Source organism: Mercenaria mercenaria, chromosome 4, assembly GCF_021730395.1.
Source record: "Mercenaria mercenaria strain notata chromosome 4, MADL_Memer_1, whole genome shotgun sequence".
Classification (NCBI taxonomy): Eukaryota; Metazoa; Mollusca; class Bivalvia; order Venerida; family Veneridae; genus Mercenaria; species Mercenaria mercenaria.
In genome coordinates this window covers 28708106-28852284 of record NC_069364.1, presented here as the reverse complement: position 1 = coordinate 28852284, position 144179 = coordinate 28708106, and the positions used below count along the sequence as shown (strand labels likewise).

The window sequence follows — 144179 nt, the reverse complement described above, 5'->3', positions numbered from 1 at the left end:
ACAAAAGATACCTCAGTAGAAGACATTATGATTGTTCTATTGCATTCTCCACTTCAAAAGAAATTAAATTGAATATCAAATAAAAACAAAGTTGTGAAATAGAAAAGTGGCCATGTTTGTATCAAGAATGTACTTACAATTTGCTTTCTACTCAATCCTATATGTTTGTACATTTAACAATTTAGTGTAACAGATGTAATTATGTCAATAAAATACTGTTTAAACCAATTTGTAAAAACTTCCAAAAGCAACATTATTTGCAAAAGTTTGATATTTCTATTTCTTAAGACAAACGGCAAGAACTTTTCAGCCATATTATTTTTACATCATAAGCATTTGAATATACAATGTATATTACTGCATGTGCAATTTCGTCGTCGAATATGCTGGTGTATGATGTTAGTCGAATGGTTGGTGGTTTCTAATACTTAAAAGCCCTGCTCCGCGGCTATTCAAACTCTATTGTGTATATGCAACCCATGATTACAATAGATACCAGTTAACGGCCACGCGCCACACTTTAGCACGCAAAACCACAAGTAGTTTACTTCGTATCAATGTATATTATACCCTGATTCCTTTTTGACAGACGTCACTGTTCATAGTCAGGATTTTCATACTTTTTCAGTGGCAATTTAAGGTTAAAAGGTAGGACTGACGCAGGTCTTTAAAGTAATGGATCTATAATTGTGGCAATCGACATGAGTTTACATATTCTCCGTACAAGACTTCGGGAATCTCCGGTTGTAATGAAAAATTATTATCTTCCGCCATGTCCGAAGGATGCCGAACTAGAATACGGAAGGCACGTAAAGGAACGAAAATTGCCGATTATCATTTCTGATCCATTGAAAGAGGACTTCTTGATATAATTATATTGGGTTATAAGTAGAATCGATAATTCCCCCTAACATGGTTGTTTAAAAGTGGTTAACTCCTTAAAATGTGTATGAGATACTAAAATAGGTGGTACTAAGTCGTTTTGAATTTCTTTGAGAATAGCATTAGTGGTCATTGAACTCGATGCAGTAGTTTGTTGGGTATAACGTCACACCAACACAATAATAAGTCAGTCATATGGCAACTTTCCAGCTTTTATGGTAGAGGAAGACACCGGATACCGCTTTTCATCACATTTCAGAGACTTATATTCTTGTAAAGAATAAAATCTCTACCGTAGAAAAGGATAAAGTGTCTCTTTCCTAGGCACAAAATTCTTACGCCCCTATTTTGTCTAGTGTGCAATTGGGATATTCAGATTTCGATACAGTTCTTCAAATACATATTGAAACTCAGTAGATTAAAAAAAACATGGTGCTATTGAGAAAGGCCCCAAGGAACGGAAGAAAAATGAGGACTATTTATATTTGCACTATTGTAATTTGATTTTGTGGTGATCACCCTACAGAAGATAAAGTGACTAGTAGAAATACGCAAGTGAAATATGTGATGACATAAGGCCTTTTTATGTTCAGAACAGACATAAAGTAATTACTGTAAAGCTATAGCTACCATGTGAAATCTTATTCCACATAATTCCTTTCCTCTAGAGACTGGTTTATCAAATTTACCCTAAAGAAAGGGAATGGACAATAAAATATCTGAGATCCATACAGCAAGGAAATGTTTCATATAAATCCTTAGAGGTTTATTTTACCTAATAAAAGATACATAACAGCTTTTTACGAACAATTATTTTCTTGGAATATGTCAGTTATGTGTTTTATTGATAAAGCTTTAGACAAATTATTTCTGCATGCCGGACTGGGGTTTCCGCTCGTTTCAACAGTGCCGAAAAAAACCATCTTATACACCTGGGTTTTATTTCCGTGCTGTATATTTATTTTTTTTTTCACGAACGTCGGACCTTATGCGATTATCTTCAGGTAATTAAGATAAGAGCCCCACATATTGGGCCCTGGCATTAATGTTACATTTTGGGCCTATTCAAAACTATTGGGTCTTGTTTGAAATACATAATATTATAATTACATTCGCATTATGTTCCGTATACAAATAACTGCGGATATCATTTGTGCAATAATATCAGGCTTTTCCGCACAATCGCACGCATGATCTAACGTCATAAAAAAAGAAAACAAAAATCGAAAAAAAAAATCATGGCTTCTAAAAATCTCTGAAAAGTGGGCACTGAAGTTTCAAGAAGAACGTTAAGTTATACCTAAAACTACATTTTTTTAATCTGATTTTTCCTGGATCTAAGGATAATTGAATAAAAACCAAGAATTGTATTTTTATCGGAAGACTGTAAGTACAATTTATAGTGTGTGGATCATGTGGAATTTATGTTATTTTTCTGAAATGCCACTTATTGTTGTGGCAAACTACTGTAAAAAGTAAATATAAAACATGAATCTTATATTTACTGCGTTTTGACGGGAGGCTCCTTGAAAATCATCCAGCAAGGAGTCTAAGTGTGGTTTATAACCGTCTAAACGCGTAGTATTCAATTCTTAAAGGCGCTCGCGGTAGTTTTTTCGGACGGGTCGATATTTACCCCAACACCGTGCCAATTCGATTGTTCCTAATCCCCGTACCGTTTTGTTCTGAAAATGGCGGAAACCTACATCTATGACATCAAATTAAGAAACACGTAAAAATCTGCTTATTTAGAAATCTGCCGTTTGATAATTTGATATATTTCTAGGTCACATCTTCAAATCATTGACGCCTAAATACTGAAAAGAGTGGGCCGGTGGTCTAGTGGTAACACGCTTGACTGTCAATCCAGAGGTCCGGGGTTCAAATCGAGGTCCAGGAACTGGAAATTTCTCTGTTGCTTTTGAGTGTCTCCCACCTAACTAAGAGGCCTGAACTGGTTCTACACCGGACACGTTAAAGAACCAGACAGTCTATTGGCAAAGAGCAAGCGGCTAAGTTAGCCGGACAGGCCTATATCTCAAAAGTATTTCGCTACGCACCTGGATCATTCTATACATAGAGGATGACGTCACTACTTTGCACGCGCATTGGTTATCGTATATTCTAACATGGCTCGATTTGATTTCCAATTAAACAAAGAAGAAAATCAAGCTCTATATATTCTGCGATAAACAACGGTTGACGCGCGAGAGCATTATGACATCAGTTATGACGTCAAATTGCCACGACGTCTGATACATTACTCCTTGCATAAATCAAGTCCAGCATAATATTTATTGAAATATGAGCATGTCAGAATGAAAACAGTCAAAGCCTTCTTGTGATTTATTGTCTAATTTACCACGGTTCATCGTTCAGATGCTTCAGTATTTAACCACTCGGGCTAACTCCCTCGTGGTTCAATTCCTGCGCATCTGAACTCTGAACCGTGGCAAATCAGACGATAAACCACTCGAATTCCTTGATTATTTGTTAAATAACCCTTGATTAATTTTCTCCTATGTGTATATAGGTTATTTGCTGGTCGTGTTAGAATCTGCGATAAACAACGGTTGACGCGCGGGCCGGTAAGAGAACACTGTGACGTCAATTACGGCATCAGATTGCCAAACGGCGCAAACTTCATTACTATTCGGATGAATGAAGCCAATTAGAATATTTATAAAGAAACAAGTTTCAAAAGAACATACAAGAATGAAAACAGATCATGGCCTTCTTGTGATTTGTTGTTTTATTTACCACGGTTCATCGCTCAAATGCTAAGTTATCTAAACACGAGGACCTTTCAATTCCAGCGCATCTGAACTCTGAACTATGATAAATCAGACGAAAAATCACTCAAAGGTCTGGATTATTTGTTAAATAAATTGACAATGGAAATGAATGAGGATATACAGTTAATATATATAAATTCCTTTTGCTCAGAAAAGATAATGAAATAGCAGGGCTGAAGACCTCGTTGTTAACCTTATTTGTATTACCAGTGACACTCTAACTGGAACAGAACGGCCATATATCAGATATCTAATTTTGTTTAATGTCATTTTTCGTCTAAGAAGGGACAGTCTGTCTATCAATATGCTAGGAATGACGTCAGTTATTCCAAAACACAGTAAAGCTATGTCGTGTGTGTATGTTGGTCAAACATCTTGCAATTACTGTTATATATGAAACAATATACTTGAGATCAAGTCACCCAGCATAAATAAGTATAACTCAGAAAAGGCTACGGGGAACTATAAACAATATATGAGCCGCGCCATGAGAAAACCAACATAGTGGCTTTGCGACCAGCATGGATCCAGACCAGCCTGCGCATCCGCGCAGTCTTGTCAGGATCCATGCTGTTCGCTAACAGTTTCTCTAATTGCAATAGGCTTTGAAAGCGAACAGCATGGATCCTGACCAGACTGCGCGGATGCGCAGGCTGGTCTGGATCCATGCTGGTCGCAAACGCATTATGTTGGTTTTCTCATGGCATGGCTCAATTATACAGAGCAGCTGCAAGGAGATTTATTTTGTTGGGAAATTAGGTTCTAGAAACAGCATGTTCCCTAGTGTTTATAACATGACTGAAATTACGTTGAATGTCCAAGATCAGTTAAAATTAGCGTTTCTTATTATTTGTTCTTTAAATTCATAATAGTGGCCTTTTGGTATGAAAACTCTGAAAAACATGTATTTTATATTTTGCTTCAAAAATATGCTAAAAAAGGTTAATTTGTTTTGTTATTTGATTAGGGATGCACTAATTTTAGTAAAACGGTATGTGTGAAAGCTATTATTATATAAACAATGACAATACTTTCATTATAAAACTTTTATTTCAATTACGATCAATAAATGTTTTCTAAATTACAAATCACATAGAAGCAAAGGCGGGTCGTAAATACGCCATAGATGTGAAAAAATGGCATCTCCCCGCCAATAGCCCTGCTTCAAAACATGGGCCATGTTCGGTTATCCTGTATGAAACTGTGTCTACGTTTAAGAGGTAATATTTAGGATTATTTAACTGTAGACGGCGTGCTTTATTTTTCAGACAACTTAATACTTATCTCTTCTACAAAATTATAAGACTTTTTCTGTCAAAATCATGAATCCTATTTGGTGTAATTAAGTCATTTGAATCCTCATTTGTATTCGGCATCCTTCCTCTTTTAACATATCGCCCACAATCTCCATTAGCCATGTTTGAAATCAAGTGAACGCATTCTGTTGAGGATATTTATTCAATGAAGGGTACTAAAATGTTCGTTCCAGACAGTACTTATCTTGTTTCAGAATGCATTATAACTTACACATAATCATCTAGAAACGACATTACGGTATATCGTATATCAAGAGCTATTAACGTATCTGTTTCTACAGTTATTTATGTATTTGTCAAAAACATAAAGTATTCAGTGCTGTTCCTTTCGCATTTCCGCTTGTAGACTGTCGCAGTTTTTGATAATCTGCCTTTCGGATGTAACAAATATAGCAAATTACCCTTGCAAACTCCAAGTTTGAACCATCTGCCTTACGGATGTATTAAACATACCCGTACAAGGATTATATGAGATAATTTTAGTAGGGTGAACGCAAAAAAAAAGCAGAAATCATGAATTTCTACTTTAATATGAGCCGCGCCATGTGAAATCCAACAACGTGCGTTTGCTACCAGCACGGATCAAGACCAGGCTGCGCATCCGCTGTTCGCTAATGGTTTCTCTAATTGCAATAGGCTTTGAAAGCGAACGACATGGATCCTGACCAGTCTGCGCGGATGCGCAGGCTGGTTTTGATCCATACTGGTCGCAAATCCACCATGTCGGTTTTACATGGCGCGGCTCATATACAGTTTCCAATAGTTGAAATGCTACATGGAAACATCTCCTTTTCCTTCAAAGTAAATCCTACAGCAAATTCAATACATACTTTTTGAATATCATATTCTTTGCATCATTCTATTATCAACAGCCAATGCTGACGTCAGTGTGTGTTCTACAACATAAGCAACATGTCTGAAATTGTTTTTAATATTCAGACAGATCTACAGAGCAATTACTCTTTATGTACATTATTATAGTAGCTTCTCACGACTTGTATCAAACTGAAGATGCATCCGATTTAGAAAAACATATTGATGTCCCAAGTTCGATTAACCCTTTTCATGCTAGACACGATTGAAATCTGCCTTTGCGACCAGTGTAGATCATGATCAGCCTGCACATCCTTGCAATCTGATCATGTTCTGCACTGTTAGCAATTCAGCCAGTATCTCTTTGGCAAGCACCCCTTTTTAACAGTTAATGGCACTGTCCAAATTGAAAGACTGACGAGTTCTTAATAGAAATTTCGCAGGGTAAGGGTTAGCGGATGGAAAGAAAGTCTGTAAGAAGTCTGACAATACTGAACTATATAATAGTGCACACACAATACTGGTCATGTTTTCTTATACCTTATTTTGTTCAACGTAATTTTTTTTATTCCTTTTGTATCTTTGTCCTTTCTTTAATCCAGGAAGTTTGGAATAGTTAGACTGTGCAATATATATAGTGTACATGTGTTAGCTTTATATTCGGTTACTGTCGCAATCTAAGAAGTCCATTTCGAAAAATGTGTGCCGTTACCTACAATCTTATCCACGTATTATGTGAGGCATCAAAGAGACCCGTACTTGTGATTGAAAAGCTAGTATGAGGATATTAGACGATCTGAACATGGTGATTCCACAAGTCATAAAGTTTTGATTACGTAGCTCATATATTTATTTCGATGTACATGAGATGAGGCACCAAGTAATTCAGTCCTGTAACATGCACAATAATGATGCTATACCGCATAGCCCTAATCATTTTAACTCAAGCACAAAGTCGAAATAAAATGTCTAATGTCTGGTAAACAAATGACAGTCTCCTGGAGAAAATTGTGTAGTTCTGACTTGAAAAGAGAAGCTGTGTCTTTATCTTCCTTTCTAAGTATGCGACATACTGTCAGATATGCCCTAGGAAGTCTTTATACAATTTTACACAATACCAGTTAAGAGTTCTCTTGTAATCATCACGTACCATTCCTACTCGAAAAAGGTGGATATTTGCTGTTCCAGCGAGCGTCGACCTCAATCTATGAGGGCAAAAGACTTTCTTCGATATATGTTACATTTAACCTCGCATTTTTTTTTTTTTTTTTTTTTTATCTCCTCGTATTCCGAGATGATTTTCAAAGCGAAAAGTGCAAATGGTTGATATTCCTATCACTTAAATCGTAAAGAAGGTGTTGATATATTTACCAAGATATCGGTGCAAGATACGAAGCAACCTTTGTATAATACAGTGATGAAAGACATTTTCTATACAAGAGCAATATATTTTTCTCAGGTCAATTCTGATCCGTTTGTCACGGGATATGTAATTGTTTTTACTTCTATCTGATCTATGAAATTACCGATCTGTCATCGGCAGCTGCTTATCTCTTTTGCTTGCATCGTATCAAAATATTGCTCAATTTATTTAAACATTTACTGTCTCAAATGCATTACCTTTAACCTGGAAAGTTGAAAATACATTTGATACATGTTGCTGTTAACAGACACTTCATAGATCAGACACTGGTCCAACAGTGGTCTTGCAAACCATATCAAGAACGGCTTTTGGGACTTCAGATATATTCTATGATTGCATGATTATAACCGCATTCATTGTACAGGTTGTTTAAACGTTTTCCAGTCTTTTCTTTTTCAAACGAAGCTTTCACATTTGTTGTTAATACGTGTAGAAGGAAGGCATGAAACACAATTTTTAAAGGATTTTCACTTGTGGACACTCTCTGTGTGTCCATACGATATTTCCACTTGTTTAATACTTTGCTAGTCTTGGTGGAAACAATTCTGAGACGTCAAGTTTTAGTTTGTAAGTACCTAGTCAAAGCTGTATGTTAATCTTACTAGTAATATCTTACGAAAGATAGGAGTAGAAGTAATTGTATTTGGCGTAAGGAAAAATCAAAAATACCAGAGCAGCGGTGAAATGAGCCGCACTATGAAAAAACCAACGTGGTGCATTTGCGACCAGCATGGATCCAGACCAGCCTGCGCATCCGCGCAGTCTGGTCAGGATCCATGCTGTTCGCTAACGGTTTCTCTAATTGCAACGGCTTTGAAAGCGAACAACATGGATCGTCTGGATCCATGCTGGACGAAATTGCACTATGTTGGTTTTCTCATGGTGCGGCTCAAATTAATTCACTTTAGAGAAGCACCTGTAATGATAGTAAACAGGACGATTTGCAAAATATTTCAACTAAACAGCAAACGGTGATTAATAATACGCATCATCATTAGGTCATATTAGTGACAGCTGGTCGAAATGATTTGACGTCTGATAAATTTTTAATTAAATGAAATCGTTTTAGTTTTTGATACCAAAACTAATAAATATGCAGAAATGTATTGTGTTTATTCTGATACGACATAGTATAAAATCTGGAAAGTAGATCCCTCGGAAGCACCAAGAACAAGGCAAAGAGTGCAAATTGCAGACTCGGTTTGATTGAGTCTGTTCATGAGCAGTAAAAATGCTCGCCCACTAGCACCGGCTCAAGCAGTATTCAATCTGCAAATCTAAATGAACTGAAATCAATGACCCCGAAGGACAAGAAAATATAACAACACTGAGATGAAGTCTTTTAAACACATTGCACCCACTTTCTGTATCTCGACGTTTTATACAGTTACGCTTTTATCAAGACTAAGGATCATTTAAAAAGAAAGGATGATAATGAATGTCGAAATATCATTCATATGCCGTGATAAGGAAACGCAGCGCTTCAGTAGGCATCGCCAACAATGAGGACAAGGTCTGTTCAGATTTCAGATTCTAAAATGACGGGAAAGCTCATGGAATTACATACGTGGCTTTCAATTAGAAATGCAAGCATTCCCACAGGAGAAACACTTAGTCACCCTATCCTGTACAATTATTCATATAAATACAGTATGGCCACCGCTTTGTATATTAAAAAGATGTGAATATCAAAGTGAGCAAAATAATTATGTTATTTTATCAGCTTCGTCTGGAAATTAAGTGAATAGATATTTTGTAAGCACCCGTTTCCGTTTTTTCCTTCCTATCATTGCATTTTTGCATGCAACACATGCAAACCAAGGAAGGCAAGAAATTAACCACATATTTATGCGTCCCTATATAGGGTTCGAATTGCAGTAAATGGATGAAAAGGCTAAGTTAGGAAAATCGTTATTTACTGTCCTCAAAAGGCTGAATTTGTCTGAAAATGCACAATCAGCCGCATACTACATTCTCCCTGCTATACTTAGAAATTCCGAAAATGTTCGATAGATTCTGGTTCGTTCTTTTAAAACAGAATAATGTTCAAATTAAGGATTCATATGTGTTGAAAAACAACAACTGCATTTTCATCTAAATATTATTGTCATGGTTAATAGCTTGTCATATATATTTATGGTAATATTTATGGTACTATTCTGAATGTTCATGGGTAAAAAATAGTTTTCTTTCAAATTCCATTGATACAAAATAGATATATGAACGACTGCAAACCGTTCTTCGTATTCTGTATTACCTGCTGCGTTATTTTATTTTCATTACGTGATAAAATACTAATGTTTTGGTGTAGCCGCAAACTATTTTCCGCGCTGCGATGCCACTATATATGAAACAGTGTGTTCTGAAACTTGTCATTTCAAACTCAATGCTTTATCACAACCTTTGACTAAAGGGCAACAGTTCCAGTTTTCTGCTGTGCTCTGTCATACGAGCACAAAATACAATGAAAATCCAATTGACTAGGGCAGCCATATAAAGGGTAATTTGCCTTAATAAACTAACAGGAAGTTAGTCTCATTTAGAGTTACCGAGAAAATAATTATGATCTGTGTAACCAATCATCGAATGCAAGTGAATTATCTTCAAATGATCCAATATGTAAATTTAATTTGGTACATATTTCAGATATTGTCTTCAAACATTCTTTCACTATGAACGTTGTCTTTACTAAATAAATGAGCAAATTATAACATCATGTTTGTATACATTATGGTTATGTTAACCTTTAGGTAAAATTTACGTACGGATAAACAAAAAATATTTAATATACATACTTGAAGCATCTAAGAAACTTCTAAACTTTTATTAACAATACTTTCAGAGATGTCGTTCGAAGAAAATGTTGTCGAACGGACGACGGATGCGTAGTAGTCAGTATGCCAAATTCCAATTTGCTACCTAACCCAAAATTGGAGTATGCACAAAATGTTTTTACATGAAACGGTCCTACAACATGTACCTTCATAGAAATTGGATGATGCAATTTTGTCATCATTGAGCATTTTGAAATATTCAAGATGGCCGCCAAAATGGCCGCCAAAATCCAAAAATAGGTTAAAGGTCAGTAATTCAAATCCTTCTTTGTTTCATGTAGAAAACGACAACTTCAGGTCGTCTTCACGTATCTTTAGAGAACATCACTTTTTCCTACACCTATTTTTCATGAAAGTTCTATCACAAATTAAGGAAAAAATGAAAAGAAAATAGGGGGTTATGTAGTTCCTAGTAAAATGCCAGTCACTTGTGGTCTGCTACCCTAAAAATGGCACATATTTGCTCTCGTCCGCGCAATAAACACCTACTTCCGGTTTCGATCTGCAAAACTTGCCATGTGGGATGTATGAACAAGAAAACCACCCCATTTCATGCAGAATGTATTCTAGTAGTGAAAAATGGTGATTAAAGCACTCGTTCTACACGAAATGGGAAAAATAGGATCTATTTATTATGGACTTCTTTCGACTACACCACGGAAGCACATTTTCGACCGAATTACTGACCTTATTCCTATAAGAAATGTTTCTTATCAAATTTCACACCATTTTCATCTCTATTTTCAAGAAAGATGTAATACCAAACATACTGCCAAGTTTCATTGTGAAATTTCGAGATTTAAGAGAAATATAGACATTTAATAGAAGCCACCCCCTACCCATTTACTGGGCTAAATTTTGGCCCTATGGTCCTTTTATTGTATATTTTGGTAAAAGTGTCACTTGTTTGTATAATTTTTCAGTGGAATTCTGAAATATCATTCATTCCGTCATGAATAAGACCTAGAAGGATGCATTTTGTGCATTTTCTGATATTCTGGAGACAAAATATTGGCTTTTTAATCCCAGAAATCGCTGCTGAAATAGGCGCATCTACTCAAAATATGCTCAAAATTCAAAAATTTTCAAATTTCATTATTATTTTGCATTGGAAACACTCTTTTATATCATATACAACCGATTGATGACTTTTAAGACTAATTTCAATGTGTTTCGAGAAAAGTCTTATTTCAGCTCTTATAAGACAAAGGTCAGTAATTCAAATCCTTCTTTGTTTCATGTAAAAAACGACAACTTCAGGTCGTCTTCACGTCTCTTTAGAGAACATCACTTTTTCCTACACCTATTTTTCATGAAAGTTCTATCACAAATTAACGAAAAAATGAAAAGAAAATAGGGGGTTATGTAGTTCCTAGTGGTCTGCTACCCTAAAAATGGCACATATTTGCTCTCGTCCGCGCAATAAACACCTACTTCCGGTTTCGATCTGCAAAACTTGCCATGTGGGATATATGAACAAGAACATCGTCCCATTTCATGCAGAATGTATTCTAGTAGTGAAAAATGGTGATTAAAGCACTCGTTCTACACGAATTTGCGCAAAAAAATGGGAAAATTAGGATCTATTTCTTTATGGACTTCTTTCCACTACACCGCGGAAGCACATTTTCGACCGAATTACTGACCTTATTCCAATAGACTTATCTCCTGAATTATAGATGATTTGGACAATATGTATTGACGTAATGTAAAACGTTAACATGGTGATTTTAAACAAGAAATCCTAAAGCCACAGCTTGTCCTCTATAATTTTGGTGACTGACTCCCCCATACCGATATAAGTGGTTGGTGATTGATATTTTCGATTTACAACGTTTCAATAAAAGTTTTGAAAAACGGCTTTAAATAAAAGTCGGGAAATTTTGATGAAAACGTTGGTTATGAGCGTGGTATCGACGCCAACAAGTAATAACATTTATTTTTTTATGTGGGGTGTGACTTTTGTATAAGGTGAGATAGTGCACAAGCTACACAATGCATAGGCGGCATAGGCGACAATGGTCCTGCTTCAGGTATCACAGAAGGAACCACAATATCAGATATAATGATAAATAATCTAGGCAAATACAAAACTACTTGATACGCCTTGCAAGAATGAAGTAACTGCCATATATGGCTGAGCGTTTATAAAATCTTTGAGGGTTTATCAAGTGTAATCATAACGCCACTGTATTAAATTAACGAGAGTCACTACATCAACATCTGCATCACTGAATGTTTAACCAAGTGCCTCGTGCATCTACATCGAGAGGTTCAGGTTTTATGGCAGTTACAGAATGTTGTGCAGCGAGGTGAGCTACAGAACAATACCAACGGAATGTTGCAAATGGTTATTCTGATGCACACTTACAACAGATAAGGGGGAGGAATGTTGCCTTCCGGGATTGTCGTCGGTACAAACCTCTTAGAGTTTGGATCCTTGCTCCATCAAAACGTTATGGCATCAAAAGTTGAGGATCTGGGTCCAAAGCACTCCTCCATATGCGTGCCTGTATGTGTGCTCCTTTGAAATTCTCATAGAAAGAGTCTGATGTAGGTCTGAATGATTGTAATCTTAGCATCATTTGGATGTCAGTATTAATATTCTTCTCCCTGCATCCTGTGTTTGTCAGGACCGTATGTTATGTCTGTGACTGTGACATGGAATTCAGTTTATGATCAACAAGATTCAACAGAGACAGAACCATGAGGTTACCTGCAAGCTTAAGTCACTAGTTGACAAACACAGGCTCTTTGAAGATATAAATGGGAGTTTTCATTGATAAAGTAGATTTAGGTACTAGCAAGGAGGAAGCTTATGTCATAATTCCACAACAGTTGGTGTGTGAGCAGAATTTGTGACAGTGACATGTGATTACACATTCAGATTTGTTTTGACAATGCACTTTTATGTTTTGTTGGTGCACGTTTATGTACTCAAGGATTTGTCAAGCTCTCTGTTGATGGAGGAAATTGTGCTCAGCAGACAATATTGAAGCAATATGTAAGACGGTAAGGATGCGTGGTATGGAAACCGAGAACCAGCGATTTTTTTTAACCACGCTGCCCCAAGGGTTGGGAAATCACCTGCCTTGGTTAGACAGTCATGTGAGATCATTTTTCTTGCCTGCTGTTGATTCTACTGCAACCTTTCCAAAGATATTATGCATTGAAAATTGCTCAGACACTAGGACGTCATAATACGACGTCCAGTTATGACGTCAGTATGCGCATATGTTCTCCAGCTTGTCTTTCCCCGCTTGGAGGCAAGAAACTTTCAGTTATTACATTCCAGCTATCCTGTATGGATGCGATATGTTGTCAAACTAAGTTTACCGGAAATTGCAACCATTGTCAAACAGGTGAAACGAAGATGTATTCTAGACAAACGGGAATGATCAAGGTCTTTGGAGAAGGTATCAGTTTTTGCCTCCTGTTACGAAATAAATGGGGGTTAAAAGGCTGTCCGATTTCAGGAGTGATTATTTGAACATAAAAAATGAGAAACACGACTGCTCAAACAACAATCGTTGCGACCTGCATTGGAATCGTTAATGAGAATGTTAAGAGTACACATACAGTCATGCACATGATGGAGTGGTTCGGACCCTGTATTCCTTAAAATTTTGATGCTATCCGGAGCAAGGATACAACTATTAAGAGGTCTGTACCAATGACAATCCTTGAAGTCGCCCCTCCCCACCATTGTCTTAAAGTTCATGCTTTCTGGATCAGAACAACCATGTGCAACATCCCGTTTCGTTCTGCAGCTCACCTCACCTGCACATATTATGTAACTGCTATTAAAACTGTAGCTGACAAAAAAAAATTGGCGATGCAGATGACATACTGCAGATGACGATTCTAGTGATTCTGACGGAAAACGAAAACTTTACAAATATATACATACCAATCGTTCAATAGCTCTTTGGAAAGTCATGCACAATATATCATATATAGATAACAGTGTACTTTTTGAACATACGTAGTAAATTTTGTTCAGTAACATTGCAAAGACTCTTGATATATAATTGCTGGTATTAATAGCTAATTGTTCGCAAATCATGCCTACTTCTTAAATACATTTTATGCTTTTGAATAAGAATATCCATTTTATCCATCTCTTTGTTACGAAATTACTGAAGAAACAGTGATGTGTTGTAAACACTAAGTCTTCTAATTATTAGAAGTACCCATATACGGTCGAAAAAATCTGTACATTTAGAGTGTTTTATTTAATAGGGATTTTCCGTTTTGGCGGCCATTTTCGCGGCCATTTTGGGTTTTTTAGATAAAATTTAATTTCTTCTTTGAATTATACCTTTGATGTTTATCATGTTACATTTAGCAGTAGAAATAATATATACATTGCAATCCCGTCCTAATCTCCTGTAATTTAGAATTTATGACGTTTTTGCCTTTTTGGTGGCCATCTTGAATATTTAAAAATGCTCAAAAATGTCAAAGTAGCATCATTCAGTTTCTATGAAGTTACATGTTGTAGAACCTTTTCAACATGTAAAAATATTTTTTGCATTCTCCAACGTTGGGTTTTTGGTCGGCATACTGACTATAGCAACAATAGCCCACCTTTAGGACGTTGTTCTCTAATGAGATATTAAAACAATAAAACAAAAGACTTGCAGCTTCATACCAACAGTGAAATTATTGTACACATGTACTTGCATTTATACGAAAATGTATCCAATAGGTAAAATATTTTGCATGTTACACAACCAGAAAAATGAAAGCAATTAATGTTAAATATTGCAACAAAGCCGAGAGACTTTAATTAGATTTCTTGTATTAAACGTGCAAATTACAGAAATATAAAAGTATTATACGATTTTGACGGTATCCTCTGGGAACAATCTATAGAAGCAATTATTCCCATGCAATAATAGTTATGTTCAAATCCGTTTCTTGCTCAAACATAAAACATTAATCAAAAAAGAGTACCATTATACTGGAGAAAAAAACAACAACAACTATTTGGTTGTTTGTGATAACTTTTTGGAATGTTTTTGATTTATATTACCAACAGAATGATTTACAAAATAACAAAGAGTTTAAAATTCTCCAGATATACTGTTATATTTATAATTTGTTTAAATAAGGGGAACATGCAGTTTTCCCTGTCTACACATATTTTCTGCGCAGCCAGATGTCAAAGAGTTTATTTACTTGCAGGCGTATGCAACAAAATATTTCGGAACCTTTATACATTGAATGTATATTGAAAAGTAATGAAATTTTTAATCGACATGTTTTCCAAATAGATTTGAGTAAAAAGAGGAATAAAACATGTAGCCATGAAGACATTTATAGTTAATTATACGCCCGAAGGGTTCGTATTATGTAACGACGCTAGTGTCTGTCTATAGGTTAGGGACCACCAATAATTATTGTTTTCCCATAGACTTACATTGTAACATTATGGCGTGTACGGCCTTCCATACATCGAAACATGTATATCTAATTACAAGTTTTTTCTAGAACTATCTTAGTTCTACCAAAATATCGGACGAAAAACATTTGAAAAGTGATACTTTATTTAAGTAATTTTCGTGTGAATGAGATGACCCCCTGTTTACATCATTGACATGGCGGGAGAAATTCGTTTGATAAAACTTTTTTTCAATACACATAAAATGTAGCAAATTTTGCCAAAATGTATAATAAAATACTGTAATTGCAGTGAAAAAATATCAATTTTGAAAAAATAATCACTTCCTGGGTTTGTTTACATGACTGACCAATCAGAAGGCATAGACGTTACCTTATTTCCAGGTATACACTTACCTCATTCCCAGTAAGTTCCCTGTACTTTTTTGAATTGGTGGTCTCTGACCTATAGAGGAATGTTTTGTATCACGTTTTCAAGTTTTACAGCGATATTGTGAAACATGATCCAATACCAAATGTCTTACAAAGTTTCATCAAGAAATGTTCAGTTTTAAGAAAGATTTGGACAGTTTACTGAGCTCACCCCCTGTCGATTTATATGCCCTTACTCAGTCCCTGTCGTCGTCAGATTGCATGTTTTCGTGAAAATTTCAGTTATCTGCATTTGATTTGGCTTTGAAGCTGAAATGAGATTCATTCCGTAAAAAAACAGAAATAAGGTCTAATAATTTTGATCATTCTCTAACATTACAGAGATGAAAATGATCCTTTTTGGCCCAAAAGCTCAGATAAAAATGCGCACACCTGTCAAAAAAATAGGCCACAATTTAAGAAAAAAATCAAATTTCACGCTTATTTTTGCAGGAAAACGTCTTTCTACATCATTTACAACATATTTGTGGCCATTTACATTATCTGTGATGGCTTCCGACGAAAGTCATGTTTTAGCTCTTTTATAGGTTAGAGACCACGAATTGTTTTCCCATAGACTTACATTGTAACATTATGGCGTGTACGGCCTTCCATACATTGAAACATGTATATCTAATTACAAGTTTTTCTAGAACTATCTTAGTTCTACCAAAATATCGAACGAAAAACATATGAAAAGTGATACTTTATTTAAGTAATATTCGTGTGAATGAGATGACCCCCTGTTTACATCATTGACATGGCGGGAGAAATTCGTTTGATAAAACTTTTTTTCAATACACATAAAATGTAGCAAATTTTGTCAAAATGTATAATAAAATACTGTAATTGCAGTGAAAAAATATCAATTTTGAAAAAATAATCACTTCCTGGGTTTGTTTACATGTCTGACCAATCAGATCGCACAGACGTTACCTTATTCCCAGGTATACACTTACCTCATTCCCAGTAAGTTCCCTGTACTTTTTTTAATTGGTGGTCTCTGACCTATATCCGTCCGTCCGTTAGCAATTTCGTGCCCGCTATGTAACTCTTGAACGTGCAGAGCGAATGTTTCGGATGGCTCGCTTCAAGGCCAAGGTCACACTTAGGGGTCAAAGGTTATACCTTCAGGCATATATTTCTCTTGTCATACAATGTCCACTGGTGCTTTTTCTACTTTCATAAAACTTAGGCAACATTAACCGCAAAGTTAATGTAGTCATCATTACTATTCTAACATAACTCGTCTCTTGTCCCTTTGCGTTACAAATGATTTGTAAGTAATTCGGCTCAGGTCGATGCAATTAGTTGTAATATTACGGTAGTTAATTTCGTCGATCTGAACGGAATTACTTACAAATCATTGGTTACGCACAGACACAAGAGACCTAATCTGTGTTAAAAAATTACAAAATAAGGAGAGATGTAAACGTTAGGCTATGTGACAAATGTCTGTGTAATGACGCTTGGAGAATTCGGTAACAGACGATATAAACGAGGAAATAATGAACCACATAACTTTGACAGCAAACATAACTTAAATAGTGGTACAATAAAATAGTAGAATTTGTGTTCTATTCGTAAACGAAAGAGTAAGATTTCCGTATATGTTCTAAAGTTGTAGCTTAGAGGGGAAATTTGTAGTTGCAGTTCACAGGAATGCATTTTCATTCGAAATGCAAAGACTACAGAGGAAATAATAAGATATGTTTCACAGGTTTTTGCTTATTTTATTCAGTAACTATGTGCCGTAAACTAAGACTGATAGTTCTTTTTTAATCGCTAACGGAAGCATTGATTCTTCATTTTAGATAAATAATTTTTATATCTTTGTAAAGAGAAAAGAATGAAGAATACTTCAATTGGATAATAAATATTGTGCTTTCATTCTAAGGAAAACAATATTTGCTGAAATAAAATTTCATTCTTTGTTTCTATTGGGAAATATCAACCAGTAGTCTGCCAATATCTGAGGAAAATGTGACTTCTAATGGCATTTTTTGTTCACGATCGGATATTATTATAAAAGTCTTCGTTAGGATCAAACAGGAAATTTAAAAGGGGCTGTCGCCTTATAGGGTTCCTCATTACAGTATAATGGGGTCAAAGGTCAAATGAGTGCATTTACAGATAAACTAAACCGCTGTTCACTCGTTTTATTTTCATATAAACATCTAAATTGGTTTAAATATTGTTTTTCAACGCCCTTTAGTATTTTGTAAATAAAACTGATGATAATATTATATATATATCTAGGAAAAGTGGCATACGATGGCAAAGTGTGTTATACTTGACATGTTTGACAATCTACACTGACGAGATAAAGAAACGCCTCATTCAAACTCGGTATACAATTTTTCGTTAACCGTGATTCAAAATTAGAAAAGAACAATTCCATTCGCAAATTAGATGCTTTACAAGAATTTATGGTCAATAAGAAATCATTTCATTGTCGCATTAAGCTTAAATCTTGAATTTTAATAGCCCGGTCGGAGAAATTGCATTAGAAAAATTAGTAGCGCGTGTGGCCACCTCTGCTAGCAACCACAGCAGCAAGGCGACGCCTCATAGAGCCGCACCAGTTGCGTAACAGATACCGTGGGATTCTGGCCCACTCCTGGTGCAGCGCTGCTACCAGTTCCCGTACGTTTTCTGGCTGGGGTTGACGTTGGCGTAACCGCCGTCCGAGATAATCCCACGCGTGTTCAATCGGATTGCAGTCCGGTGAACACGCCGGCCAAGGTAAAACATTAATGTTTCTAGCCTGTAGAAAGTCCCTGGTGACGCGTGCAACTTGAGGTCGCGCGTTGTCGTGCTGATAGACTAATCCTTGACGTTGACGGAATAAAGGGACAACTACATGACGTAATATCTGGTCGATGTAACGCCTGGCTGTGAGATTACCTTGGCAAACGACGAGTTGGGACTTAAACCTATGGTTGATTGCTGCCCACACCATTACTCCACCTCCACCGTAACGATTGTGCTCCAAAACGCAATTGTTTGCGTAGCGTTCATGGCGTCGTCTATAGACACGGATACGTCCGTCGGCGTTCCACAAGTTGAAACGCGACTCGTCACTGAACACTACGTTCTGCCAACGCTGGCCGCGATGGTTGCGGGCCCAAATAAGACGTTGGTGACGGTGGCGTAACGTTAGAATTAGACCGCGGTAGGACCTACGACAGGTAATTCCGCGTTCTCTGAGTCGATTTCTCACTGTATGTCGACTAATTGGACGTCCACGGTTACCTCCAACTATACGTGACGTAGATTGCGCCGTCACAAATCTGTCACGTAAATGACGTTGACGTATATAGTTATCCTGTCGTATTGACGTTACACGCGGTCTACCTGAACGTGGTCTATCGATAGACGTTCCCGTGTCTCTAACACGTCGGGTAAGACGCACAATTGTCGAACGAGAGACGTTTAAACGTCTAGCAACTTGTTCCTGCGTTCGCCCACATTCAAGCATAGCCAAAACCTGAGCCCTCTCTTCAGAATTCAGCCTCGGCATTACGAAAACAAATGTTTTTTTCAGAGAATAGCTGAAAATATGGTTGTGTGTCGTATTACACATGTACATGTGCAAAAATCGTTCAATCAAACCACATGGTTTACATGCACGGACTGCACGAGGAAATCATGACCAGGTACATGAAGTGAACAAATGGCTGAATGAAATCGCGCGAGTTTTTGTTCACTGTGTTTGTCGGTCAGAGTACATGTAGATTTACTACATTTCACAACAATTAAAAGCGTTAGGAAAAAAATAACGCCAAATTTCAATGAGGCGTTTCTTTATCTCGTCAGTATATATATGTGGATCAATTGCAAAAATAGTTTTGGTACTGTCGAATCCAGGGGTTATTTTAATGTAATTTCAAGGCCACAGACATGTCAAGGTCGAAAATGACTTCTAAGGTACTAAAGGAAACAAAATAGTGCATTTATTAATAATAAACTCAACAACTTTTCTAACTCCACACCTGTATTTTTTTCTTTTATCGCCAATTTGTGACAGATTTGAATGATGTTCTACACAATGTTTAATGACTATTTTATTATAATAAAACATAAAAATGATCATAGCGCCTGAATTATATTCATTTAACCGTAAGGGTAACAATAAGGTAACCCTTAAATTAAAAGTCACATAATTAGTAAATTCATCACAGCAGAAATTCAAAGTATCATATTCTGAATGTTCAACTATGTTTAGTTGAAATGGAACATCCGTCAATATGAACATGTTAATTTTATATCAGGTTTGTGATGTCATTAATGACACCAATTAATGACAAAATTGTTACTACTTACTACACTTTGATCTTAGCCAAAAGGCCGAGAAGCGAGTTTAATCCCGCATATGGCAGTACTTGCCACATAGAGACCAGCACCAAGTTGCATCCATTCTGTGACGTTTTGTTTTTAGGTTACCTTATTTGAACTGTCGTGGCTCAATGAATGTACGCACAGTTAATATCGCTGTTATGTTTATTTGACTGAACTGGTCATTAAACAATGTGTCCAATATTCATTCAAATCTGTCAAAATTTAGCAGAGATAAAAACAAAAGTCAGGTAGCAATAAAATTGAACTGACTATCAAAAGATTATTTACATATTGTGCACCTTTTGATAAATGTGTGCGAAAGGGAAAATATGGTTGGTTTTGAGGAGGAAGACGAAAATGAATTATATATAAATATATATAAAAAATCTCACATACACAGTTAAAATCACTTTACTGTCATGTATACAACCAAGTATTTTAGCTCAATAAGGAGAGCGGAGATCTAAGGATTGCGGGGTCGTGAGTTTGATCCCCAGGAGAGGTGTATGTTCTCCATGATGATTTGATAATAGATATTGTAAGGAGTAATTCCGTCCTCCACTTCTGAATCATATGGAAAAGTTGGCAGTTACTTGCGGGGAAAAGGCTAATACTTGTAGAGACTCCAAAAACACTGATTAGGTTAATTGACCACCGTTACATAACTGAAATTCTGTTGAAAGTAGCATTTACATATATGGAATGCTTCTCCAGCTTCTAAAGAAATGCTTTCAATACTGGTGATAATTCATGATATGATATATATTTATGTTAATTTGTTCACGCGGTGATTGTTAAATAGGACCATTTTAGAGGAATAACTGAAACATTGGTCACAATATAGGTGTACACAGAATATGTACGGTAATTAACAAAACAGAACAGATCTGTAGGAATTCAACTAGTTACTCTATACACCATGTCTTTGATTTGCTGTAATTTCTTTCCTTTTTTACTACCGGTCAGACATTTATCATCATATTTTGTGTATTTGTAATTCAGTAAAATAGAACATTTCAAGAACTATCAACGAAGCTCTTAGTGCGATATTTGCATTGTTTTATTCTGAAAATTCCGCACGCTATTTCATTTTCGAATCTTATATTTTTTGGCTTCGCTTCCACATTCTCAATTCCTGTTCAAAACAAAAGTTGAAAACGAATCAGATCATAACAATTTACACATCTGACACTTGGTTTCAGACAGGTTGTCCTTGATTACATTGTGAAAAGAAAGCTAGTATCTTGACACTGAAACATTAGTCAGTCATATGTTTTACAAATTAAAATGTAAAAATAAAGATATAAAAACATCAGAAAGGTTGCTTTAGATTTATTATAATAGTAACATTAAGGCACATTCAGTGAAATACTGAAAATATACCTTTCGATATCTTCATGATTACTGACAGCTGATGGTTTAGCTAATCAAAATGATGAATTATGGTGGTTCGATAGTAACTAAGAGATATACAATGTGTAAAAATAACTTTCTTTATGATGAGAAGACTGAGCATGAAGAAGAGATTTGAAATTCAAAACGATGGATTTATAATAAACAAATACAGTCGATTGAATATGTCAGGCTAAGAAGTCTATAGCTTGTGCCCACATTTGTTTCATTTTATAACATCAAATTCCTTTGTGATACATTGGTAAGTTTGCTCTACCCGGTTCTATCACCAACCAAATACTCGGAAATCTAAAGGCGTTGTAACAGGAAAACAAACATGCTTACCCCTATATTCACAGTCATAAAGATAATACTAATAATATTCGATATACTTTCAAATTCACTGACAATTATTAAGCCTTTTTGAGTATAATATTGATAGAACCAACATAAACAAACACTGGTAGTTACAAAATTGTAGATATTGAAAACACTTGAAGAGCGGTTACCAGTCCTTATAATAGCCTAATGTTAATGTGCAAAGAAATATTTTTAGCTGATTCAAAAATATGAAGAGTACCATTTTCATGCTAATGGAATGAAAATAAAAACAACATAACATTTGCGGTTATCTAATATCTATATTCAAACTTTGATATCGCTTAATTTTTGTACATAGATGGTATTTCTAAACGCCCACACATTCCTGAAATTACTACAGCACATGCGTAAACCACTGGAATAGATTTTTAATTGACAGCATAGACCATTTTAGGTAATGCTTGGGAGAATTTGCACATTTCATACTATCTCACAAACAGACTTAATCAAACTGAGTTTGCTATTTTAGGTCCTTGAGTTCTATGCTTCCAAAAGAATCTTTAGATCTATGAATAGTTATTACAGTCAAACTATGTTCGCTAATGCTCGACAGGACAGGCAAAATGTGTTCGAGATATCAGTAGTACAAGCCAACGTGAAGTACACATTATATAGACCTGACGATGAGTTCGAGCCAAGAGTAGTAAGCGAATAATCCGAATTCGAGCAAACGAAGTTTAACTGTACCAGTCTTATAAAACGCGCCATAGATTTTTTCTACCTGTACTGTTCATACAGACAATCATACAGGCAATCAAATAGCCTTTTTAAAAAGTGTTAATAGAAGTTTTAGAATATCAAACATGAAAAAGTTAGCTTTTATAAATGAACAAAATATCAGAGCGTACGAAAAATTAAGCTCATTCTATAGAAATAACTTTAGTCGTTTTGAATTTTGCCAGTCTCAAATGCAATAAATCTACACGAAGTAATTTATTTACTTCTAAAATTCATAATTATTACTGAAAAATTACAAGTTTATATTAAAAGGTAGCAAAAATGGCGAAAAATCTGACGTTTATAACAATGCACTTATTGACCTTTGACCTTGTGCTGTGGCCTTACCATGACCCTTAGAAGGCGACAGCCCTCCTGAAACTTTTCCAATTTTTATAAAGTTAACAATGAACATGGCTGTCGAGCATTAACAAAAAATGCCATCAAAGGCAATTTCTAGGCCACGTTTCTGGATATATAGGCAGACTACAGATAAAAAATCGATATCGCCCAGGCAGGTGTTTTCAAGGGGGATAATTTTACCGATAAGACAGCAAATTTTGCCTAAATATTGAACATTACAAAGTTTGTGTATTATAATGTTTATAGATGGTTTTTCCGCATAAAATGAGAAAAGCAGTTTTTCGGTTAAAGAGACATACCCTAAAACTTTGTGCACCCGAAAACCGTCCGAAATTCATTTACTTACAGGTAATTTATAATTTTACATCCATTGACGCAGAACCCAGATCGCTGGACCTTATCGTTCGCACACAATCCTAATTTTTGTGTCTTTCTGGTTTTGCGCCACCGCAACACCTACAGTGCGCTTTTCCGGACGTACCAGCCGAAAGGCTAACATGTACTATTGGATATTGGTACGCTTTATAGTTCTTACAAAGAAAGAAAACAAAAGCAACATTTCAACGAATGTCGGTCTTACTAATGTAAAATTTAAATCAGATATATTTGTTGTTGATGATGTATAATAAACGGGTGAATAGTGATTTATCAAAAAAATGTCACTATATTGCTTATTACGTGCCTATAGGTTCATTCAGCCAACAATATAGGTTCTTTGCATCTACCCCCCCCCCCCCCCCCCCCCCCCCCCCCGACCCCCCTCGTTATAGGGTACCTACTTAAGTTCCAAAAATGTGAAAATACTTATAATTGATCATAATCGTTTGTTTCACACGAAACTTTCATTCTGATAATTGGAAATAACGATAAGAACGGTAACTATAGATCTTGTTACACTTAAATACAGAACTTGTGTGTATTATTTACATCTTGCAATAGGAATTCCTCTCTTATGTTACTGTCAGTTAATTACTTTGTCAAAACTGATAATAATAAAGAGATTTGATGTTGTTGATGACGTCTACAACGATGATGATGTTGACTGGGATGAGAACACGGATGATTACTGTAGGCAGTTTTGGTAATGCTAATTATTAAACACTTTATATATATTTTTTTCAATTATGCTGTCCCATGAGGTGGCGTCATACAAAGTCCATAAGGTGTACTTAATGCCGAAGCAAGGTGCAATTCTTGCTATGCCATCGCCAGTCAGCTCCTCAATGTTACAATACTAGTGTTAAAGAGTATTTGAGTGTTGGACACTTCCTTCAAATATATGCACCAATAATGAAATAATCATGCAGTGTTTCTGCTTTCTACTATTCATTTTCTGCCGTTTAGCTCTTACCATGCTAAATTTCTTAAACGGACTACTCTATCTCTCAATTTGGACATTTCCATTTATAATTCATAGGGATATTCCCTGAAAATTTACTGACTGAACAGCGAACAGTGCAGATCAGTGCAGATCACGGATGTACAGGCTGATCTTGATCTGCACTGGTCGCAAAAGCAGATACAAGATACAAGTATGCTAAGAGTTAGATATTCAGGTATTAGCCGTCTTAGCCTGGGAAAGATGTTGTCATGATATCTCATTTACTGAAACCTAAGGAAGGAGCAAGTTCTCGGCGATTTTGATTCCTCTTGTAGATACAGTGCTGTCGCTAGACGTGACCATAATTAAGGGAGAACGTTCGTATATAGGATAATGCTTATATGTAAAAGTGATCGGAGATCATTGTAAATGTAAACTATATTTCATGAACAATTTTAAGACAGGGAGCATTTTGCCGAGACAAATGGAAGACAGTTCGCCTTTAAGCTAATTCTGTAGAAAAATAAATGAACGTCTCTAAAATGTTGGTTTAAAACAACAAATCAAATAATAAAAATACACTTATCAGATGTTTTTTAACACGTAGCAGTTCTCCATAACTGTAAGTAAACAGAACCATTTTTCTTGGATTTTCTACTAGTATTAACATAATCTTCCAACTGACAATGTTTTCAGTGGTGGGTGATGAAAAACCTTAGAAGTTTTGTTATGAAGAACTTACATCGCCAGGCCTTATATTCGAACCTAGGATCTCCGGATGGAAGTCTAGTACAGAAACTTTAAGTTGCTAAGCTATTTGAATTAAGAAAAAATTTATAGCAAAAGAGTGCTTTAACACTATTTATGCACGATGGGCGGTTATACGTTGGGAACAATAATTGCACGAGGGCGCAGCCCGGGTGAAAATATTTGTACGACGTATTACCGCCCGAGTGTATAAATAGTGTTAAAACACTCTTTTGCTATAAATTATTTCGATTCTAATATACCCTTAATCTAAAACAGTAGATAAACTATAGAAGCGCTCTTTCTTGGTCGCAACAAAAGCTTTTACGTCACCGCACGTTAACGTGACGTCATTCTAGCGTAAGAGTGTTTCAATAGAGACAAGCATATTAGAATGGAGAAGCAGGTTGCATAAAAGTACTTTAAATGTTTTGTAAGGGAGTATAGCTGTATTATATTAAACCATACCTTTTCGATAATCATACCCTTCACAAGCCTTTAATGGGCACTGTTCTATTAATCACTCATTGGACATAATAACCAGAACAGAAAATCACGTGGGTTGACTGACAATGTATTGTGCGTGCCGTTTGAAAATGCGTCTTGTAAATTTTATATGGGTTTAATATCAAATCGTGAGTGGTTGCATGTGTAAAAGGTCTTTTATTCTATTGTTTGATGTCTTTATTTATCAACATATTCATAACAAAATTATTTCAAAATTTCGATCAACAACAACTGCGGAAGATGTTTACGCCCAACTGCGTGTATAAAACTGTACTCGACATGGCTTATTTCGCACTTTAGTCAATACGTTAATATCAATAACTGAGTAAATAAAATAAAATATCGAATCAAATCTAGACAAATTTTGTTTACAGGCGAGAGTGACGGCCAGCCTTTATCTTAATTCCAGGCGAAATTTTATGACTTGACAACATTACAATGTTCTTTTAAACTCCCAAAAATAGCTTTATTTCTTGGCTAACAAACACTGAAAAGTGATGTGAGATTTTATATTTTTGCAAAAAGAGAGATTAATCACAAAATTTACAAAAAAAACAACAACAAACTTTGAACAATATGTTCGAATGGTATTCTTTGAACAGGAGTGAACAAAATATTGCCTAAACAAAGCTAGTTAAGGGCATCTAGGGGAGGTAAGTGTACTATATGAGAAATATCATTACCAGTCATTGTTATTCCTCTTTGCCGATTATTTTTGTTTTCTAAAAGCTTTAAAAAGGGCCAATCAAGACAAGTAGGCTTCTTTTAAAAAAGAAACATAGGAGAGGTCCAGTGTTGCTCCTTTTAAGTTATATCAGAGACATAGATCACAGTTCTTATCTATGTCTCTGGTTATATGATAGGTTGTGCTACAGACGAAAAACAGTTTCCCTGTTGCAGGTCACTGTGACCTATTAGGGGTTAGTCACTGTGACCATGACCTAATGAGCTCAAAATTGAAAAGTCATCTTCAGGTAATGATCAACCTCCGCCAATCCGACTGTAGGCCAAAGCATTTCCTAGTTACTGAATTTCATTTAAAAATGTTCAAGAGCTACCACTGCAATAATTGTACACTGAACTTGGCCCGGATGAAAGCTACCAAATTAGCATGTTACCATTTTTGCGAGAACCTCACCTGACAGGCTTATTTGTCAATATCGGAATAGCTTCCGAGAAGCTTTAGAAATCCCAATCGAACGGACGTTTGCCGGAAGTGAAAAAATATATCATTCTTTTTTTCTAATGTATTTTTTTCAGAGATTTTTTTATTAAGATAAGATAATCTTTATTTAGCGTCGGTAATAATGAACATGTAAACATTAGCTAACGCAAGCTATTTTCCGACATAACATGATTAATTTATATTATCCTATTGTTAATGTGCTATTTGAAAAAGAAATTCTGAACATTTTATTTGTTCTAGTTTATTACTCAGTTTGTAAAGTTTATTTGTCGAATTGCCACCTTGTTTTGATCACGCGATTAACATCTCCGACAGAACTCTTCTCATTTCGGCAGGTCTTCCGAACGGGACAAATGAACCTGCTAGTTAAACAATAAATTCATTTAATTCAACGAAATACATTTTAATGTGATTGAATTCATATGCATATCTTTGAATACTGCGAACAAAAAATAGTAGATATCTATATATTTACTTTGTTGATTAGTGAACCGTTTCCAACATTTGTAACAATAGTATTACACTATATTTCTTTATTTTAAATCAGCAATTATTTTCGTCGTAGAGGATTTCAAAACTTACTTGTGCGCCTGCGCATTGGGCCATTTTAGACTGGCTCACCGTAATTTGCGCTAGAAAGTGAAATCTAACGCTGTAAAATTAGTAGATTAGTCTAAATCCTCCTAGTTTGAAAGCCAGCACTATGGAGAGGTCTTGATAGACCTCTCCAATAAGTAAAACTCCTTGCAAAAGGGACGAAATAAAATTGTATGTCTATCCGTTTAAATTTTAGTCAAGTCAACAAAAATGACGTCATATGTAATAATGAATAATTTTTAACATTTAACGGAGCTGAACTTGGTCATGAACATAACTATACAAACACACAATTTCTATTTCATTCATATTATTGCCAATGGCGAAAAACATATTTCTATGTACAACAAACGTGCAAATTAAATTTAAAAAGATAAAATCACTGATAACATTTTTCGATAAGGGTCCTAGAACATTTACACTGATTGAACTTCATTGACATGATCATGACTGTGAAACATTCACACAACTAAAATCAATTTCTGTTTTGTGTTAATAGTCTAATAGCATGTAATATATACGACAGAAAAAAATATAATGCGGAATTTGGCGCGGGTTTTCACGTTTAGACAATGTTTGCGAATTTCAAGCAATTTAAATTTTGTAATAGCAACAGTATCATTGATACTTATTTGGACAGTGTTATGTTTTCGTCTTTTTCCTTCACCGGTCGCACAATCAAAAATCATGTTGTCTGCCATAAAAAATAAATATAGGATATACAGGAAGAGTGATAATATAAAAATAACAGAAATGCCATCTATTTTAAACCGGAAGGACATCAGAGGAGGGGATAACTGCACACAAAGAAAACCGGATTTAGTTATGATTGGCGTTCCAAAATGCGGAACAGGTTCTGTGAGAACTTTTCTAAGCGAACATCCCAATGTTGCCATGGAAATGAATTCAGAAGGAGTTCAGTATTTTAATTTACGGTATATGCGTGAATCGAATTGGTATCTTAGCCAGATGCCGTGCAGTATTCATGGACAGCTTACTGCCGAGAACTCCCCGCAATATTTCACAAGCGAGGAAGCCCCGGAACGCATGTTCAAATATAATCCGAAAATGAAACTTATTGTGACCGTCCGAAATCCGGTATCTAGACTGGAATCCGAATTCGTTCAAATGGCAATAGGAAGACCTCAGTTTTTAACTGGCGAGTCTGTTGATGAAAATGTAATCGATCCGGAAACTGGAGAAATAAACGAAAAGAAAACATTAGTGTCAAAATCAGTGTATATAAAATATCTCAAAAACTGGTTGAACTATTTTAGTGTCAAACAAATTCACATAGTCGACGGTGACGAGTTCGCACGAAATCCTGTGAAAGAACTTCAGGAAATAGAACGATTTTTAGGAGTGAAGAAGTTTTACAAAAAAGAACGCTTTGCTTATGTAGAGAGCAGAGGATTCTTTTGTTTACAAAGACAGGAAGATGTTGAATGTTTGGAAAAGGGAAAGGGTAGACCCCATCCTTATATAAACCCTTACCTTATGCAAAAATTAAAGGAATTTTATGCACCGTATAACGAAGAATTGTTTACAACTTTCGGAAAGCGGTTTAATTGGAATTGATATAAAAATGCAATTTAATACGACTTTTTGTTGTTGTTGTTGTTGTTGTTGTTGAGGAGGGTGATAATAATGATGATGTTGTTGTTACTTTTTTATATTACAGTTACTTAATTAATATACATGTCCCCTCGATTTCACTGTCTTTTGTAAATATAGAATAAATTCTTTTCGATTACTTCATTGTGCCCTAGGGTTACCTTTTCATCGATCTATAGATCGTGGGTGATAAATTGACAAGTAGCAATGACATGCATTTAAAAAAAGGTAGAACAGCATGAGTACTCTCAATACTTTTTTTTTGTTTATTCCGTTTAAGAAATGCAATCTGATTTTAAGAATATTCTCTTAACATTTCATTATTTAAAAATATCACTTGTAAAGTTCTATCTTTTACGCATTTTGCCCAAGCATATATAATCGTTTTTTCTTTGATGTTTCGACATATTTCGGATCAGTGTCGTTCAGGGCGCTTTTTGAAAAATCAGCACGATATTTTGAAGATGGCGGATTCTTTCCATAGACTTCCGCCACTTCACGTGTTAAGTGGGGCGAGTTTCCGCAACACAATCCGATATACTGGACCCCGGCTTCTTTGGCTTGTTCGGCAAAGCGACGAATGTCATTTCTGCTACACTGTACACAATCTAGATCAGCTGGATATACATTGTTCCCTGTAAATAAACGTGATCTGTGTTGAATAATACTTGATATTACTGGAAACACAAAATACTACACTTATTTTAGGCAATAAACCCCGGACATGAATGACACATCATGGACAAATTACTAGTACTAAAAGGCATAGGTTTGGCTCTCGAAGTTCATAAAGGACTTGTCTACACTAAATGCTCAACCATCTGTTCTATTTTGGGCCACGGGGACGTTATCTTGATTGCCCGAGCATCTTAATCAAGAATGACGATTGGCCATAAAATTACGATAATTGTGACCTGTCCAAAAACCATCTCTCGGTATAATACAAACAATGAGACCTTCATGCAAGGCTATACTTCTCACATCGGCCATTTTGTATCCTAAACGAGGCTTAACGCTCACAAAGAAAAGAGAAATTACCTGTTACAGGATCCGACAATGAGAAGAATGTCTTTTCTTTCTCTGTACATCTAAATGGCACCGGTAGAGCGGCGACAGGACACTAAAATTGAACGATAGATACCATTTTGCACATGATAAAATGTGTGTTGCAAGACATAAACGGTATTCCCTTTGAACACATTAGAATTTTGAGACAGTTTTCGCTAAGAAATAAATATTTACCTATGGATCATTTATTGACCATTAAACTTAATTAATGTTGACAGTAACGAAGCGCTGCAAAAAAGAAACAAATAAAAGTCACAATTAGTGATCTATAAAATATTGATAGTTTCACAAGTAAACCAGCGAACCCAATATTTGCCGACTAAATAATCTTCTCAGTGGATTAATTAAATAGGAAATTTGATGCTGATCAGATGTTTCCAATGGTTCAACAGTATCCTACTTTGTAAGTTAAAATGAAGCTGTATTATTGAAAAATTACTGGCGTGCTGTCTACTTCAAATAATATAAACATAATATCATAAAAGAAAAACATTCTAATCATTGTAAGACATCTGTTCTGCATGACAGTCCTTCCTGTCTTTCAGTTTAACTAGTATGTTAATTCTCCAGCCAGAGATAAGAACTTTTCAAATGTTCAAAATCTGCTAAAGTGGACCATTCCTGGCAAATATGGTGGTTCTTAATGGTGACCTCCATTACCGCAAAACAACTGAATACCATTAGAAAGTCATTGAAAGCTTAATGACTGAGAATCATTATCGAGTTTTAATTATAAACTTAAAATGTTGAATATCTGACTAAATGAAAGCGATCAAGAGAAATCTGAAGTATCAGAACCTTGCAAACTTTCTTGATTTCTTTTACAAGTGGCAACATGGTGTTGGGTCCGCGCGAACAGTTTACACCAACCACAGCTGCTCCCTGAGCTTCCAGACGACGGCATGCCTCTGTTACGGGTACTTCGTCCGTAAGCTTGTCGGGAAAGTAAACCGTCAAAGTGATTACTGCCTGCAAGCCTGATAAAAATAAACAAGAGGCCCAAGTGGGCCTAAGTCGTTCACCTGAGGCCGACTTTGACCTAATAAGATCTTGCTTGTGACAAAGTATTAAATTTAAGAAAGAATTAAAAAAAAAATAAAAATTTCAAATTAAAAAAGACTTTTAAAAGTATTTCTATTTTTAGCTCTAGCGGCCCTTAAAAGGGGCCAAGTGCCCCCATTTGAACAAATTTGGAAGAGGACCATATAATGATGCTTCCGATCATGTTTGATCAGGCGGTTCATGAGAAGAAGTCATTTCAAGTTATTTCTATTTTTAGCCCTAACAGCCCCTAAAAGGGGCCAAGTTCTCCCATTTTAACAAAATTGAGAAAGGACCTTATAATGATGCTACAGATCATCAAACGGTTCATGAGAAGCAGTTGTTTAAAGGTATTTCTATTTTTAGCTCTAGCGTCCCCTAAAACGGGCAAAGTGCCCCCATTTTAACAAACTTTGGAGAGGACCATATAATGATGCTACAGACCAAGTTTGATGAAGATCAATCAAGCGGTTCATGAAAAGTTGTTTAAACGTATTTCTATTTTTAGCTCTAGCGGCCCCTAAAAGGAGCCAAGTGCCCCTATTTGAATAAATTTGTGAGAGGACCTTATAATGATGCTACAGACCACGTTTGATGAAGATCCATTAAGCGGTTCATGAGAAAAAAAGTCATTTAAAGGTTTTTCAATTTTTAGCTCTAGCGGCCCCTAAAAGGGGCCAAGTGCCCCCATTTGAATAAATTAGGAAGGGAACCATATAAAAATGCTACAGACCAAGTTTGATGAAGATCTATCAAGCGGTTCATGAGAAGAACTTGTTTAAACGTATTTCTATTTTTAGCTCTAGCGGCCCCTTAAAGGGGCCAAGCGCCCCCACTTGAAAAAAATTGATAGAGAACCATAAAATGATGCTTAAGACTAAGTTTGATGAAGATCAATCAAGCGGTTCACGTTAAGAAGTCGTTTAAACGTATTTCTATTTTTAGCTCTAGCGGCCCCTAAAAGAGGCCAAGTGCCTCCATTTGAATAAATTTGGGAGAGGACCTTATAATGATGCAACAGACTAAATTTGATGAAAATCCATCAAGCGGTTCATAAGAAGAAATTATTTTAATGTTTTTCTATTTTTAGCTCTAGCGGCACAGTGCATCTATTTGAACAAAGTTGAAAGAAGACCTTATAATGATGCTACAGACCGAGTTTAATGAAGATCCATCAAGCGGTTCATGAGAAGAAGTCGTTTAAAGGTTTTTCTATATTTAGCTCTAGCGACCCCTAAAAGGGGCAAAATGCCCCCATTTGAAAACAAACTTGCTAGAGGACCTCACCAGGATGCTACAGACCAAATTTGGTGTTATTCTGACCAGTAATTTCAGAGGAGAAGATGTTTAAGTAAAAATGTCGGACCATCCACCCTATACTAATAGCTCACTCTGAACCTTCAGTTCAGGTGAGCTAAAAATAGAACAGTTTCTACAAAAATACCTTTTTGAATTTGTGTGGTCATCTGTGTGTATATATAACAACAAGTGCAAACTTTATTATGTACTGAATATTTAAGATATGAAGCTTCAAACAATATAATGTGCCAATAAATTTAATACAAATCAATTATATCAGAGTTTAGGTGGTCATTTCCTAATTGCGTTGCTACCATTTTGTGGCGTAACAAGGTATGTTTGAAGCTTATATTATTAGATATTATAGAAAAACAAAATGCTTTCCACATATATAACGTTTAAAGACTATCGATATTTGATGCAGAATCATATTTCCATTTACTGTAAAATTATTTTATTGCATTCATTGTCATTAAACATGTTCCTTTACCTGGGCCACGAATTCGTAGATGTCAAAAAAAGAAAGATAAATTATAAAGGAAATACTTTCGCTGGACTTAATTTTGTAGTTCGAGAAACCCAGACTTCCCCTTTCTTCTTTTATCCATGTGTCGTATAGACAGATGGTCTTTTTTCGTCACGTGAAAAGAGTTTAATATAAAAATCACTCATGTTCATACAAGACTATTTTCATCGAGACTATAGTTTTGTTTACAGTATTCTCTTTTGATATGACGGTATATAAATGCTTACGACCATCAAAATAACTTCAGATAGTTACATACCTTGCCCATGCTCCTTGATGGCCTTGAGAGCAATCTCGGCCTCACCGAATGAGCTGTGAGTCTCCCCAATCATATAATCTGCACCTCCTTGGACCGCCCATACTATCTGCTCCTGTATGAAAAAAAAAATTAGCCGCACCATGAGAAAGTCAACATTGAGCATTTGCGACCAGCATGGATCAAGATCAGTGTGCGCAACAGCGCAGTCTGGTCAGGATCCATGCTGTTCGCTTTCAAATCCTATTGCACTTACAGAAATCGTTAGCAAACAGTATGTATCCTGACCATACTGCGCGGATGCGCAGATTGGTCTTGATCCATGCTGGTCGCAAATACACTATTTTGGTTTACTCATGGTGCGGCTCAAGTATTTTTCAAACATTAGCAGGCACATAAGCAATTTTCAAAACGCATGCAGCCTGAATGGTGATTTGTCAACAATTTTTGTTCAAAGCAATTTCCTTGATTCAAACGACATTTTGTTGTAATAATGCATTTGACAAGAGGAATTCAGTTAAATTTCTAAAGGCAACTAAGTATGGAACAGCATTCAGGCAAAAACAACACTATCTCTTTACAACATTTTTGACAAAATTACTTCATGCTACGTGCCACTGAATTGATAAATGCTATTCAAGGCACTAATCTTGAAATTGAAAAACGCTATTCTTGTAATAAATTGATCTTGCATTCTGGCATGGCCATACTGTGATATTAAATTATGTTTTTTCTTGAAAAATCAACTGTAGCTGCATTGTTTTGTCTGACTTTGACAAAGTTATGTATACGTTAATTGCATTAACGATGTTTCGCCGTAGATTCTATAAAAGGGCAATTTTTACTTTGACAAAATTTAATGTGCTTGGTTGGTATTATAATTATTATTTTTTCGTTATTAGATGCTGTTTTGTGTGTTACATGAGCTTTTAGTTTTTGTCATTCATGTTCCATATTTAGAAATTTTTGTTTTTGTCATTCTTGTTCCATATTTAGAAATTTCTACAAAAATTCCTCTTGTCCTATCTAGGTGTGAACAAAGTTAGTTTAACCTTATACATGTCATAGATCGTCTGCGAAACAACCGGGTCGTTCGGCACGTACAGTGGAGTGTTGGAAATATTTCCCGCCATAAGTTTACCATGTTCGTCTGCTACTTCACGTGCGATACGTAATGCATCTCTGTTCAGTTTCTCAACGACATCATTTCTGCCTAGACGTGCCATTTGTCCTCTGTGTGCATAATACTGAAAGTAAAATGAGTACTTAATGAATACAGTTGAATACAATTGTAAGTACCTCATGTACTAAAACATAAATCTCTTCGATTACTTAAACAGTGTAATGTACGGAATCCTGTTGGGGCCATTTATAATGTCGCCGTCGCGTTTGTGGGGTCGACACACGACAACGCGAAGTGACATTGCGACATTACGAAGTGACACCCGACAATCGCAAACGACGGCGACAATCCCAAACGACAATGTCGCGATATCCACTTTAAAATGTCGCCTTTCAAAAGCACGATATATCGCGATGTCACTTCGCGTTGTCGAGCGTCGTATCGCATTGTCGCTATGTCACTTCGTAATGTCGCGATGTCACTTCGCGTTGTCGTGTGTCGACCCTGCAAACGCGACGGCGACATTATCAAACGACATGCGATAATCACAAACGACGCTCGACAACGCGAAGCGACATTTTCCAAATGTCGTATCGTATGTCGCGTGTCGCGGGTTCTGGTGAGGGTCGACGCGCGACAATTCCAAACGATACACGACACGCGAAGTGACACTCGACAATACGAAGCGACATTTTCATAATGTCGTATCGCATGTCGCCCGTCTACCGGTGAAAGGGTAGGATAAAAAGCTGTATTTCCGTACTTTTCCGTACGTAAAATGTCCATGTTTTTCATTAACTTCAAATAATTGTAGAATGTTACAAACACAAGATATTTGAATGAAATAACTTTTATAAATTAAATTCAAACCTTGTCTAAACGGATATGTAACTTGTATAATTTTACCGCCGACGGTTTCCTCAAAGGACCGTCTCAAAATGTATCATTTTTCGTGAAATATGCATACTTCTTCATTATATTAAATAGAGGGGTGGTCCTTGTCTGAGAAGCCATATCTTCAAAACCTGATGTCCGATTTTAATAAATGATACCTTGTTGCAAAGGGCAAGCCAGTACCTAGAGAAATGAGGCCACGTCAGGTTCGAACCCGGTCGGCTAGGGTTCAAGGTCAAATTCCGGTAATATGAACTTGTCAGAGCAGTCAAGACAGTCCTGGAAACCCAAGCACTACCTCCACTGAGTCCAATGACACCATTGGAGCAATTCTCATGGCTCCCCGGGTCGGACCAGCTTAGTCTTGTCCACCACCCTACCGTATATAACAAGTTTAATCATTTTCTGATACCTGTCCTAAGCTCTGATTGCATCATATGGACTTGTAAGTAGCTTAAATGTAAAGCCAAAACATCTACGAACATATTCATATATATATGGTATAGGTAGGTACCTGGGGTGTAGAGACTCGAACAAGGGTCAAAATCTACCATAAAATACCATAAAATACCATAAAAATAGGACGGGTATCAGAAAATGATCAAACTTGTTATATGCGGTAGGGTGCTGGTTAAGACTAAGCTGACCCGAACCGGGGAGCCATGAGAATTGCTCCAATGGTGTTATTGGACTCGGTGAAGGTAGTGCTTGGGTTTTCAGGACTGTCTTGACCGCTCTGACAAGTTCATATTTTGAGAATATTACCGGAATTTGACCTTGAACCCTAGCCGACCGGGTTCGAACCTGACGTGGCCTCTTTTCTCTAGGTACTGACTTGCCCTTTGCAACAAGGTATCATTTATTAAAATCGGACATCAGGTTATGAAGATATGGCTCCTCAGACAAGGCCCACCCCTCTATTTAATATATGAAGAAGTATGCATATTTTCACGAAACCGTCGGCGGTAAAATTATACAAGTTACATATCCGTTTAGACAATGTTTGAATTTAATTTATAAAAGTTATTTCATTCAAATATCTTGTGTTTGTAACATTCTACAATTATTTGAAGTTAATGAAAAACATGGACATTTTACGTACGGAAAAGTACGGAAATACATTATCTTACCCTTTCACTGGTAAACGGGCGACATGCGATACGACATTATGAAAATGTCGCTTCGTATTGTCGAGTGTCACTTCGCGTGTCGTGTATCGTTTGGAATTGTCGCGTGTCGACCCTCACCAGAACCCGCTACACGCGACATACGATACGATATTTGGAAAATGTCGCTTCGCGTTGTCGAGCGTCGTTTGTGATTATCGCATGTCGTTTGATAATGTCGCCGTCGCGTTTGCAGGGTCGACACACGACAACGCGAAGTGACATCGCGACATTACGAAGTGACATAGCGACAATGCGATACGACGCTCGACAACGCGAAGTGACATCGCGATATATCGTGCTTTTGAAAGGCGACATTTCAAAGTGGATATCGCGACATTGTCGACTGGGATTGTCGCCGTCGTTTGCGATTGTCGGGTGTCACTTCGTAATGTCGCTATGTCACTTCGCGTTGTCGTGTGTCGACCCCACAAACGCGACGGCGACATTATAAATGGCCCCAACAGGATTCGGTACGTTTCTGATGAATCATTAACTCTTTTCTGACGGGTGATTAACTTATTGTTCGCGATCAAATTTTAAACTCATCTCTAACCAATGTTCAACTCTTTTTATGCTGTCGAACTTTCGACTTTTATCAAATGTTCAATTCCTCTCTGAAAAAATATTCAACTCGTTTATGGCGAATGTTTACCTCATTTCTGACAAATCGATTGTCCAACACAAAGCTCAATGTAAACTTAACAACACTAATTAAACTGCCACCTTCCACATGGGGGTCGGAACTGTAGGATGGGCACCCTCAGGCGCAAGAATCATACTTTAAAGCTGTTAGTGTTATGAAGACCCCGTAAATACATATCCTTAGATTTCCAACAGACAGAATTTCAACATGCACTTACTGTAAATGCCTCTACGACGTCACTTCCGGAGAAAACAAATTCTTCGTGCACCGACCGTATTACTGATGGACGATCAAGCACTACCTCCGGCAGAAAGCTTCCAAGTTGTAAAAATCCTCGACGCTCTACTTCCCACATGTATCCCTCTGCGCATAAAAGCGTACCTCCATCCTTCAGTCTTTCCGTTAATACTGAAAAGGGCATGATTTTTTTTTTTGGCGACGCCGTCTAAATTCGTTTCCGTTACCTATGCCACGTGACTTCAGTTTGCAAATCAAACTACTTGATAACGCATTATAGATAATTTATCAAAATGGAAGATTTATGCAACACTCTGCCTGATTGGACGAGAGTGTCAATTTCTTTCACTCTGTTGATTGTGCTACGCTGAGTGAAATGTAGACAAAGCGTTTATCCTAAACGACGCTGTTCACAGTTTTAAAGCAAATTTGGCTCAGTATATTTAGCAAGAATATTGATATATCTCAAAATGATAAGTAAGTTTAATAAATATGATAAAAACCTGTTCAAATACCAACATATATCAAATTAAAGAAAGAGCTGAATACGGTCTGCGTATCACATGAATAAGGGTGTGATAAGAGTCTTTTATGTAGAAGTGCTTTTTAAAATATTTTCCTTGTTACATTGTCGTCTGTATATGAAAAGGTTTCTTGCTTTTGTGACTTATTCAGATTGCATATTAAAATGAGTACTTGTTTGCTTTGATATATTTGTTATAAATTATTTAACTGATTTATTATATATGAATATTTTTCTTTAGTATAGTATGCAAATATTGAACTCAGTTGAAATCTGTTTCATTATATATATGCTATATAATGAATGAATATCATCACACTGAAATGAAGGTACGCTGCATACAGTTTATCTATGTGATATGACTACGGTTAAACATTGCTTATAAAACAGAAATATTGAAATAATTACAATTGTATGTTTTGCTTGACCTTCACTTTTTTATAGGTGTGATGTCATTGTCCAAAGATTCATGAATAGCGAATATGCATTTGTTAAAGCGGGATCAGTTGGCCTATTTTAGAAATAAATAAAAATAATAAATAAAAACATCCTTTAATTGATTTTTTCTCATGTATTCTAATCAAACTTGATTTGTAGCATCTTTATTAGGCCCACGCCAACTTTGTTCAGCTGAGACATTTGGCCCCTTTTAGGGGCTGCTAGAGCTAAAACTAGAAATGCCTTTATACAGCGTCTCATGAACAGCTTAGTGGATCTTTGTCATACTTGGTCCGGAGCATCATTATAAGGTCCTCTTCCAAATTTATTTATATAGGAACTTGGGCCCTATTAGGGACCACTATAGCTAAAAGTAGATATGCCTTTCTTCGCATTAACCACTAAAATGTAATGGATTTTTATCAAACTCGATGTGTAACAATATCGTAAGGTCTCCTGCTATTTTGTTACAAATGGGAATAGGGACCAATTTAGCTAAAAATATAAACACGTTTAATGACCTCTTCTCATGAACCGCTTCATGAATCTTCATCAAACTACTGCTGTAATTATTCGTCTAAGGATAAATGAAACAAAATTGCAACCTTACGAAACCTTTGCGAAAAATTAAAAGAGAACCATTTAAATTGTTAAAGTGCGGTGTTTAGTTTTGCAATTTGAAAAATGTTAGATGAAAGATGAATGTTAGATGAAAAATTCATAAACTTCTTTCCTTATTACAATTCGCCGACCATCATTTTTAAAGATATTTCTTGTTATTCTCATAAATCGGCCAATGATTGTTTTGTGCTGATATACGTCATGTTTTGTAACCTGTAGCAAGTCATACTCAGGGTCTTGGCAAATTGTAAGAATAAATGTGATGGTCTAATTTCTGTTTTACTGATCCACAACAGCAAACTTTCACACACTATTTAATTTTTATATTATGACAAAAATGCAAAATGCTACAAACTCGACAGACCCCAGGTGCCCCTGTGAACATTGTTTCAGGTATTGTTGGGCACATGGGCAGAACCACCGACCTCCCGTAGGCTCACAGCGGTGAGAGGCAAATGATACAAAGTCACGACCGTCTGAACTTCGCTTGGAGAGTTGAATTCCAGCATAGAAGAATTCTCAAGACAAATACACTAAACAAATATTCTTACGGGACAGTTGTTTTGTTTTCTTCTTGTTGGGTTTCGAGTCGCAACAACACAATTGAGGTCATATGTCAACATTTCCAACTTTTGGTCGCATAATCTATAACATAGGCGGGCACTAGGGTATAACCACCGACCTTCCATAAGCCAGTTGGATTGTTTTCTCACATGAAGAACTTTACTGTATTCACTTAACAACCCAAGCGAGGTTTTGAACGGCTCTCTGTTAGGGGCAATAGGATCGAAGTCAGCGACTTTAACCACTCAGCCACGAAGGCCCCTAATACTGACTGCGGAGACAGAATAAAGTCCTACGTGTTTTAATGCGATATATGTGTGTGTGTGTATATATATATATATATAATATATATATTGTCGCGAAATTGGTCCTTTCGTGCTTCAAGTGCATTTCGGCAAATTGTATCAGTATAGGCGGTCTATGTAAAAGTCAGAGATATGTCCGTATGCAAGTGACGTCATACGGCCATATAAATACACACTGCGCATCCAGTTTGGACAGATCTTCCTGGGAGCTCAAGGAGTGCACATCGAAGAGAAACTGGAGAAATAATTTATAATAAATAAGCCATAATTATAACTGGGACTTTGGTAATAAATAAATTAGGTGAGGCACCCTCATATTTGCAGCTTAGGCTCATCCTTGCTGGGTCCTCTTGATAGCTATATTGTTTTAGTGGTCCGGGTCGCAGTATAAGCTGATGGTTTAAGGTTTTAGTGCTGAACCTTGGTAGGTCTGAGACAAGGTTTAAAACATAGTTTGAGACAAGGTTTGAAACATAGGTTTAAGTGAAAATTGTTAGTTGTTTGAGACGTTTGGTTTGAAATAGTGTTAAGGTTTGGACCTAGGTGGGTTGTGGAAAGGTCAGTCCCTCATCCTTGCAGCGTATGCTCATACTTGTGGGGTTTCCAGTTCATATACTCATTCTAGGTCGAGTAGTTCGAGACAAGTTGTTGAAACGTTACAAATGGTGGCAGCGGTGGGATGAAGTCAACTGCCGGACTGGAGTTGCCCTACCCATGTATTTCCTAGGCCAAATCTCGGGACGAGATTTCTCGGAGGGGAAAGTAATGTAACGATTACTGAATGCATAAAGGGAAGTAATTCCATTAATATGCAAATTTGTAAACCTGTGAATTGTCGTTGGAGTAAAATGACAGTATATATGCACATTAAATGACCTTTGGTGATGAGCTAGCTTTTCACTGACGGGATTTGTGTGGCACTGAAACGTTACAAATGGTGGCAGCGGTGGGATTCAACAGATATCGAACAATATCACTTACCCACACATAAAGATGGATAGTCCAGATGATGTGGAGCGACGGCTGGAGAATATGAACGAACGTTTGAGGGAAGTACAAAGACGGAACGAAATCAGTAAGCTCCAGACAGAAATATCATTTCTTGAACGTGAGCTGAGTATGCTTGAAACAACAGATGTCAAAACACGGCCAAGACAGTTGTTTCAAGACCATAAAAGAAGCACAGACAGTATGTTTGGTACAGATACGTCACCGTTGGGTACAACTCAACAAAGTAGGAAAGTTCAGTTCGACACAACAGTCCAAATCAAAAACCCAGATCGTTTTGTAACAAACAGAAAGAAGCAGAAACAACCAGCTACTTCAACACCAAAACAGGATGCCTCTACAACAGATTTACCAGTTCCAGCTAAAGCTAATTTGAAGCAGAGTGGTGCCAAGCTGAAACCGGCGACTTTTGATGGAACAGGGAACTGGTTAGATTACAAGGCTCATTTTGAAGCTTGTTCAACACTAAATAACTGGTCGTATGATGAAAAAGGTTTATATCTAGCGATATGTTTAAGAGGGCAGGCACAAGGAGTTTTTGGTAATTTATCAGGCAACAAAAATGATTATAACGAACTTTCAAAATCATTAGAAGAAAGATTTGCCCCACCAAACCAGACAGAGTTGTATAGGGTTCAACTTCGTGAAAGACGACAAAAAGCAACTGAAACTTTGTCAGAGCTTGGTCAAGACATACGGCGTCTCACAAACATGCATATCCAACAGCCCAAATGATGTAAGAGAAACTTCGGCAAAAGAACAATTCATGGATGCTCTAATAAATTCAGATATGAGAATTCGTTTTAAACAGGCTAGACCAATTAATTTAAATGACGCAGTGCGACACGCCGTTGAGCTTGAAGCTTATAACAAAGCCGAAAGGAGACATCTTGATAGCGAGGGTTTTATCTGTTCAGCAGGTGACCGTGATAAGATGTCTGAAACTTATTTTGCTGAAGGTTTGAAAACACTGCAGAAAACGGTTGAACAACTGACTAACTCGGTAAAATCTCTTGAAAATTATCAAAACAAATTGGGTCATAAGAATTCAAACAAAGGCAATTTTCAAAATTTTCAAAGACCAAGGTTTCACCCAAAATTGAAAGAAAAGCGTGAATGTTTCAACTGTGGTTCTGAGAATCATATCCAAAGGAATTGCCCTAAATTACATCATAAACCTGGAAACAATAGGCAGTCAAATAATTCCATAGGTTCGGGACTTATTGCTGATGTAAAGTTTAATGGTTTACAATCTGAATGCCTAATTGACACTGGTGCTTCTCTTTCTATCATATCATTATCTTTATGGAACAAACTTCTAAACTTTTCCAAGCATAACCCTTTAAAATCATACAGAAGTAAAATCTATACTGCTTCAAACACAACTCTTGATGTAAAGGGAAAAACAAACGTTTTTATTGAACTACAAGGCATAAAATGTGTTTGGAACGTTGTAGTTGCAAACATTAATATAGATGCCATTCTTGGCTTAGACTTTCTTAAAACTCAACACTGTCAAATTGATGCAGTATCTGATACATTAATAATACAAGGTAAGAAATGTAGTCTAAGACTAGCTGACAGGACATGTTGTATGTCTAGCTTTACATATGTTCGGAAAGGTCATACTCGAGTTCAAGAAGAAAATTTATCAGAAGTTAAGTGTAAGACTGTTCGTTGTAAGTCAAAAGTAGGTACATCAGAGTTACCGGAGATGAACGCACATGGTCTGGATATGATATGTCTAACGGCTAAGGAGCATCTACGTAAATCCGCAATATTTCAGGACCAAGACTTGTTATGTGCTCAGAAAAGACATCTGTGTAAGATTTGTCAAAGGTCGTTCAAGAAAATGAATTATCTGTCAAGACATAAAAAGCTGAAACATTCTGGCATATCTGAGAAAGATGTTTTTGATCCCTCATTAGAAAGTATGAAGAAGTCAGAATGTTAATTCATAATGAAAGAAAGGAAGATAGAAGAAGCAAAAGCATATTCAAAGTTGCTTAATGAAAATGAAGTGGTGAAGGTAGAAGATAGTGTATGAGACACTGCACTATCGCTTCAGACAAGCGTATTGAAAGAACTTCATAGGAGAAAAATCATCAGTCTACTATTGAGACAGTGCTTCAGAAGGTTAGTTATATAGTAAATTTTTAGAGTATTGTTACATGTTGAGACAGATCTTTTGTGTTATATACATTGAATTTATAATAAATGAATGAAAGTTAAATGAAGTCAAGCGGGACGCTTGGAAATCGGAGGCGTGGGTAATGTCGCGAAATTGGTCCTTTCGCGCTTCAAGTGCATTTCGGCAAATTGTATCAGTATAGGCGGTCTATGTAAAAGTCAGAGATATGTCCGTATGCAAGTGACGTCATTGGCCATATTAATACAAACTGCGCATCCAGTTTGGACAGATCTTCCTGGGAGCTCAAAGAGTGCACATCGAAGAGAAACTGGAGAAATAATTTATAATAAATAAGCCATAATTATAACTGGGACTTTGGTAATAAATAAATTAGGTGAGGCACCCTCATATTTGCAGCTTAGGCTCATCCTTGCTGGGTCCTCTTGATAGCTATATTGTTTTAGTGGTCCGGGTCGCAGTATAAGCTGATGGTTTAAGGTTATAGTGCTGAACCTTGGTAGGTCTGAGACAAGGTTTAAAACATAGTTTGAGACAAGGTTTGAAACATAGGTTTAAGTGAAAATTGTTAGTTGTTTGAGACGTTTGGTTTGAAATAGTGTTAAGGTTTGGACCTAGGTGGGTTGTGGAAAGGTCAGTCCCTCATCCTTGCAGCGTATGCTCATACTTGTGGGGTTTCCAGTTCATATACTCATTCTAGGTCGAGTAGTTCGAGACAAGTTGTTGAAACGTTACAAATGGTGGCAGCGGTGGGATGAAGTCAACTGCCGGACTGGAGTTGCCCTACCCATGTATTTCCTAGGCCAAATCTCGGGACGAGATTTCTCGGAGGAGAAAGTAATGTAACGATTACTGAATGCATAAAGGGAAGTAATTCCATTAATATGCAAATTTGTAAACCTGTGAATTGTCGTTGGAGTAAAATGACAGTATATATGCGCATTAAATGACCTTTGGTGATGAGCTAGCTTTTCACTGACGGGATTTGTGTGGCACTGAAACGTTACACTATATCCACGAGGAACAACCACTGGCGCCAGATCAGAAAGAAATGCCTCTGTACATGTTATACCCTACCCCTAGGTATTCTATAAGAACCATGGTCGTGAACGGGAAAATATACTAACCCATTTCAATCGCGTATTTCATATCTAAAACACGCAGTTCAGTAAATGTGTACTATTGATATTAAACAAGTGGTAATTTATCTTCCGTTGTGTACCGGTCACATTTCTTCAATAGTTCTTATCTTAGAAAAACAACAGTGTAGTTTACAGTTTTTTCACAGGTACACAAAAAAACTTGCTTGAACTTCCTGGTGAAGTTCCGTTTCTAGATTATAGACACACTCTGACTGGCTGATGTGAAAATGTATGTCAGTCGTCATTTTACTACACGTGTACGCTAAAATGTTTATATGTAGCATAAATGTGCAAAATGAATTAAATAAACAGAATAGATGTATAACTATGTATGATTTCAAATTCAAAACCATATACAAGATGAATTTCATTCATCATTTCGAGTCTTTTCGTAAAACTGTGAATATATTGCATTCTGTTTTTGTTTGTTTACATTTCGCTTAACATGTGCACACTGTCGTGACCTCTAGACCGGATGTTCATTAGGGAAGTTCACGCAAGTTTTTTCTGTAACGTTGACTAAAGCATTGACTAAAGCATAAACTATACGGAGCATCTCTGCAATATGGAATATTGAGACAAGGTGACTGGTGCACGATTGAAGATAAATTATCGCTTGTTTAATATCAGTAGTACACATTTACTGACCTGCGTGTTTTAGGTATGAAATACGCGATTGAAATGGGTTAGTATATTTTCCCGTTCATGACCATGGTTCTTATAGAATACATAGGGGTAGGGTGTAACACGTACGGAGGCATTTTCTTTCTGATCTGGTGCCAGTGGGAACAACATGTACAATTGGTTTTGTCCTTTTATCATAAGATAAGGTCGTGACCGGCTGTGACATTTGTGAATAAATTATTGGAGAAGTATGACGAAAACGAGAAGGGGCTCATCTCAACATAATTTATCAAATTAAATGCGATACTATGGAGAAACGCGTCTATAACGGTGAAAAGGTCGAGATAATTATGCCTCCATTTTTCGGGGGAAATTTATTTGTATAAGTCTGTCCGTCTGTATGTCCGCCAGAGAAAATTTCTGTTACATACATTTTTAAAAGTATTTGACCTACCGATATGAAACTTTATAAGAAGTTGTGTACTGGAGCCTAGCAGAACATGAACTGCGTAAGGTTAGCTATTTTGACAGTTCTGTGTCCGTCGTCGTTCATCGTTAATAATTTCACTTGACAATATTGCCCTAATCATGATGAAACTTGGTCAGAGTGTTTATTTCTAAAAAACTTGGAAGAGGTTGAAACTTGGTCATCTTGGCTCAGAAAACTAGGTCATTCAGTCAAATAATATCAAACCCGTTTTATCACCTTAAAGGTCATGCTTTGTACCTGATCTGTATGAAACCTGGTCAAAATATCTGCCTTCATAAAATCTAGATAAAGTTAGAAACTGGGTTATCTGGGTTCAGAAAACATATATCACAAAAGTCAACACATAGAAGAAGAAAACATTGTTAACACTGTTTGATTATGCCCTATAAGATATGTGTTATCCAGGGTCATAAACTATGTCACTAAGTCAAATTATAGAAACTCTTTATTAACAACTGGTAATATTGTTTGTCTTTTTTCAAACCTAGACAAAATTTGAAACTGGACCTTTTAGGCTCAAAAACTAGACCACCAGGTCAAATTAGAGAAAACTCTGCTTAACACTGTTCATGACATCTAGAGAGTTAAGGCGTAAACAAAATTGTTTGTTTCCGGTACCCCGACCTACCCTAAGTTTTTGGACCGACCCTAAATGTTTTTAAGGCGAATATTTTTTTCAACACTTCATTTTTTATGCTTTAAACATGGTCAGTGATGATAGAAATCAACTTACTGCTGCTCTAAAGGCATCACCCCCTTATTTGTATTCATTTTTGACATAAAAGTAATTTCCAAAAAGTCTCACTTAATTAAAAAAAAAATCCAAAAAAAAAAATATATATATATATTCGACCTACCTACCCTAATTTTTTAGGCTACATAGTTTTCTATCGAGTTTCAAACTGGTTCGAGATTATTTTAAGACAAACATTATGACCAAGTTTCATTGCGAATGCACCAAAAGTGTGACCTCTTTAGTGTTTACAATGAAAAGACACAGCGACCATACATTCTCAGCTTGAGTACTTGTACACGCAGGGTAGACTAAAACAAATGCACAACTTAAAAAGTTGAATGATTTTTCTAAAAAAGTTTTTTTGACGGTAGGTCAAATACTTTTGGAGATATGCGTTTCACAAATTTTGGCAAAAAAAATCTTCCATACACAATAAGCTCGGCCTTATCACATAATATCAATAAATTATGTTGAGACGGTCCCCTTGATATCTATCACACTGGTTTTCACAAATATCTAATAACTGAATGGCATGTATATTTATTAATGATAAGTTATTTACCTGCGAAAAAAGAACAGTAGGAATACTTGTCTGCATTTAGATCACATATGTGTCTGCATATTAACCTTTAGCCTGCTGGCGGCAATTGGTTTGCCTTTGCGACCAGTGCAGACCAAGATCAGCCTGCACATCCGTGCAGTCTGATCATGGTCTGCACTGTTCGCTATTCAGTCAGTAAATTTTCAGTGAACACCCCTATGAATAATAAATGGTATTGCCCAAATTGAATAATGGACCAGTCTATTTTAGAATTTTAGCAGGCTAAGGGTTAACATATCATAAAACGGTGTATACGTGCCCACATAAATTATTTGAACACGTTTAATAAATTACCCTACTTCATTTTCTAGTCAATTAACTTGAGCTTTCATGAAGCATAGAAAAATACATTACATTAGTTAATTAAGTTGCTAGCGTGAAAACTTTTTTCTAAAAACGTGTTTTGCTTTTGTTTGAAGGAAAACACTGTTGTTTAATATATCATGATATTTCATTAAAACCTACAAGCATTAAATGCAACGAGATTGCATTAAATTTAATTATACAAATATTTTAAACTAAGCAAATTTAAGAATAGAAAAAAAAGTAAACATACCGTTCGACATTTTACAACCTCTGATATAGCGTAAAACGGTTGTCGTCACTATCTGACTAAGCGTACAACTTAGGCTGAAAGAAATTCTCATGCGTTTCTTGTCACTTACTTCCTAATACAAAACACATGCCAAACATCGCTGTACAGAATAGATAGTAGAATGGAGGCGAAATGTGCAAATAGTGTTCCAAGCAGTCAGACGTTCGAAGAAGTTAGTATTTTGGCGCACGAGACAATCGTGTGGTAAAGCACGAGATAGTATGTCGTGCACTCAGCTTAAAAATATGTCCAATGGGAACACAGTGAAGTTATTAATTGTGCATTAGAAGTTAATATATAACATGCACGAGAAGAGAGCATGTCGTGCAAACTATGAAAATTATATGTGAAAGTCACTTTGTAACTTCCAGGTTTCAATTTTACCTTGCATTTGTACAATTTGAAAATACCTTCCTACATAATTTTATAACATTTTAAAATCCAACCCGAAAAAAAAAGTATTCATGAGTCAAAAATACAAGTACATGCCTTCTTTTCAATATTTAGATAATTAATAGCAGTGTATTCGAAATATTTCAGGACTTTAAAACAGCCACAAGAAGTGTGTTCTAATGTTTTCCGTAAAGGTTTGCATAGAAAAACTCTTGCTCTCTTCTGACCAAAATTAAATGTTTTCTTAATTTCTTTTATCTTCTTAACTTCTCTTCTCTCTCTCTTCTCTTCTTTTTTTCTTTTATCTTATCTTAAATTATCAGTCTCTATTTTATTTTTCACAAGACTTGTGAACCTACGATCTAAACATTTGGGCTAAAAATTTTTTTAAAAAAAAAATCGAAAATATATTGAAAAAAATTATTATGACAATAGGATCTTAAATTGCTCACTTGTCAGTTAATTTGGGTGAAGAATAAGATTTTCATAAAAAACATTATGGATGTAACATCAAGATCTTAACAACAACGTTAATAACTAATTCAAAGGTATGCAAACTCATCAAAAATCATTTTAACATTTCAGCAATACGTTTTCAAATTAAAACTTCTTGAATAAATGACAGACCGACAATTTTGCAGAAAAACTCTGATGAAAGACACACTTCTATGGAGGCTAGAATAAATTCCGTCTCATAATGATTTACGCATGCGATGCAGTTTCGTATAGGTATCTTGGTATGTGAGAATGATGAATTTTATTAAAGACATATGAGCCGCGCCATGAGAAAACCAACATAGTGGGTTTGCGACCAGCATGGATCCAGACCAGCCTGCGCATCCGCGCAGTCTGGTCAGGATCCATGCTGTTCGCTAACAGTTTCTCTTATTCCAATAGGCTTTGAAAGCGAACAGCATGGATCCTGACCAGACTGCGCGGATGCGCAGGCTGGTCTGGATCCATGCTGGTCGCAAACCCACTATGTTGGTTTTCCCATGGCACGGCTCATATAACATCTGAACGTCGTATTCAAACCAGAAAAGCCCAAGTGTCTGCCTATTACAACAGCTTGATGGATAGTATTGGCTATTCGGCCAATAGTATTGACTATTGACAGGCAAACCATTCAGTAAGGGATTTATAATATGACATCAGAAATCAATTTTCAGTTTTATTTTTAATTATGTGACTTATTAGCCTAGTTAACACGAGCTGAATATACACACATGCTATACAGCACAAGCTATAGGCCGAAGACTTAATAACACATATTAGTTGAAATATACATGTACTAGCATAAAAATAGCACTGTTTATTGTTAAAGGCCATCAAAGGTTCGAGTCCCGTGCGTGGCGTATGTTCTCCGTAATGATTCACTTCAAAGACAGGGTCAGTCATTCTCCACCAATGTTTTCATCATTCATGCCGAGAAAAAAGTCAATAACTTGCGTAGAGCTGGTTTAATACTGGACTTTTAATAAATCCACTCCTATTGCGAAAAGGCGTAGAGAAACAAATATACATTTTTTTGTATACTACTGTCAAATTCATTGGCGTAACATCCGCTGCCTAATCTAAACCATGGCACCACATTCTGACATTTAGATGACATTAGACGTGGTTCAGTTAATAGGAAGTGTGATAGACACGTGACCACTATGTATATCATACATTAAAATTTCCATTGTAAAAATATTTCAAACGTTGTATTCAAGATAGTAAAAAAAGGCACTTCGAGAACAGGACTGGTGTCATCGGAAACTATTTCAAAAATTATTCTCAGGCACTTGTAAAGTTTAATTACTGTTCCTATTTTTTTTTACAGCATCGAAATGTTTTCACAGCTTGTCGTAAAAATGCACTCTCAAACGTATAAGTTTGTACTTATCGAATCTTAAAAGCTGTTCCGAGTCCGAGATATAAGGCGCTTAATATATTAAGGACCATTTTCGTTAAATTGTTTGAAATGGGATTCCATGACAAACTTAAAACCGTTGTTTACACCTGTAAAATAAGATATGAAAAAGAAGAAGAGAAACAAGATAACATTTTCACACGGTTATATTTAAATATTAGATATTATCGTTTTCTCTTCAGGAAGTTACTAGGAGAAAAATGCCGCATTGAACCGGAAGCTGCAAGTTTTGGTGCCCCTCCTTTTATTCTCTGTGATGAAGAGCTTCTTCCGCTAAGACCGACTCGCTTCCGGAGCTTGTTAATAAATGTGATGTCTTCAGCATGGCCTGGAAGTTAACGTCATAAGATAATCGATCCAATATGCGAGTCCCGTAAATTGCAAAAATATAATAAACTTATGTTTTTATAATAGATATTTATTGAAAATAGTATTGATTGATCGCTTTATTTGTATTTTTGTACTGGTAGTTTGTCGCAGGACCGTAAAATTACGGGTCATGTGATTTGGACCGGACATTACGATATGACAATGTAAAGACAAATACCAAATCTTCAAGTAAATTTCAAACAAATTGAACAGACCATGCACAGTGATGTTGGTTTAGAACCGAAAGGATCAAGTTGAACTCTTGCATACATGTACATCATGAACACGAGCGTTACTTACCTGTTGCATGTGTAATATCGTCGGTCAATATTTGGGCTGTTGGTCTCGTCTTTTCCTCTGTCTGAAGAAAAGTAAAGATATATTATCATTGATTTGCTTGTTTTGTTTGGTGGATTTTAATCAACACCCGCACTATTTCGCTAATATTTACTTTCAAGCAAGACCCCAGTCACCCATCCGGGCATTATTTCTGACACGGACGGGTACCATCGGCTCTGGCAAGCAAGATGAACAAAAATGGCTACCTTACTTAACGGTCCGAGCAGGATACGGTCCCTGCAGAGCTGTGTAGCAAAGGGATTCAAAATCAGTGACCTTCGCCGTGGAGATCCCGATACATTATTTAAAACAGAAAGGACAGATAAATGAAGATTAGTCTTTCTCTTGTCCCCGGATAAACAATGTCCTTTAAAGCATAACAAAAGACTGTATGACGGCTTGTATCCCATCAAAAAGAACAAAAGTTTGGTTATAAATAATTAACTTTTCATTTTCAGCATTTAACAAATTTCTTAAACAGTATATCACGTGTTATAAGAGCGAAAGTAAATATTTTGCTATTGAAATGATCCGGGATCTAAGTATCAATGTCAAGAAAATGTTTTCGAGTTATTTAGCACAGATCAACTTTAAGATAATTTTACTGTCTGCCTTTGCGACCAGTGTAGATCATGATCAGCTGCACATCCACGCAATCTAATCATAATCTGCACTGTTCGCCATTCAGTCAGTATTTTTTGGTAAGCACCCCTTTTAACAGTTAATGGTAGTGTCCAAATTGAAAGATGGACAAGTTCATTATAGAAATTTAGCAGGGTAAGGGTTATATGATCTGTTGCATTGCAAGGAAAGAAACTCATTGCAAAAACGAAATAAAACGTCGGTATCGTATCATAAAGGTCTAAGAAGAAAATTTGAATTTTGTCGCATTATTGCTGTGTGTTCATAAGAGTTTTCAAGTTAGAATGTAGTCGTAGGATGAAATAAAACTATTCAATTCAATTGAAACAATTAACATATTGTTATAAATTTTATGTAAAATTCAGACATACACTTCCGTTCATTTTAAAGATGTTGCTAAAATATCAAGTGTTGCGTTTAAAAAGTAGCCAAATGAACAGAAATGTTTTATCATTTTAGAGTATGATTAAAACTACAGTCCAGTAAATGGTAGTAAACCTTTGGTGCTTCAACGACCGACTCTAAATCATGCTTTGTCTGAGTGGATGTATCGTCTTGTGGCCGTTCTTCTTCTTCCTCCGGTTCCTGCCCACTGTCGTCTGCTGCTGAAGTGATTGGTTCCTGTGTTTCCTGAATGTGCGACACTTGCTCAGTGTCTGCGGGGCCAGCAAGCGACAAGTTTTCGGTGTCTGTAGGACCGACGTCTGCTTGAACTGTTGCTTTGGCCTCCTCGCGTTCTTCAGCAGATAGTTCAACTACCAAGTGAGTTTTCTTGTGACATCTATGTAATTTTATAGCAATTACTTATAAATAACTATGTCGGCAACTGCAAAATTGATGTTCAGCACATGTCACATTTTCATATGGAACATGCTAGTAAAATAGATCCGCGCTCATAGACTACAACGCGCTTCATAATTGTTTAGTAAATATCTGCTTCTTCAAAGTGACAAATTTAATGGCTTCTCGTTTTGGTCAAAATGTCAAAACAAAACGAAAAAAAAACAATTTTTTAAAACGGGTGTTAAAACTTATCTTTACGGTGGCACAGAGGTGACATCCGCAACACTTTATTTACTTAGTAAATTTTGCCACAACTTAGTAAATCGTGGCCACAATTTACTAACTTGTGGCCACAATTTTGTAAATTGTGGCCACAATTTAGTAAATCATGGCCACAACTTAGTAAATCGTGGCCTCAACTTAGAAAATTGTGGCCACAATTTAGTAAATTGTGGCCACAATTTGATAAGTTGTGGCCACAATATAATAACCCGTGACCACGACTTATATCAGCCAATCGAAACTATAAATAGATGGATAGACGGACGGACAGATGAATAGATTGGATGGTACCACTTCTGGCCGTCTATCTATCTTCCATTCCGGTCTTACCCTTTGCAGTGACGTAGACATTTTTATGCGTCCATTTCCTATGGTTGCTGAATTCTGCCATTTTGAGTTATCTCCTGCGACCCTTTCGAGCGAAAAAACGAGATTTAACGAGTTAAAATGCGGGGACGCAGGCTGAAAACTCTCTATTGAGTGGGGAAGCGGAGCGAAAACACGATAATTACCGGGGTCACGGGGTGAGAATTAGTGGCTGGTATGTCAGGGGTGGGGAGCGAAAACACGATAATTAGCGCTGCTTAAACGTAGTATTTCCGAACCGCGCCCCGACATCCAGTTACCAAATTTCACCCCGCGATCTTGTTAATTATCATGTTTTCGCTCCTTGCCCCCCCACTAAATAGCGAGTTATCACCCCGAACACCCACCATTTCAACTTGTAAATTTCACGTGTTTTCGCTGGGCGCGGTCACCAGGCGAAAACTCGTTATTAAACGTTTAAGCAGTGCTAATTATCGTATTTTTGCACCACGCCCCAGACATACCAGTTACTAAATCGCCCTTGTGGGGTTTCGGCCTGCGTTCTCGACATTTTAACTTGCTTATTCTCGTGTTTTCGCTCGACGGGGCCGCGGGCTGAAAATATAATTTAATTTGGCTAAAACGCGAATTGGCAGAATTTAGTATCCTTACAAACTGGACGTGCATAGAAGTGTCTACGTTCCTGCAACGGGTTAGACAGGAATGGAAGATAGATAGACGGACAGAAAGACAGATAAATAGGTAGATAGGTAGGTACCATCCAATCCATCCGTCCGTCAATCCATCCGTCCATCGGTCCGTCCGTCCGTCGATCCATCCATCTATCTATCTTTTATTCCTGTTTAACATTTGCTGGTATGTAAACACTTTTGTGCGCTCCTATTTTGCACTCCTATACAGCAGCGAAGAAAAATGCAGTCGTTTCGATTGGCTAATTCTGTCATTCCGCGTTTTAGCCCTATTAAATTATATTTTCGTCTCGCGGCCCCGTCGAGAGAAAACATGAGAATTAACAAGTTCAAATGTCGAGAAAGCAGGCCCAAAACCCCGCCAGGGAGATTTAGTAACTGGGGTGTCTGGGGCGCGGGGCGAAAACACGATAATTAGCGCTGCTTAAACGTTTAATAGCGAGTATTCGCCTGGTGAGCCCGCCGAGCTTAAACACGTGAAATTTACTACTTATAATGGCAGGGGTTAGGGGGCGATAACTCGCTATTTAGCGGGGGTGAGGAGCGAAAACATGATAATTAGCAAGGTCGCGGAGTGAGATTTAGTAACTGGAATGTCGGGGCGCAGTTCGAGAACACTACGTTTTAAGTGGCGCTAATTATCGTGTTTTTCGCTACCCGCCCCCAACAAACCAGTTACTAGTTCTCGCCCCGCGACCCCGGTAATTATCGTGTTTTCGCTCCGCGTCCCTGCAAAAATGCTTCTTCGCATTTTAACTTGTTAAATTTTCTGTTTTCGCTCGACGCAAAATGGCAGAATTCAGCAACCATACGAAATGGACGCACAAAATGTCTACGTGAGAGATACGAGACAGGAATGGAAGATAGATAGATAGATAGACGGACGGAAGTACAGACAAATAAATAAGTAGGTAGGTACGTAGGTACCGTTCAATCTATTCATTCGTCCGTCCGTCTATCCATCTATTTATAGCTTCGATTGGCTGATAAAAGTCGTGGTCACGAGTTATTATATTGTGGCCACAACTTATCAAATTGTGGCCACAATTAACTAAGTTGTGGCCACAATTTACTAAGTTGAGGCCAGGATTTACTAAGTTGTGGCCACAATTTAATAAGTTGTGGCCACAATTTACTAACTTGTGACCACGATTTACTAAGTTGTGGCCACAAGTTAGTAAATTGTGGCCACAATTTACTAAGTTGTGGCCACAAGTTAGTAAATTGTGGCCACTAGTTATTAAATTGTGGCCACAATTTAGTAAATTGTGGCCACAATTTACTAAGTTGTGGCCACAATTTAAATACAGTGTTGCGGATGTCACCTCTGTGCCACCGTACATCTTACCTATGGAGCATTAGTCCATGGTTATCGTCTGCTGAAAGGTCAAGGTCACTCGTCTCGGGAAAAAGAACTTTATTTTCAGAAACATCAGGAAGGTTAGTGAATGCTGCTGCCGGTCGGAGCATGACAGTGTCGTCTGACGTATCTGAAACAAACGCTTTTAAATGACAAAAAAAAAGAAATAGCTTTATAAACGGTGGTCATCGACATTGAAGAACGTATGTTCGTAAACATGAAAAAGTGTCCAGGAATACTTTTGGTACCTATCCAATTTTATGACTAGATAAAAGCCCTTCTGCGCAACGTCTAGAAGAAGAAGTCAGTATAATGTGTTATTTGTGTTAAAAATCTGTGTTTGTAGATCAGTTTCAAAGATTCAGCATCTGCTTGATTGATTATGAGCTAAAATCTTGAAACTGGCTAATGGCAATGTTTGCAACTGGGTCCAGTTGGTCAAAACTTTAACAGGCGATTATACTAACGGTCGATTAACTTTCAGAGTTATATTTCGACATTTTAAAGAACTTAGAAAAACAAATATATGAGTTAGTAATAATTATCAGCACACAAATATATGAGTTAATAAAAATTATGAACATCTAAATGTCTGTATATTAACACTGTTACTCCTCGTTTAAATGGGTCAACAGTATTGCTGTACTTATAAGATAGACTGGTCCGGTTTATAGGTTGGTCAGGGCTACGGATATGCAATATGTATTGTATTTTGTCATTATTTTTTAGCATGGATCCCTTTCAGTTTGGAACCGTCCATGTTTACAAACACGTTTGTTTATTTTATGAGAAGACTAATATTTTGAATCAAAATTTAACAGACGGTTAGTTTAACAGCCCGGGTCTTCATGCTCGGTTAATAGCATTAGAGGTCGGACTTGTTTACTGGCTGCAAAACAGATGACTTAAGGCCAATTAATTTTCCAAATTTTCAACGAGTAGTGCACCACTTATTCAGTATGTTTGTGAACGAAATATTTGCTCATCGCCGCGGATGAGCCTGTAAGTAAACATCCCCCAGCACTGAACTTGAGCCCGGAAGTGGCATTACTAGTGTTTGAACTTAGCAATATGTGATATTCATAACCTAATTAGATAAACCAACGTTAGCAAAGAAACTAAAAATAAAGCATATAAAACAATATATCAAGTGGGAAAGTAAATAATCCAAATACATGTAATGTAAACTATATAATTTAGACTCAGTCTATACCTTGTATTTCCTCGAGACAACTTTCAAGGTCAAGACATCGCTTCCAAAGCTGCTGCTTTTGTTTTACAAGGTCACCTATCTCATTCTCTAGATCCTTCTCTTTCATACGCGATTCTGTTAACTGAAATGCGACAAAAGGCAACATTTTAATGCATCTATTTTTCCAGGTTTTTAGCTTCGTACTTTTCAAAACAGATTAAAACGTCTGAAAATATCTAGACTAGCCATTAGACTGATAATAACGAATTAGTCACAAAATTTCTGTCTTAAATTGTGAATATAGCCAATTTATATCTTATGTCCCATATCATAATATCACAATCAGTTTTGTGAGAAAATCGCTCAAATAGACTGGCAAAATTATTTTTGGTCAATATTTTTGTACGGATCTTTTCTAAACATATGCGTTTGAAAATGAATAATTATATCAATGAAAATACCTGTTTCCTGAGATCTGTTTGGGTTAACTGGTTAAGGTGGTGAGTAACTATTCTCTTGATAAGAGAGCCGCTGGAACCGTCTGACCCTAAATATAAATAAGCCGCACCATGAGAAAACCAACATTATGCATTTGCGAACAGCATGGATCCAGACTGCGCACGCGCAGTCTGGTCAGGATGTATGCTGTTCGCTAACGGTTTCTCTAAAAAAAATGCAACAGGCCTTGAAAGCGAACAGCATGAATCCTGGTCTGGATACATACTGGTCGCAAATGCACTATGTTGGTTTTCTCACGGTGCGGCTCAAATAGGGAATACATGACGTGTATATTATCGAGATTAAAACCTCTTTTGGTCGGACCAGTTCTTTTTCTGTTTGCAATGAGAATGGTTCACATTTAGTGGACTTAGTGGAAGATGGATTTTGTTTGAAAAAACAAGTTAAATATTTCTGTCACATTTGATCGTTTACGAACTAAAAATTATAGGGTGAATCGAATCTAGGTTGTACGCGTGACTAAGTGACAGGCATGCTAAGGTATAAAATTTATTTTAAGAATATTGTCTGATGTATTGGAAAGTATAGGCTGTAAGGGTCTTTTTACAAGAGTATGGATCGATGTTAAGAATTTTCGCTCTTGACAAAATACCGGTACCTGAATGAGCGCCGACAAACTTTGCCAGTTGTAGTTCTACCAGATGATTTGCTGTATCCTCATATTTAGATTTCTCTGCCTCATACTGCTGGATTTCCACCTTTAACTGTTCCTACAAATATTTGAGAACAGAACAGCTGTACTCAGACATGTGCTACAGAACATCTGTAAACGGATGTCACCTGGTTTTAGAGGGACTAACCCACACGTGTTAGGCGAAAAATACTTTTTGTCAAAAATCTATAAAAAGGTGAGTACTCTGTAATTGAAACTGATATAAATTTTTTGAAAGATATTTAGATATTGTGAAGAAGGTAGTAAAGCATTGTAAACGCTTTTGAAACAATGCAGAAAATTTACATTCTTCTTGCATTTTCACCAATAACTAAATTTTATTTTCAACCACTTTATCATTATATGGCAAACTGGCGGAAATGAACATGTTGAAAAATTTCACCCAAACTGTGGGCGAGTAACTTTTACGATCATTACTTTTATCTGATGAAATAATTATTGTACTCAGAAGAAATCCTAAATAAATAATAACCATTTGAGCCGTGCCATGGGAAAACCAACATTGTGGCTTTGCGACCAGCATGGATCCAGACCAGCCTGCGCATCCGCGCAGTCTGGTCAGAATCCATGCTGTTCGCTAACGGTTTCTCTAATTGCAGTAGGCTTTAAAAGCGAACAGCATGGATCCTGACCAGACTGCGCGGATGCGCAGGCTGGTCTGGATCCATGCTGGTTGCAAAGCCACTATGTTGGTTTTCTGATGGCACGGCTCATTTACGTAAGCTCATTTAAATCTGATTATCCAGTTTCAAGATAATAATGTAAGGAAACTGCCATCGCTGTTTTGTTAACATGTTTCTCAAGGTGTGGGAACTGTCTATAGTCGATCTCAAATATTTAAATTAAAATAGTTTTAAATTTACCCATTCGCTCCTGAACTCTTTTTGTGCACTTGCAAGTCTATCTTGAAGATTTGAGAGTTCTTCTATTTTTCTGGAAAGTTCTTCTGCGACGAACCCTACAATACATGCCAAACAATGTACAAATATTTAGCTTGGATTCATACGCCGTAACTAGGGTACTATTTTTCATGCAGTGGACCTTAAAGGCCCATAATGCCTTTGTTCATAATTTGACTGCCACATTTTTGAAATGAGCATGAACCATGTATATTTCTTATTAAATCATTTTTTCGATTATTGTTTTCTAAATATTCATCAAAAGTTGATTAGCACTGTAGAAAGTATCATTGAATCCATTGTTTATGATTACCTCCCTCTATGACTTTAACTGTGTAGATTCATGTGCAATATTGCACGTAGCTATTTTCACAGCATGTTTTTATGCATATCATCTATAAATGGACAGCTGCTCTATGTGGTTTCAACATAGAATTAAAAATTACATGGAACTTTAGTCTTGGCATACCGCCAAAACTTGGGACCTATATAGTGGAGGCTTTATATCAACAGCTTGACGATCCACCCGTTATATTGGAATCATATTATTTGAAACTGCTTAATTTTAATTATTCATTAAATTATATTCACTACTTGCCACATGTTCCCAATGAAAAAAATGGAATAACAAATTTTAGCGTCATATTTCTAAAAATAAGCATTTAGATCTGAATTTGACAAATAAAAAACTGTCACTGCTTCAATTTAATTTACATTCTATAATGTATATGTTACCACTTAATCTTTCCTCGTTAGCGATATCCTTATCAGTTAAAGCCTGCACCTGCCCACCAACTCTGGCTTCAAGTCTTTCTAAAAAGTAATAAAATGGAAATTTGAAAGAAGCTCGAAAAGATTTGTTTATAATCTAAACAATACTCAAAATAATGTAGTTGAGAATCGACCAGTTAGTCCGGAAGTTGCGGGTTCGACTATCGCATTTACCGTTTGTCCGTCTGAAACTCAACCACCACCACTATGTCCTTTAAAACAGTATAAGACTTGACAATAATAATTTTGCAATGTTAAAGTATTAATGATGGTGTACAAATAGTATTGATTATCATTATACTTTTATTATTATTATTATTATTATTATTATTATTATTATTATATCATCATTATTATCGTAACAATATCGATTGCTACTGTATTCCATATTTTAAAGTGTTTAGATGTGAATGAAAAGTATTGAATATATCGTAAAACACATCTGAAAAAATGGAAAGCTGGAAGGGGTGTAGCTGACCCTTTTCGTTCAGAAGGTCTTGCAGCTCCTGGTCTGTTGAGGAAATCGCGGAACCGTCTTCGCTTATTGACCTTTCCATGGTCTCGGCTGTATTCAGTAAATCAGAAATTCTCTCTGAGACTTGATTGCTTAGATCTGCACTGGTTTGAATCCGATCCTCCCGTCCTTGGAGTAATTCCTGGTTGACATTTTGTAGGTCCTGGAGCTGACCATGTAGAGACCGGATCACTCCCAAAACTCCCTCGGGGTCCGAGATGTCCACTTGTGTTTCCACTGAGCTCATTGTTTTATACTACAAATAGTAAAGATGTAAAAATGAAAAACGATTAAAAAAAACTCCACGACGACGACGAAAACTACGACTACTACTGCTACTGCTACTGCTACAGCGACTGCGGCTGCTACTGCTACTTTTTCTGCTGCTGCTGTTGCTGCTACTGATGCTGCTGCTGGTACTGCTACCACTGCTACTATTGCTGCTGCTACTGCTATTTCTACTGCTACATGTATCTATTAGCAGACGGTTAAGCTGTAAAGAGGACAGTATTATGATTTGAAAATTCCACCAAAATATATTGACAGCATTGCGGGAAAACTGAAAAAAAATGAAAGCAATTAAGAGAAATGTTAGAGTAAAGACCTATTATCGCATATCTTTTCTGATCCATGTACTATTAGTGTTACTTAAATCTAAAGTTAGAAAAGGATGCCAGTTTAAAGTGGCTTCCGATTATATCTCAGGTAATGTGGTAGAATCGTCCGCCTTTAAGGAGCTCAGGGAATAGTCGATTCGAGCAGTCATTTATTTTATACAAAAATCATAAACATTAGTTGAAATCCTAATTTCAATTAATGTAATAAATTAACAATTTAACATTTTAATATATAAGGTGTCGTTGTAAAGAGCGTAGAATTAGCTAGACAATAAGGTCTTTGATGTGGACCTAAGTGGACCTATCACAGCGTTATGAGTATGAACCGATAATTGATTTTTGTAATCGTCTTGTAAATGATATATTTCAGCCGTACATAAAACAAGCTTAAATAAGGCCTCATTCACACAGACAGGCAACAGAAAGACCAAAGGTACAAGTACCTACTACTGCCTTTGCTACCTGCTACTACTACTCCTGACTGTTATTGCTATTCCTACTGCTACCTGCTGCAACTGCTACTGCTACCAGCTACCTGCTACCTGTTACTGCTACCTGCTGCTACTGCTACTGCTACCTGCTACCTGCTGCTACTGACTGTTATTGCTATTCCTACTGCTACCTGCTGCTACAGCTACTGCTACCAGCTACCTGTTACCTTCTACTGTTACTGCTACCTGCTGCTACTGCTACTGCTACCTGCTACCTGCTGCTACTGCTACTGCTACCTGCTGCTACTGTTACCTGCTACCTACTACCTGCTACCTGCTGCTACTGCTACTGCTACCTGTTACCTTCTACCTGCTACCTGTTACTGCTACCTGCTGCTACTGCTACTGCTACCTGCGACCTGCTGCTACTGACTGTTATTGCTATTCCTACTGCTACCTGCTGCTACAGCTACTGCTACCAGCTACCTGTTACCTTCTACTGTTACTGCTACCTGCTGCTACTGCTACTGCTACCTGCTACCTGCTGCTACTGCTACCTGTTACCTTCTACCTGCTACCTGCTGCTACTGCTTCCTACTAGCTACTACCTTCTACCTGTTACCTGCTGCTACTGCTACTGCTACTGCTACCTGCTACCTGTTACCTGCTACCTACTGCCTGTTACCTGTTACCTGCTGCTACTGCTACTGCTACCTGCTGCTACTGCTACTGCTAACTGCTACCTACTACCTGTTACCTGTTACCTGCTACCTGCTGCTACTGCTACCTGCTACCTCCTACCTGCTACCTACTACCTGTTACATGCTGCTACTGCTACTAATATTTATATACTACTGAATACGAAATGAGGAAAAAGTAAAGAAAACGGCCAAATAAAGCAATGGTTTATGTTGAGAATTTACACATTTTTGATCTCTGAATTGTATGGACTGGACTATAATCATCCTCATCACTATCTTCATCATCATCATCATCATCATCATCATCATCATTATAAGTATTACTTTTATTATCATCTTTAATAGTAGTAGTAGTTGTAGTAATAGGCGAATTGTTTTTTTTTTCTTCTTCTTTTTCTTTTTGTTCAGAGAAGTACGACAACAGTACTTTACGTTTTTTTATTGTAAATATCATTTTATTGTAAATGTACATTGTACATAATTCAAAAATACAAATAAAGCAAAAATGAAACATTATTATTTTTGTATCACGGTTTCAAAAATTCAACATAATTCCACGTTCGTTAATTTAGGGCGAACAAGTCTACAATTATTCAAGCTTCTACTCCATTTGTTTTCCCGTCACTATATTACCGCCATATTTAAATTGGAATTCCCTCCAATCCAGAAGGAAAAATAGTAGGTTCGTTTTATTTTATAAAATGGTTTATAATCCAGCGTTAGAATTTTATTTATCATTCTTTCACCAAAGCAATATATCAATACGAATCATGTTGAATACTCCAACAATTGAACACGTGTAGTTAGACAAGAGTTCTGTTTCTAATCAAGTCCAACCACATAGTTAAATGAACAGTTTCCCATAACTCTAAAATGAAAAATAACCAAGTCGGTTGTAAAAGCTCATGAGAGCTTATGTTTATTTATGGTTGTCTTGCCGACTCAAAAGAAATGTTATCTTATCTTAAGTATATACTGTAATCGGGTAATGATATTATGCTATTTATTTGTTGAATTTTAGATATTACCTCTTGATCCGGTAGAGCTATCGACATGCATTTTAAGAATCACACCTCATACAGTCCCCCAAGATTGAAATGTCGTCGTTAGTAAAATACGGCGTCAATAGTAACGACGTCAAAATTATCACGTGACGTTAACGTCAAAGTTAAACTATAGAGATTTGTTATTTTCGTTTTAATTATATTTCTTTTTCTTTTTTTATTTGACAAAATCAATAGGAATTATTCCGAATAATTATTACGACATAGTATAGAATTTCATTTTACAATGAATTTGGGAGGAAATCTGTAAACGGACTGGTTTCTTAGTCGCTGTGTCATCGGAAATTCGGAACGGTTGTCTGAGAACCCGCCTGCACATCAGGTTCTGTCTACATATGGTCCTACACTGAATCACTGGGTCAAAATAATCTCTAAACCAAAGTTATATTTTGAAGAGCATGAATACGTTTCCTACCATGATAAGATATGAAATTTAAACATAGCCTCACATACGACAAATGAATTTTTAAAAATCATTATGTAGTTGACAATAATGATAGATATCCTGTAAATACAAACACTAAGGACAATAAGCTGTCTCAATTTCTTGAAGTGTTCCAGATAATCAGAAGGTGATTGTGATTGAAATCTATGTAGTTTTAGGATACATCTGTGTTGCCATATGATAGGCTATAATTATTTTAGATTTACAGCAAAAGTTGCTGCAATATTATCTCATATTATTCATAAATTTATTCGGCGAATGCCGTATTAAGAACGAATTCGTGACCATGCCACGTGATTTCAGTTTGCAAATCAGGCTACTCGATAACGCATTATAAATAATTTATCAAAATGAACGATTTATGCAACACTCAGCCTGATTGGACGAGAGTGTCTATTTGTTTCACTCTGCTGATTGTGTTACGCTGGGTGAAATGTAGACAAAGCATTTATGCTAAATGATGCTGTTCACAGTTTTAAAGCTAAGTTCCGCTCAGTATTAATAGCAAGAACATTGATATATCTAAAAATGATGAGTAAGTTTAATAAATGTGATAAAAACCTTTTCAAATACCAACAGATATCAATTTACAGAAAGAGCTGAATACGGTCTGCGTATCACATGAATAAGGGTGTGATTAGAGTCTTCTATGTAGAGAAGTGCCTTCCAGACCGCTGCTGTAATTATTTGTCGTAGAATAAACGAAACAAAATTGCATATCTAGGAAACCTTTGTGAACATTTTAAAGAGAACCATTTAAATTGTTGTTAAGTGTGGTGTTTGGTTTTGCTATTTGCAAAATGTTAGATAGATGATAGAATGACACGATTTGTAAACCTCATATACATATTGTCTTACTGCAATTAGCCGACAATCTTTTTTAAAGATTGTTCTTGTTTTTCACTCTCCTGATTGTGCAACGCTAAGTGAAATGTCAGACAAGGAGTGTTTAATGAAGCTGTTTACAGTTTTAAAGCTACGCTTCGCTCAGTATATTTAGCAAGAATATTGATATATCTAAAATGATAAGTAAGTTTAATAAAAATAATAGAAACCTGTTCAAATACCAATATGTATCAATTTACAGGGAGAGCTAAATACGGTCTGCGTATCACATGAATGAGGGTGTGATTAGCCGATCGATTAATATCTTCTAGGTAGAGAAGTGACTTCAAGACCACTGCTGTAATTATTCGACATAGAAAAAACGAAACAATATTGCACCGTTACGAGACCTTTGTGAAAAAATAAAAGAGAACCATTTAAATTGTTCAAGTGTTGTGTTTAGTTTTGCTATTTTCAAAATGTTAGATAGATGATAGAATAACACAAATGATATGAAAACCTCATAAACTTCTTGTCTTAATACAATTCGCCGACCATCTTTTTTAAAGATATTTCTTGTTTTAAGATGTTCTTGTTTTTCACTCTCCTGGTTGTGCAACGCTAAGTGAAATGTCAGACAAGGAGTGTTTAATGACGCTGTTTTAAAGCTACGCTTCGCTCAGTATATTTAGCAAGAATATTGATATATCTCAAATGATAAGTAAGTTTAATAAATGTAATAGAAACCTGTTCAAATACCAATATGTATCAATTTACAGGGAGAGCTAAATACGGTCTGCGTATCACATGAATGAGGGTGTGATTAGCCGATCGATTAATATCTTCTAGGTAGAGAAGTGACTTCAAGACCACTGCTGTAATTATTCGACATAGAAAGAAAAAACGAAACAATATTGCACCGTTACGAGACCTTTGTGAAAAATTAAAAGAGAACCATTTAAATTGTTTAAGTGTTGTGTTTAGTTTTGCTATTTTCAAAATGTTAGATAGATGATAGAATTACACAAATGGTATGAAAACCTCATAAACTTCTTGTCTTAATACAATACGCCGACCATCTTTTTTAAAGATATTTCTTGTTTTGGTTTAGAGATTATTCTGAATCATGTGATTCCCCACAGTTCGAATGACTAGGCATTAAATATTGGACATTGGCAGTATATGAAATCATGTTTACTTCGTTTTCTATCCAATACGAAATTTGTGGATGAATTTCAATGTAGCGCCTTAGTTGGAACGATATTTCGACGTCCAGGATTCGAGTCTAGTAGTGCATGCACATTTTTACCCTAGGAAAAACAACAAACAAATATTATTATTTTGAGACTGAAATATGTTTTAGTTATAAGGGGGTGTTTCCTAAAGCATACAAATCTAAGGAGAAGAATTCTATAATGCATGTCTTTCATTCTAACAGTTTCCTTTAATACGGTGATCAAGGGATGATATGTATAAATAATTATATGTTCGTGATTTTGGGAATAAGTACGTTTATAGTAAAAAATGAAATCAACTGTATGTGCCAAAAAATTTGGTCCGTTTCGCTAAAGAATTTTATAAGCTACATGCTACTTTTCTCAAATCAGCCTAAACAATACTATCAGTATAAATTGTTATTATATTTATTATATGACCTCTTATATAAATCGCCGGTGCATAGTTTGTCCTATCGACTGGTCTATAGTTCAACAATAAATTTAGATTATTTATTTCTGATTTCGGATCTCGGGCAATAGTTCAGACTATTGACCGGCAAGCCATTAAGTGTACACTATTACCTTACGCTATACATAACTGGTACTCCAACATGTTTCATTGATTCTCGCAAATGTTTTAAGGACAAGCAGAACTTTAACTGTTAATCTCTTCAAGGAACTATTTTACGCGGCTTAGTGATGCGCCAAACTTATTCGCGAATTTAGTACTTTAGAACTTTAACCAAGTACCTCACAATATTCGCGATTCGTTTTATCAGCACCCAATGTTAATTTCTTCAGTTATAAGTGATTGTTTTCGGATTTGAAACAATTATTTCAAGAGTGTTGTGTGAACTGACATTACAACTGTGCCTAAATATCTTGAAAGTATTTTAGAAATATTCCCCATTGTCCATTTGCTTCTATTTACAGTATCTACATCGTTTTCCATTACCTTGAGAAAATAGTTTTTAATATTCCAGAAATCTGTGTACTTTGACTATCTGTCTGATTTGTACACAGACTGTGTAAGAGAAAGTCTTATGTTGCTAAACAAGCCATCCGTTACAATAAGATATTTGTATCTTTCATAAATTGATTTTTTTTTATAAATACAGACGTATCAATCTGTAACGTTTCCGCTTTTTCTGACTTTCCAAAGTGACAGAGTAATATTATAAAACACTTTATTGTCCGTAGGTCACTGTGAAACAGATATATAGCTTACTTGATCTATAGACCGGGTTCTCCAGATTACAGTCTAGAATGTTCCTACAATTTTTCATACGGTCAAAGAAGATGGTTTTTATTTCTTTGATTATATGTGGAATGTTTGGCTACCAACAAAACGTTTCCCGAACTTTTTCCAGCCGAGACACAATGCGCATGTGTTGTTGGAACCTAAATACAATAGGTCTAATCGCCAGCTGAAGTTGAAAGGGAACCTTGTGCGTAGACTAGAGTACGAATGGCACATTTCCAATACCCTCACTTCCATAAAACGTTCGTGCCCTTTGGGAGACTTATTTAACGAAAAAATTATAACTCATTAGTGGATCCGGAAATCCTAATATGAATGCTGTAATAAACAGTTTCTCTTTAATTGAAAAAAGTACCTGCGCCATGTTGTATTCTATATTGAGCGTGATGCTGCTCATCGGTGCAAATATGCATTTTAATATGTAAGGTGTCGTTGGAAAGAGCGTTGATTCAGCTAGACAAGAAGGTCTTTGATTTGGATATAATCATGAACCAATAATTGATTATTGTGATCGTCTTGTAAATGATATAATTCGGTCTTACAGAAAACAAGCTTTAATAAAGCCTAATTCACACAGACAGGCAAACAGAAAGGCCAAAGCAACATGTACCTACTACTGCCTCTGCTACTGCTACCTACTGCTACTGCTTCCTACTACTACTTTTACTGCTACTACAGCTGTTGCTGCTGCTGCTGCCGCTACCGCTACAGCAACTGCTACCGTTACCACTACAGCTGCTGCTTCCTATTACTACTGCTACTGCTACCGCTACAGCTACAGCTACTGCAACCACTACTGCTACCGTTACTGCTGCTGCTACTGCTACTGCTACTGCAACAGCTACAGCTACAGCTACAGCTACCACTGCCGCTACAGCTGCTGCTTCCTACTACTATTGTTACTGCTACTGCTGCTGCTGCTGCTGCTGCTGCTGCTACTACTACTACTACTGCTACCGCTACCGCTACTGCTACTGCTACTGCTACTGTTACTGCTACTGCTACTGCTAACGCTAACGCTACAGCCACAGCTACCGCTTCCGCTACAACCACAGCCACAGCTACAGCTACTGCTACTGCTACTGCTATCTTATACCTGCTGCAACTGCTACTGCTACCTGCTGCAATTGATACTGCTACTTGCTACATGCTGCTGCTGCTACTGCTACCTGCTACATGCTGCTACTGCTACCTGCTGCAACTGCTACTTGCTACCTGCTGCAACTGCTACTGCTACTTGATACCTGCTGCAACTGCTAGTGATAGTTGCTACATGCTGCTGCCGTTACTGATACTGCTACCTGCTACCTGCTGCGACTGCTGCTACTGCTACCTGCTGCGACTGCTACTGCTACTTGCCACCTGCTTCCTGCTGCAACTGCTACTGCTAGTTGCTACATGCTGCTTCTGTTACTGATACTGCTACCTGCTACCGCTACCTCCTGCTACCTGCTGCGACTGCTACTACTGCTACCTGCTACCTGCTGCAACTGCTACTGCTACTTGCTACCTGCTGCAACTGCTACTGCTACTTGCTACATGCTGCTGCTGTTACTGATACTGCTACCTGCTACCGCTACCTCCTGCTACTGCTACTTGCTGCCTGCTGCAACTGCTACTGCTAGTTGCTACATGATGCTGCTGTAACTGATACTGCTACCTGCTACCACTACCTCCTGCTACCTGCTAACTGCTGCGACTGCTGTTACTGCTAGTTGCTACATGCTGCTGCTGTTACTGATACTGCTACCTGCTACCGCTACCTCCTGCTACTGCTACTTGCTGCCTGCTGCAACTGCTACTGCTAGTTGCTACATGATGCTGCTGTAACTGATACTGCTACCTGCTACCACTACCTTCTGCTACTGCTACTTGCTGCCTGCTGCAACTGCTACTGCTAGTTGCTACATGATGCTGCTGTAACTGATACTGCTACCTGCTACCACTACCTCCTGCTACCTGCTGCGACTGCTGTTACTGCTACTGCTACCTGCTGCAACTGCTATTGCTACTTGCTATCTGCCGCAACTGCTACTGCTAGTTGCTACATGCTGCTGCTATTACTGCTACCGCTATCTGCAGCTACCTGCTGCGATTGCTACTGCTACCTGCTGAAACTGCTACTGCTACTTGCTACCTGCTGCAACTGCTACTGCTACTTGCTAAATGCTGCTGCTGTTACTGATACTGCTACCTGCTACCGCTACCTCCTGCTACTGCTACTTGCTACCTGCTGCAACTGCTACTGCCAGTTGCTACATGCTGCTGCTGTTACTGCTACGTGCTACCGCTATCTGCAGCTACCTGCTACCTGCTGCGATTGCTACTGCTACCTGCTGCAACTACTACAGCTACTTGCTACCTGCTGCAACTGCTACTGCTAGTTGCTACATGCTGCTGCTGTTACTGCTACCTGCTACCGCTATCTGCAGCTACCTGCAGCGATTGCTGCTACTGCTACCTGCTGCAACTGCTACTGCTAGCTGCTACATGCTGCTGCTGTTACTTATACTGCTACCTGCTACCACTACCTCCTGCTACCTGCTACCTGCTGCGACTGCTGTTTCTGCTACTGCTACCTGCTGCAACTTGCTACCTGCTACCTGATGCAACTGCTACTGCTAGTTGCTACATGCTGCTGCTGTTACTGATACTGCTACCTGCTACCGCTACCTGCTGCTACCTTCTGCGACTGCTGCTACATGCTGCTACTGCTATTGCTACCTGCTACCTGCTGCTACTGCTACCTTCTGCGACTGCTGCTACTGCTATTGCTACCTGTTACCTGCTACCTGCTGCTACTGCTACCTGCATCCTGCTGCTACCTTCTGCGACTGCTGCTACCTGCTGCTACTGCTATTGCTACCTGCTGCTACTGCTACCTGCTGCTACTGCTGTTGCTACCTGCTGCTACTGCTACCTGCTGCTACTGCTGTTGCTACCTGCTGCTACTGCTACCTGCAACCTGCTGCTACTGCTACTGCTATTACTACCTGCTGCTACTGCTATTGCTATTGCTACCTGCTGCTACTGCTATTGCTACCTGCTGCTACTGCTACCTGCAACCTGCTGCTACTGCTATTACTACCTGCTACCTGCTGCTACTGCTATTGCTACCTGCTGCTACTGCTACTGCTATTGCTACCTGCTGCTACTGCTGCTACATGCTGCTACTGCTACTGCTACCTGCTGCTACTGCTGCCACATGTTGCTACCTGCTGCTACCTACTGCTACCTGCTACCTGTTGCTACTGCTACATGCTGCTACCTGCTGCTACTTGCTACCTACTGCTACTTGCTACACTACTGCTATTGCTACCTGCTGCTACTGCTTTTGCTACCTGCTTCCTGCTGCTACCTGCTGCTACTGCTACTGCTATTGCTACCTGCTGCTACTGCTACCTGCTGCTGCCACATATTGCTACCTGCTGCTACCTACTACCTGTTGCTACTGCTACATGCTGCTAACTGCTGCTACCTGCTATCTACTGCTACTTGCTACATGCTGCTGCTGCTACTGATACTGCTACCTGCTGCTACTGCTTCTGCTACTGCTACTACCTGCTGCAACTGCTACTGCTACAGCTACTGCTACCTGCTACTGCTTCCGCTACTGCTACTGCCACCGCTACCGCTACAGCTACAGCTACTGCAACCACTACCGCTACAGCTACAGCTACCGCCTCCGCTACAGTAACTTCTACCGCTACCTGCTACCTGCTGCTATTGCTACTGCTACTGCTACAGCTACAGCTACAGCTACAGCTACAGCTACTGTTACTAGTATTACTACTTATACGAAATGAGGAAAGGGTAAGGAAAACGACCAAACAAACCAATGGTTTATGTTGGAAAATTACACATTTTTGATCCCTGAACTGTATGGACTATTATCATCATCATCATCATCATCATTAACAACATGATCATCATCATCATCATTAGTATTACTTTTATTTTTATCATTTATAGTAGTAGTAGTTGTAGTAATAGTCGTATTGTTATTTTGGTTCAGGGAAATACGACAACACTACGTTTTTTTTTCTCTGCTAGCATAACGTACATTTTACATAATTCAGAAATACAGATAAATTAAAACCAAACAATGAACACTACTGTTTTTTTTATGTTTCAAAAATTAACATAAGTCCACGTTCAACAATTTAGGGCGAACAAGTGTACAATTATTCAAGCTTTTATTCCATTTGTTTTCCCGTCTTTATATAACTAAAAAATTGAAATTGGTCCCTCCAATCCAGAAGGAAATATAGTAGGTTGATTGTATTTTACAAAATGGTTAATAATCATGTTGATGTCGATCATAAACAATATTTCGCTGCAATCACAAGACAATCTAGACATTACCATCACTCAGCTCTGCAAATACCTTCTACTACAGTTGACCATTACAAAAATAAATTCTTCCCCAGAACTGTGGTAGAGTGGAACATTTTACCATCTCATGTAGTCAGTGCTGAAACGATCTTCGGATTCAAATCAGCATTGGCTGCATTGATGTTCCAACCATAATTACTATATATATATTGTTTTTATCCTGTTTTTAACCCTACTAATATTTCTCTTTTCCTGCACAACAGCTTTTGTATGTACATGTTTTACGTTTAGCGCTATAAAGTGTTAGGTTTAGCACCTTTTTATCACCAACTGCCAGGGAGTATTAGGTGGACTGAATAGCTTGGGAAACCTGATAGTCTTTCACTTTTTAACACCCCCCCCCCCCACCCCTCCCCACCCAACTCAAACACACACGCACACACACACGCATGTCCAAAATGTATCAGTAATTGAATAAGGGAATAAGGCCATTATCGTAAAAGAGGAAGAAGAAGGACTGCCAGCGTTATTACATGTATGCGTGTATCAGTGCTATACACTGGGCACGTTAAAGAACCAGGCTGTCTATTCGCAACGAGCTAGGCTAAGTTAGCCGGACAAGCCTGTATCTGATTTCTGATCTCTCTGTCTTGGGGGATTTGTCTCACTCTGTCCCTCTGGTCAGATCGCTCTGTGTCTGTACTAGCAGAGGATGAATTATGCGCCCTGTGTGGCTGCATTTGAACTATGTAAAGCGCCTTTGAACGTGAAATTGATCATGAAAAGGGTGCTGTATAAATCTGGTATAATAATAATAATAATAATAATTTTACTTACTATCACCAAAACAATATATCAATACGAATCATGATGAATACTTCAACAACTACTCACGAATTTTTCAGAATTTCTTATATCTCTAGAATAGATATTATTTTGTGCCATTATTTGCTGAACACGTGTAGTTAGACAAAACAATAATTTTGTTTCTAATGAAGTCCAACCACATAGTTTCCTTAAAGTCTAAGATAGAAAATAACAAAGTTTAGACTGTAAGCGGTTAAATAATATTATGCTAGTTATTTATTGAATTTTAGATATTACCTCTTGACCAGGTATAGCTATCGACATGCATTTCAGGTATCCGTGAAGATAAAACACACCCTCACACAGTTCTCCAAGATTGAAATGTCGACGTTTAGTAAAATACGGCGTCAATAGTAACGACGTCAAAATTATCACGCGAGGTTAACGTCAAAATTAAACTATTTATAGAGGTTAGTCATGATGTTGACGCTGATTTTCGTTTTAATCATATTTCTTTTCCTTTTTTATTTGACAAAATCAAATTAAACAAAATTATTCCGAATTATTATTACGTCATAGTTTAGAATTTCATTTTACTATTATTAAAATTGGAGAGGAAATGTGTAAACGGACCGGTTTCTTAGTCGGTGTGGCATCAGAACGGTGGTCGAAGAACCCTTCAGCAAATCAGGTTCTGTCTACATATATTCCCACCCAGAATGACTAGGCACCAAATATTTGACCGTGACAGTATATGCTCCGAAATTCTGTTTACCTCGTTTTCTATCCAAGTCGAAATCCGCGGATGAATTTCAATTTCTATGACTTGTGTCTCGGGCAACAACTTGATGCGAGATCGTCTTAGCGGGATCGGTATTTCGACGTCCAATCTAGTAGTGCATGCATAGTTTTACCCAATGATGACACAAGAAACAAATATAATTATATGGAGACTGAAATATTATTTGAGCCGCGCCATGAGAAAACCAACATAGTGGGTTTGCGACCAGCATGGATCCAGACCAGCCTGCGCATCCGCGCAGTCTGGTCAGGCTCCATGCTGTTCGCTTTCAAAGCCTATTGGAATAAGAGAAACTGTTAGCGAACAGCATGGATCCTGACCAGACTGCGCGGATGCGCAGGCTGGTCTGGATCCATGCTGGTCGCAAAGCCACTATGTTGGTTTTCTCATGGCACGGATCATTTAGTTATAAGGGGGTGTTTTCTAAAGCATAAAAATCTAAGGGGAAGAATTTCATAATGCATGTCTTTCATTCTTACAGTTTCTTTTAAAACTGTGATCAAGGGATGGCATGTATAAATATATGTACGTGATTTTGGGAATAAAAATGTTTGAACTAAAAAATAAGCTCAACTGCATGTGCCAACGAAGCTTGTCCGTTTCGCAAAATAATTTTATAAAGACCGTGGGAGAAGCTACATGCTACTTTTCTCAAATCTAAGATATTTGAGCCATGTCATGGGAAAACCAACATAGTGGCTTTGCGACCAGCATGGATCCAGACCAGCCTGCGCATCCGCGCAGTCTGGTCAGGATCCATGCTGTTCGCTAACTGTTTCTCTAATTGTTATAGACTTTGAAAGCGAACAGCATGGATCCTGACCAGACTGCGCGGATGCGCAGGCTGGTCTGGATCCATGCTGGTCGCAAAGCCACTATGTTGGTTTTCTCATGGCATGGCTCATTTATATCCTTCATAAATTGATCATTTTTATAAATACAGATGTATTATTCTGTAGCGTTTCCACTTGCACTGAAACGGCACTATCATAAAGCCTTAATGTCCGTAGGTCACTGTGAAACAGAAATGTAGCTTACTGGAACTGTAGCCCGGGTTATCCAGATAACAGTCTAGAATGTTCCTACAAGTTTTCATACGGTCAAAGAAGATGGTTTTAATTTCTTTGATTATATGGGTACTGTTTGGCTACCAACAAAACGTTTCCTGAACTTTTACCAGCCAAGACACACTGCGCATGTGTTGTTGGAACCTAAATACAATTACTTCATTCAAAACATTGGTCTAATCGCCAGCCGAATGGTAACCTTATGCGTAGATGGCTTATTGTCAGTCCTCTCTCTTCAATAAAACGAGGGTATTTGAAAATGTCGTGCCCAAGTAGTTATAACACAGGTTAAAGGACAGCAATGTTATATTTGATTTGTTCACACCCAGGGCCTTGGTGGCTTGTTGCCTAGCTTTATCGCTGGTTTACCAGCTTCGACACTGATTGGCTAGTATATCTTCGAAATTCCAATGCACTTACAACTCAAGCAACGAGTTTCCCAAAACTCTAGCCAAGTGGGAGCACTGTTTCAAGCAAATGTTAAAGAGAAGGATTTACATAAAAATAAATCTCTTACATAAATGACTTTCTTTTTCTTTTCAGAAATTGCTTTAAATAAATGATTTGTTTTATGGGCATTATTTCCTTCCAGATAGCAGTCGAACTTGAGATGAAATGGCCTGAAGTACAGTTTGGTAATGTTTCTACCAAACTAACTATGATAGTGGTCTTCGGAGGGGAAATTTCAAAGAACAATAAATTACACATTTTTAACTTCTTGTTTTTTTTTATTTCTTTTATATGAAATCCAAACACCAAAGGCCGGTTCATTTTATTTCAAATGATCACGACTAAATGTATGTGACCATATTCCTTATTTTCATTAGCAAATTTAACTCTGAAGCAGACGACAGCTTTCAGTCTGCCACGTGGTGTTGCTCTACAGAGATAGCATTTTTTCAGTGTTGGTGTATAAACAGTGTACATGACAATGAAACGACAAATAAAATACAAGACAGTTTAAGTACTATGTCATGTGTCAGCAAACGACTTTTCATTTTCCAGTTTTATATTTTCTCAGCTTCAGCATTTCGGCTTCAGGGTTTTCGCCTAGAGTATAAGGTCCTTTGGTAAGGTCCATCGCGTATTTCGATGCGGGTGGGTTCTTTCCATACACTTCCGCCACCTCCCTGATCAGACTCGGATATGCGCCGCAACAGAGGCCAATATACTGAACCCCAAGAGCCTTAGCATCTTCAGCAAACTGACGTATCTCGTCACGTGAACTCCTTACGACGTCAAGGTTCCGCGTATAGACATCCTGTCCTGAAATAACATGTACATAATTATGATCAAATTCAAATCTTATTGTATGTGTTATAAACTGTTACTCGTGTTTTTGATTCTAAAAGAATGAAGTATTCCAATCGTTAACAAACCATATAGTGAAACATGCTTGAAGAAGTTTAGCTGACAAGGCTCTCCTGGCAGAACAACAACATGACAGCACAGTAAATCTTTTTTATTGTGTAGCAAGACAACACGGGGACACGACAAAAGTAGAGCAGAGACCCGATAAGAAAGGCGAATCAATTTTTTCTGTCGCGTTGGTGTCCGACTATTTTCTCTTCCTAGCTGGCTAGGGCGCTAGGACATGGCAAGAAGTATTTTGTCGGTATGTCGTGCTGCCGGGAGCACTAACAAGAGAACACGACAATACTGATATATCGTGCTGCCTTACAGTCGGCCTTCTGGGGGCGCCGACACGACAGCACAAACAAACTCCAGCCATCATAATTAACCCTTAGCATGCTGGATACAATTGATTTTGCCTTTACGTGCAGTCTGATCACGATCTGCATTGTTCGCCATTCAGTCAGTATCTATTTGGTAAGCACCCCTTTTAATAGTTAACGATACCGACTTAATTGAAAGATGGACAAGTTCATTACAGAAATTTAGCAGGGTAAGGGCTATCGAATTAAATATACAAGTATTCACAGTCATTGCAGCATTAACTTTACGAAGTCCTGTTCAAAAGTTATTGTGGACAACGCATATACCATTTTAATCATTTATCTTCTGCGATATGACTCGTTTCAATGTGATCAAAGCAAAACAAAACATTATGCTTTTGTCCAATTGCGTAAATGGACAACTCGATTCAAATACATTTTAGGAGCATTATCTTTGGAGTACCTGTTTTAGGATCTGTAAGAGAATAGAACGTTTTCTCTTTTTCTGTTGTCCTATAGGGCACTGGAAGGGCAGCAAGCGGTCCCTGAATAAAAAAGTTTTAAAGTATTATTACAAAATAACAATATCATTTGAAGATGCTTTAGAAATTGTATCATTGTTTCCCTAGCTGTCAGGAAAAATGACGAATGATTCATTATTCAACCAATGGAAATTTAATATTGAGCATTATTTTAGCTTTAAAGTTATATAGTTATTAAGAAAACAACCTAATCAACCAATATGGAGCTGCTTGTTTGTTCGAAAGAAAACACACAGCTACTGAAAGGACGTTTTAGCTCTTCTAAGCAATTATTAGTTAACGAAGATTCTACTGCTGTTATTAGTAAATATTATTTAGTTCTGGTACAGAGATGGTTTTTGAATTTTTGAATGAACATTTTTTGTTTGAAATTTGTCTGCGGTTTTAACCACTGTAACAGCTTTTAGCCAGTTTTGGATCCAGATAGATTATAAATTATTCTCCATGAATGGAAGTATGATTTTAATGAATTATACAAACTCTTCAATGTCAAGTTAACAACAAAGAATGTAAATTTCCTGTGTAAAATGTTCATGCTTGATATTAATTCTTGAAACTTTACGAATGTTTATAAAGAGATGTTGCTTTTATCCAAACTTAGAAATCCTGAAAGTTTTATAACAATCCGGCAAAATATAAAGCCAAAACCAATATAAGCACTTTGATATCCAAAATATCTGAAAATCAAACGATCGAAAATATTCAATCATTGTTTTATAAAGATTTTCGTAAGTTATCAAGATATTGTTAGCAATTAAAATGTTCATGCTTGATATTAATTCTTGAAACGTTACGAATGTTTATAAAGAAATGTTGCTTTTACCCAAACTTATACAGGTAACTGATGAAGGCTATATAAAGCACTGAATTTAAAGGCCTATAATGCTTTAAAAATATCCTAAAAACAGATGAAACAGCTTTTCAAACAGCTGTTATGAGTTTCTACATGGTTAGAAGAGCAAAACTATCTATTTTGCACATGATCTGTTATAGATAAAGCCATAAAGTGAAACAATAAACAAGAGCTGTCACAGGAGGCAGCGCGCTCGACTATTTCGATGCTGGATAGTGAAACTGGGCACATCTGAGAAAGCAGGAGCTGTCACTGGAGTGTTTAATGACTCCAATGCAAGATGAAGATACTAGTATTGCACAATAGCTTGAGTCTGTGTCGTGTCAAAAAGTTAAATAATAAGACAGATGAAGATGAAGTGTATCAATACACTAAATAAGTATAATTTCGAGCAAAAAGGGGGCATAATCCATAAAATATTGGTGCGAGAGTTATGTACTTTGTGTCATATGATGTGGGTGAGGATGTGGAACAACTACTTAAAGTCTGAATCAAATCCATTTAGTAATAACTGAGATATAGTAAAAATGCATCAAAATTAAACTCTTAGTAAAATGGGCATATTCATGAAAATTGATGCCAGAGTTATTCACCTTGTATCATATGATATTTTAAGTTTGAATCAAATCAATTTAGTAATAACTGAGATAGAGCAAAATTCATTAATACTTTAAACTAAAATTTGATGCAAGAGTTATGGCCCTTGTGCCATATGATGTGAGTGATGATGTCGAATCAAATCCAAGTAATAATAGAGATAGAGTGAAAGTGACCAAAACTTTAACCTTAAATTCTATGTGAAATGAGGGTATAATTCATGAAAAATTTGTGCCAGAGTTATGAACTTTGTGTCATATGATGTGAGTGATTATGTGGAACAATTACTTCAAGTTTGAATAAAATCCATTTAACCATAACTGAGATAAAGTGAATGTGTCTGAAATTTCAGTAAAAAGTGGGCATAATTCATGAAAAATTGGTGCCAGGGTTATGGACCTTGCGTCATATAATGTGGGTGATGATGTGGAACAACTATTTTAAATCTGAATCAAAGACACATAGTAATAACTGAGATAGATTGAAAGTGTACCAAAACTTTAACCTGAAATTCTAAGTAAAAAGGGGGATTCATGAAATATTGGTGTGTGAGTTATTGCCCTTATGCCAGATGATGTGGGTGATGATGGGGAATAACGTTTTAAAGTTTAAAGCAAATTCATCAAGTAATTACAGAGATAAGGAGAAAAAGTGAAAGTGTAAAAACTTTAACCAAGGTGGGGACGCAGAAAGACGCCGACGCTCTTCATATATTTTGTATAGTCGAGCTAAAAACAATAGATTCAACAAAACATTCTAGTATATTCAGCAATACTCAAATCTTTGACAAATAGCAATGAAAGTAATTATCAGAAATAGGATTTAACAAGAAATTAATGTATTTTGTGTTCATATATTATAACGAAACATGTGGCTGCCACATTTTAAACAAAGGCATTATAAGCCTTTAATATCAAAGTAAATTTAAAAACGCCTTACTTTGCAAACTTTTCTAACTTCTTTAAGTAAAGGCAGCATAGTTTCTGGACCACGTGAGCAATTCAGACCAACCACAGCGGCACCTTGGTCTTCAAGACGCTTTAACGCTTCAGTAAACGGAACATCATCTGTCGTTTGGTCGGGAAAGTATGCCGACATTGTTATAACTGCCGGACAACCTATACAAAAGTAAAATGTTATTGTTGACTGCGCGTTTATCCTTTTTTACGGAAGACCATCTTCGCCTTGTACATGTTAAATTACGAAGACAATTGCATGACTGAAGGGAAATCTATACAAAAGCAGCACTGTGTTATTGTTGACTGTGCGTTTATCCTTTTTTATGGAGGACCATCTCCGCCTTGTACATGTTAAATTACGAAGACAATTGCATGACTGAAGGGAAATCTATACAAAAGCAGCCACTGTGTTATTGTTGACTGTGCGTTTATCCTTTTTTATGGAGGACCAACTCCGCCTTGTACATGTTAAATTACGAAGACAATTGCATGACTGAAGGGAAATCTATACAAAAGCAGTCACTGTGTTATTGTTGACAGTGCGTTTATCCTTTTTTGTGGAAGACCTTGTACATGTTACATTATGAAGACGATTGCATGACAGAAGGGAAACCTATACAAAAGCTAAGTGTTATTGTTGACTGTGCGTCTGCTTTTTTATGGAAGACCATCTTCGCCTTGTATATGTTACATTACGAAGAAAATTGCATGACAGAAAGAAATCTATACAAAAGAAGTCACTGTGTTATTGTTGACATGTGCGTCTGTCTTTTTTATGGAAGACCATCTCCGCCTTGTACATGTTACATTACGAAGAAAATTGCATGACAGAATGAAATCTATACAAAAGTAGTCACTGTGTTATTGTTGACATGTGCGTCTGTCTTTTTTATGGAAGACTATCTCCGCCTTGTACATGTTACATTATGAAGAAAATTGCATGACAGAATTAAATCTATACAAAAGTAGTCACTGTGTTATTGTTGACATGTGCGTCTGTCTTTTTTATGGAAGACCATCTCCACCTTGTACATGTTATATTACGAAGACAATAGCATGACTGAAGGGATACAACTTTTTTTAAATCTACCTTTTTGAGATGTTGTCAAAATGGGTTAAGATATTGAAATAAATGAAAAAGTGATGTGACTGCATTATTCATTTTTCCGTAATTTTCACATTCTGCTGACAATAAACATTTTTCTAAATACATTAAATGTATATTTTCAAAAGCGTTGTCCAAGTATTATTCAAATAATCAAAATAATACTGGCAAAAAAGAGCTGCATTGGAAAATTTTGTTAAATGTAAATGTTAAATTGTTACCGTTTCCATGGTCTTTTATAGCCTTCAGTGCTATCTCGGCTTCCCCAAAAGAATCAAACGTCTCTCCTATGATATAATCAGCACCTCCTTCAACAAACCAGATCACTTGTTCCTGTTTTGTAGACAACTCTTTTTTAAACAATTGACTTACTTATGAATATTATGTAGTCACAACAAATTTGTTGTGTAAGTTATTAGGGAGAAATTAAAAATTACTGAAATATTTTAAATTACTTTACGTCGTACATATTTCTTCTTTTTCTTGATTTTTATCGAAACAAAAAGCTTTGTCATAACTTAACCTTTACCCAGCTAAATTTCTAAAATGGGCTGGTCCATCATTCAATTTGGGCAATACCATTTATTATTTGAAGGGGTGTCCACTAAAAATTTACAAACTGAATAGCGAACAGCGCAGACCATGATGTGCAGGCTGATCTTGGTCTGCACTGGTCGCACTGCAGTTTTGTTTCAACTTCTTTAATTTCGGTTTATTTACAAGAAAACACTAAAATTTTACCTTGAACATTTCGTATATTTTCTGATGGCTTTCCGTGTCATCTTTCCTAAACAGTGGCGTATTTGACAGTCCCCCTGCCACAAGTTTGTCATACTTGCTAGCAACTTTTCTAGCAAGTGCCAGTGCATTCCTGTTTAACTTTTCCAAGTCCTTCTCACGTCCGAAACGTCGCATATATTCACGATGGCCATAATACTGAAAGGGATGATATTACGTTAGATATGTATGTAATTTAAAGGCCCCCGTCGTTTATGTAATTTAAAGACCCTCGTCGCTTAAGTGGACCATACAGTCATGCGATACTAGTATATTAATTTGATTCAAGTCTAATTTATAATTTAAGACGGGTCAAATATGATCTTTAATTCCCCAAAGTAATCATTTTCGACTTGTTACGTAATAATCCACAAAAATGCAAAAACGCCTAATATTAATATTAAAGAAACATCGTGATGAAAATTTGTTATCTCAATTTGTGCTGTGTGTGCTATCACTGCCGTATTCATGTACTTTTTATTGTACGATTTAGTTCATCTAGGCTTATGAATTGATGTGAGGCAAAAAAAAAAGCCAGCATAGTTTGTTTAAAGCTATAGATGCTTTTAAAACTCGTATGTGTGGAAAGAAGATTGGAGTTGGGAACTCTTATCATACATACAGTAAAGGCTTCAACGACGTCGCTTCCAGCAAGACAAAATTCTTCATGCAGTAATTCGACTTCGTCTGGTTTTTCTAAAACCACTTCCGGAATCTGGCCCCCAAATTTCACGAATCCTCGACTCTCCAATTCCCACACATATCCCTCTGCGATAACAATACTTCCGCCATCTTTCAGCCGATCAAGCAGTTCTTAAAAAAAGAAGTGTAATTCTTATAGTGATTTTATGGTGGGGATTTCTGCCAGTTCGTTATTTTATGTTGGCGCGTTTGAAGAGTGCAAATATGCCTGAACGACAAAATTATTTTGTCCAATAAGCGCGCCATGACGACAAAATATTTTATCTGTCGCATCGGCGCGTTTATTTATCGTTCTGGAACCTTGGCACCCCTCAAACGTGCCAAACCGCCAGAACGAAATGACATGTATATAGACGTTATACATTTTTTTTACCCACCCACTCGTCGTTAATCTAGGATCGCGAGCTCGATCCCTGGGCGAGGCGTATTTCGATAAAAGAAAGTGTGTCTAAAGTCATTTCATCCTTGATTTATCTGGAGAAGTTAGCAGTTACTTGCGAAGAACAGATATGTACTAACAGGGACACAAGGAAAGCTGGCTAGATTAAGTACCCGCCAATACAAAATGGCAGAAATCAGCCACCATACTAAATCAAACAAATTACGCTTTTTTGTTGTGAAGTCTTACATAAACTATGCAAAAAATAAATTAAGATGCAATATCAAAATAGACGACAGTTTAACTACGCTGATTAAACATCAAGATATCATGATAAAAAAATTTTTTAAACGAAACTGGGGCACTTTGATAAAATGTACTACCATATTCAGTATATCTGTTCTAAATCTAACAGCCATGTTGTATTTTACATTTATTCAACTTAACCCTTTTTGGTATTTTTCATGTCAACGATATTCCAAAAGAAAAAATACAATTATGGTAAACTATTGCTATGATATAAACAACTTACTATTAGAAGACATTTGATACTATTCCCTCCAGTGCACAGGAAGATAATGTTTAGTCAGCTAGTTATGATGCATTTTATATCAAAATCAACCGTATAAATGCAGTTCAAATTCTAGATGACCTGCAACCACCCATGCGAAAAGATGAATTTCGTACAGTACAGTCAAACGTATTCGCGGAATCAGAATTTCGGGAAATTGAAAAAAGGTTTTATATTCGCCTAATATTATACACTGACTATAATAAAATTTAATAAAATACAATTTGGTTTCGGTGTAGCTACATTTGTGTTAGACCTGACGACCTACCTACAAGCAAGGTTATTTCACCCGGAGCTGTATATATAAGAGTTAACACGATGCTGGTATATGCATTGTTTAAAATACATTTGCGACTTAAGACAAAATGGAGTCACGATCGACCTTTCGGGGGAATTGGAGGGGGCGGGGGAGGGCGCCTATAACGGCGATGACGTCTGGCTTTTGTGTCGCTATTTCACTGTGGGGGATACAGACTTGACTTAGTCTGTTCAGCCGTCCATCCGTGTTACACATATCGCCAATGTACTTGACTTAAAGTCGTTACACCTCACCGTTAAGGCATGTTTCCTGTCGCTCATAATATAATTCAGTTAATGTTGAGATCCCCAAACTCCCTTAAATTATCGATCGTACTAGGTGTTCACACTCCATTGCCTGTATTTTACTTTGAATCATATCTCAGAATCTTTGTTATTTATTAGACAACTGAAAACAGAAAAAAAAAAATGCTGAACACTGCGAAATTTATTTCTCGTGAAAAGTTCTTATTTTAATGAACAAAAATGAGAAACTGATAAAGATGTACTTATTTTATCATTAACTTAACAGCTCAACAGCGCCTTAAGCTCGTATCTCACAAGAACACAATCCAGAACATTATGATAAAGATAAAAATACTACCAGTCAGAATGGCACACGTGCCAAAAACAACGCGTCATCAAACCGAAATATTCTGACTGGCAAAAATGTACCAAAATCCCTCGCCAAATACAAGCCTGAGTAACTCCGGAAATAATTTCTCAAGAGTATTTATCCTTTCTGCACCTGTAACGTAATAAAACGTATTAGTATCTGATGGCCCTTTCACGCTTCCGTAGAATCAACATTTATTACACGAAATTCATTTTGAAATTATTTCTGAAATGTCTAGGTCTGCAGCTCAAATACGAAAATATCTTACATCCGAGGCATATACTGACACTTTCAAACAACATCAAAAAGGACCTTTTGAACGATTTGACGAAGTTCCAAAAATCTCGATATACCCTTGCTCCGTTACGTACCCCTGTGGGATTTGTGTTTATTCCGAGTTCAAATATTCTTGCATAAAAACTACTTTTTTCACTGGATCCGCCCCTGTATAAACGGGAGAAAAATCGTGTGCAAACAAGGCAATTCACGTGCTGTTAATACATGATTTTTATTTTTGAAATGCTTTGCCAGGGCCGTATGTATGTATTTCTGCGCAGACTGATATTTGACATCTGCATCTTGTTTCTTCCATAATAACCTCTTCTTGTAGCATTATAGACACAATGTAATCCATAGTGTGTTTAGCTGTATCAGTTTCCAACCCCAAACGTACTGCCCCCATCAATGTACGCTCTAGCTTCTCTTAGAGTTTACTCCCTTTACAAAGCGTCTGTTCAGTTATTGTAAATAACTGTGAATAAATAAGTATCGCGTGTAACTTGTGCTATTGCCCGTTTTAAGGTATTATATTAATGACTTTTGTTAGTATCAGTCGGTTTGTTTTTACCCGATTGTTCGCAGAATTCATATAATAAACGTCGAAAGCTAGTCACTAGCTTCGTACTCATCCGTACTCTGTTTGTTCGTACTCAAAATAATTCGAATGTAAAGTTGTTATTCTTAAAATAATTGTGTTCCTGTTTATCAAATTTTTAAGTTATATGCAAAATTATGTGTAATGTAACGTTTGTAATAACTAAAAATAAAAATAAGATGCTCAAAAACCTTCAAATCACGCTTTTAGTAGTGTTGTTGTTATGTGTGCCCCGGTTATGGATATTTAAAACATGTTTACCGTTTCCAAGAACAACAAGAATGGTAAATAAAAAATGTACCGGAATCGTCAAGTCATCACATATGAAAACAATGCATTTCGTCGACGTGTAATATTTTTTATGCAAGAATAGCGACAATACACGTTTGTTTTGTGTATTAACGCCTGCAGAAGCCCTTGGGATATGTTTGTGACCTCGACCTTCGGTCTCGGTCACAAAAGATCCCGCGGGCTTCTGCAGACGTTAATACACAAAAAAAACGTGTATTATCCCTACATTATTTCGCAGATGAAAAACTGACATGTCGTGCTAAGCCCGGGTATTTTCAAAGCGTCAGAAAGGGTTGAAAATTGACTCCCCATTAGCAAAAAAAAAAAAAGTCCACGCGCATACATTTAGAAGGGGTGACCCCTGACTATCGACCAATGCAAATGCGACTCTTTTTTATCAAGTTTAGCCTGTCTACTTTCGTTTTCTTTACTTCCGGAAATAGCTGAAGATCGAGTGAGGTCATTTTCTGTGTTGTCAAAACATACCTATGCCTTGCGAGATAGCATGAAAATGTGCCCGGTGTCCTTAGGATATAGGTATAGTGTATGAAAACAATATGAACCTACATCTACTTTTACGCCTCATAAAACTGTTTAAAAATAAACTTTTACCTTGTATTCAAAGCGCACGTTGTCAGACCTGAGAATGCAGACCTGAGGATGCCAAAAACCGTAGGAAAACTCACTAAAACGTGTTCAAAATATTTTCCAGATGTTGCTTAATACGAATTCGTGTTTACTTGCTTTAATTCTTTACTCTTGCTTCTTGTCTGAGTCAAGTGTTTTAGCAGACCAGAAAGTTCAAATATATTACATTGCCTCTCCTCCATTTTTAGCGCAAATGATTCGTGAAATTGTAAATGTCACCTATAAGTATATTATATTGTTGTTCTTTTTCTTCTTTTTGTGACATTAATAGGAGTAGCAGGAATTGTAGTAGGAGTAGTAGTAGTACATACCATCATCATCATCATTGTCATCATCATTATTATCATCATCATCGTCATTATTATTATTACCATCATCATCATTATCATCATTATTATTATCATCATCATCGTCATTATTATTATCATCATCATCATCATCATTATTATCATCATCATCGTCATTATTATTATCATCATCATCATCATTAATATCACTACTGTTGTAATAACGAAAGTCTCAACAACAACAACAACAAGTAATAAAACAAGCTGTGACAAATCAGAAATTCAAAAGAATTTGGAAAGATTATCTTTTATTAAAAACATATAATTCATTTCAAAGATATTAATACACTTTACAGAATTCATGTTTCAGGCAAGTATTTCAGATTTTTTACATAAAATAAAAATTAAGTGATATTCATCTTTACATTCGTCAACGTCACAAAGAATACAAAATCCTTGTCATTCATCTCCAACCATAAACTTCCTTATCGTCTTCACAATTTCATTTTTCGGTGTTTCCCCAGAAATCCATGCACCCTTCATGGAGTATTTTGATGCCGGAGGTTTCTTTCCATACACTTCTGATACCTCGCGAATCAAACTGGGATAATTTCCGCAACAAAGGCCCACGTATTGAACCCCTAAGGACTTAGCATCTTCTGCAAACTTCCGGATTTCTTCACGTGAACTGCGAACCTGATCTAAGTTGTGCGGGTACAAGCACTTTCCTGAAATAAAGGAAATATATATATCAGTCTGATATTAAACCCTATGACTAATGTGTTTGGTGCCACAGGAATCATTTGTTTTATAGGTATTATTTTACATTACATAATTAAACATTTACATATGATATATCAGTTTGGCATACGATTACCCACCTTTGAAAAAAAAACCGCAACAGTGCCATTGCAAACTAGGATAAATGATCCCAACGTTTCTTTGTCCAGTATTTAACCACATGCGTGATCTGTGGGTTTTACTACGCAAGGGCGATCACTCTGCTCTTACTTGTCAAGTACTTATGATAGCCCTGTCGTCATATACTGTCGTCAAAATTTGATTTAGTTCAATAAATGTAACTTGTCTGGGGCATTTTACCAAAGGTGAATTGTAACACTTTTGCACAATCCAAGATAATTGGTCAGTAGCCCCTATATGAACAAAACTATCAAATATTTTGTGGCCTGGGTACAAATAGAACTGCTCAAACATTGTCCAAAAACAGCCACACATAATTCTAAGTTTGTCTCACTGTTCAAGATTTTTCCTTCTTGTAATGAATTAACTATTTGGCATATGGCAATATAACTATTTCAAGGACCAAAACTGGTGTTTTATACCAATTCTGCAAAATTAAACCTACGCCTTAAAAGATATTACAACAGTATTGCTCACGGAAATTATCACTTACATTCTAGGTAGATGCTATATGGAAGTATACTCTATTGAATTATCACTTACATTCTAGGTAAGTGCTATCTGAATGTACACGATATTGAATGATCACTTATATTTTAGGTAAGTGATATCTGGAGGTAAAAGCTATTGAATTACCACTTACGTTCTCTAATAAATTATTACTTACATTATAGGTAAGTGTTTTCTGGAGGTAAACTATACTGAATTATCACTTACACTCTAGGTAAGTGATATCTGGAGGTATACTCTATTGAATTAACAATGAAATAGTAAACTTTTGTAGTAATAAAAATGTAAAACGTTTGTCATTCATAATATTCTATAATTTGTACAAGAAATGTAGCTCCGAAGTCGATCGAAGAGGGGTTATAAGTGTACGCCAAGAGCAGATGATATAAAAGAAGTAGTTATATCTATTTGTCTTAGGAACAAAAGGCATTTAATCTTTAGAATTATAATATGTAAATGTCATATGAAAGCTTGATCACACCATGTTTTATTCTACCTGTCTTTGGATCCTTAATTGCATAAAAGGTTCTCTCCTTTTCTGTAGTCCTATAAGGCACCGGTATGGCAGCAATAGGTCCCTGTACATTGTAAAATAAACAATCTGATCACCTCGGCATTTATGCTACATAGACGTGTACTATACGGAGAATACCGGAAATACCCGATGTTTCACGATTGTGTAGAAAAAGCAGCATCTACATATAAAAACATCTTACTCCTTATACAGGGGACAAATGCCTCAACATTTTATTATCTGGATACATAGGAAGGAAGTACAGGCTGAATTATTATATTAAAGGGGCTGAATACGTATGTCTGTTAAGTGTCCAGTATGGCAAAGTAAAGGGGTGGGACTATCAGTTATACGAGTACATACATGTATATCTCAAGTTATTAATACCATTCCTTCTCATTTAGTCCGCAAAATAAGATATACCTGACACTTCAGAATCTGAATTCCTGATTTTTTTTTTCATGTCAGTAAATGTCTTTTAGGTATTAGGTAATGTGGTAACGGAAAAACTAGAAATGTGCCAGTATCATACAATAGTTAAACTGCTAGAAACTTTGGTACCTTGCAAACGTTTCTTATTTCTCGCAAAAGTGGCATCATAATGTCAGGGCCACGTGAGCAGTTTAGACCAACAACCGCTGCTCCTTGACCTTCTAGACGTTTGAGCGCTTCTGTTATAGGGATATCATCGGTAGTCCGGTCCGGGATGTGAGCCGCCATTGTAATCACTGCTGGGCAACCTTATAAGACACGAGAAACAGTTTATTTCAAAGACGAAAATATGAAAATTACATCATGTCAATAGCTCAGGAGGTTGTTCTTATTTGTGACATGCATGGCCCAAGAAAGAGTAGTCTTTAAGCGTCGTGTGGTGGCTGTAAAAAGTCTTCCCGTACCTGGGACTCAGTGATGTTATACTTAAACGCAAAAGAAACTGTGCACTTTATATTTTCAGATTTTCTTAGAATCCGGTGATGGAATGTTGTCATGTCTGGAGTCATTTTAAAGGATAAACGTTTATCATTTCAACAAACGTGATTTTGTTATCGTATTCGTTTAAGTGTATGACGCATCTAAGTTTAGTAGGGCTCAAAATAAAAAAAAATATACGAATAGCCTAGAAAACGTTTTCTTGTGTTCATTTACTGTAGTTCGATCAAAAGTGATGAAAATTTTGCATTATTGATATGTTCCCGCCATTCTGTGTAACAACTTGCACAACACGCCGTCTTATGGAATTAACGTGACGCTGTATTACGTTCACAAGAAGACGGTTCCATTCCAACTGCAAGGCGTTTTAATGGTCGTGCAATTCGAGGACGGTCGGCAACAGTACCCGTTTGCACAAATCTATCTCACAATAGTATTATAGTGTTTCTATGGCAACTAATTGACCGTGAAACTGCTATGACGGAATCGCCTCTACTCAGCATCATCAAAGCGTCAATACGCTGACGTTCCGAAAGTCGTGGCATATTTGCTGCTTTAATATTTCGAATTCTAAAGCGATATTCGCATTCGTACATGTGCAAATGAATGTAAAGAAAACACGCTTTACCACCTGTGCCTATGTATACATACTGTACGTAAAAATCGTGCGAAATCGCTATCGGGTTATTACGCAAGACATAGTTTGACCGATATATTGTTGTGTTTTACAAACGGCAACAACTGAGATTCTTACAAATTTACACTTTGTAGAAAAGTGCACAGTTTCTTTTGCGTTTAAGTACATATTGTCTAGTTCTTTGCGAACATAGAGTAACTTTATTTTTTCTATAATTTACTATTTATTCGCTTGAGATTAAACATTTAAGCTAGCGCAAAATCAAGCCCCGCCCCAGGCGCGGGTCATGTGATCGAATTCCAAGAATTTACTGAGCGCGGGTATAAAAGGCAGAAAATCAATATTTGCATTCTTTCGCGCTCGACACTTTAAAGAGGTAACATCTCTGATTTATCTGATTTATGTATAATTTTATTTCATTTTATTAACAATTTGATATAAATGTTCATAAAACAATGTAAAATATAGATATCTGCTTGTCTGACCATAAACAATTGTAGGCCTACCCCCACCCCCCGCCCGAATAACGAAGTTGTAAGAGGGGTGGGGTTTCAGGTTGTCTGTCTGTCTGTCAGTCCATAGACACAATCTTGTGCGCACCTTCTCTCCTCATCCCCTTGACACAGTTAAATGAAACTTTACACAAGTGATCAGTAACAAAAGTAGTTGTGCATGGGGCATGTTAGGTTCTTTCAGAAAAAAATGCAGAGTTACGGGACTTTGTTTTTAGTTACTATAGTTACTATAAACATAGACACAGTCTTGTGCACACCATCTCTCCTCAACCCCTTGACACAGTTTAATGAAGCTTCACACAAGTAATCAGTAACAACAGTAGTTGTGCATGGGGCACGTTAGGTTCTTTCAGAAAAAAAAAATTGCAGAGTTATGGGACTTTGTTTTTGTTAACATACTATGTACATACAGATTGCATATGCAATCTTGTGCGCGCCTAATCTTCCGAATCCTTGCATACAATTTAGTGAAACTTCACACAAGTGGTCAGTAACAACCCTAGTTGTGCATTGTGCATGTTTCGCTCTTTTTTCAGCAGGGTTATGGGACATTGTTTTTATTATTATACTAGATCTATATACATACAGTCTATATACATACAGTCCACATAATTATGCAATCATGTTTGAGTCAAATGTGTGCGGGGGGGGGGGGGGGTACATTCATCACCCTTAGTGATAGCTCTAGTTATTTTTATTTTATCAAAAATTTAGTCTTATGTGAATGTTCATAAAACAATGTAAACTATAGATATCTGCGTGTCACAACGAGTAGACATGACGATACATTTTACCAGCTACAAATAAGATAGATATAAAAGTGATAAATCATAATGCTAATATAATAGATCTACAATATTGATATTATGACGATGAACGTTATGTAATAGTGATGTTGTTGATGATAATAATAATGATGATGAAGATTATGATGATGGTTATGATGATGGTGATGTTGTTGTTGATGATGATGATAATAATGATGATGATGATGATAATATGACCATAAGGGTTATGATGATGGTGATGATGTTATTGTTGTTGATGATGAAAATAATAACAATAATGATAATGATGATGATGATGATGATGATGATGATGATGGTGGTGATGATGATAAACCTAGATATTGTAGCTCTCATTGTCTAATTGCCCCCTTTTTATTGGCTATTTTCAAAGTTGTCCACCCGAACACCAACGAGATGCCAAAGAGAAGAACTGTGGAGCAGTTTGAAGGACTGTGAAGTCGGAAGCAGGAGATGAGGGTCGTAGTAGTGCAGACGGAGTCGGAAGGTCTGGAAGCAAGCAACCATCAGAAACAGGACTTACAACACCATTCAGACAAGGAATTACCAGGTGATTTACTTCATTCTTGTTCTGAAAACATGCTTGTTTGTCGTGTTAATATAAACTTAAAGAGACCATTTGTCCTCACTCAAAGGTACGTTAAGTTGAAAACAGATGTCTTCAAAGGTTTGCATAAGATATTTACAACTATCGTAGCAGTGGTGCTATGAAAAAAAATCATCTAATAAATGATCAAAATTTTGTGATTGTCACTGTTTCATAGCGAGCCACTGCAGAAAGGTGGAAAACTTCTCAAATATGAAACATGAACAAGATGCTCATTGGGGCAATGTTTCAGATAGTAGAATTCCGCTTAAGCCGGTGCTAGGGTATGTGAGGAGTTTTGTACACTCAATTGTACACGTTGATCATCAGAGTCTTTCTCAGTTATTTTATAGTTGATCGAAAAACAGATAGAATTAAGCAACTATTAGTATTAAACTATAAACCGTGAAACCTTTTCCATGATCCATGATTGCCCTTAATGCGAGCTCAGCTTCACCAAAGGCGTCAAATGTCTCTCCAATAATGTAATCCGCTCCTCCTTCTACACACCAAATGACTTGCTCCTGACAAAAACATAGTTGGAGTGATAATCAGACATAGACTGGCTCCCGTCCTATGCTTGTTCTTATTTACATATATAAGTGGGAAGTAACTCCAGCAGGTTGTTTCTGCATTGACATATTTATTGCCCCTGGCTCTAAACATAGGGTCAGCTATCAGTCAGTCAGGCTTAAAGTTCTTTTATAAAATGTTTGCAGTATTTATGTAAAACATGACCATGCAGCCAGGGAGCCAGGCTATCAGACAATGTATTTGCAATGTTTTTTCTGTTTTTTTTTTTAATTTAGGTTACAGTAATTTGCGTAAGCTTCAACTTTGAATCACAAACGAGTCCTCTTTCTGGAAAACCAGTACCGGTTATGAGAAGGCGCGGTCGTGACCGTGGTGCTTGAACCCACGGCCCCCAGTTTTATTGACTAAAGATCATACTATAACCGAAAAAGTTAGTTCTATGATATTAGACGATATTTTAAGTATAACAATGATGGAGGCAGACTCATCTCGGTTTTACGTTAATTGCTTTACCTTGAACATGTCATATATTTTCTGATGACTTTCCTTGTCCATTTTCGAGTAGAGGGGCGTGTTTGACAATCCGCCGGCCATGAGTTTACCGTATTTATCGGCCACCTTCCGTGCAATACTGAGAGCATCCCTGTTCAATTTTTCCAGCTCGTCTTCCCGACCTTGACGCTTCATATACTCCCGATGACCAAAGTACTGCCAATACAAAAGTCAAAATGCTAACATATTCTAACATTTTATTGACACCAAGAAAAATCAGGGAAAAATAACTTTCTTATTACCTGGTAAAGGTTTATGTTCAAATACCAACCGGAATCAGCACGTTTTCGGTATAACAGAAAGCAAAATTACTTTTAAATTTTAAAATTTTCTCGATCTAAAGTATCAAAATATTTACTGTAAATGCTTCAATGACGTCACTTCCGGCAAGTGCAAATTCTTCATGCAGCGTCTCCACTTCGTCCGGCTTTTCTAAAACAACAACGGGAACCTGGGAACCAAACTGCGCAAAGCCGCGTCTTTCAATTTCCCATAGGTATCCTTCCGCGATAACAATAGAATCCCCGTCTCTTAGGCGTTCAAGTAAGCCTGTTGAAACATAAACGGCGAATTTATAGCTTAATGAATACTAAGCCAATATATACAAAACTTTTGAACGGTACCATTTTAACATTTGCATAGTTATTGCCTGCTCAAAGGGAGATAATCAGAATTTATAGAAAACAGTTTGGGTAGTAAATCTGCGGCAGTATTATAACGATTATTAAAGTATATCTAACACCAGTTTAATGAGGCAATGTTAATAGGTAAAAATGATCTACACTTTGAAACGGTTTAAGAAATTGCGGGGAAATCCTTAGGCTTGAAATGGTTTAAAGGTCCTTAATGATTACAATTTTCATCTTAAAAACAGATGAAACAGCTTTCCAAATAGATGATATGCGTAATTACATGGTAAGAAAAGCACTACTTACAATGTTGCACATGAACTGCTATAGTTAGAGCCATAAAGGGAGGTAATAAAAAACAAGATTCAATAAAACATTCTAGAATACTAAGCAATATTCATACTTTCGACAAAACAAATGTTAAGAAAGCAATTATCGGAAATAAGATTTAACAAGAAATTCATGTATTTTATATAAAGGCATTATGTGCCTTTAAAAGCTGTTTTATCAAGCATATTTATATATATTAAAAATTTCTTACCTTTCATTACTTTTCCGTTCTGTCTTACTTTGTTTCACACATACAGTAGTATGATGAATTTACATATGAGCCGTGCCATGAGAAAACCAACATAGTGGCTTTGCGACCAGCATGGATCCAGACCAGCCTGCGCATCTGCACAGTCTGGTCAGGATTCATGTTGTTCGCTTTCATAGCCTATTGCAATTAGAGAAACAATTAGCGAACAGCATGGATCCTGACCAGACTGGTCTGGCTGGTCTGAATCCATGCTGGTCGCAAACGCACTATGTTGGTTTTCTCATTGTGCGGCTTATATAAATTTCATGACAGGTTGTACAGTTATCGGGGACACAGGGGCTGGTATTGAATTAAAAGTTTCCCACCGAATGAAAGAAACACATGTAAATGTATTTGCCTTTCAAGAAGTACATACTCAAGAAGATACTTTCAAGAAGATTGATACAGTGGCATATCTAGATTAAAAACATTAAGTGTTTTTCAGTTTATTGTTATATCTTTCATTATATAGTCTATCATAAAAGTCATTTCCATTGGTCTAAACATAGTCAAATGGTCAGTCAAACGTGGTATTGCGAAATGGCAGAAATAAGCCACCAAAGAAAATAAAGAAGGCTGACATTAATGATAAAACAATTATTATAAACTGTTACATTTCCTTGACTTAACTGTAAAGAACTTTTATCATTTTGTATCGTGTCGTTTACATTCGGTGCATAAATAGATAAAAGAAGCTAACACCGGGGAAACGCATACTTTCGCATAACATGACCTTCGATTGCTATATAAAGAAATGATAATCATAACTGAGCCGCGCCATGAGAAAACCAACATAGTGCATTTGCAACCAGCATGGATCCATGCTGTTCGCTAACGGTTTCTGTAATTGTAATAGGCTTTGAAAGCGAACAGCATGGATCCTGACCAGACTGCGCGGATGCGCAAGCTGGTCTGGATCCATGCTGGTCGCAAATGCACTATGTTGGTTTTCTCATGGAGCGGCTCATATATATGAGACGTAGGGTAAAATCAAGTACAAGAATTATGAACTTGGTTTATCTAACAGATAAGAATTAGAACATGACACGTGTACTAAAGGTAGAAAGATAATAAAATATGTAAAAAGATCCCTTGGAAGCATTATATAATGCAAGCAAGCAAAATAATACTAGACTCGGTCTGACCGAGTCTGTTCATAGCAAGCAATGGAAAATGCAGCACCTCTTATAGCCCCTAGAACCGGCTTTAAGCGGAATTTTATTACAAAGATATTGAATGGAATCCGTGATCTGAAGGGAACAGAAAATATAACACTACTGAATCCAAGTACGGTGAGACTTTTTGCGGCCACCACACGGCCCCAGTTAAGATTGCTGTTATTCGTATTCAAAACACAAAATGAGGAATTTGAGCGCGTTAGTTCGGCTTTCAATCACGAGGGGGAAAATCTCCTTTTTTTTCATTTTCAACGGGATTTGGGATTTGAAAAAGCAAAAGAATGCTCATTTTACTGACCAACGTTTACGATCGCAAAACGTAATTCGCTTCTTACCAGTTGCAGTGGGTCAGTCAGATATTGGTCATGTAATAAGTTTACGACTGAGCTCTTAATGAATGTTAGATGTTCTCTTTGAATGTGAATGCTTATTTACAGCAGACAAGTTCGATTTTCGGTCAGACTTAGATTAGTTCCAATATTTGAAAAAGTTATATCTGACGATATTACTTTAGTCAAGACCGATTTTAATAACATCAGATTTAAAACACCAGAAATATTATTGCCTTCGATTTAGCAAAATGCCGTATTGCATTTGGTCAAGTTAAACCTTTGAACGGTGCGTGCAGTTGTTGGCAGAGGCTTAGACATTAGACATTCGTATAGACATTAAAAAATCGAAGCGAATGTCTATCTGTATAGACATTAGAGATCCGTATAGACATTCAAAAATTGAGGCGAATGCCTATCTGTATAAACATTAGACATCCGTTTAGACATTCAAAATAATTACTGCGAATGCCTGTCTTATTAGACATTAGACATTCGTGTAGACACTCAAAAAATCGAGGCGAATGACTATCTGTATAGACATAAGACATTCGTATAGACATTAAAATATCAATGCGAATGTATTAAGTGTCCTCGATTTAGCGAATAACTTGGTAAATCTGATAGGCTTGTAATATTGCAACGCATAAACTTCAAACATTAAGAAGTACGTTATTTGTTGTTAAAGAAATTTTGACAATGGAGGATTCGAACCCAGCATCTGAACAGTAACGGGCTCTGCAGACGCATCGCAGGCCAATATATCTACAACGTATCAGCTTCAATTACGCATACCGGTTTTATAGAATTCGGGACTACAGCCTGCATGCCCCTCCGATTATCTTATGAAAATGGTCGACAGAATGGTGGACAAAAATGGGTTATGCACTATAAGAGTCTTGCCCCTATCCATTCCAGCTCTCGAACTCTACTCTAAAACAATCACAAATAATTTCAGAAGATAAATACCTTTTACAAGTATATTGGCTATCTGAAATTCCTCAGTATATTAAAGTACAAAATTTTCTGGAATTACTACACGTCACAATGATTTCTTTTTGATATGAGTTATGAACACCATGGTGTCATGTAATATTGCTTCATCGACCCTACCCACTTCAATATACGAATACTGACACTCTTTAGGTATGTCCCAGAGTGCAGGAAATACCGTTTAGAAATGCCTAATTCACATTTGATCAGGGCGCCGTGCGATAAATTAGTCTATGATTTTCCTTTTGGGTTTTGGGGTATCGTAGGTGGCTAAGGGGTACGGCGTATAAGTTCTCATTATATAGGAGTATCGTGCCTTTTTTAGTACAGGCTCTCGGGGGGAAGGTCGTGAGAAATCCGTACGGACGCTGCGTGCAGTTGCCGTGAAGTCTTTGCAAGCTTTCCACGGAAATCGTATGGCGCCCGTCCGTAGCGTATAAAGAGGAGTGTTGTGTAAAAATTCATATTTCTGCTGACCTGCCTCAACTGCAACCGCAGGTATACCGCTCTGAGTGTTAGTGGTACTGTCATTTCTCTGAAGTGACAAATAATGGAAACATGCTGGAGATGGCCAATATATATAACCATGCCCATATCAAGGCCGCCGCACGGCAATGGTGCGGCAGCTATAAGGTTGCCGTGCGATGATTGCTCAATATCCGTTTGATTTCATGGGTACTGCACGGGCAACGAGCGGCAGCCTTACGGCAGCTGTCGAGGGCCGTTCACAATCTCTACGATTTCTTTTGGGCACCATGTCCACAGAAAATCGTGCGATGGTTGCACGATCAGCGCGCGGCCGCCTAACGATGCCCGTGCGGGGATAGGGCAATGCCAACCGAGACATGTGTACGGGCTACGGGGCTTACGAGTTTGTATAACTTTTCGCTAAATAAAATTGTAGAGGCTGCAGAGCCCGTGAATTCGTACAAAAATCACACAGCTGCCTCCTGCCTTCACACGGAGGCCGCACGGAAAGGAGGATACGGGCTCTGCAGACGCATCGCAGGCCAAATGTGAACTAGGCAAAATAACTATTTTTCCGCGGATGGGAGGGAGGTGTTGCAGGCGTCCGAAATAGACATCATTATTTGAGCCTTATTCTTATTCTTTTTTTTCTTTGTTCTGTTTCATTACTTTCTGTGCTATGCTGTTGTGTTTTACGGATGGTGTTAATTGTTCAGTTTCATTATGCTCTATATGCTGTTGTGTTGTGTTTTAAGGGTGACGTCTGTTTGGAATCAAACCCACACAGTTTTTCACTTATTTAGGGAAAAACCTTTTGATTGTCTTTTGAAAAAGAAGATATTTATATGAGACATGGCTTAGTAGACAGAGTATACGTATATACAGAAATATTGCATATGTTACTAAATATAGTAACAAATTTGCACTGGATTTAAACGTATATGAGCAGCGTTAGGCCGATATTTGCGTTCCTGTGAGCTGGTGTGCCTGATATCGATATCAGGCACACTTCCGGGTGTGCCAAAAATCCATATCAGGCACACTTCCGGCTGTTCGAAAATCAAGATTTTATACTTCCACTGGCAGAATGTCAAGTATATACAAACTAACACTAATTTTAAAAAGAAAGCATTGTTTGAATACATAATTTCGCTAGCTTCTTCTTCTATATGGTGGTTGAATAAGTCGGACACAAGAAACTACGGCACTAAAATGCATGAATTAAAAACAAATGTTTGAAAGGAAATAACGTCAGCGTCATCAGAAAACGTTGACGTTCCCGCACATAACATAGACATTCCAACACGCTGTGTAACATGAAATTGTTTTAATGTTGTTATTACTTTAACAGTATAGTGGAACATATGCAATAAAAAGGTAATAAAACAAGGCTGGTGTGCCTTAAAGCGATATTGGCATACTAGACCGGTATTAGCTCGAGTAGCCCTCGGGCTAATACCTCTCCTAGTATGCCAATATCGCCTTAAGGCACACCAGCCCTGTGTAATAACCTCTAAATATTCTATTTATTTTCTTGATTATCAACTGTCACATTGTCCATTTGTGATACGTCGTGTTACTCGATGATACGCCGTGTTTACACATATGTTATGCACGGCGTATTAGGCATTTCTAGTAGATCCCAATAACGATGCAAACCGGATTAAGGATGTAAGGGGGCATCTCAAAATATTCAAGTGATGTATTAAACTGTTTTCTTTCAGATGGTATTAGAGTAATATTAAGGCCACGACTTTATTCAATTATTTCAAAACAATCTTGTGGAATATCTTATTATGGATATGTCATAGCTTTATTTTAAACGTTTTAGAGTGAGGCTGTACACGAACATTACTTTGAGCAATGTTGGATATCAACAGGAAGGCGTTTAAATTCAGAGCTGTATACATTTGTAACCTGGTTTCCAAGAAAGACAAACGTAAACAATTTCAAGCAGAACTGTAAAATAGATAAACTTTGACTATAGAATTTTAAACGTTTTCACAAGGCTGCATTATACGGAATAGCATTAATGCCAGCTGCTTGTTATGTTATGAAGTAATTAAATTTAAACTTCGAGTTACGTACCTTACTTACTCTATACCATGTATTTCGAAAGTTTGAGATACCTTACTCGAAATATCGTCTTGCTAGCTCGACATTTCGAATTAAGTTACTCCAGAAATGGATTTTACTAATCTTTAATACTCAACATTTCGATTTTGTATCTGGAAATTTCGATCTCCAGCTACTGCAAAGACAATGCTATATGTCACTTATTATGTAGCCATATGGTGACCGCCGCCCGATACTCTGGTCGTAGTTTTTATTCGGAAGTCATATGGTTGATCGACCGCCAGTCTGTATTTTTCTGTTTTGGAATTCACATGACCGACCGATCGACATACGGAAGGCTATATAGAGCTCGAGTCCATGTTCACAATTCGTATCACGCGTCGACCGTATATCATTTCCGTATTCGTCAAACCGTTTTGATATAATCGAAAGTAGTTTTTTACATATGAGGAAAGAGGAATGTTGTTCCAAATATCTCTGTATTTATTCATTCTGTGCTATCCTCTTTTTTTGTATGGTGGCTGATTTCTGACATTGCGTAAATTATTCTGTCGCAGCTATATAACGACACACGTCGTTATAGCGCCCCGCTGAACTTCGCCCCACCAAACGTCGCCCAACGGAACGTCGTTACGACGCTCCGTCAAATACCTTCCCGCCGAACGCCGCCCCGCCGAATGTCGCCCTGCATAACGTCGCCCCACCAAACGTCATTATGGTGCCCCGCCAGACATAGCCCTACAAAACGTCGCCTGACTTCAGGGCCTGAGCTTTGTATTCCACTTGCCGTATCATTGATGAAGTAAAATCGGATTTCTCTAAGAGTGCTAAATTTACTGCTCGGATAAGATCTGCCATGACCCTTGTCTAACCCCCTCACGAAGGTGTTGTATTGACGTTTCAGATAGGGATCTGGTGTTTGCTCGCACGACAGTCCATCTAACTGAGGTAAGCGTAAGGTGTTTTTCCAATGCTGGACAATTTTATAATATGGGTAAAAATTATACGGGGGGGGGGGGGGGGAGGGACGGACGGATTGCCCTGTATCTATATTCCATGAAAAAAAAATATACTGTAATATGAGGTCGTGGTTGGAAGTGTGTAGAGTGGCGCTCGGGATAAGAGTGAGCAATATTCTCTGGTAATATGTCACTAGAGACTTACAAATATTCCATCAATATCAAACTCTTACTACCTTTTATCTCCAGTTTAACAAGCAAATTCGATGAATTGGTATCCCTTGATATTACTAAGAAGCAAATAATTTCATTAGTCAAAATCAATTTAACAGAAAACAAATATTTAATTAAGGAGTACATAATAAATGTATGATACTTTGATCCTGACTAGAGAATTTATTTTGAATGGAATATGCTTACTGCAATAAGCTTAGCTTTTAAAATTAAATGCAGTTAATTGAAATGTGAGCTTGAAGTTTAACTGGAACGAAATATTGTCTTTGAGTGGTTTTGCACCAAGTGTTGCTGTTTAATATGTACATATGAATTTAAAAGAACAGACGTCCTTAAGAGAACACAATCAAGTAAGATATCTTGAACATGGCTGGGGGCAAGGTTGGTGCAGTTGGGGGAGGGGGGAAGGGATGTTAAACGGGTGAGGGCACAAAACTTCACATGTTGATTATAAATATTGATGAAAAATTAAAAATGAAAAAAAAAATTGGGTGAAGTGGAGGGGGGTTGGGGGCAGAGGATGCATGATCGGTGTTGGGCATGACTGGGTGGAGGAGCGAGGTGGGAGAATGGTACAACTTGCATGTTGATAAATATTCGTGTAAGGTTTGGAAAAAAAAACACTAAAATAAGGAATGATTTTTTTGAGGGGGGGGGGGGGGGGGGGGGGGGGGTGTGACCAAGGTAAGGTAAGGGGGTGACCAGGTGTGGGTGCACAACTTCACATGTTTATAATAAATGTTCATGGAAAAGAATGAAAGAAATTCAATGAAATTCTACCAATTGGAAAATTTGTTATGTACAAATAGATGGATTTTTATACAATTAAAGGGCAAAAACTCTGAAGTTACAAAAGAAATCCGAACGAAATTGTGTGTACACAACCACATTATGGTGATCTAAATTCTGTTTAAGTTTCATAGTTCAAGGTCAAATATATCAAAAGTTATGATGCAGAAATTGCCATATTTATAGTACCCTATATAGTTAACACTAGAAACTTCTAAGGGCCATAACTCTGGTGTAACTTGGGCAATCTGACTGAAACTTGACGGGCCCCATGACCTCATAGTGGTGGACATGTATATGAAGTTCGTTTGAAAAAATCTAAAATAAGGAATGATTTTTTTTTTTTTTTTGGAGGGGGGAGGGGGGTGACCAAGGTAAGGGGGTGACCAGGTGTGGGTACATAACTTCACATGTTTACAATAAATGTACATGGAAAAAATGGAAGAAATTTAATTAAATTCTACCTAATGTTATTTTACAAAATAAATCCAAACGAAATTGTTTGTACACAACCACATTATGGTGATCTAAATTCTGTTTAAGTTTCATAGTTCTAGGTTAAATATATCAAATATATCAAAAGTTATGATGCAGAAATTGCCATATTTATAGTACCCTATATAGTTAACACTAGAAACTCTGGTGTTACTAGGGTAATCTGACTGAAACTTGACGGGCCGAATAAACTTATAGTGGTGAACATGTTTATGAAGTTTTATATAAATATTCCCAACCACTTCCTAGATATGGCTCCGGACGGACGGACGGAAAGACGGACGGACGGAAAGACGGACGGACGGAAGGACGGACGGACGGACAACGCCAAAACTATATCCCTCCGGCTTTCGTCGGGGGATAATTAATACTATCATGTAATGCTGGACGACGTGTGGCAGAGGCTTCATAACGACGTGTGTCGTTGTGTCGCTGCGACAGAACTAAATAACAAAATGGCACAAATCAGCCTCCATATTTAAGTCATTTTTTTGGGGTCTTGATATTCCATTTTTAGCCAAAACTTCCAGTAAGTAAGCCAACATTTCGAGTTAGTAAGGCAAAATTTCGCGTTGCGTAAGTGGAAATTTCGAGTAAGTAGTTGAAATTTTGATAAACATAGAAATTTAAATTCAGTAAGTTTAACGTCTTTTGAAATTTGAAGTAAATAAGTAGAATTTTCGGGTTACGTTCTCTAGGATCACAATTTTTCCGAATAATATAAATTATGATAAAAATATTTTTCTCATTAAGTAAAAAGAAATATATAGTTTAGATTTCAATTAACTCTCTTTGGTCTGTCTTGACTGCGAAACTACGATAGATAGATTAATCTTACATCTGAGATCAGAAGCTGTCAAAATGTTTTTGAAAATGTGATTTTTTTCGCTAGATTTCGGTTTACAAATATATAAATCCTTAAAGTTCGATAATAATACAAACAAGTAAAGGTCATTAAAACATGTATTTAAACGCTTACTAAGTACGTTCAAAATTACCGAAACGCATCCAACTTTAAAAAAAAACATATGAATAGGTGTATCTCTAGTTTGCAGACGCAAACGATTAGAAGAAATAAAATAGTGCTATGTTTTCAATTAGATATAGTAACAATTCTGTCCGCCCCGCTTGCTATAGCCCTGTTTCTAGGTTACACCATAGTGTGTACACTATAAATCATTTGAGAAACCCCCGATATTTTAGTCAGCCTATTATCTGGCAAACACGACACATCAGAGTGAATAGTTGATGGTTTCGGTATTTACGTGCAGACGTCGAGCTCGTTTTTCCCGCTCGTTTTCCCCGCTTTCTTTTTGGCGGGAAAATTGTTATGTATAAATAGGAGATTCGTAGCGTGGTAGTTACTAGCAGCTCGGATCCACAGAAGAAAGGTTATTCAAGGTAAGTTTTTTATTGAACCTATTTTTATTATACTGTAGTACACTTGTACATTGTACATCTTTCAAACATTCAATAATTTCATTTTCTTGAATATAATCGGCTAAGTAAGAGATTCTTATCATAATATTCCAACAGATTAAGGTACTTCTGCCATCTTGAATTTGGGGTGACCTTCATTTACGGTGTGAAAATATAGTGAACCAACGCTTTCAAATGCAGCTGTTCCATAGCACATGCAACACCTCAGCTAAACATGAGTGTGTCAGATAACGTTAAATAAAACTGCCCGGAGGAAGGTCAATAGATGTAAAAAATGAGAAGTTTGGAATCTTGAGTATATTTAGGCCTGATAGTTTATAGGGTATTCTCAAAATGCTTCTAGATGCTTAGGAAACTGTTCATGTTCGCCAGATAGGTCTGTGTATTGGTAATAGGTAGAACGTTCTTGACCAATACTAAGATGAGCTTGTCAAAGCCCCAAATGTCTGTGGATTTGGATAGTGGTTTCATGTGTCGCAAACTAATCAATTTTGATATATCCAGGTTTTATATGATTTGAGAATTTATGCAGAATGTTTAAACACAGTGAGAATAATTCAAATCACAGAAAAAATGTACAGCCAACTATTTGGAGGTAATACAATTTGTATACAATTGCAGATAATTATGAAAAATTTAGAAGTTTTGAAATCAGTTGAACCTTTCGCATGAAAACCTAATGTTTAAAATCAGAAATATCTCGAAAGTACTTTTTTTTTTTGTATCTTGGCTCTTCGTTTAGGTAACTTGACATGGACAACCAAGATGGCTTCACGAAATTGGGGTTGGTCACATTATTTACTCATATAGGCGATATGCTGCTACAGAGGTCTAAAGATGCATTTTAACCATTTCATACACACGTATATAATTGTAAAAATGCATTTAATTTTTTAAAATTATAAAATCAAATGTTCTGAAACTCACCATGAAAACTAGTCAATTTTTGTGCACATTTTGCGGAAAAGTTATGTATCCAAACTGAAAATAATTTATATCTTCCTATCTTTGAATATGTCCATCTGGTGCTCCACTTATGAACAAAAGAACTTATCCATTGAGTTTTATGCTATTTGCTCTGGAATTTCGTTCGTAAGTTATAAATTTCTATATTTTACACCCTAAAAAGTTGAAGCCTGCCTATAGTATGAGGGTCATTAAAAAATTCAAAGTACATGTAATTTTACGTTGTCCTTATTTCTGAGACTTTACATCCTCAAATATTTAGAGTTTTGAGTGCTCTGTTATTTTCTTAGTAATTCTACATTGATTGTATTTTGATTTTATAAAACGTTTACAATTTTTTCAGTCGGTGTCCTAGTTCAAATGTGCGTGCTACTGTCTGAATAACCCTCAATTTCAAAACTACACTAACTTGCATGGAAATCTCATGGAAAGTGTGCGTCTTAGTTAGGCCATACTAAATCAATGTATGTTTAATGTAATTGATAAGTACATTTTCTTGATTTTCTGCCCCCTCCCCCGCCCTATAGAGCCAGTTTAGATGAGGATTTCTGTATTTGAACATGTAATGGTCATCAAACACCGTGTAATATACCCAAAAAAAACAGCTCGGTTTGTGTTCACTTTCCGTTGATAGGACTGGGAGAGTTTTACGATAAACACATTCATGAAATTGCATAGCCCCTTGCAACTGAATTTATTTGCAACAAAATATTGAAATTTGTAATTTACTTACAAAATTACAGAGCAAATAGCATAAAACTCAGTGGATAATTCTTTTGTTCATAGCTGGAGCAGCCGAAGGACATATTCAAAGATAGGATATAAATTATTTTCAGTTTGGATACATAACTTTTCTGCAAAATGTGCACAAAATTGATTAGTTTTCATGGTTTGATTTTATAATTTTTACACTGTATATGTGTGTATTAAATGATTAAAGTGCACCTTTAGACCTCTGTAGCAGCATATCGTCTATACGAGTGAATAATGTGACCAATCCCAATTTCGTGATGCCATCTAGGTTGCCCATGTCGAGTTACCTTAAAGATTTCTTTTTTCAATTTTTCATTTCATAGATTTAAAGTGGCATGCCTCCAGATCGTTCGACAAGAAAGACATTTTTTTTAGATATCTTGAAATAAATGCTATGTCTTAAGGTTTCCAAGTAGGCTTTGAGAAACAAAAATCAAACAACACCAAATCATAGAAAAACTTTTTTGACATGCAAATTGAACAGCATGTAAAACATGTATATTACTTTACGAAACAAGTGTCAGTATCCTGATATAAACTTTGAATTCCAGAAAATGACTGCCTATAGGGGCCCCACTTCCGGAAAGCCAAACGCCTTTAAAAACTTACCATTTTCAAAGAACAGTTACACATGTTCGTTTTAATGCATTTGCAATAGCGTGCGAGTGCTGAAATTTCACATAAGGTGGAACATAGTTTTCAGCAATTATGTATCTTTATTTCTTTACAAATGGCATTCATTTTCTAAGGGAGACAACTTTTTCCCGACGATTACTTAAAATCGGAAAAAGTTGTCACCCTTTAAACATGAATCACATTTGTACTTAAAATAACCGGAAAACAGTTTGTCTCCCTTCGAAAATGAACACCATTTGTAAAGAAATAGATAAACAATTGCTAAAAACTGTGTTCCTCCTTGTTATGCGAATTTCACCACTCGCACGCTATTGCAAATGCATCAAAACGAACATGTGTAACTGTTCTTTGAAAATGGTGAGTTTTTAAAGGCGTTTAGCTGACCGGAAGTGGAGCTCCTTTAGGCAGTCCTTTTCTGGAATTCTATGTTTTATATCAGTATACTGACACTTGTTTCATAAAGTAATATACATGTTTTACATGCTGTTCAATTTTCATGTCAAACAATTCTTTCTTTCTATGATTTGGTGTTTGATTTTTGTTTCTCAAGGCCTACTTCGAAACCTTAAGAAGGCTTTAAAACTTAATTACTTACAAACTTTGTTGCGGAAACACATTTAATTTAGAATTTGCTGTTTTTACTACTTTATTCGATGAAAATCGAAAAGCGTTTCTCACGCTTTTACTCCAGGTAAACTGTCTAGATTATAAACATCTATTTTTTGAAGAAATTATTCAATACTTCAGCTATATCGCTATTGGTTACGACGATGGGAAAATGTATTTATTGCCGCGGCGGTCCGGGGTTCGATTCCCGGCGCGGTCATCTTTTTTTCTTGATTTGGAACTTTTAGAATACGTTAGAAACAAAAATTTATATTCTAATGTTCATAATATGACCAAACTTCAGTTTGAAAGAGATTATTTTTTAGCCAAATCTGCAGGCATGCTGCTTTAAAACTGCTAATGTGTATTGCAATTCCGGCACAGAAATGGACACGACTTTACATTACTGCGATCTTAACAGAGGAAGTAGCGCGGTCCAGTACTCACTCTGTCTACGGAACCAAGAATCTGAAAATTGAGAACATTGGGATCAGTGTCCAGTATACACCTGAAAATAATAAGTGTTGCTATTTGCCGAGTGCACACTTGTTCTCTTTCGTCGATTATATAGAGTAGACTTTGAAATATTCGTACACGTGCATAATCTCATAACCACTTCTCTAATGTATATTCTCTAAAATTAACACATAACTGGCTCAACTGAGGCACCATATTTTACAGTAAATTCACTTTATTCACCACGAGGTTCAAAATGCACGGGAGTCTCGTGATAGTACATGCCTTTAATTTCACATGGTTGAAGTGTAAACAAATAGTTTGAATTGCTTCGTTTTGTTTCTCACGGAAAAGATCCGACTGTTTTTTATATTGGAATAATTAAAGAACATGTATGCATTTAAAGTTGCAAGTTGATTGCTTTCTACAGGACGTAAATCTGAAACAAGGACATCTCCTTTTTCAGCAATTTCACTGGGGTGAACTTTGCCATTATTTACAAAGAGCAATCAGTTTTGTGTCATCTTGAAATGCGTTGTTCGGCTCAAACGTATAGTTCCTGGAATAGTTCTAAAATAGTTTATTTTTCGGATTTTTGTTTTATTTATATATTCAACACAATATGCAATATTTCCCGTTTTTGGAAAATGATTGAAATTGAACTTTTGTTTTAGAAAAAGTACCGATTTTTCATTAGTATCTTGCCAGCGGATGCTGTAATGCTGACAAATTTTAAGTGAAAATGCTTTCTTGTCCAAGAAAGAGTATGTGGTGTGGGAGACGTATTGTTAGTGATTGTATACTTTATTGTTTCTTTTCAACCTATTCTTAAAGAAATACATGAAAATCAAGGTGACCGATTATATGTCAGTGTAGTCAAACTTGGGTAAAACAGATATATAATACAAGTTAACGTTATTTGAAAGTGTTTTATTGTTTTTTGTTTTTGTTTTTTTTTTTTTGTTTTTGTTTTTTGTTTTTGTTTTTGTTTTCGTTTATTTTATAAAAAAAAACATCAATAACATAACTCAAAACTTGAATAACGAATAATTGCAGTTAAAGTGTAAAAATTTATCGTTTCAGAGCTTGAAATCATGTATGCCTGGACATTCTTAGTTTTCCTCGGTATGGCGGGATTGCCGTTCCATTCCGTGCAAGGGTACACTTACAGTAAGTATAATTTTCTGCTAAGATTTCAGTATTTCTATTATTTGCCTTATCAGTATGTTGTGAATGGAACGTAAACGTGTGTAACGCGACGTATCGCGTTTTTAGCAGCTTTTCTTTCAAATTCAGTGCAAATAAGTTTATTTAAAAGACGCGCCACAGAATAACTGTATTCTTTTGTATTTCCGTGATGGTAATTACACAAGATTTGCATGAATGAAATGAGAAATACTAGAAGTATCTAGTTACAAACTGATAGCGACATATAGAAGACCAAGAAAATGTGTTTAATATCTAAGCATTTGATTTAATGAATACTACAGTAAGCATTGTATTTGATATATTAAGTTTAGTTTAGACCATTGTTTCTACACAGTAAGATTGCTATTCATCTATGTTTTAAAACTACTAGTATGCTGAAAGGAGATTGACTGAATAAATTTGCAAATTAAGTTCTGAAAACTCTTTTATTCAGACGGGACCTAAATTGTCTTTATAACTGCTGTCAGAAGAAGACAAGAAATATCTTTAAAAATGATTGTCGGCGAATTGTAATAAGGAAAGAAGTTTATGAATTTTTTTATCAAACATTCATCTTTCATCTAGCATTTTTCAAATTGCAAAACTAAACACCGCACTTTAACAATTTAAATGGTTCTCTTTTAATTTTTCGCAAAGGTTTCGTAGGGTTGCAATTTTGTTTCGTTTATCCTTAGACGAATAATTACAGCAGTAGTTTGATGAAGATTCATGAAGCGGTTCATGAGAAGAGGTCATTAAAAGTGTTTATATTTTTAGCTAAATTGGTCCCTATCCCCATTTGTAACAAAATAGCAGGAGACCTTACGATATTGTTACACATCGTGTTTGATCAAAATCCATTACATTTTAGTGGTTAATGCGAAGAAAGGCATATCTACTTTTAGCTATAGTGGTCCCTAATAGGGCCCAAGTTCCTATATAAATAAATTTGGAAGAGGACCTTATAATGATGCTCCAGACCAAGTATGACAAAGATCCACCAAGCTGTTCATGAGACGCTGTATAAAGGCATTTCTAGTTTTAGCTCTACTGAGCAGCCCCTAAAAGGGGTCAAATGTCCCAGCTGAACAAAGTTGGCTGGGGGCCTAATAAAGATGCTACAAATCAAGTTTGATTAGAATACATGAGAAAAATCAATTAAAGGATTTTTTTTTATTTTTATTTATTTCTAAAATAGGCCAACTGATCCCGCTTTAACAAAGCATATTCGCTATTCGTGAATCTTTGGGCAATGACGTCACACCTATAAAAAAATGAAGGTCAAGCAAAACATACAATTGTAATTATTTCAATATTTCTGTTTCATAAGCAAAGTTTGAACGTAGTCATATCACATAGATAACTGTATGCAACGTACCTTCATTTCAGTGTAATGAGATTCAGTCATTATATAGCATATATATAATGAAACAGATTTCAGCTGACTTCAATATTTGCATACCGTACTAAAGAAAAATATTCATATATAATAAATCAGTTAAATAATTTATAACAAATATATCAAAGCAAACAAGTACTCATTTTAATATGCAATCTGAATAAGTCATAAAAGCAAGAAACCTTTTCATCTACAGACGACAATTGTAACAAGGAACTTTTTTTAAAAAGCACTTCTCTACATAAAAGACTCTTATCACACCCTTATTCATGTGATACACAGACCGTATTCAGCTCTTTCTTTAATTTGATATATGTTGGTATTTGAACAGGTTTTTATCATATTTATTAAACTTATCATTTTAAGATATATCAATATTCTTGCTAAATGTACTGAGCCAAAGTTAGCCTTAAAACTGTGAACAGCGTCGTTTAGAATAAACGCTTTGTCTACATTTCACTCAGCGTAGCACAATCAACAGAGTGAAAGAAATTGACACTCTCGTCCAATCAGGCAGTGTTGCATAAATCTTCCATTTTGATAAATTATCTATAATGCGTTATCAAGTAGTTTGATTTGCAAACTGAAGTCACGTGGCATAAGTAACGAAAACAAATTAAGACGGCGTCGCCGAAAAAGTCAATTATACTCACTGAAAAATACGTTTAAATTGACGTTCGACAGCTGAAAATACCGTCGTGGCAAAATATATTTTGATGGTTAAATAAATGTATGGTACGGAACTATTTGTTTGTACCTACGGCACTTTGTTCGGTCTGCAGTAAGGACATTTCTACATTGTTGACTTTGGATCGATCCAATAATGATATTTAGACACTTTACCAATATTTCTTTCCGTAAATCATACGGATAGCACTGAAGTTGTACCGAATATCTTATTCAAACGCAAAAGAAAGTGTGCACTCGGGTTTTCGTCAACTGCAGTAGATTATGTCGTCCGAAGTAGATAATTTTGTCAAAAAGTATATCATGTTTGGTACCAAAATTTAGTGCAGTTTATGGCCAATTTGATGTGTTTTGATTATTTTCATAACTTTGACATTTATGGGGATTTTTGGCTTTTCAAAGCCTACAGGGATCAAAAACGGAAGTTGTAAATCTTGTCAGATGATTAAAAGCTGCCGGTTCCTCAAACTTTATTTTGTTTAAATATTGTGTGTGACCACCTCTATTTAACCAAGCATTGGTATGGCATCGCTTAGACATAGCGTAACAGTAGAATGACGTCACGAGGAATTTCATTCCATTCTTGGGTAGCGGTTATCACCCAAGGTCAGCTGGATCTATGGCGTACAGCAATTTGACCAGTTTGCTGAAATTGCTTGTGCAAAAGAATTACGACATTACTTCGGCACCCAAACGTTCTGCTCACGTAAATAACGTTGTCACCCTGTTGAAGCATTGTTAATGCTTCAATTCGCTGAGTTTCACTAAGTCGTGGCATTGTATTACAGCACAGATTTGAAATCTAATGTGTTTTTCCTTTCAACAAAGGTATAAGAAAGAAGTGCACACTTTCTTTTTGCGTTTGAGTATATAATATCGATTATTATATAGTCGTTTCGATTCCCCGTTAAGTTACACTGGTACCGGAAACGTCAATATTTTTCCATACACTGACGCCTGAATTTCATATCGGGTGCGTGACGTACTTCAGTGTGTGTTGTTGCACTATTTTTTCTATTTAGTTCAGTATTGTCAATCCTATTCAGGCTATTGAACATATTTATGAAATTTACATATCTATACGTGTAGATGCGTATGTAATAAAAAGGATATTATCATTGCATAGGGAAATATGCACTAGTTTTTCAGCGGAAGAATATTGCGCTCCTAAAGTCGCGCAATATTTCCTCTGAAGAACTCGTGCATATTTCCCGATACAAAGCTAATTACCTATAAATGCACAGAGCGTATTATGTATGCACACTTGACAGGTTAAAAAATAGCACAATATATATAAAAAGTGTAAGGTAATTTCTTTCCATTAGGAACAGTATTTCAGCATTAAAATTGTGGAAAACCAAGACATGTATTGTAATCATATTAAGGTATAGGTCCATGTTTCGGAGAAAAAAGTTCGAACGTCATCAAATCATAGAAAGAAAGCATCGTTTTACCTGAAAATTTAACGGCGTGTAAAACATTTATACTATTCTACAAAACCATTGTCAATTTACTGATATATGTATTGAATTCCGGAAAGGGACTGCATGAAGGGGCCACACTTCTGGACAGTTCAGCAAGTTTAAAAAACTCACCGTTTTTAAAAGCTGTTACACGTCTTCGTTTTGATGCATTTGCAACATCGTGCGAGTGTTTAAACTTTACATAACTAAATAAAACATCGTTTTTGACGATTGTTTACATTTATTTGTTTACAAATGACATTCTTATTTAAAGGGGGACAACTCATTCAGAATATTTTAAGTATCCAACTCTGTGGGACAGAAAAGTAAAACATGTATTGGACAGATAAGTTGTGTGTCAAGATGCTGTTCATTCGTTCAAAAAATCTGTTGTTTTGTGATATACTGCTAAACCTTAAATGGTATGTTTACATATTGCAGTTGCAAAAAAATTTCTGGCGAAAATATTTATTTCTAAATTTTTAACTTTTGACAATAAACGGGTGTGTTTAAAATTAATTCATTTCATGTCTAAACTTTTTATCAATATTTTTTACAATGCAAACTACATACTACTGTAATATAAAACAAAACAAATTACTTCTAAATATATTGCAGCATACATGACTTTACTCTATTATCATTATAAGGTGGTTAAATTTAGCTGGCAGGGAAGGTTGAAGCCAACATTTATTGATCTATAACCAGGTAAGCTTCCGTGAGTAAAACTGGGACTTTGGTCAGGGTAAAATCAGGGAATTTTATTTCCTCTGCTTTGTGGGAACCCTACAAATGTTAAATCTTAAAAAAATATACAACTAACAGTTTTAGTTGCGCATTGTTTAGAATTCAATAATAAAGACATGTTGTTTTTTTCCTCAGCATGTTACCCAAACAACACCATTGCGGTTTCCGGTTTGCCGACTAATTACTCATCCATGAACTACTTTGCGATCCAAGAAGCAGACGGTAAGAACTGTTCCGTGACTGGAGTTGAGGCTGCTGGCACCGCGGAAATTACCGAATGCGATAAAGTAAGTATTGTGGAACAGCTTTTATTGGCAATTTAATATCTTCCTACCTGGCAGTTCCTTCCTTGTATAATTTCAAACGGAACTATTTTGTTTTACAACTTGAACAGAAACTGAAGTGTACAACTTGAATATAGTTTTACGGTACTTTTCAGTTTGTGTGCTTGTGTTCGGGTTCAGCTTCTGTTTTAAAGTTTTTCAGTCATAAAAAACGAGGGTGTCTACTTGTAGCAGTGAGAGCAATGCCCAAGTTTATAGAGCAGCCTCACTGTAATATCACGCCATAGACACGTGGCATGGTACCCCACCGAGTCACATACTGACACCCAGCTGCCCAGTCCTAATATTAACCTCTTAATGATGAGCGTCAAGCGAGGAAGCTACTATTGTACCACTTTTCACATCTTTGATATTATGCGGCCAGGGATCGAACCAAAGATCTCCTCCGCACTAGAAGCGAGCGCTCTACCACTAGACTACTGGACAGCTGGTACATTTCAGGATATTCATTATGCCGTAGGCGAAACAGTTTTGTAAGCTAACCAAATTAGTCCTAAATCATTGACATCCCATCTAACATAGCGTGATTTTTTGTTAGTACACCTTTTTATATTTGTTTACTATTTGTTTTGCATTGGCAAAGTGAATGTTTCCTGTACTAATATTACGTCGAACATCACCACACTTGACAATTTTACGAATGTTCATTTTCATTTTTCCTCAACAGGATCAGCCGATTCTCTTTACATTTAGCTCCTACAGTGGTATGTTGACCAATCAGATCCATGGTGGGCAGGAAGTTGAGATTGTAAACATCACGTGTATTGAGATTTCTGATTCCGGTGTTGCGTCCTCTGTTGACGACACACTAGCAGTCTCGTGAGTATAGTTTGTTTAATAAATTGATGTACGCTTAGCAGTTTTACGGAAACTACATTCAAAATCGGTCTGTTTTCGAAAAGAAAGCATAGGCTGTTAGTTTTCACAAAATGAGGGGTTTTAAACATGAGATTTTAAACGAATCGTAAACACTAAAATTAGAATCTGCAACTTGGTCTTTTGTACAGCCCTATTGCTGTACAAGTTTGTATTCCGATCTACTTTTTGAAGTGAATCATATGAAATTCCTAAACATAGTGAACGAACGTGCAAAGGTAGCACCCTTCCAGCATCGAAGCCGTAAAGTATATATTGTATAAGATTTCAACTAAGTGATTGCAGCTGTGCTATTTTACCCTATATTTGTCTGCTGGTTTCTTCGCAATTAATTCTTTAGGAACTTAACTTCACTTTCAGCATCGATATCGACGATGTGGTTTCAATGAATGTTACGTATGACATCACATCCGACTTAAATCCGACGTCTGCTAATGTTGGAGATCCAGTTATTTGGACAATCTACTTCCCGAGTAAGTAACTGTTCCGGTTGTCTTTTTTACATGGTCAATTTGAAAAAAGGACTTATTATTGAATGACGTTGTCCGCCCCACCGTCAACGCTTTTGGTTGCAAGATTCTGAGAAAGTACGATAGCTACAGCCAGTTGAAGGTTTCTGCCGATTGTAGAGCCAGTGGCTCAAAAGGTCAATGTTACAAAGATACCCCTTTTAACGCCCTTGCGACTTCAGTTTCTTCATGTTTCGTAGTAGCCCAAGATTCACACCCTCGCAAATGCTTAACTCCACCCGCTCATAACCATTTCTAAAGCTATTAGACCCGCCCATTCGTCTGCGTCTGCGCACTGATTTTGTTAACATTTTGTAAGCTGGTATGGGTAGCCACTTGAGAAATGGATTGAAACGTGATACACTTATTCACTGTGATGAACTTACAAAGCAAGGTTAATGTTCCATAACTCGTCAATCTGACTAAAGTACTTGATCTTCTAAACGAAGATCTGAGAATGACCCATTCACATTCGTCTTCTGTATATTTTGGATTTCCAATATTGCTATTTTTATTTTCGCAAATCTGTTTTTATTTGAACCAATCGGACAACTTATTTGAATGTCAAAGAGTAAGAAAAATTTGCAGTCAATCCAGGACTCGAACCCGGGATCTCTCGCTTACAGAGCAAGTGCCCTACAGGCTGAGCTAACCGGCTATCTTTCATCTTTCGACATAAAAATTGTAGATATCAAAAACCAAGGCTTTTTAAAGCTTGCAGAATGTTGTAAGTTAGCTTTTGATTGGCTAGCGGAAGGGTCGTCAGAACGAGGCTATCAATAGCTCGTTTTCAGATCCTAAGCGTAGCGTAATAGGATATGTACTTTCGTCAGATTGCATAACTCGTTTCCTTTCTTACAAATTTAATCCCCGTTTTCCACTTAGCAATTTTTGGTCAAGTTTTTGTTTGTAAGCTGGTATCTCAATACCCTACTACTGGGAATGGATCGAAATGTTCGCTGTGAGTTGACATGTATAAGTTCCATAACTGTTTTGCCGCATTTTAACTAAACTATTTTTCGACTTTCAATTGACACAGCTCTTGGATAGTCGAGCGTTGCCGTACTGACAGCTCTTAACTTCCGGCCAGGTACCTGTATTTAGCTCAACTATTTAACGAATAGAGCTATTGGACTCGCCCATGCGTCGGCGTCGGCGTGTACGTCCCGATTTGGTCAAGTGTTTGTATGTTAGCTGGTATTTCAGTAACCACTTGTGGGAATAGATTGAAACTGCACACACTTATTCACTGTGATAAACTGACTTGCATTGCACAGGTTCCATAACTTATTTGCTTTTTTACAAAATTATGCCCCTTTTTCGACTTGGAAATTTTTGTTTAAGGTTTTGTATGTATTAAGCTAGTATCTCAGTACCCACTAATGAATTGATTGAAACCACATACTTGTTCACTGTTTAGATTTGACATTGCACTGTGCAGGTCCCATAACTCTTTGCATTGTTTTCCAAAATTATGCCCCTTTTTCGACTTAGCAGTTTTTGGTTGTTTTTGTATGTAAGCTGGCATCTCAGTATCCACTTATGGGAATGGATTGAAACTTTACACACTTGTCCACTGTCATGAGCTGATAAGCACTGCGCATGTTTCATAACCCTGTTCTCTCATTTTTACAAAATTATGCCCCTTTTTCGACTTTTGTATTCATTCAGTTGACAAGGATGTTGAATAGTCGAGCATTGCTGTCCTCAGACAGCTCTGGTTAAACATCAAATTTCTATTTATACATAATGCAACCACACCTTTTTGAATTATTTGCTGTAATGCAATCTTTTTATACTTTCAGTGAACTATACACTTGAAATAACATCATGCACGGCTTACCCAGGTACCGACTCGTCGTCGTCAAACTCTATTCTTTTAATCACCGACTGGTAAGTGAAAGTAATTTGTGTGACGTCTTGCATAGTGATGTATGTGGGAAGCCAAAGCTAACCTCGTCTCCGCGACGTCTGACTCGTATATTAGGTCATTCGGTAAATGGATAAGTTGTTAATTTGCGGACAACACCTTAGAAATCTAAAAAAAGAAGTTGGTTAACATACGAGTGATATATATAAACCGACATTCTGTTGTAAACTCATGAAAACTGCGCCAATCTGCATGCACGCCGGATAAATAAATGGAAAGTTTGATACATGACTGGTTCGATTTCTTAAGTGCAAATGATTTTTAAAATGTTTCAGTTTTTAGCTCGACTACCTTAGAATATGTAGCCTAAGAGCTATTGGACTCGCCCATGCGTCGGCGTCCCGATTTGGTTAAATTTTATGTAAGCTGGTATCTCAGTATTCACTTGTGGGAATGGATTGAAACCTCACACATTTATTCATTGTGATAGACTTACATTGCACAAGTTCCGTAACTCTATTTTGCTTTACAAAATTATGCCCCCTTTTTTGGTTAAGGTTTAAACTTTTATATGTAAATTGGTATCTCAGTACCCACTAATGGGAACGGATTGAAACTTCACACACTTGTTCTCTGTGATCTAACATGCAGTGCACAGGTTCCATAACTCTCCGTTGCATTATTACAAAATTATGTCTCTTTTTGACGACATTTTTTGGTTGTGTTTTTATGTAAGGTGGTATCTCAGTACCCACTATGGAGTTGATTGAAACTTCACAGTTGTCCATTGTCATCAGCTGGTATGTATGGTACATGTTCCATAACCCTGTTTTGCAATTTTACAATCTTGTCCCCCTTTTCGACTTTTAATAATTCATTGAATAGTTGAGCGCTGCGGTTCTCCCGACAGCTGTTGTTGTATATAGTGTTGTAAGAGTCATGCCAGAAATAAGAGGTACCTCCCTGTGAAGAAGCCATCCAGCTGGCTTACGGAAGGTCGGTGGTTCTACCCAGGTGCCCGCACGGAAGGGTGCCAGAGGTCTTCTGCACCATCATGACCTATAACTGTCAGTGCCACTTCAAACCAAACAAATAAAAAACGGGAAGGGTCTGTCATTAAAGCCCTGCTGCCGTCTTACCTTTAACCTTGAATTGTCACTTAAAAAGCATAAAAATCCTGACTATGAACAGTGACATTTGTCAAAATAGTCTATTTTACATATAATTCTATATGAAATACCACTGGTTTTGCGTGCTGAAGTGTGGCACGTGGCCGTTAACTGTTACCTATTGTAATCATGGGTTGCATACACACACTAGAATTTGAATAGCCGCGGAGCAGGGCTTTAAGTGCGCTGAGTATGTTGTCTTAGTAACTGCATGGAGGTATTCTCGCGTTGAATATTACATGATAGACAATACTAGTAAGCAAAATTTAGATACGAGTACGACACACCTTAGAATAATTTTGAAAACTCACTTGAACAATGCGCATTTACTTTTATTTCGAACAATTATTTAAATACTATATATAAAGTAAATTTCATAAATGATATAATCTGGGTGTTCTTTATATGAACAGTTCATTTGTGCAGTTCCTGCTCAACCTTTACCCTACTGTATTACTAAAATGGACTGGGCTATCGTTCAGTTTGGGCAGTACCAATTTTATTATTCGAAGGGGTGTTCACTGAAAATTTCCTGCCTGAATAGCGAACAGTGCAGACGATGTAGAGGCTTCACCAGTATGCAGGCTGATCTTGATATGCATTGGTTGCAAAGGCAGAATCACGTGCTGCCAGCAGCCTAAAGGCTAAACAGAACTGAACATTATTTTCTTATGATACAGGTGTTCCGATGTCGGTCAGCTCATCTCCAATTTCTCCACGAACGCCGAAAATACTGAGGCATCGGCAACGATCGAGGCTTTCAAGTTCTTCGATGAGCCCAACGTGTACCTAACTTGTACTCTTCTTGTATGTCCGCCATCGAGTAGCAGTTGTGACGTAAGTATTCTACGATCAATTCAAATTTTAATGCTAGTAAGATACGATGTCTGCTTTTCCCTATAAGTAATTTCGTTTGACATAATTAAACGCGTGTCTGATAACCTAATAAAGTATTTTTAGATAAACACAAGAATTTCCCGCGTTTTATGGATGCTGGCAAAACTTACACCACAGGGGGTATACAAGGTCTCTAGTCCTGTAACTTATGAATGAACGAGTAAATCCATAATATATTACTATAAAACTTTTACAACATATTTACGAAAGGAAAAGCATTCGTTTTATTTTCTTCTATTGATGCATCTATCGATAGTTGAATGTCAAGATGGGAAAAAAGTGGCTCTCGGGTAACTGTTTTGTGGTAACTCGGCAGAGCCTCCTTAGTGTCTGAATGGTTACCCACGAGTCGGATATATCTACCCGCACCTTCACCTAGTGAAAGGCTTTTATATTATGCGACCTTAGTCCGGTAGGATGGAACGGCGTCTGTTTCAGTCGAGTGATGCGGATTCAATGACGATACTATTTTCTTTTTTTATGGGGGCTGTGGGGGGGGGGGGGGGGGGGGGGGGGGGCGGCGGTTGTATAGACACATTTCTAGTTTTATTATAAATAATAGGGTTATTATAATAGTAGCTCAGTCAGGGATGCTGTATTCAGCTCTAATGAATTTTGCAAGATCGGCTCTCACAAGGCGCGCATGCTTTTGATACGATATATATTTGGCGTTGTGAACACGCTTTACTGTTACCGGCATCAGAATAGGCCTATACTAAGTGTGTGACTCGATTAATCTTGCAAATGTATCAATGTTACTGTTGGATATTGCTAATGTCTGACCATTTTTTAGTCGGTTTGCGGTCCAGCAAGGAAAAGGAGGAGGAGGAGTTCAAATGGCGAGTATACGAAGAGTATAGGCAAAGTTTTGCACATCATTGACACAACATCTGCTGCTTACATGCCACGTAAGTAGGACTAATTTCTTTACTTTCACGAAGATAGGGAAATCACGGGCAAGAGTGGCAAAGGAACCAGACTACAAATCATATGCTCCTATCTACCTTTGGGTTCAGACCTGTTACACCAGGCACCGTAACAAGTTTTAAATGTAACAACTATCATGTCCGCTCATGCTACGGCTATTGTCAACAGACGTCGTTAAATCTTATACGTGCGATTAGAGTGGAAACAAGGAAATTAAACTGGAATATCACTTTTGTAGCGATTATGTAACAACTTAACCTGCTCAGAGTATGAAATTCACGAAAAACAGACGAGAACATATGAAACATTTGATCAGTTGTACATTTCCGTACAACTGAAATTGTTGTATATATTTAGCCAAGACAATATGTTTAATGTGTTAACATTTTATTGAAATGTAGCCATATACATAGTACCTGAGGTATTTCGTTAAGTTTAATTCACCATTTCTATAGTGTGATAAGAGATTTGGCTGATTAAATTAGCACAAAAGGTGTGAAACTTTTAGGAAGGACATAAAATTGCTCACCTGTCACCTTGTAGTTCACATGAAGCTGTAACAAGTAATTTCAGAATGGTTTTCATGAAATTTGTCTTTTTCTTTTTGAGGGGGTTGGTGGTGGTGGGGGGGGGGAGTATTTTCACTAAGTTGTAGGTCTTTAAAGATGCATAGTAACTGTTGCCTAATAGTACACTATATCCTTATATTTCAGGCACCGGCTTCTTCATGACAGTGGTGATGATCTACTTAGCGTCGCTTCTTTGATCAACGCGGATATATTTACACATGAATAAAAGAACAAAAACATTAATAGTACGCCAAACTGAAACTGATCAACATAATTTATTGAACTTTATTCATGGCAGATTCAAAGTGTGTTTAAAATGTTATGTCTACAAATGTCTTACATACCACTGAAACAGGACAACTATTTGTTACTTTGTTAACGAATACAAAATAAAATGATATTATAATGTTTAAAATCTTTCCTTTTCTTTGATATAACTTAGACATGTTTGACTTAATACGTTTCTTACTCGCATCAGGATGTGCGTCCAGGCCCAGTGTTCATAAAACATTCTTTAGTCTAAGTTGAGTTTGAAATTTTATTATCAATTTTACCAAAACTTCAAGGTTAAATTCAAACTGAGGCTGGCATCAATATTGAATAGCCACTTGAAAATAGTTAAGGTATAGGTCCATGTTTCGGAGAAAAAAAGTTCGTTGTCATCAAATCATAGAAAGCATTGTTTTACATGAAAATTTAACAGCGTATAAAATATTTATATTATTCTACAAAACCATTGTCAGTTTACTGATACATGTATCGAACTCCAAAAAGGGACAGCATGAAGGGGCCACACTTCTGGACAGTTCAGCGCCTTTAAAAACTCTCCATTTTTTAAAAGCTGTTACATGTATTCGTTTTGATGCATTTGCAACATCGTGCGAGTGTTTAAACTTTACATAACTAGGTAAAACATCGTTTTTGATAATTGTTTACATTTATTTCTTTACAAATGACATTTTTATTTAAAGGGGGACAACTCATTAAGAATATTTTAAGTATCCAACTCTGTGGGACAGAACAGTAAAACATATATTGGACAGATAAGTTGTGTGTCAAGATGCTGTTCATTTACTAAAAAAATCTGTTTTGTGATATACTGCTAAACCTTTACTTTACTTTTAAACGTGCTATTTAGATATAAATGAAAACTAAAGTTTCATTATCAAACTCAGCTGAGACTGAAAACATTTTGTGAACACTGGGCCAGGACCGCATTCAAATGAATCGAACCTCCTGCACATGAAAGGCCAACTCGACCACGTCTGTATAAAAGCAAGCAGTATAAGAACAGCCATATAGTTTATCCTACTACAATATGGTGTTTAAAACTGTCTGTCGTTCATAATGTCCGTCAGTAGAAAGAGGTCAATAATTTGGTTTGACAAATACTTGCCAATGAAAGGTCATACCAGTTAAAATTATTTATAATTGAGCCGCACCATGAGAAAACCGTCATAGTGTATTTGCGACCAGTATGGATCCAGACCAGCCTGCGCATCCGCACAGTCTGGTCAGGATTCATGCTGTTCGCTAAGTTTCTCAAATTGCAATAGGCTTTGAAAGCGAACAGCATGGATCCTGACCAGACTGTGAGGATGCGCAGGCTGGTCTGAATCCATGCTGGTCGCAAACGCACTGGTGGTTTTCCCATGCGACTGCTCGTATGTATATACAATAATCGCAACACAAATCAACAATCGCTGCCATTTGAATATAACACAACTGAATGAAATTAAGCAGTTTACTGAACACCCAATCTGATTGAAATTTGGTTTTCAGAAGATTGCGAATTCATGCATGTATTTAAACGTGTACGCGCACGTATTTTAAACAAGCGTCTGAATAACAACCATTTTACACGTTTAAACATTTTTAACCGAAAAAGACTGCCTTTACAGAATGTGTAAAATATTCCTGCACACTATATTCCTCCTATGATCAAATCGTTTTTGTTTATTCAATTTAATATGGAGAGTTGAACCAAAAACGAATTACTAGTGATTTAACCCTTACCATGCTCAACACAATTGATTCTGCCTTTGCGACCGGTGTAGATCATGATCAGCCTGCACATCCGTGCAGTCTGATCATGGTCTGCATTGTCCGCTATTCAGTATCATCTTGGTAAGCACCCCTTTTAAAAGTTAATGGTACTGTCCAATGTGAAAGATGGACAAGTTCATCATAGAAATTTATCAAGGTAAGGGTTAAATGTTTATAATTGAAATAGGATAACCCTGACACCATCAAATTCAAAAGTCAACAAATACCATCAAAGAAGAATGTCCGGCGATATCTACTTTCATATGCAGCTTTCAACTGCAGTGAAGTATTTAAAGTTTAGAAATACAACTATGCTCCAGGATACGCAACAACGAATAACTACCATTTTATTTCTTTCTTCTTTGAATGGCCGCCAATTTTAATTTGCCACACCAATATGTGGCAAAAACAGCAAATATTTCTGTACATGCTAACTTAGAAATTTCACAGACGTAAAGTGCTTAAAATCTCATGCACGCCATACTTTTCAATTTGATTTTATGCCACTAACAAAGCAGCAGTCAGCATTAAAAACTTAACTTTCCCATGGAAAATGCTATTTTCCCATAGGAATGCGGTCTTTTCCCATGGGAAATTCACTTGCCCATGGGAAAATGAATATCCCATGGGAATAACATGTGATAAATTTTCCCGGAAATATATTTCTTTCTTAAGATGATAAATCATTATCTTTTAAACTTATTCTACACCAGGCACATCATAACATGACTTCACAAAAGGTTATTTGAAATTTTTTATTCTTAAATTATTCCCCTGGGAAATATTTCCTACGGGAGATATTTCCCATGGGAACTATTTCCGACGGGATTGAATTCCGTAGGGAATATTTAATATAAAATAAGTCATGTGTATAATTTTCCACAGAAAATTACTTTATAAGAAACTGAATATTCTTATCTAAATAATACCTTTTAAGATATGGAAGTCGTCGATACTGTTGTTTAAATTGACATCAAATGGGAAATGTATCAGGCGATATTTCTTTTCACATTTACCTAATGCAAAATTACATCTAAACCAAACTGCTGTGATCTGGAGTTACTACTCATACTAACCCTTATAATGCTAGACACGTTTGAGTCTACCTTTGCGGCCAGTGTAAATCATGATCAACTTGCATATCCGTGCAGTCTGATCATGATCTGCACTGTTCGCCATTCAGTTGGTATCTTTTTGTAAGCGCCCCCTTTAACAGTTAATTGTACTGTCTAAACTGAAAGATGGACAAGCCATTATAGATATTCAGCAGGGTAAGGGCTAAAATACAGCTTAATATTCTCTCTCTTTCATATACGTTCTAATGTCAAAAAAATCTCCTATGCGAATAAAACAAACACTAGCCTTAATTTAAATCAAAAAGTGAAAAAATAACCTATTAAGAGTTTTATCCTAAATTACGAACAGACGAACTAACAGCTTGAATACTAATGTTAAGATAATATTATATCTATCAAATCAACTATTTTGTGATATTTGTTTACGCTGAATCAACATTTTATAAGATTTTCCTTATTACTAGGCGTTACTGTTTTTAATGACGTGTTTCAGCAACTTTTCCCTCAAAAATTGGCGCCAGGTAAATAACTATTTTCTATACTCATTTAGACATCTTTTTTATCATTTGTTATAAGAAGATCGAATAGACTATTATCGCTCATATTCATTACAGCAATCTTAAGTTAATATATATTTTTGAAAAAAAAAATCCGCAAAAAATAGGGCAAACAAGCACTGTAGCAAGACTAGAGATCATCGGTTAATTAACAGGGGATGAAATTCCCCGAGACGGTAACGTCCGTATAGTTATTCTTCTTTGTTGTCTGCATATACCGAGGCATTTTTTTTCGATGTTTTCCGGTTCAGGTTTATGTACTGTCCGGGGACTGGTTGTCTTCAAGAACAACACAGCACCCTAATCAGTCAGATATTCCTAAATCGTGCCAACATGATTCTTTTATATATTTTCGTAATGAAAACTGTATAAATGCAACGATAAAAAATCACGTTTTAAAAAAAGTAAGGAAGTGTAAAGGACGTCAAGTTTCTGCGCGGCAAACAATACTAAAAATCCTAATGCCAGTGCGGGAACGAGGTGAATGACGTCACCGTCACACCGGCTGTCCGTAAATTTTGCAAAATATGTTATTTGCTGTAACAGGTATGGTGACACTAAATGTTAACTGTTTCGAGCGAAGTTTCACTTTCTTATGAGTGGTGAATAGTTTCTTTGTAAGCGAATATATAAAAGATAAATTCCCATTCAAGGCGGGGCCTTATTTCAAATAAGGGATGAAAATCTCGAGACGGTAACGTCCGTATATAGTTATTCGTCTTTGTTGTCTGCATATACCGAGGCAATTTTTAGATGTTTTTTCCTTTTTCCTGGATCCGGTTTATGTACAGTCCGCAGACTGGTTGTTTGCACGAGAAACAGAGAACCCCGAATCGGTTACATAAATTCGTAAACCGTGCCAACATGATTCTTTTGGCTGCGACTAAAAACAAATCTGGTGCGCCTGTGATATCTTATTGACTCCGGTATAAGATCTAAACCGGATTCAAGCAATATAAACAAAACATATCTTAAATTTTATATTTTGTAACCATGGTGATAGTAATCCTAACCTTTAGTCGTATATTGTGCATATTATATTCTAAATACGTGCGGACATGCAAAGATTTGCGCAATTTTGCCGCGCTCCAATTAATAATAGCTATTTGCAATAAATCAAGGGACATAACTCCGCTTTCATTGAGTGGTCTGGGACGTAATACCCCATGTGCGCAACTTCACATAATGATAAATATTTCTGTAATGTTTCATGACCGAAGATGGAATAGCTTTTTCAGTAAATTAAGAATGAATCTCATGGGTTTGAACCGATATCCGCCAGTCCTTTTAAGTAAGGTAGGACAGAAAACTCACTAAGACCCTATATTTATGAAGACATCGCTATGACACTATGATCATACACTGGCACAACTATATCTATATCTTTTTACTGATCAAACTGACAGTTATCTTCGCGGGGGATCGGAGTCGTGTCCCCTTGAATGAAAGTCCAGTGTGTTAAATACTACTAGTAGACCACAGATCCTATGTTTATCAGTCTGATGTAACGGTAATTTATTTAGTCATCTTGTATGTAGCAAACGTTGGGTTTGGCTGTTGTGCTGGGTAATCGCGTGCCTTGTCCCTCGTTCCTGCGGGCCTGTAATATTCGCATATACTTGTGACAGCGGAGTTCCGCAGGAAACACGCCTGAAAAGAGCCCTGGACATATGGACGGGCGGACATAGCGATGCTCCCTGGTTCCTTTCAATGAGATCATTCATACAGTATTACCTAGGCATATTTTCACATAGCGCATCATCATCCATAAGTAAGCCCTATACGTGACGATCATGCTTTTTCGACGCATAGAGCTTATCTTGCATGTAAGCTCTATGCGTTGTAAGCTCACTGCGGCTCACTTCCTGAGTTACACACAAGACACGAAGATAAAGAGTGCCACTGTCCATGAACTACGTCTATACTCAACTTATTTCTTTTGATAAATATGCTTACTCTATATTGCCCGCTCCTGTCCTTTGCATTTACGCTACTTTTTGCATCCCCTCCCCCTTTACTTTTAGTAAGTTTTCGTGGCTCCCCTTTGTTTTGGCGGCCGAATCCTAAAACGTTACATGATTGTTTTTTCCTACTTGTGTGGGTGCGTTTGTATGCTTGAGTCTATAACGGTGCCCTACTATTTTCTTATGTGTTGCTTGTTCGCTTTTCTATGTTGTTCAGTTGATAGTAGTTGTATGTTTAGCTATTGTGGTTTACGTTGTAGTGCGACTGTTTCTATAGAACATGGCATTCCCTTGTATATTCGTCCTTGTTCAATTTTCCCCTTCTGGTTCCTTTCTTTCACCCCCCCCCCCCACCCCTACCCCCACCCATGACCCCATTTGGCCCTTTTCTATTTCCTTCCCCTCCATCAATATTTAGCATGAATTAATATGTACTTGTTGGATGTTTGAAGCAACCCGTCAGACATATTTTTTCATTACAGCTTCTTATTGTTGTTGGCAAATGCGTGGCTCTGGGGCTGTGTTTTTGGTGCTCTGTGCTTCCGAGAAATCTACCCTTACCTGCTATCTTCTATATAATACTTAAACCATTCTATGTATTTTGACGGTACCGCTTTATTCTATGTTTTAAATTGTTATCATTCTGTCATTTTTTAATGTTTTTCTATTCTGTCTTTTTCGCATTTTCCAGCAAAAGTCTAATTTTTATGATCGTAGCGGTATAAATTGATTTACCATCATGCAATCGCGTTATCATCATCATACCGTCGTGGTTTCACCATCGTACCATCGCGTTTTCACCATCGTACCATCGCCTTCCGGCTAGAAATGGTAGTCCCGTACACTTGTATTTTTGTCAACAACAGATGAATGAATGTATCTCAATGTATTTTGTGAGAAATAATTTACCATTTAGATTCTACTGTTTTGCAAAATGTTCAGTGCTCAGTTCATTAAAACTGTAAAATCTTCAAGGCTACGTCCTTTGTATTTTTTGTAAGCATGAAAATAAATAAAAAGCTGGGTGTAATAGTAACATGGTATTATTCAAACTCAGCTTATTTTTGTTAGGATGTAGAAGGCACATAGTTCAATGTAAAAATGAGATTGTATCAAGCCTATATTTTACTGACACATATACTGTATCACTGCGCATGACCACCGGAAGGCGATGGTACGATGGTGAAAATGCGATGGTACGATGATGATAACGCGATGGTACCATGGTGAAAATGCGTTGGTACGATGATGAAAACGCGATGACACGATGGTGAAAACAACATGGTATGATGATGAAAACGCGATGGTACGATGATACGATTGTGAAAATGCGATGGTACGATTATGAAAACGCGATATTACATCGACATTTCACCATCATACTATCGCACTATCGCATTTCATCATCGTGCCATCGCGTTTTCACCATCGTAACATCGTTGTTTCATCATCATGCCAGCGCGTCATCGCGTTTTCGTCATTGTACCATCGTGCATCGCGGTTTAGTATTAAATAAAATGTCACGATTGTCCAAACGGAATACCGTATTTTATCAACACCTTTATAAAAACAATTTATTTACGTTCGATACTATAATGTTATTAATCAAGCAATTCCATATTGGCCTTGTTATTTGTCCAAGGGTTGTCGTATTGGCCCAAGGCCGTAGTCCGAGGGCCAATACGACTGCCCGAGGACAAATAACTAGGCCAATATGAAATCGCTTGATTAATGATAATATTATTATTCAACTTTCAACTGTTGACGGTAACACCGTAATAACTCTGTTATGACAGCTTAGCTATGCACGTTCAGGTGAACAATCTTGACAAGTTGTTTAGACGTATTTTAGAAAATCATGATCATTTTCGCCAGTAAACAGAATGAGTTGTATGTAGGTACTTGAGAATAATTTTGAGAGATATTTTTAATGCGACATAATGAAGAGTAACTAGAACTTACCTATTTTTTTGGAATTCCTATTTATTTTCTTTAGCGAGTATCTTATCATTTGAACTGTGATAAAACTGCTTTAAGTAATTTCCTTTTAGGCTGCAAGCAACGAGATACAAAATTATACACATGTGTTGATCAAGATAATACAACCAACCAAGCACATACTATATAGTCACATGCCTCGTTTAATTCTTATCCGAAATTGTTTGCAGTTCACAACTGACACTCTTGTTCGCCAATTTATTCATCAACTTTGCAGCATTTGAATCGCTATTTATCATTGCACAAATAGTCCACACTATCAAAATGTCTGTTGAAGATATGTCTCATCCTTTTAATTAATCTGAGTTTCCCTATTTTGTTATTATTTTCGGAGCGTCTCTTTTCCATACTGAAGAAAGTACTGCGGCCATATAGAAAGGCACAATACCACCAATATTGTACCTGCGGTACGAACGATAAAAATCATGATTTAAAATTATATATGAGCAGATGTATAAGCAAAATGAAGATAAATAAGGTGTAGCTAAAGTCTGTGTACAGCAAATAACTGGATGAATATGTTCGTCCATGCGTCTGTCCGGATTTGTTTGTCTAGACTAAAACTTTGATACGCATGGAGAAATCTCGTTGATATTTGCTATTTGTGTTAACCGCTGTGTGACGAAGTGTCATAGGCAAACACCAGGGTCCTATTTCAAAGGTCAAGGTCACAGTTAGAGTAAAATATCATGCCTGACCTTGACAGCTTATCTGGACTATACCCCTGACATGCCTGGTGCATATTTATTATTTATTTAGGTTTTACGGCGCACCAACACAGTATAGGTTAGATGGCGCAAATTTTGGTTTCACATCTCATGTACATCGAAATAAAAACATTAGGCATGGAATCAAAATTTGCACCTACTGAAATCACAGAGTTACAGCAAAACCAAGTATTAAGACCCTATTAGTCGCCTCTTACGATCATGCAAGGGTAAGGCAGTGGTTCCAATTCTTTTCATACATAGATCACCCTAGAACCACATGGGGCATGCCTGTTGCAATCTTGTTTACAATTAGCATGAATGTTAGCATCAGTGAGACGAAGTATGTCAAAACAGCACCAAGCACTCTTCTGATTAGTCCTCTATGGCTACAGTAAATAAACGTCAATATAGCACTAACTACCCGTATGACTAGTTCTATATGGCCAGAGTAAATAGAGGTCAATATATCGCCAAGTACCCATCTGACTAGTTCTGTATGGCCGTAGAAAATAGACATCAATATAGCACCAAGTACCCATTTGACTAGTTTAATATGGCCACAGTAAATAGACGTCAATATAGCAACACGTACTCATTCGACCAGTTCTATGTGGCTACTGGACAATATAGCACCAAGTACCCATTTGAGTAGTTCCATATGGCCACACTAAATACAGGTCAATATAACACCAATTACTCATCTCAGTAGTTCTATATGGCCACATTAAATAGATGTCGATATAGCACTAATACCTATATCACTAGTTCTATATGGCCACGGAAAATGCAGGTCAATATTACACCAAGTTCCCATCTGACTAGTTGTATATGGCCACGGTAAATTGAGGTCAATATAGCACCAAATACCTGTATGACTAGTTCTATATGGCCACAGTAAATGAAGGTCAATATAGCACCAAGTTCCCATCCGAACAGTTCTATATGGCCACAGTAAATACATGTCAATATAGCAACAAGTACCAATCTGACTAGTTTTATATGGCTACAGTAAATTGAGGTCAATATAGCACCAAATACCTATATGACTAGTTCTATATGGCCACAGTAAATGAAGGTCAATATAACACAAAGTTCCAATATGACTAGTTCTATATGGCCACAGTAAATAGAGGTCTATATAGCACCAAATACCTATCTGACTTGTTCTATATGGCCACATTAAATGGAGGTCAATATAACACCAAGTTCCGATATGACTAGTTGAATATGGCCACAATAAATGAAGGTCAATATAACACCAAGTTCCGATGTGACTAGTTCTATATGGCCATAGTAAATGAAGGTCAATATAACACCAAGTTCCGATATGACTAGTAGAATATGGCCACAGTAAATGAAGGTGAATATAACACCAAGTTCCGATATGACTAGTTCAGTATGGCCACAGTAAATAGAGGTCAATATAGCACCAAGTACTTAACTGATAAGTTCTATATGGCCACAGTAAATGAAGGTCAATATAACACCAAGTTCACATAGGACTAGTTCAATATGGCCACAGTAAATGAAGGTCAATATAACACCAAGCTCCGATAGGACTATTTCAATATGGCCACAGTAAATAGAGGTCAATGTAACACCAAGTACCTATCTGACTAGTTGTACCCCCCGACAACAAAGTTGTAAGGGGGGTATACTGGTTTCAGGTTGTCTGTCTGTCTGTCTGTCCGTCTGTCCGTCTGTCTGTCTGTCCGTCCGTCTGTCCGTAGACGCAATCTTGTGCGCACCATCTCTCCTTATCCCCTTGACAGAATTTAATGAAACTTCACACAAACGATCAGTACCAATAGTAGTTGTGCATGGGGCATGTTAGGTTCTTTTAAAAAAAAAATTGCAGAGTTATGGGACTTTGTTTTTTTGTTACTATACTATATACATAGACACAATCTTGTGCGCACCATCTCTCCTCATCCCCTTGACACAATTTAATGAAACTTCACACAAGTGATCAGTACCAATAGTAGTTGTGCATGGGGCATGTTAGGTTCTTTCAGAAAAAAAATTTGCAGAGTTATGGGACTTTGTTTTTTTGTTACTATACTATATACATAGACACAATCTTGTGCGCACCATCTCTCCTCATCCCCTTGACACAATTTTATGAAACTTCACACAAGTGATCAGTACCAACAGTAGTTGTGCATGGGGCATGTTAGGTTCTTTCAGAAAAAAAATTTGCAGAGTTACGGGACTTTGTTTTTTTGTTACTATACTATATACATAGACACAATCTTGTGCGCACCATCTCTCCTCATCCCCTTGACACAATTTAATGAAACTTCACACAAGTGATCAGTACCAATAGTAGTTGTGCATGGGGCATGTTAGGTTCTTTCAGAAAAAAAATTTGCAGAGTTATGGGACTTTGTTTTTTTGTTACTATACTATATACATAGACACAATCTTGTGCGCACCATCTCTCCTCATCCCCTTGACACAATTTTATGAAACTTCACACAAGTGATCAGTACCAACAGTAGTTGTGCATGGGGCATGTTAGGTTCTTTTAGAAAAAAAATTTGCAGAGTTATGGGACTTTGTTTTTTTGTTACTATACTATATACATAGACACAATCTTGTGCGCACCATCTCTCCTCATCCCCTTGACACAATTTAATGAAACTTCACACAAGTGATCAGTACCAACAGTAGTTGTGCATGGGACATGTTAGGTTCTTTTAGAAAAAAAAATTGCAGAGTTATGGGACTTTGTTTTTTTATTACTATACTATATACATAGACACAATCTTGTGCGCACCATCTCTCCTCATCCCCTTGACACAATTTAATGAAACTTCACACAAGTGATCAGTACCAACAGTAGTTGTGCATGGGGCATGTTAGGTTCTTTCAGAAAAAAAATTTGCAGAGTTATGGGACTTTGTTTTTTTGTTACTATACTATATACATAGACACAATCTTGTGCGCACCATCTCTCCTCATCCCCTTGACACAATTTAATGAAACTTCACACAAGTGATCAGTACCAACAGTAGTTGTGCATGGGGCATGTTAGGTTCTTTCAGCGACAAAAATTGCAGAGTTATGAGACTTTGTTTCTTGTTAACATACTTTGTACATACAGTCTGCATATGCAATCTTGTGCGTGCCAAATCTACCAAACCCTTACACACAATTTAATGAAACTTCACACAAATGATCAGTACCAACCCTAGTTGTGCATGGTGCATGTTACATTCTTTTAGATAAATATTCTGCATAGTTATGGGACTTTGTTTTTTGTTACTATACTGTATACATACAGTCTATATACATACAGTCCACATAATTATGCAATCTTGTGTGCGTCAAATTGCAATGTACTGTGTCAGTGCATGCGGGGGGTACATTCATCACCTTTAGTGATAGCTCTAGCTCTATATGGCCACAGTAAATGAAGATCAATATAACACCAAGTTCCGATATGACTAGTTCAATATGGCCACAGTAAACGAAGGTCAATATAACACCAAGTTCCGATATGACAAGTTCAATATGGCCACAGTAAATGAAGGTCAATATAGTACCAAGTACCCATCTGACTAGTTCTATATGGCTGCAGTAAAAACATGTCAATATAGCACCAAGTACCAATTTGACTAGTTCTATATGGCCACAGTAAAAGGAGGTCAATATGGCACGAAGTACCATCTGACTAGATCTATATGGCCTCAGTAAATACACGTAAATATTTCAACAAATCCTCTTCTGACTAGATGACTATTCTTATAAGTGTCCTCCGGCCAAAGTGCTATATTAAGATTTATTTACTGTAGCCATATGTTACTAGTGATGAAAGTAAGATTGTTATCATATTTAAGTGTTTTCACTTTGGCCAGAGGACACTAATAAGAGTAGTCATCTAGTCAGAAGAGGATTTGTTGAAATATTTTCGTGTATTTACTGCGGCCATATATGACTAGTCAGTATTTAGTTCTATATAGACGTCTATTCACTGTAGTCATAGGTGACTAGTCACAAAATAGTTCCTGCTATATCTAAATGTTTCCACTGCGGCCATAGGTAACTAGTCAGAGGCGTATTTACAGCTATTTGGAGGCTTCTTACTCTGGCCATTTAGGCGCAGTCAGGGAAGTATTTGATACTATATTAAATAAGTTACTTACTGCGGCCAAAGGGCAGTAGTCAGAAGCGTATTTGGTGCTATATTGACGTCTATTTACTGTGGCCAAAGATGACCAATCTGAAGGGTATTTGTTGGTATATTAATTTTAAAATGACCAAATCATTTACTGTGGCCATATAGTATATATTATTGGTATATCAATTTTAAAATTATCAAATAATCACATTTATTTACTGTGGCCATATAGTATATATTGTTGGTATATTAATTTTAAAATTATCAAATACCCTTCAAATTGGGCATCTTTGGCCACAGTAAATAGACGTCAATATAGCACCAAATACGCTTCTGACTACTGCCCTTTGGCCGCAGTAAGTACACTTATTTAATATAGGATCAAATACTTCCCTGACTGCGCCTAAATGGTCAGTGTAAGAAGCCTCCAAATAGCTGTAAATATGCCACTGACTAGTTACCTATGGCCGCAGTGAAAACATTTAGATATAGCAGGAACTATTTTGTGACTAGTCACCAATGACTACAGTGATTAGACGTCTATATAGAACTAAATACTGACTAGTCATATATAGCCACAGTAAATAGACGTAAATATATATTTCAACAAATCCTCTTCTGGCTAGGTGACTATTCTTATTAGTGTCATCTGGCCAAAGTGAAAACACTTAAATATGATAACAATCTTACTTTCATCACTAGTAACATATGGCTACAGTAAATAAATCTTAATATAGCACTTTGGCCGGAGGACACTTATAAGAATAGTCATCTAGTCAGAAGAGGATTTGTTGAAATTTTTACGTGTATTTACTGTGGCCATATAGAACTAGTCATATGGGTACTTCGTGCCATATTGACCTCCTTTTACTGTGGCCATATAGAACTAGTCAAATTGGTACTTGGTGCTATATTGACATGTATTTACTGCAGCCATATAGAACTAGTCAGATAGGTACTTGGTGCTATATTGACCTCTATTTACTGTGGCCATATAGAACTAGTCAAATTGGTACTTGGTGCTATATTGACATGTATTTTTGTTATGAAATATTTGACTTTGAAAGCTGCTTTTTAAAATCATCACGAATTTTGAAGGAGTTACTGGAAATGGTTAACTTTTAATAATTAGGTTAGGTAAAATAATCAAAGAAATATACTGAAAATATAAGACAATTAACTGAAATGAAATAAAAAATAAATACAACGCCTTTAGTAATAAAATATAATATATAATAGAAAATCTAATTAACTTTTTAAAAATCATAGTAAGAAAAGAGAGAGCCATGATCATAATAAAAGAAAGATTTAATTAGAAATACAATAAAAACCAAAATAAACAACTAATATCTGTCACATAACCAACATGCTTTATATTCATTTTTGTCATTAAAATGATAAAAAGAAAATACTTCAAAAGTCGGGAGACAGGGGTTTCTAAAAACAAAACACAACAGAACAAAACATACATTTTATTAGAATTAAGCATAAACAGCTCATCTTCTTTTAAAATACAATATATTTGCATGCATACGAAAATGATATATAATTAAGCATTGAGTGAGAGTGAATAAAATCATTGGACTACAGTTTAGGAGGATATTGTTCTCCAATACATCACATAAATATCTACACTCTAATGATATTTTCTAAAACCTTTATGGGTGCACTCTCTGTTGTACAATTTCGGTGTATAAAATATTTTACTTATGCGCCTGTAAAATCGTTAACGCGAGGTGATTCGCACGAGAAAAGAAAGACCTACTGTCAATATTTTTTCGGATGAAAGGATTGTAAGACAACTTGATAAACCCGTGCATCCCATGAGTGACCGACATTTAGCATAGCATTGTGTGGTTTACGAAAATCTTTACAAAAAGAATAAGAAACTGTGTCCATATACCATTACAATATCGCGTCAAAATACAACAAAACATACATTTTTACAAGCACAATTTCAATCTTCAAATCTAAATGAGTTGAAATCAATGATCCCGAAGGACCAGAAACTATAACAACACTGAGATGAAGTCGGGGCGACTTTTTACGGCCTTCACACAGCACTTAATACCCTCAGTTGTGAATTAAATAAAATCTGGAAAGTAGATCCCTTGGAAACTGGCTCAGAAGACATTTTCCCAAGTAACTATAAATATAGAATTAATCAGTTAGAGAGATCATCTGTACCAAAATAAAATGAAGAGAAGCAAATCTAACCATGACAAGACTTAGTGATGCAAATTCATGAAAAGTAAAAATATTATTAAAACTAAAATAAATGAATCGTAAAGCGCATTTCTAGAAAACATACTTGATATTGCTGATTCTGATGAAACAGACACACGAGCTACTTTTTCCTCTAAAGATCATACACACTTATTAAACATACGAAACAGGCCTCACAAGGTGTCTCATCGTCAAAAACTAAACACCTGGCTGTCTTAAATCTAAACACATTGGTCCAAAACATACTGAATAAACAGTTTCAATCAGTTTTCTCTATTAAATTTTTACTATCCGTGAACCAAATATGCATCAAAACGCCAGGATACCTAAATCCTCAGCAACATTGCGAGTATCCCAAAATGTGTGTCAATTCCAACAGCAAATCTGGTGTTATATAATACTTCCTGGTAATCTTAACACCAACAAAGCTGCAATACCAGATCAGATCAGACCTAGCGACACAGCTAAAGGAACTAAGGCATGAAACTATAGATATCATAACCGTTCCTTTCAGAAATTCCCGCAAAACTTGAACAAAGTCAAACCGTATGTAAGAAAGGTGACACCAATGGCCAAGCAAACCTTAAGTCAATCTCTCCCACCTTTATACTCTGTAAAATCCATAAACATATATATCGTTGTTCCCACACTTCAGCTCTCACAATATTCTGTATGATCTTCAACTTGGTTTTAGACAGAAGCGTGCCTCCGAAACCCAGCTGATTGAACACGCAGACTACCTTGGTAACAACATTGCTTCTGGCAACCAAAGCCCGTTTTTGAAACTGACGTTGCCGCGTATCCTTGGCAATTGTTACGGGTACTGCAACGGCACCAGCCAATAAATGTTTTTTCTTAAATTATACATTATTCGACGAGAATTATTTTTCCTTTATGGTGATGTAAAAATCATTGTTTTACACCGACAAATATTTGAAAAATGGAAAGAAAATCGCCATTTTTGACTAAACATTCACGTTCAGTTTCGCAGCATTTTTCGGCTTTAAATCAGCATATTACAAAATCCTGAATTCAATTTTTGATTTTGTTTTTAATAAACGGTGTTTAAAATGTGTACCGAGTCCAAATGACAAATAAAACTGGGGGGGGGGGGGGGGGGGGGGGGTCACCGACTTAGTTTTTTCTGTACATGTGATTTTATTTCACCCACCCCCCATGCGTAAATTTTGTACCATAATTCGACGTCTGCAGATACGTTTGAGACATTATGATTTGGCCATTGTGTTTAGCTTATCAGCTGCACCATTTAGTGTTTTACTGGTTCTTAAAGAACTTTATACAAAACAAGAACAAACATGTTGTTCCATGACAAGACGTTTATATATAAACAATGAAAGCGTATTAAAAAGTGAAATCTTAGTACTAAGTATATTTCAATATATTATATAACGTGCCACTGGTGCAAAAAAATCCGAAGCGTTTGGTATCTTTAAATGCATTAAGTGGACACAATTTGCTATAATTAAGGTCGAATGCGCCTAAATTCAGGAGTTATTGGGTTCCGTTTTGACATTTTGTTTAATTTAAAATCCAGCATATTCCTCATATAATGCGTATTTTACATTTTTGATATTTCTGTAACTTTTTTCTCCGCAAACCTTAGACGTCCATTTTTGATGAACCGTGATTTCACGTCCGTCGGACTGTTTTCGTAAATCGTTCTGTTCAGTCAACAAGTATCTGCATTTAAAATGGTATATAATTTGTGGTGATCACTTAATCTTAGACTCGATATTTACGTTAAAGTTATGTCAGAGCGACAAATATGACGTTGAGTTTTAAATAAAAAATATGCTTTAATCTTGTCTAATGTAAAACCCAAGCAATATAATTTGACTAAAAAGTAATATGATGATGAAAACTTTATTTATGAGTATTTGTTTCTGTAAATCTTCATTTTAAGATAAACTCTACTTTTAGATCAAAATAGCCTTTAAAACTCTGTTACCGTGGGCGAAATTATTACGCTGAATTACATTACTCTGCCCCTACCCCAGATAAAAATACGTAATTAAACGGGTTCTCGTATGTCTTGTGATCAATCTTAAGTTCATGATTATACATAAAAATAAATAGAGCATTGAAAATAAACAATATCTTCATGACCAAATGTTAGAGTCAGTCCCTAACTCAAAACATCTTGTACTAGATCTTTCTTAGGACCTAAACTTAACACTCACATCTCAAGAATTACAACAAATGCCAATACAACTCATCAAGCAAATCATTACTACCAATTATGAAAATGTATAAGAACTGGCATAGCGGGCCCTAGTTGGAGTATGCTTCTACCATCTGGAGCTCATACACAAAGACATATATTTACAAATCTGAAATGGCCAAAGGCGTGCCGCACGCTGGGTGAGACGTGATTATGCGAAAAAATCTGGGCCGACGGTCTCCACAACACAGGGGGTGATACATCAGAGTCATCATGTTCTACAAAATATGCCACAATGTTGTTAGCAAGTTGCCTCCTATCTTACATACAAATACCTCTCAGACTAACCAAGCATATACATCCATTATCAGACAGCTACAAGTTGCAACATATTATCACAAGCACTGAATATCACCTTTTGGAACCAACTTCCTATTAATATTGCAGTTGTACCTAACCTTGACCAGTTCAAGCAGACTGTGGTAAAGATTCAGTATTAATTAGTCCGGCCGGTTATCCATATTTTTATGTCTTGCTTTTTACTCGGTCTTGACCAATTGCCTAACATTTTAACAACTGACAGGAATACTTCCATTGAAGTCTCATTGTACCTGACAATATTCACTACATTCACTATATATTTTGTATGGAAAGAAAAAAAAAGAAACTTACAAATGCCGATCAAAGAAGACTATTTCCGTGAGATTGCACGCGCAATCTGACATCATTTACAAAAAGAGAAAAAGAAAACAAAGAAAAAAAACAGGAGAAAAAAATGGACACCATTATTTCAAAAAGAACAGTAAATTATTGCTAAAAATTACTTTCCTGGCGAAAACATCAAAACTGGATCGACACAGAAATGAAAAGAGTATTGATTTTTCTGTCCAACTGATCGGAAATTGCACTAAAATCACATGCAAAAGCACATTTGAAGTACCATACTGACTCAAAATGGCTGAATGTAGCTGCAATTTAAGCAAAGAGCAGATTGTAAGATACGCTGACTGTTTGGCATCGGCGCGTAAGAAATTAAAGCCGACTTGTTAAAAGGGTACGGTGACAATGCGCTGCCATACCGTTCTGTTGCCCGATGGTTATCTCTAAACCAGCACCAAAGATGAGGCCCGTCCTGTGCGCCTTCTGACTGCTGTGTCTGGCAAAGACATTGATGCTGTGTTAGTAATAATCGAGAAAGATGCACAGTGGAATAGATAGAGGAAAATGTCAGGAACAGCAGTTTTATGCTAGAATAAACTTAAAAACCTAAAAATCTTAACTTTCAAAGTTTTCGTCATGATCATTTTTCGTTTTGAAAACAAAACTCCTTGTTTCTTATTTGAAATTATTTCTACTAACTATGTTGGACAGAAAACCGTACCCGTTATATCAACGTACTAATCCCCAACGATAACAAGGTTCCCGCCGAAACGCGAGGACGATTCTATTTCATGATAACCGATGAAATACCAACCCATATAATGCTTACACATTACCTTCTAAGTAAATATTAGTATTTCTTTCATCTTAAATATACTATGATTATATGGAAACATAGCTCAGTCGGGTAAAACGCAGATAAAAATTGAATGTAAGCAAATCAGTTTGTGGGTTCGAATCTTCGTGAGTTTTTTTTTTTCAATTTTGGACTTTTTGTGTTTTTTTTCCTTTTCGTTTTCTTTTTTTGTTTCCGTATTTTTGTTTCTTTCTTTGATGGTTTGTATTTGTATGTATGCTTTTATATAACACAACAGTATGTTTATTATTTGCATGGCTTAAATGCATGCATTTAGTCAATATCATCTTTAATATAATGCTAAACTTTTCTGATCTGCCATATCGGCTTAAGATACTTCTCTGTTGTGTTGACACATTAGTTTATGAAGGAATCTAAATGTTTATGAGAAATAAAAATTTAATGTCTATGCTGAGTTTCGAACCCACACGGCAAAACATCAGTTTAACATGGACTGTATGCTTTACCACTGAGCTAATTTGCAATTGGTACAAAATGTAGAAATATTTAGGTTGTAACATGTTAGAAAAATGTTGAATACCCTATGTTCCATTTTAATCTATTTATAGTCATGTTTGTAAATATCAAGTTATCGTTGGGGCATAGTATTTACTTTATCTTGTGAAATTATAATTCATCAGATACTGATATACTGACGAGCTTAAACAGTGAAATGTGTACCGAACTGACTTGTACACACATTTATTTGTTCATATCGGCGACCGATTTTATGAAATCATGTGATAATTTTCTATTTTGCAACTTTGGCTGTTTTATGCGAATAAAAGGTATGATTTTGAATACGATACATTCTTTTCAATTGAGTTTTATTTGTATAAACTTTTAACCGAGTTTCAAATACTGGATTGCGTGCGTGATTACACATTTACAGTGAGACTGATGTAGAAATTTAGCGACATATCGACCCTAAGTTGCAAAATCTCATATTAACGGCCAGTAACCAGAACCAAACAACTGCAGAGGCTAGCGGGATCAAGGTCATTTTCCCCGTAACTGCATGCACTTTCGTACGTTTTACGCCTATTTTAGGTATCCTTCAATGAAATACTTAACATTACTATGTTTACAATTGATTTAAGTGTTTACAATGCTAATAGTAAGGATTTTCAAATTTAACTCCTTCTCTGCATTAATTGGCCTCTTTGTGTCGATTCGCCGTAAAATCCCACTCGATGATGAAAATGCTCGTAATATATGTACAGCACGTGGTAATCACAACCCTTATTATAATATAGTTTGATGACGGGTTGATTGTTCTTTCAGGTAAAGAAAGAAGAAATGTGTTTTTTTCAGAAGGAAAAGCTTTAATAATGTGATAAAAAATACATTTGTGTCTTTCCACATTGAATGATTCAAACTGATAAAATGTTCGACAAAGCCTCGCATAGTATTATCTTATTCAACTAGTATGAAAAACACTCGTGTAATATCTTCTAATTGAAAGAGACGATTAAACCAAATCATTTAAATGTCCACATGCAGAATAGTGTAGTTAAAGGGTGGCAAACCTACTTGAATTTTCGCAGTCGTACACTTGAAAACATCGCTCGATTTGTGTGACATTTTTGTTTGAATTTTACTTGTTACTTAATTAATTATAATGAAATAAAAAGAGTCCAAGTCAGGAAAACGAGTGCTTTCCTCGTCACAAAATAGTCTGACAGACTTTATCTTTACTGTCTTCAAACGCTTCGCTCTACTTCCTGTGTGCACATTTGATCAGTAAAAAACAATTTGACGAAGTGTTTGATAAGAAGTATCAAGGATGTCTTGAAGACACTTTGTGGCAAGAAAAGCCCCCATTTTCCTGTCTTCGACGCTTTTTATGTTATTAAAATCTGTCAAATAATAACGAAATTATAAGCAAACAAGTTACTTGAATTGTGTGTAAGATACCGGAGAGTCACGTGGGTTACCACCCTGGATAGTATGTCCCTGCATTAGGTAGATAAAGACTTTTGCTATAACTGCATATATATAGAACTTATTGAAATGAACAGGTTTTAAACTACTATATAGTGCATTTTTGTTCCCTACAACAGTAAAAGTGTAAAATGAAAGAATGCACCTAACAAATGTACATGTTTCTGCTGTCTTGATGTACTTTTCGAGTAACAAATAGAAACGTTTTGGACATCATTTAGAATCAAAAAATGTAATTTGTACAACTGACTGTTCCAAGTATTTATCTCTCAAAACTTGTACCATTGCAAAACTATGACTGTAACATAACAGTAATTCTAACACGATCTGCAGCAATTGCTATATAAACATATAGCGAAATCGCCTATACATGAATCTACGATAAAATATGGTTGGCTGTTACATTTCACCCTCTATGATTGTGACATAAGAGATTCTACTTCAGTTCCATTACATACGAATTATTTAAGGGCCAAACGGTTGAAAACAACATTTCAAAAACACAAATATGATAAAAAGTCATACTGACTTATGTGTAGGGCCGTAAAACACGTGTTGATCTCTACGAGCGAATTCAATTAGCTTAATTAAGACTTAGCGGTGACGTCATAAATGTATGACATAAAGTATGACGTCATAATGATGTGACGTCATATAAAGTTAAGCTCGTAACTTGTAACACTGGGTCAACTCACTTAATTTGATGATTCTCTTCATAATTAGTTTGCGAGCTGTTAGATTTCTAATTCATAAATACTTCTCAAAATTCTGATAAAAAGAAACAAATAGCTATACGTTCCATTGGCTATGCTTCTCTTTCTAACCATAGGGAGTAAATTGTAACAGCATATGACCCGAATGACGTATTACGCTGAAAATGTAGTACTGTAAAATGCGAAGTATTTGCGTTGTTAGAATCGAAATAATAAACATGTTCCAATAATTTTATCAATTAATAAAACATGGGCAGTCGTTTGGATGCGAATAATTAAATCACTCGTGCTACGCACTCGTGATTAAATTATTACGCATCCAAACTCCTGCCCATATTTTATTAACTGATAAAATATAGGAACAGATTTATTATTTCTTAAATAAAAGGCAAAGCGCGAGCTCTTAATTGATACTAATATTATAAGTAGTACATTTCAACTGAATCTAGATCTAGAATTTAAACGAAAACTAACCAAAGAAAAATCCCACTTAAGAACATGCATTCATTCTGTTTAATTTTAAGCTGAAATTAAGTATCACTTTCTAATCTAAGACTGGTTTAATGCCTTTTAGATTTCCCAGTACAGAGAGGGCACTTTTCATCTACAAAGCACTGTTGGGTACAGGAGTCGAAGTAGCATTTGCAGCTTTCTATGCACGACCAGTCTATCCTGAAACTGCCAGCAACCGAGGGTTGAAGACTTTCAATGATTTGCCTTCAAATGCATCGGTGTTTTGGTATAAATATTTTTCTCAAACATATTGTAAATTGTCACTATAATGTGTTGTGAACTAGCCCTGTGGTCTTAATACTGATGATGAAGGCCGTTTTCTGATGAAACTGATACATACTAAGATTGGACTTGATAATATTACCTTTAAGCCTTCATCCGAGATTAAAAATCTTTATTTAGCTCAATCTGTGGTTCAGTCGCAATAAGTATGCTTTATTTTTAACAAGTGAAACTCTGCGACTTTGAGACCGAATCTGAGATGGAACTTTAGCATGTTAATGTCTTACTGAATGACTTGAAAAATGAATTGTAATAAATAATTTTTACAAAGCTTGAGATATTTTTATACATAGCCAAATAAGTGACTTATGACTTTTAGAATAAAAACAAAACGTTGGTGCAAATAAAACGTACAAGACACCAAATGCATACTTGTTATCCTGTAAGTTATTTCAAATGTATTAAACAGATTTTGAAGTTTCCAGGGTTAAGGTGATCTTGAAACAATATTTGAGCCGTGCCATGAGAAAACCAACATAGTGGGTTTGCGACCAGCAAGGATCCAGACCAGCCTGCGCATCCGCGCAGTCTGGTCAGGATCCATGCTGTTCGCTTTCAAAGCCTATTGCAATTGGAGAAACTGTTAGCGAACAGCATGGATCCTGACCAGACTGCGCGGATGCGCAGGCTGGTCTGGATCCATGCTGGTCGCAAAGCCACTATGTTGATTTTCTCATGGCACGGCTCATTTGGTCTTCTTTCAGAGTCATATTGGTGGATATTTTGGAGTTTCGCCTCTTAACAGCACGAGATCAATGTTGAACATCATAACTTTTATGGACAAGAAATCGCCTAACGCCGAGGTAAATATACACGGAACTTGAAAACAGCACATTTTATTTTACGTATTTAAAACCGCAACACGCAGTAAGAAAATATTTAAACTAAACGTCATAATATTTTTTTCAGATGCAATATAACATTAGTCTTTTTCGTTGTTTACTTTTTATTATCTCATAGGTAATCACAATGCAAATTTCATTTGCTCTTACTTTGTAGAGGAGCAAGCTACAGAATGTAGGCGGATATGATACAATACATGGTCCTATATATTAAAACTATTAAAACGCTTAAACACGTTCAAACCTTGATCTAATGATTATGTTAACTTTAAACCCGATTTAAAGTTAATACCTCTGCGGTTGGGTAGGGTATAAGGGTGCACTTATATTGACATGATATATGAGCTAGATTGTATAGTGAAGTGTCCGCTTGAAGTGTGAGTGGTCCCGGGTTCGATTCCTGTGGTCAGGGCTGAAGTATTTCCAATATGTTATGTTAGAGCCAAACGTAAATTACTGATGAGTACATATGAATTGACACCTTTGGATTCAAATTCCAAGAATTCTAAATCGAATCTTAAAATTTTAAAAAGAGATGTATGTATGTAGTATGTTAGAGTATAAGGTTGCACTGATACTGCCTTACTATATGAGCTATATGAACTAGCTTTTGGTAGAGTGTCCCTTTAAGTGGGAGAGGTCCCGGGCTCGATTCCCGGTTAAGACTGATGTATTTTCAATGTTACAATACCATAGTTTAATGATAATAATGAATATAAAACCATACAATTGCTTTTTTATTGGTAGAGATATACAACGACAATGGATGGAGTAGAAGTGATTGTGTTCAAGCCAGTTGGATATACGGATGACCTCCGTCCCGGAATAGTTCATTACCATGGTGGTGGATGGGTCCTTATGTCGCCAGGTTTATAGTTTGAATAAAGCTAAATAAAGTTGCATTTCATGACTTGAGTACTACGATGTGCATAATCTATCTTGCAATAAGCACATTGAAACACAACGGCACTGTTCGAAAGTAATAACCGCCGTAAAACAAAAATGCGTCAATGTTTGCTACGTGCACTATACCCATACATGTAAACAGTGAGAACAAATCAAACAAAGAAAGACAGTGAGGCATCGTTCTAGAACGGCCAGTGGCAAAACGCACTCGCCCATTTATCCCATCCCCCTTAAACTCCCAACCCTGCCTCTTCTACCCTACCCCATCCCGACCCATTTTGAAAGTGCCTGTAAAACAGTTTGCCAGTACTAATGACATTTGTTAGCATATTACCTTTCTTAGGCATATCTATATAAATAGTCTAAGTATAACATTAATCTATGTTTTACATTGAGTTTTCTGGAATTACTTTACCGAGAGCTGGACGAAACTTCTGATAACTAACGACAGAAGAAATGAACAATCATTTCAAATTGAAATTCTTACAAGATACTAGCTTTTATAAACACGTTAGTTTCCTAGCCGCACCAGGGTAGCAGTTAAGCCAGAGAAAAATAAGTTGTAATGTGTACGGATTCTAATGGAGATGAATTAGGTACTGTTACTTAGACTATCTTATGTATTCAAGACCATAATGGGATAATTAATCTCTTGTACATTAAGGAAGTGTGCAGTATTCACCAACATTTAATTACATTTCTAAAACGGGCTGGTCTGTCATTCAGTTTGGGCAGTACAATTTATCATTCGAAGGGGTGTTCACTGAAAATTTACTGACTGAATAGCGGACAGTGCAGACCATGATGTGAAGGATGATCTTGGTTTGCACTGGTCGCAAAGACAAAATCACTTGCCGCCAGCAGTGCTATTAAGGTACTTCTACTTATCCTGCATATTTCATTTGCAAAAGGGTCTAATTGTAATGTTTATTTTGTTCATATGAATTTTAGTAATTCATTGTATTTTTATAACTATTTTTATATTGTACATGAATAAAATTAAAGTAGAATTGAATTTGAGACAATATTATTATATCTTGCAGTTACAGGCTTGCCCCGGAACATCTCTTCCCTATTCCTTTGGAAGACTGCTTGACTACGACCAGATACTTTCTTATACATGCAAGAGACTACGGAGTAGATGAAAATCTGATCGGCATTAAAGGTACATTCGGATCACGTTATTCAAAACAAAGAAAGGTCAAACAAGATAATTTGAATTCTCGATATAAACATTTTACTATGTAGTTACACTAACTGAAGAAACCGGTAGCTCCTTTAATGGAAATAATATTTCGTATATGTTTAGAAAGGATATATAAATAAATGTGTTTTTCTATGTTTGACCGGGTCTGTAAGTTGCAAAAACTTGTTGATATTTGCATAATTATTGTGAAAGTTTATTCCAGTTATTTTATACGTAACCAAATTTTCTATTCATTTCAGGCGACAGTGCTGGGGGAAATTTGGCTATGGCTGTTGCCCTCAAACTTTCAAAAGAAAAGGACTTACCAAGTCTTAAATTTATGTCTTTAGACTATCCAGCCCTTCAGGCATTTGACTTTGACCTGCCGTGTTACAGAAAGTACGACACTGGACCCGGATTGCTAACAAAGCAAGCAATGATTTTTACTGGCTTCTCTATGGGTTTGGTCACCTGGAGTACTACGATATGCTTTACAACAATAAACATGTAAACACTGAACTAAAAGACACAGTATACGCAGCCTACGTCAGCAAAGACCTTTTGCCAACCAGTATAAGAAACGAAAATCAGTATAAAACATCGGAAAAGACAAGTGATGAAAACAGCAATGAGATTAAAGTACCAAATGAAATAACAGAGAAAATTACAAATCCTCTGTTTGCACCTTTAATGGCTTCCGATGATGACCTTCGACTTCTTCCTCCCACCTACATATTTAACGTATAATTCGATGTTCTAAGAGATGATGGTCTAATTGCAGCCAAACGACTTGAAAGAGCCGGGGTAAAAGTTAGCATGGATATCTTAACTTTGTTTCGCTGGATAAGAGTATACGACAAGAAAACATACGTTTTGCTAAGTTTTTGAATGAGACACTGAAAATATGAGTGTAAGAATAAAAGCCTATACTTTAGTTAACTATTTAAAGAATTTGCAGTTGTAGAAAAATATACTGTCTGGAATTTTATGACTGAATCATCATAGCAAAATGCATGTGCTCATATGAAAACGTGACATTGTTCATTAAAAAGAATACTACAAATACATATAGTACATATATTACATTTAAATACATCATGGGGCCTCCGTGGCCGAGTGGTTAAGGTCGCTGAATTCAAATCACTTGCCCCTCCTCGATGTGGGTTCGAGCCTCACTCGAGGCGTTGAATTCTTCATGTGAGGAAGCCATCCAGCTGGCTTACGGAATGTCGGTGGTTTTACCCAGGTACCCGCTCGTGATTAAATAATGCACGGAGGGACACCTGGGATCTTCCTTCACCATAAAACTTGGAAAGTCGCCATATGACCTATAATTGTGTCGGTGCGACGTTAAACCCAACAAAAACAAAAACAAATAATAAATACATCATTGAGAGGTAATCAGGAAAAAATCTTATTATGTAATAGTAACAGTTATTATGATTTTAGCGCGTGAATTCTTTATACTTTTAATTTTTATTTTTGTCACGTTTTACTTCCGATAGTGCCAGATCATGTTCTTTTTGTAAATTCAACATGCTCTTAAAACTTTATTTTCATCTCATTTTGAATTGGTTGGCACAAAGTATGTTTCAATTTTACTATATATGTTACATATAGGTATCGAAGCTTGGATTTTAAAATCTTTGCGTTTTAAGTTTGAGGACCATATATTTGTTTATTATTATTATAATAATTATCATTATTATAAAATAGTTTACAGAAAGGTTAAATTAATATTCCTGGAAAGTACAAAGGTAACTATGATCAAAATAAAATGTTGCATGACAATTAATTCACCAAATTTAATAGTGTAGCCAGCTTATTACAGACTATCAGAAAATCTGTTATCGCTTTTCTTCATTCCACCATTAGAATCTATACAATATGTCAATAATCAACATTCCATTAATGATTTTAATATTATATTATATGTCAATTTCATTTTTTCACCTTTAAATATTTAGCTTGTTATGGAAGCCAATAGGGTAAGGAATTCAAAATTTAGGATTTAGTCGAATTATTTAACAAACCAGAACCATTTGAAAAGTGTACTAATGTTATTTGGTAAATATGTAAAACATGATTAAAAATCACGGACATTATATTATTATATCACTATACTACCATTTCACTCCACTCCTGTCATCAAATATATCACGGTAAACAAAATGTTACACGACAACTTTAAATACATCATCTGATACTCCAAACGTCTGTTAAATCACGAGATATACAATGTTTCATTTACATCTTTTTAACTTTTTCATTACTATAATTATGTTAACCAGTTTTTGATATTCAGTGATCTCGACGTTCTTATTGAACATGTATGAAGTGTTTACACTATGCTCACACCAGTAGTAGCTACTAGTGTTTAATGTGTGCCAAATTCATCGTATTTGTGTATATGTTTTGAGTAAGTTGAATGTTAAAATGAAAAATCAATTCTTTTTGTGACAGTATTATGTAATGGAGAAGTTATGTATATAGGCGCTGATTAAAATGACGATGTAAACTGTATGCCTTGTAGTATATATTTTATTATAATCATGTAAGTGTTACTGTAATATAAAGAATTGGTGTCCTTCGTTTTGTCGCTTCATGTTATAATACATAAAATGACTTTGTATACCTTTATCTTGTAATTAAAGTACTCGATCCTAGTTTTCAGGCATATACAGTACTGACTTAAAATATAATATAGGATGGTGATCCCTGTTGACGGCAGAAATATTTGCAGCTTTCACAGGATAAACTGATGTTTGATCAAATAGATAAATGCGTATACTCAACTTAAAATTATTTCTGTTGATCGAAAAACTCTCACAGTAATTACTGTCTTTTGGTACAAATGAATTTGTGTACTTAGAGTAAAATACTTGCCGTTGGTCTTAGTATGTAGGGCTTTCACAGTATAAAATGTCTTTAGACACATTCCACACATTCCCGAATGTGTATACATAAAGTTAAATACTTGCCTTTGGTCTTAGTATGTAGGGCCTTCACAGTATAAAACGACTTCAGACAGAATGTGTATACTTAGCTGAAAATCATTGTTGGTTGTAGGAAACAAATGACCCTCACAGCATACGCCCCAAAATGCCATGTTTTATTTGCAGGTTTACACCGAATTATGGGCATCTG

The 144179-nt window shown here is 36.5% G+C and overlaps 5 protein-coding genes and 1 pseudogene across 8 annotated transcripts; 3 read left to right on the top strand and 3 right to left on the bottom strand.

Moving 5' to 3' along the window:
* The first annotated feature begins 28401 nt into the window (after nucleotides 1-28401).
* LOC123552785 (heparan sulfate glucosamine 3-O-sulfotransferase 5-like) lies at nucleotides 28402-29010 on the top strand. Its single transcript, XM_045342528.2, has one exon. It carries the CDS (start codon nucleotides 28402-28404, stop codon nucleotides 29008-29010), a length of 609 nt encoding a protein of 202 aa, XP_045198463.2.
* Nucleotides 29011-29293: 283 nt separating this feature from the next.
* On the bottom strand, nucleotides 29294-80617 carry LOC123551339 (uncharacterized). The gene is made up of 25 exons (XM_053542104.1): nucleotides 80460-80617; nucleotides 79469-79659; nucleotides 78811-79005; nucleotides 78291-78402; nucleotides 76945-77123; nucleotides 74477-74558; nucleotides 73334-73603; nucleotides 66320-66447; nucleotides 59105-59239; nucleotides 58730-59021; nucleotides 58195-58293; nucleotides 57445-57539; nucleotides 56507-56618; nucleotides 55851-55936; nucleotides 55411-55531; nucleotides 54186-54327; nucleotides 51233-51537; nucleotides 50076-50136; nucleotides 47060-47133; nucleotides 37283-37473; nucleotides 34289-34483; nucleotides 33240-33351; nucleotides 30913-31091; nucleotides 30085-30166; nucleotides 29294-29681 (listed from the first exon to the last, which is right to left on the bottom strand). The coding sequence occupies exons 1-25, from the start codon at nucleotides 80470-80472 to the stop codon at nucleotides 29401-29403; spliced, it is 3732 nt and encodes a 1243-aa protein (XP_053398079.1). The 5' UTR covers nucleotides 80473-80617; the 3' UTR covers nucleotides 29294-29400.
* Nucleotides 49535-70891, bottom strand: LOC123553311 (calcium-binding and coiled-coil domain-containing protein 1-like). Of its 2 annotated transcripts, none has more exons than XM_045343052.2 (11): nucleotides 70766-70891; nucleotides 58730-59021; nucleotides 58216-58293; nucleotides 57445-57539; nucleotides 56507-56618; nucleotides 55851-55936; nucleotides 55411-55531; nucleotides 54186-54327; nucleotides 51255-51537; nucleotides 50076-50136; nucleotides 49535-49734 (listed from the first exon to the last, which is right to left on the bottom strand). In XM_045343052.2, exons 1-11 carry the CDS (start codon nucleotides 70790-70792, stop codon nucleotides 49571-49573), a joined length of 1461 nt encoding a protein of 486 aa, XP_045198987.2. In that variant the 5' UTR covers nucleotides 70793-70891; the 3' UTR covers nucleotides 49535-49570. The 2 variants fall into 2 exon arrangements, with proteins under 2 accessions (XP_045198987.2, XP_045198988.1); XM_045343053.2 differs by lacking the exon at nucleotides 70766-70891 and adding an exon at nucleotides 61543-61652.
* Nucleotides 80618-83800: 3183 nt separating the features above from the next.
* On the bottom strand, nucleotides 83801-91454 carry LOC123551338 (betaine--homocysteine S-methyltransferase 1-like). The gene is made up of 7 exons (XM_045340200.2): nucleotides 91187-91454; nucleotides 90375-90565; nucleotides 89978-90172; nucleotides 89343-89454; nucleotides 86018-86196; nucleotides 85439-85520; nucleotides 83801-84239 (listed from the first exon to the last, which is right to left on the bottom strand). Exons 1-7 carry the CDS (start codon nucleotides 91191-91193, stop codon nucleotides 83971-83973), a joined length of 1035 nt encoding a protein of 344 aa, XP_045196135.2. The 5' UTR covers nucleotides 91194-91454; the 3' UTR covers nucleotides 83801-83970.
* LOC123551337 (uncharacterized) lies at nucleotides 88768-116663 on the top strand. 3 transcript variants are annotated; one of them, XM_045340194.2, is made up of 9 exons: nucleotides 88768-88894; nucleotides 104687-104773; nucleotides 109223-109374; nucleotides 110099-110250; nucleotides 110668-110780; nucleotides 112622-112709; nucleotides 114536-114692; nucleotides 115546-115660; nucleotides 116393-116663. In XM_045340194.2, exons 1-9 carry the CDS (start codon nucleotides 88798-88800, stop codon nucleotides 116443-116445), a joined length of 1014 nt encoding a protein of 337 aa, XP_045196129.1. In that variant the 5' UTR covers nucleotides 88768-88797; the 3' UTR covers nucleotides 116446-116663. The 3 variants fall into 3 exon arrangements, with proteins under 3 accessions (XP_045196129.1, XP_045196132.1, XP_045196133.1); XM_045340197.2 differs by lacking the exon at nucleotides 88768-88894 and adding an exon at nucleotides 100080-100147; XM_045340198.2 differs by lacking the exon at nucleotides 88768-88894 and adding an exon at nucleotides 101505-101585.
* Nucleotides 116664-135306: 18643 nt separating this feature from the next.
* On the top strand, nucleotides 135307-143525 carry LOC123553310 (arylacetamide deacetylase-like; annotated as a pseudogene).
* Nucleotides 143526-144179: the final 654 nt, after the last annotated feature.

Coding starts and splice junctions, on each gene's coding strand:
- LOC123552785 (XM_045342528.2), top strand. CDS start 28,402: ATGCCGTGCAGTATTCATGGACAGCTTACTGCCGAGAACTCCCCGCAA.
- LOC123553311 (XM_045343052.2), bottom strand. CDS start 70,792: ATGTCGATAGCTATACCTGGTCAAGAG. Junction 59,022..70,765: donor TAGCTATACCTGGTCAAGAG/GTAATATCTAAA, acceptor TACTATTTGTAG/TATAAAACAATGAGCTCAGT. Junction 54,328..55,410: donor TTGTCTCGAGGAAATACAAG/GTATAGACTGAG, acceptor CGTTTGTTTCAG/ATACGTCAGACGACACTGTC.
- LOC123551339 (XM_053542104.1), bottom strand. Junction 59,022..59,104: donor CAGTCGCTGTAGCAGTAGCA/GTAGCAGTAGTA, acceptor TACTATTTGTAG/TATAAAACAATGAGCTCAGT. Junction 58,294..58,729: donor AGACCTTCTGAACGAAAAGG/GTCAGCTACACC, acceptor ATTACTTTTTAG/AAAGACTTGAAGCCAGAGTT.
- LOC123551337 (XM_045340194.2), top strand. CDS start 88,798: ATGAGGGTCGTAGTAGTGCAGACGGAGTCGGAAGGTCTGGAAGCAAGC. Junction 104,774..109,222: donor CGTGCAAGGGTACACTTACA/GTAAGTATAATT, acceptor TTTTTTCCTCAG/CATGTTACCCAAACAACACC. Junction 109,375..110,098: donor AAATTACCGAATGCGATAAA/GTAAGTATTGTG, acceptor TTTCCTCAACAG/GATCAGCCGATTCTCTTTAC.
- LOC123551338 (XM_045340200.2), bottom strand. Junction 89,455..89,977: donor AAATATATGACATGTTCAAG/GTAAAGCAATTA, acceptor TGTTTTTGTCAG/GAGCAAGTCATTTGGTGTGT. Junction 86,197..89,342: donor AATCATGGATCATGGAAAAG/GTTTCACGGTTT, acceptor GTGTCTTATAAG/GTTGCCCAGCAGTGATTACA.